This window comes from Melospiza melodia, unplaced genomic scaffold (assembly GCF_035770615.1).
Source record: "Melospiza melodia melodia isolate bMelMel2 unplaced genomic scaffold, bMelMel2.pri scaffold_18, whole genome shotgun sequence".
Taxonomy (NCBI): Eukaryota; Metazoa; Chordata; class Aves; order Passeriformes; family Passerellidae; genus Melospiza; species Melospiza melodia.
In genome coordinates, this window is record NW_026948525.1 from 7,034,528 (window position 1) to 7,178,706 (window position 144,179).

The window sequence follows — 144,179 nt, forward strand, 5'->3', positions numbered from 1 at the left end:
TCTCTACACCACTGACCACAGAGGCCGCAGACTCTCCCTGCTGGTTTTGTGATGAGGCCTCCAAACCCCATTCTGGGAGATTTTTGAGTCCTCTCCAAGGTCTGTGAAAAGGTAAAAATAGCATTCGAAGTTATTTTCTCCTAAATCCTACCGTGACAGAAAATGGGTCAGTATCTTTAAACTGAATGGGGACAAAATAACATTTGTTAGAAGGAGGAAATATTTTACAATTAAGAAAGTGGCAGGAAACTGCAGCTGTTTTTCCAGAGAAGTGGATTCCCCATCCCTGGAATTGTCCAAGAGCAGGAGCTTTGTGCAACCTTGCCCATTGAAACCCGCTCATGCCCAGTGACAGAATTCCTGCATTGTGGGTTCTCTGATGTGCTGGGTGCCCTCCCAGAGCTTCTGGCCAGAATGTCTGCTGAGGGCAGCCAGACTGCTGCAGGGGCAGTGACCTCACAGCCACCACCATGGCAGCCCTGTCCCCTGGGCCTGGCTGTGTCCTTTCCTCTGCCCCTGCCTTGGCTCTGCTGGCATGAAGAGTTTTGTCATTAATATCTTGTCCCCAAGGTGCTGGGGCCAATGGCTTCCCAGTCAGGCTCCTGGGGCAGAAGTGGCTTTTCAGAGCCCAGCCAGGAATGAGCCCTGAGGCAGCAGCTCTGCAGTGGTGGCCACCAGGCCGGGCTGCCAAGGGAGGCTTCTGGCCATGGCCTGCAAGCAGCTGCTGCTGCCAAGGTGCCTTTGGTGCCTCAGGCTCTCCCTGGCACAGCTCCCAGCACGGCACTCTGCCCTTGTGCCCGAGCACTTCCCTGTGCTGGGGCTGGCCTGGGGCTTTTCCTGCAGCGGGACCTGCCCTGCTGATGGCACAGGAAAGGCAGTTCCTGCTGGAGCAGGAGGCTCTGCCTGCAATGGGCTCCAACAACTCCAGCAAGGTCCTGTTTGCAAAGCCCCCAGTAGGCAATGAAGGAGGGGTGTCACACTGCTTTGGGGGTGAATAATGCTGAAACCGGCCTGACTCCTCCATCTCAAAGTTCAACATCCTCAGAGGGAGCTGAAGCTGTGGAAGAGCTGGAAAAATCCCCAGAGAAAGGAACAACCAAGTGACACCACTGAGAGCTTCTGCAGAGCTGCTGAGCTGGCCCAGGCTGGGCACATCTGACTGACAGGGCAGCACTTCAGATGAGAAAAGCCCCATCCCAAATTTTAATGGCAGCATCTCCTGACATTTCCCTTCTTGAGGGGTGTGGGGATTCCTCCCAGTGGTGGGGACACCCTGAAGGTCACTGCTCCAGGCTGAGCCAAAGGGAATTGCCCATGGTCATTGGTCTGGGGGAGTGACATAAATCTCTGCTTAATTACAGATTTTCCTTAATACAGTTGCTTCGAAATAATTTCCTAGTGCTCTGTATAATATATTTTACGTCTCTTGCATCCTGGCATGAATATTTCTGATTAAGGAAATTTTGTCTAATCATTACCATAATAGAGAAAATATATTTATATAAATATATCTGCCCATGACAGGAACCCCTGTGAGTGTCTGGGACATCCTGGCCCTTTGGCAGCCTGGGGACTCCTGGGATGTCACCGTGGAGCCCCGTGAGTGCCTGTGACAGATCGGTGCCTTTGCAGCACAAGGTCCCCTGGGATGTCACCATGGAATGGCTGAGACTGCCTCTGACCACAGGGCTCTTTACCATCCCCAGAAAGCCCTGGGAGGTCTCCATGGAGCCCCTGTCTCTGCCTGTGACATTCCAGCTCTGGAACCCCCTGGAGACTCTTGGAAAGTCCCCATGGAACCCCTCTGCGGGCCTGTGACAAATCTGATCCTAAGCAGGCAACCATCACCAGCCCCCTGTTGCTATGGTCAGTTTCCATGGCAACCATCACTGGGACCCTGTTGCTATGGTCAGTTTCCATGGCAACCATCACCAGCCCCCCTGTTGCTATGGTCAGTCCCTCGGCAGCTCCATGGAGACCCCATGCCAGGGGTGGTTGCCATGGACACCAGCTCAGGCCTGCAGCCAGAGCCCATTGCCATGGCAACCACTGGCAGCCCCATCCCCAGGCTCATGGGATCCCAGAACCACAGAATTGGCTGAGCTGGGAGGGACCCATCAGGATCCTCCAGTCCAACTGCTGGCCCTGCACAGGACACCCCAACAATGCCAGCCTGGGCCTGGCAGCGCTGTCCAAACGCTGCTGCAGCTCAGAGAGCCCTGGAGCTGGGACCCTTCCCTGGGGAGCCTGGGCAGGGCCCCAGCAGCCTCTGGGCAAAAACCTTTTCCTGACATCCAACCGGAGCCTGCCCGGACTCAGCTGCAGCCGTTCCCTCCACTGCTGTCCCTGGGCACCAGAGGGAAGAGGTTCCCACAGCCCCAGCCAGGGACCCGCTTCCAAGGCTGTTGCCATGGCCACCAGGGCTGGGACCAGCTGGGATGCTTGGTTTCCAGGGGCTGGGGTGCAAGAATGGGATTCCCCTATTTCTGCTCTTGCTAAAACTGCGCTGCCCTCGCTGCCCTCCCGCCTCCCATGGAAAGCACAAAGGCAAGGGTTCGGTCCGGGATAAGAACAATTTATTAGGAACAGGAACAAGATAAGGGACAAAAAGAACTGAAACAATATTGATAACAGAAGGGATAAATGAAACAGTTTCCTGGGAAAACTAAAACACAACTCACTGGGTCTTCCTGGCCACAATTTCCCCTGTCTGGAAAGGACACCCTTCTTCTCAGGGAGAGAGAGAGAGAGAGAGAGAGAGAGAGAGAGAGAGAGAGTGTCCCTTTTCTGCACCTGGAAATTCTCTGAGGTGGGAGTGAATGTAATAACACAGCCATGGCAAGACCCTCATATTTTTCGATGCCACATCATGACACTGGTAGGGGCAGGAAAAGGGACAGGTGTCTTCCCATCATGGATCATGGGGAACATGGATCACCAGGGTTCTTCCCAATGTGGGTTCTCCCATGGGGGATGAAGCTGGAGTGGTGGATGAAGCTGTTCCTGCATTTGTGGCATTTGCAGGGATCCCTTACTGGTGGCTCCGTTGGTGTCTGGTCAAGTGAGAGCTGGTGATGAAGCTCTTCCCACACTGGGGACACTCGTAGGGCCTCTCCCCAGTGTGGATGCGCCGGTGCTTGATGAGGTCAGAGTTGTGCTTGAAGCCCTTCCCACACTCAGGGCAGCGGAAGGGCCTCTCCTCAGTGTGAATCCACTGGTGCTGGAGGAGACTGGAGCTGCTCTGAAACCTCTTCTGACAGTGGGGACACTCGTAGGGCTTCTCCCCAGTGTGGATGCGTTGGTGGGTCACAAGGTTGGATCTGTAGCTGAAGCCCTTCCCACACTCCCCACACTTGTGGGGCCATTCCCCGGTGTGGATCATCTTGTGGCTGATCAGGTGGGAGCTCCGCCTAAAGCTCTTCCCACACTCCAAGCACTTGTGGGGCTTCTCCCCATCATGAAGCTGCTCATGGACCACCAGCTCTGAACTCTGGCTGAAGCTCTGTCCACCTTCCTGGCTCAGGGTTGCTCTTTCTTCTTCAGAGCAACCTGAGCTGGGTTTGGAGCCCCTCCTCATGGGGGATGTCTGAGGTTTTTCTTCCCTGTTGGATTCCTGTGCGTTAGAATCACTCAAAACAGCCTCTTTCACGAGGTTCTGCCATGCAGATTTTTCCTCCCTGGTCTCCATCCTCAGTTCCTTCCCTGGGGAAGGAAGGACAAGGACAGGATGGGAATTGCCTCCATGCCAGAGGGAAGGGGAAGGAGATTCCCCCAGTGCATCCCTGGCAGGATGGCATTGGCAGCAGGGTTGTCCTGCAGCCAGGGGCTGTGCTGGGCTGGGAGATGGAGCAGGAGAGAGGGGGAAATAGGAACTGACTTCCTCCTCACCTATCTGGGTATCCTGGGGATCCTTCCTCTTTCTCACAGCCTCCTTCTCCATCCAATCAAGGTTTGGGAATGGGAAATCCTGTTCTGGGAAGAAAACAAAGGGTGCGCACATTGCCTTTTGTACTGGTTTGAAGGCAAACCTGGGGAGGGTCTAAACCAGAATTACAATTTAAAAGAAAATGAAGATCAAGGCAATGATACAGAAACACTGCCTTACACTGACAGAGTCAGGATATAACCTGACACCCTGTTGTTCAGGGTGGTGGCAGCAGTCCCAGTAAATGGTGGTGCAGCCCTGTTGGAGAAATGAACACGATTCTGTCGAAGCAGTGATCCTGTAGAAGGGTCTGGTCTTCCTCTGGAGGTCCAGTGGTGGCTAGGGAGTTCTTGTCCGCTGGGAAATCAGTAGGCAAGCTGCTCTGGTGTAGCAAAGTGTCAGCTTATATCCAGGTAGGAATGCTTGGATCCTCCCCCTGGGCGGAGCATCCCACAATGGGAGGATGGAATTTTATCAGTCCTGCAGTGACACTCAATGGCCCATTCACAGGAGATATCTCCCCTGGAGGGCGTTATCAGGGCTGAGTCATGGAAGAGATAAAGAACACTGTCCCACCTGTTTATAATGGTTGCTGAAGGTGGGGATTGAAAACATGCATTTGGTTACATCTTGCATGGCAACCTGAAACAGTGGGGTAATCCCTGCTCAGGGGGTGAACACCACCCCCCTTACCCAAACTGGCTCAGCTGTAAAACCCCCACTCTGGGAAGGCCAAACACACACGAGACAATGTCACACTTACCCTGCTCCAGGGGAGGGCTCTTTTTCCTGTCATTCCCTTCCTGTCCCCCCTTTTTTATCCCATTTACTGTTCAATAAAATTCATTTTGGGTTTGGTCTCATTATCACCTTAATTGAGGCAGAGGAATCTCTCAAACACTTTTCTTAACCAGACTCACCAGACTGTGAAATTATTTTGGCACAGTGAGTTTAGGCACTGTTCTCTGACCCCAAGTGCCTTTGACAACAGCATGGTTCCCTCCTCTGAGGAGGTTGTGGTTCTCTCTGGAGGAACTCTTTGAAACTGGGCTGCAGCTTCTTCTGAGTGACTTATGGGAGAACCGATGAGGTAAATCGCCTTTGTGGGCCCGGAGTGTAAAGAAAATATTTTGTTGTTCTTCTATTACAGCGACCTGATGAAGGTCTTCAGGGTGAGAGAAGTGGACGAGAATCTTGGTTCATGATCAGAAGGCTGGATTTATTGATATATGATATATAATACATTATAACTATACTAAAAGGAATAAAGAGAAAAGTTGCAGAGGCTTGCTAAGCTAAGAATAGAAAGAAGAGAATTAATAACAAAGTTCTTTGTCCAGCAGAAAGCAAGGACCAACTCTCCCGTGAGTGGTCAGCAAATCCAAACACTCACAGAAGACCAATCACAGATGCTCCTGTTACATTCCACATCAGCAGATAATTATTGTTTGCATTTTTCTTCTCAGCTGACTGTGTTTGTGCCCTCTTTTCTCTCCTGCCTCTCTTTCCCTGCTCTGTTTCTCTCTCAGTATCTCCCTTGACCCAGGGCAGCTCACACCAAAGACCGTGCCGGGATTTAATTCCCAATTCAGGAGCTACAACAACAATGGGGGAAGTTAAGAAGGCTCGCAGTGAAATGCCACTGTAAGATCTTGTTCCACCTGGCTTTTGGCTCCTTCTTGACAGCTTTGCCCTCAAGGGCAGGAACACCTTTTCATAGCTGAGAACTGGAATTCCAGACCCTGGCAGTGTGTGCCGTGGATCCCAGAGGGGCATTCCCGAGGCTCCCAGGGTGCTGCTCCTGCCGTGCCTCCCAAGGGGAGAAGATCCAGCAGCTCTGTGGGCTCCCAGAGCACACAGCAAAGGTGGCTTTGAAGGACATTTTCCAGGGACTGGGGTGGGAAGGGACCCTGTCCATGGATTACGACCCCGCGAGGGAGAGACGCCTCTGCCCCAGTGAAGGAGCGAATGAGAGCGTGGGAAAGCAACCGACGATTATTGAGCGTGGACTGAACGGAACAAGAAATGGGGAGGAGATAGGGAGAGAAAGAAATCGGGAAGAGGTCTCAAAGAGAGAAAGAAAAAGGAAAGAGGTCTCAGAGAACAGAAAGAAAAGGGAAAAGGCTCCCGCCCGGACTCCGCAGCTCCCAGGAACACCCGCAGGGCGTAGCGCCTTTTACAATTCCAGCCAATCAGAGGAGGCAATAACCAATTCCCAGCCAACCAGAGCTTTTCTCGCCGATGACTCACCGGTTGCCAGGCGGGCCCGCAGAGCCCGGCGGCCCCGGAGCGGAATTTGGGGCTCGGGCCGGGGGGACGGATCCGCCCCGGGGGGGTCCCCGAGCCCCTGCCCAGCCCTGGGGCCGATCGGGGGCTCCCCCACCCAGCAGCCGGTGCTGCGGGGCCGCGGGGCAGAGCGGTGGGAAAGGGGGGTCCGGGCTGGGAGCGGAGGAAATGCGGGAGGAAGAGGAGGGAGAGGAGGAGCGGGAGCAGGAGCGGGAGAATCGCGGCGCTCGCAGCGCCCGCACGCCGAGCCTGCAGCGCCCCCTGCCCCGGGAGCATCGCCCCCAGCCCCGAGCCGAAGGGGAGGGCGGAGGCCGAGCTCTCCCCGGCTCCAGCCAGGGGTCTCCAGGAGGATTTTTTGGAGAGTGTTCGGAGCCGGCAGATCCCGGACTCGAGCCCCGGGTATCTCCGGGCTCCCTAAGAGGAGCTTTTTCGGGGGCAGAGGAGCCGCGATCGCCCCTCGGAGGGTCTCGGGGGTCCACGTGGGGATGGCCCGGTACCGACAGGGCGGGACATTGGTTTTGGGGATCCCCGTGAGAGCCGGGGCTGTGGAACGGGGGAACCCCCGGGGCGGGGAGAGGGGAAGGGGCGATACCGGAGCTGGGGGACCCCCGGCAGCCCGGACATGAGGCGGGGACGGAACCCCCTGACCCTGACAGGGGTGTCCTGGGGTGACTTCATGATGCTCGTACCCCATCAGTCTGTTTAGCCCAGAAATGAGTTCTGCACCTTTAAGGCTGGTTCTGAGAGCGAAGGGGAGGAGGAAGAAGCAGCAGTTTGTTCTCATACACTGCATTCCTCTACATTCCAGCTGCTGGATGGACAGCCAGCAGGACAGAGCTGTCCTTTGCTTTTAGTTAGTTTTAGCTCGCTGAGGCAGAGAAGTTCCCTGGACTGTGGTTTTTCTTTTTCTTTGGAGCTGTTTAAACCTTCTCTGGACTGAAAAGCCACAACACCACTGGCAGCTCGCACCTGTGGCCCACTGGGATGGGCAAGGGCCGAGGAGGCATTTCCAGCGCTGGACGGACTGATAAGAGACTGATAATAGACTGATAAGACACTGATAAGGCACTGATAAGACATTGAGTACGCTGAGCTACAACCCAAGGAGGAACTTTCGGAGTTTGTAATATATTTTGGAGCAGCAGGATGTTTTATTGCTTAATATTGTTCAGTTTTTGTGCTGGTGAATGCTTTGGCTGTAGAATAAAGTTTTTTTCCACTTTCCTCTAAGGAAATATTTTCCCGGACTGGCTGAGGGTGGGGCTGCTGAATTGGCATTCTAGAGGAAACTCCTTTTGGAGGGTTTCAACCGATTTTGCCCTAAACCAGGACAGGGTGGTCGAAAGAAAGGGGAACCCCAAGGGGCTGGATTGAGGGGAGGCAGGAGAGGGGAACCTTGGGACCCCAGAACCTCCCAGAATCCGAAAGGAGGACCCTGTAGCGGGGGGATCCCCAGGACCCATGGGAACCCCAGCAGCCCTGAAATGGGGGACCAACCATAACCCAAGAGGGATGAGACTGGAAATGGGAAACTCCTGGTGTTTTTTTTTTATTTACTATTGATTTTTGGACATCAGGTGACTTCTAGAAATGGACGTGGGTGGGAGGAATCCCCAACCCAAGGCCTTCACACCTTGTTTTTCCCCAAACAAGGATTTTCCCCAAACCTTCCCACTGTAACATCCCCCCTGTCCCACTCTGGGTGAGCTCAATCCCAAACCTGACCCTGATCCTGGTCTCAGTCTCACTCCACGTTTAGACACACTCACAGTTCTGTATTTAATCACATCCCAGTGCCAGATTCTCTAGCCCCAGGCCCAATCCCAACCCCAGCCCTAAAGCCAATCCCATGTCTAGCCTTAACCCCAATCCCAGGTCTAATCCAAATCTCAGTATCAACTCCAACCCAGCCCCAATTCCAGCCCCTTCCTAAACCCTAAGCCCCAAACCAAATCCCAGGTTCAGCCCTTCTGGGGGTTTGGGGGTGTCTCTGTCCCTCTGACCCAAATGATGTTTGGGTGGGGTCACAGCAGGGCTGAGAGGGACAGAGACCCCCCCGGCCTCCCCAGGTGTGAGAAGGTGGGAGAGCCCCCCCAGCCCTGAGCACCCTCAGCGGTGAGAGGGACACAGAGCCCCTGGTCCCCAGCCCTGCACAGGCATTGCCTGAGGCCAGAGGGATGGAGACCCCCGAGCATCCCCCAGGGTGAGGGAACAGAGACCCCCGAGCATCCCCTGGGCTGAGAGGGACAGAGACTGCCCTGAGTACCCCCTGGGCTGAGAGGGAGACCCCCCCAGGCATTCCCTGGGTTGAGAATGATGGAGACCCCCTGGGGAATGGCCTGGGGTGAGAGGGACAGGAAAAATCCCCCCAAGCCCCTGCCAAGCATCCTCCAGGGCGAGAGGCACAGAGACCCCTTGAGCATGCCCTGCGCACTGGACAAAATAAAGTTGGCAGAAATCAAACTTGACTCTTCATAAATCACTTTGAAGAATATTTGATTTCCCACGAGTCACTTGTGATGAAAGCGCAAACAAATCCAAATGTGAATAAATTGGCAATCTAAGCAGTGATGTGGCAATTCCAATATTCGTTGCTTCCTGCACAGCTCCAGCTCAGCTGCTGGCAGGTTCCGATGAAAGGAAAGTGGAAATTTGGCCCAATACAGTTTATTAAAAGGAAGGGAAAGCTCTGTGTAGCTGTCACAAAGGTGACAGGGATACGGAGAAAAATGATTGTTATATTTGGTAAAGCCCTCAAGCCTGGGAATTCAGGACTTATTCAGAAATTTAGCTACTTGAGCTGGGCTTCTTGTGGGACTTTCTGCCGCCTTCCGTTCCTCACCATGGGGTGAATGAACCTTGTCAGTCTCGATGGTATCATTTGCTCCCTTTCCTCCAGTGATTTTAACTTTATAAGGAAAGACAGCAAATTAGTTTCTTTACACTGGCCACCCATAAAAGCCATTTTCCTCATCATTTCTCCCATAAAGAAATAAAGCTTTTATAAGCTCCATAAGCTTCCCAGGAGGAAGGAGGGACTGTGTCCAAGTTTGCAAGAGTTCTTCCAGAGAGAACCACAACCTCCTCAGTGGAGGGAACCATGCTGTTGTGAAAGGCACTTGGGGTCAGAGAACAGTGCCCTGAACTCACTGTGCCAAAATAATAAGGCAATATGGTTAAGAAAATTGTTAGAGAGATGTCTCTGCCCCAATTAAGGTGCTAACACGACCAAATCCAAAATGGATTTTATTGAACAGTAAATGTGAGGTAGAGAGAGAGATGGAAAGAAAGAGAAAATATGAGAGAGCAAGGGAATGACAAGGGACAAAGACCTCCCCTGGAGCAGGGCAAGTGTGACATTGTCCCCTGTATGCGTGGCATTCCCAGGGTGGGGGTTTTACAGCTGAGCCAGTTTGGGTAAGGGGGGTGGTGTTCACCACCTGAGCAGGGATTACCCCACTGTTTCAGGTTGCCATGCAAGATGTAACCAAATGCATGTTTTCAATCACCATCTTCATCAACTGTTATAAACAGGTGGGGCAATGTTCTTTATCTCTTCCATGACTCAGCCCTGATAATGCCCTCCAGGGGAGATATCTCCTGTGAATGGGCCATTGAGTGTCACTGCAGAACTGATAAAATTCCATCCTCCCATTGTGGGATGCTCCGCCCAGGGGGAGGATCCAAGCATTCCTACCTGAATATAAGCTGACACTTTGCTACACCAGAGCAGCTTGCCTACTGGATTCCCAGAGGACAAGAACTCCCTAGCCACCACTGGACATCCAGAGGAAGACCAGACCCTTCTATAGGATCACTGCTTCGACAGAATAGTGTTCATCTCTCCAACAGGACTGCAGTCACCATTTACTGGGACTACTGCCACCACCATGAACAACAGGGTGTCAGGTTATATCCTGACTCTGTCAGTTTAAGGCAGTGTTTCTGTATCATTGCCTTGATCTTCATTTTCTTTTTAATTGTAATTCTGGTTTAGACCCTCCCCAGGTTTGCCTTAAAGCCAGTGCAAAACTCAATGTACTCATTCCTTGTTTTCCACCCAAAAAAGGATTTCCCATTCCCAAACCTTTGCCAGATGGAAAAGGAGGCTGTGAGGAAGAGGAAGGATCCCCAGGACACCTGGGCAGGTGAGGAGGAAGTGAGTGCACCTTTCCCCCTCTCTCCTGCTCCATCTTCCAGCCCAGGATGGCCCCCAGCTTCCGGAAAACCCTGCTGCCAACACCATCCTGCTGGGGATGCACTGGGGGGATCTCCTTCCCCTTCCCTGCAGGACGGAACCAAATCCCATCCGCTGCTTGTCTTTCCTCCCCCAGACCAGAAGCTTAGGATTGGAAACAGGGAGGACAAATCCCCACAGCAGAACCTCGTGGAAGAGGCCATTATGATTGACTCCAGGACACAGGAATCCAACGGGGAGGAAAATCCCCAGAGATTCCACAGGAAGAAGGGCTCCAAACCCAGCCCAGTGTGCTCTGAGGAGGAAAGACCCTCCCTTAGCCAAGAAGGTGGACTGAGCTTCAGACAGAGACCAGAGCTGGTGGTCCATGGGCAGCTTCATGATGGGGAGAAGCCCCACAAGTGCTTGGAGTGTGGGAAGAGCTTCAGGCAGAGCAGAACCCTGATCAGCCACCAACACATCCACACTGGGGAATGGCCCTATGAATGTGGGGAATGTGGGAAGGGCTTCAGCTACAGGTCAGAACTCATCAGGCACCAATGCATTCACACTGGGGGGAGGCCCTACGAGTGTCCCCAGTGTCAGAAGAGGTTTCAGAGCAGCTCCAATCTCCTCCAGCACCAGCGAATACACACCGAGGAGAGGCCCTTCCACTGCCCTGAGTGTGGGAAGGGCTTCAAGCACAACTTCACCCTCATCATCCACCAGCGCATCCACACAGGGGAGAGGCCCTACGAGTGTCCCCAGTGTGGGAAGAGCTTCACCACCAGCTCTCACTTGACCAGACACCAATGTAGCCACCAGTAAGGGATCCCTGCAAATGCCACAAATGCAGGAACAGCTTCATCCACCACTCCAGCTTCATCCCCCATGGGAGAACCCACATTGGGAAGAACCCTGGTGATCCATGTTCCCCATGATCCATGATGGGAAGACACCTGTCCCTTTTCCTGCCCCTACCAGTGTCATGATGTGGCATGGAAAAACATGAGGGTCTTGCCATGGCTGTGTCATTACATTCACTCCCACCTCAGAGAATTTCCAGGTGCAGAAAAGGGACACTCTCTCTCTCTCTCTCTCTCTCTCTCTCTCTCTCTCTCTCTCTCCCTGAGAAGAAGGGTGTCATTTCCAGACAGGGGAAATTGTGGCCAGGAAGACCCAGTGAGTTGTGTTTTAGTTTTCCCAGGAAACTGTTTCATTTATCCCTTCTGTTATCAATATTGTTTCAGTTCTGTTTGTCCCTTATCTTGTTCCTGTTCCTAATAAATTGTTCTTATCCCAGCCACGGATCTTTGCCTTTTGTGCTTTCCAGGAGAGGCAGGTGGGCAGCAAGGGCAGTGCGGTTTTAGCAAGAGCAGAAAAGTGGGGAATCCCATTCTTGAACACTGGCCCATGGAAACCGAGCATCCCAGCTGGTCCCAGCCCTGGTGGCCATGGCAACAGCCTTGGGAGCAGGTCCCTGGCTGGGGCTGTGGGAACCTCTTCCCTCTGGTGCCCAGGGACAGGAGTGGAGGGAATGGCTGCAGCTGAGTCGGGGCAGGCTCCAGTTGGATGTCAGGAAAAGGTTTTTGCCCAGAGGCTGCTGGGGCCCTGCTCAGGCTCCTCAGGGAAGGGTCCCAGCTCCAGGGCTCTCTGAGCTGCAGCAGTGTTTGGACAGTGCTGCCAGGCCCAGGCTGGCATTGTTGGGGTGTCCTGTGCAGGGCCAGCAGTTGGACTGGAGGATCCTGATGGGTCCCTCCCAGCTCAGCCAATTCTGTGGTTCTGGGATCCCATGAGCCTGGGGATGGGGCTGCCAATGGTTGCCATGGCAATGGGCTGTGGCTGAAGGCCTGAGCTGGTGTCCATGGCAACCACCCCTGGCATGGGGTCTCCATGGAGCTGCTGAGGGACTGAGCATAGCAACAGGGGGCTGGTGATAGTTGCCATGGAAACTGACCATAGCAACAGGGGGCTGGTGATGGTTGCCATGGAAACTGACCATAGCAACAGGGAGGTGGTGATGGTTGCCACGGAAACTGACCATAGCAACAGGAGGCTGGTGATGGTTGCCTGCTTAGGATCAGATTTGTCACAGGCCCTCAGAGGGGCTCCTTGGGGATTTTCCAAGAGTCTCCAGGCTATTCCAGAGCTGGAATGTCACAGGCACAGACAGGGCCCCCATGGAGACCTCCCAGGGCTTTCTGGGGATGGTAAAGAGCCCTGTGGTCAGAGGCAGTCTCAGCCATTCCATGGTGACATCCCAGGGGACCTTGTGCTGCAAAGGCACCGATCTGTCACAGGCACTCATGGGGGTTCCATGGTGACATCCCAGGAGTCCCCAGGCTGCCAAACAGCTGGGATGTCCCAGACACTCACAGGGTTCCTGTCATGGGCAGATATATTTATATAAATATGTATTCTCTATTATGGTAATGATTAGACAAAATTGCCTTAATCAGAAATATTAATGCCAGGATGTAAGAGACATAAAATATATTATACAGAGCACTAGGAAATTATTTCAAAGCAACTGTATTAAGCAAAACTTGTAATTAAGCAGACATTGGTGTCACTCCCCCAGACCAATGATCATGGGCAATTCCCTTTGGCTCAGCCTGGAGCAGTGACCTTCAGGGTGTCCCCACCACTGGGAGGAATCCCCACACCCCTCAAGAAGGGAAATGTCAGGAGATGCTGCCATTACAATTTGGGATGGGGCTTTTCTCGTCTGAGGTGCTGCCCTGTCAGTCAGATGTGCCCAGGCTGGGCCAGCTAAGCAGCTCTGCAGAAGCTCTCAGTGGTGTCACTTGGTTGTTCCTTTCTCTGGGGATTTTTCCAGCTCTGCCACAGCTTCAGCTCCCTCTGAGGATGTTGAACTTTGGGATGGAGGAGTCAGGCTGGTTTCTGCATTATTCACCCCCAAAGCAGTGTGACTCCCCTCCTTCATTTCCCACTGGGGGCTTTCCAAACAGGACCTTGTTGGAGCCCATTGCAGGCAGAGCCTCCTGCTCCAGCAGGAACTGCCTTTCCTGTGCCATCAGCAGGGCAGGTCCCGCTGCAGGAAAAGCCCCAGGCCAGCCCCAGCACAGGGAAGGGCTCGGGCACAAGGGCAGAGTGCCGTGCTGGGAGCTGTGCCAGGCAGAGCCTGAGGCACCAAAGGCACCTTGGCAGCAGCAGCTGCTTGCAGGCCATGGCCAGAAGCCTCCCTTGGCAGCCCGGCCTGGTGGCCACCACTGCAGAGCTGCTGCCTCAGGGCTCATTCCTGGCTGGGCTCTGAAAAGCCACTTCTGCTCCAGGAGCCTGACTGGGAAGCCATTGGCCCCAGCACCTTGGGGACAAGATATTAATGACAAAACTCTTCATGCCAGCAGAGCCAAGGCAGGGGCAGAGGAAAGGGCAGAGCCAGGCCCAGGGGACAGGGCTGCCATGGTGATGGCTTTGAGGCCACTGCCCCTGCAGCAGCCTGGCTGCCCTCAGCAGACATTCTGGCCAGAAGCGTTGTGAGGGTACCCAGCAAATCAGAGAAACCACAATGCAGGAATTCTGTCACTAGGGATGAGAGGGTTTCAATGGGCAAGGTTGCACAAAGCTCCTGCTCTTGGACAATTCCTGGGATGGGGAATCCAATTCTCTGGAAAAACACTTGCAGTTTCATGCCACTTTCATAATTGTAAAATATTTCCTCTTCTAACAAGTGTAAGTCCACCCTCATTCAGTTTAGAGATATTGACCCTTGTTTTGTCACTGCAAAATTTGGGAGAAGATATCTTTGATCACTATTTTTCCATTTTCACAGACCTTGGAGAGGACTCAAAAATCTCCCAGAATGGGGTTTGGAGGCCTTACTACATAACCAGCAGGTAGAGTGATGGCTCTGGGCTCAGTGGTGTGGAGACTGAGGACAGAACAGGAATAGTCTGGGAGGGATGGAAGGGAGGTTTCAGAGAGGCTGGAGCTTTTCTTCCTGGAGGATATAAGCATGAGAAGGAAATGATGGCACCAAGGGCAGTTTGGGAGGCCCAGGGTGGACACCAGGAGAAAGGAATTTCCCTGCCAGGGCAGGGTTGTGGTGCAGCACATCCCCCAGAAGGAGCCTGGAGCAGCCCCAGGCTTTGTGTGGGCAGGCAAAGGCAGGCAGGAGGCAGAGCTGTCAGCAAAGGAAGGGCCCAGCCACGTGGGGCAGCCGGGGGATGCCGACAGCCTGCAGGGACAGAGGCGCAGGGCAGGGACACCGTGGGACAGCCTGGGCTGCACAGGGCACAGGGATGGGCAGCAGCTGCAAGACAGCCCTGCCAGAGCCAAAATGGGCAGCACTTTGGCCATGGCTGCTGGGCCTGGGCCTGAGGCCATGAGGGGATATGTAACCCTTGCAGGCCTGGGGCCTCATTGCCTCCTTGTCCCTGCTCAGACGCCTGGCAGGGGCCGCCCCATGCTCCTGCCCTTGGCATTGCCCATCCCCACATGCCAGTGCCCATCCCGGGAAGAGCCTTGGGCAAGGAGGGAGGGACAGGATCTGCCTGGCCAGGGGCTGGGGCTCAGGCCTTGGCCCTTTGCATTCCTGAAACACATCCAGCTTTGGTCAGCAGCAGACACACCTTTCCCTTGCTTGTCCCCAGCTGCGATCACTGCCTCCAGTGTTCTGCTCTCCCTGGTACCTGGGGACACTTTCTCAGTCCTGTCACTCACAGGGATCTATTTAAAGTACAAGAAACTTCAGTATTTGAATCTCACTTTGAGTTTTTGAGAAGCCTTTGAGCCTATTCTGGGGGATGGGTCTGATGCAAAGAGCACCAAAGCCCCAGAGGCTCATTAAAGTCCCTGTGCTGTGTCTGTGCTGCTGAGCTGGGCCGGGCTCCTGGCCCAGAGGCAGCTCCTGGCAAGGGCAGCACTGCAGAGAGACAGCTCTGGCCAGGAGCAGTGCCTGTGCACAGACCAGCAGGGCTGGGGCACTGCCAGGGCCCCTCAGGGACACCAGCAGGGCACAGACAGAGCTCTCAGGGGCTCAGCACTGGCAGGAGCTGTGGGATGTCCCCTCTGTGGCTGTGTCATAGAGGCACAGAGCAGCTGGGATGTCAGCAAGGGGCTGTGTGACAGCACAGAGTGGGCTGTGTGAAGTCACAGATTGGGCTGTGACATCACAGAGTTTGTTGTGTGAGGTCATTGAGCAGCTATGGCGTCATAGAGGGGAGTCTGTGACAACACAGAGCAGGCTTTGACATCATGGCATGGCTGTATGACATTATAAAGCAGGCTGTGTGATCAAAGTGTGTGCTGTGATATTATAGTTTCAGTGTGACATCACAGAGAGGGTTTTTTGGCATCACTGAGAGGGGTTGTGACATCACAGAGCTGTCTTTGACATCATAGGGTAGAGTGGGTGGCCATTGAGCAGATCCTGCCATCATGGAGGATGTCTCTGTGACATCAGAGAGTGAGTTGTGACATCACCAATTGTCTGTGTAACATGATAGCGCAGGCTGTGACATCACAGAACAGACAGTGACATCACAGGATGGTTTTGTGACATCACATTCAGCTGCATGACATTCCAGGGTTAGATCCCAGAGTTGGATCACTCTGCTCCTGACTGGACACTTCAGGCACACCAAGGAAACAAAGCAACAACAAAACCAAAAAAAATCCAGACAGTCAAACCAGAAATGAACAGAGAACTGTCCCTGTGTGTTTGTGTGACAAAAGGACAGTGAGGGCAAGGATAAAAGGAATATGGCCTAAAGCTTAACAGAACTCAAATTTAACAGGACTCAAATTTAACTTACACTTTAACCTTAACCGATATTGTAAACTTTACAATTTAGCAAAAGAACAGCACTTAACAGGATTTAACATAACTTAAAACCTATGACTTCACAATTTAACAGAGGAATAATACTTAACAATATTCAACATAGCCCTTAACTTCTATTAAATATAACAACTTAGCAAAAGAACAACTCTTACAGCATTTAATTTAGCTTAGACCTCCTGACTTAACCTCACTTACTAATATCTGGATATCTGACTGACTCAGCTATCCAAGGCACTCAAACCCCTCAGAGAGCAGCATTTTTGCCACATTTCCCCAGCACAGGCACTCCTGTGTGCACACAGACACACAGAGTCAGTGCAAGGCACCTGTGAGCAATTCCCCTGAGGGCAGGGAATGCTCACTGTGGATCTTTTGGCATCTCCCCAGCAGTCCAAGGGTTGAGCCTGGAGGAGTGGGGGGATCGGCCCAGGCTCCGTCGTTGTTGGGGATCCCCGAGTGCAGCAAACGGGAGAGTTCCCGGCTGGGAGAGGCCCCACTCAGAAGGAGTGGCTGGCCCAGGAGAGCTCCAAGGGCTCCTTTTGGAGCGCTGTTTGCAGGGCCCTAAGAGAGGGGCTTCAGTCCCAGCAATGGTTCATCCTGGCTGCACTTGGCAGCAACAGCTTTCTTTGGCAGTGTGAGAACAGGGATGTTGTGCCACTGAGGGAACAAAAACAGTTCCCAGGGCTGCTCCTACAGAAAGAAGAAGCTGGTTGGGCAGCAGCAGTGCCTGGAGCAGACAGTGTTTGTGATGAGCTGCAGAGGAGCTGAGCCCAGGGGCTGTTGGCCAAGGCCGAGGCCCAAGGAGCATTTCTCAGCTGGCAGGGTGGCCTGAGAAGGGGAGGGGGGAATGCAGCAGCAGAGGGCCATGGAACCAAGGGACCATAGTGACACTGTGGGGCCCTGTGAGACCAAGGGACCATTGTGACACTGGGGTCTTGTGAAACCAAGGGACCATTGTGACATTGTGGGGGCCTCTGAGGCCAAGGGACCCTTGTGAGACTGTAGGGCACCATGGCACCAAGGAGACCATTGTGACTCTGAGGGATCATGGAGACCATTGTGACACTATGAGGCCCCATGAAATAAACAAGGCATTGTGACATTGTGAGGCCTCATGGCATCAGTGAGACCATTGTGCCATTGTGACCCTGGGGGTCCCTACAGCACCAAGAGGACCATTGTGATACTGTGGGGCCTTGTGAAACCAAGAGACCTTTGTAACACTGCAGGGATGCATGGAACCAAAGCTCCAGGGTGACACAGAGGGGCCTCTAGTCATCAGTGCCCATTGGGACAGTGTGGAGCCAAAGGAGACCATTGTGACACTGCAAACCTTCAGGATCCAAAGGTCCATTGTGACATGGGCTCATGGAACAGAGGAGTCACGTGACATCGTGGGGCCTGTGGAACCACAGAGACCATTGTGACACTGCAAGGCCTCATGGAATTGTTGGGACCATTGTGACACTGCAGGGCCTTATGAACCTTGCGGCCACTTTGACACTGTGATACCCCATTGAACCAAGAGTCCATTGTGATACTGCAGGTCTTCTTGTAATCAAGGGCATCATTGTGACACTATGGGGCCCCATAAAACCAAGGGAACACAGAACAGGTTTGGATGGTTTGGCCTCCCATACACTGCCTGACTGGTCCAGCTGACCTTGGCATGTTGAGGGTCTCTCCTCATCTGTTGCTGAAACACTGTGGCTCTGTGCTCTCCTTCCTATGGAAAAGAACTGTCCTGCTATAGGCACCCATGGCCAGAATTGGAATTTCACCTCCAAATTACCTTATATCCAGTGATTATTCACGTAGGAATTATGCCAGGACAAGATTGGCTGGCAATAGTTTCATGGGGCTCACCTCCCCTCTATCCACAAAATACTGGGCAAGGCTTTCTGCTTACCTTCCCATGCAAGAGAACTGTCCTGCTTTCTCCAGGTACCCATGGCCAAGATTGGGGTTCCACTTTCAAAATTTCCTAAATCCAAAGACTGTTCCCAGACAAAATCTGCCATTCCTGACAAGTCTGGCTGGCCTTGGCCCAGTGAGGCTCTCACCTGCCTTCCAAATACTGGGGTTCTGTGCTTCTCTTCCTATGGAAAAGAACTGTCCACCTTGGCCAGGTGCCCATGGCCAAATTTGGGTTCCAGCTCCAAGAGTGCCTATTGTGACAGAGTGGGGGAGATTGTTGGCTAGAAACATTTCATGTGTGGGAGAGGAAGGGGCAGGTCCAGCCCTGCCCTGCCCTGGAACCCCAATTCCCCCAGAGCCTCTATCCCAGCCCAGCAGTGGCTGCCAGTCCCTGGCACAGCACAGGCAATGCTCCACAGTCACCTCTGCAGCCCCAGCCCAGCTCCTGAGGGACCAAATTAGCCAAAGCCCCACCTGGGGGAAGGGGCCAGGAAGACCAAGGGGTATTGAAGGCTGACCACAAGGCAAGCACACATCTTGACCCTACCTCCTCTTGGAATATCCATCTGAACAGTGCTGGAATCCAGGAGTTGGAAGCTCTGTGTGTGCTTCTCTGAATCTTTTTTGTCTTTCTCTCTTTCTGTGTCTTCTTCATCTGTTTCTGTGCTCCTGCAAATTTGGATTAACAAAAAATTGAACAGGTTTAGAGTTTGTGAAGTTGAATGGGCCAAGTCAATGCTTTGAGAAGTTTTTTTGTTGGTTGATTGTCTGTAGTAGTTTGACATGAGAAGAATTTTAAAAAGTAATACAAAAGTCTTTGTGTAACTGACAATCTGTTAAACTACTAAGATACTGAACACGCCTCTGTTAAACACAAATGTTAAAAACTGAGGAACCTCCTCTTTCTTTTCCAGTCATCAAAGAAGCAGAAGACCCTGGCCCTGGCCCCCATCTCAACCAAACCAAACCAAACCAAACCAAACCAAACCAAACCAAACCAAACCAAACCAAACCAAACCAAACCAAACCAAACCAAACCAAATCAAACCAAGCAATCCTGCTGTGGGCTGAGCCCCTTCCCCCCTCCCCAGGCCACCCCCCCTGCAATCTGTCCCATTCTAACCAAACCAAACCCCAACAACTACCAAACAGGAAAACAAAAGAGGCTACATAACCCCAACCAGTACAAAGCTACCCACAGGTATTAAAATCTTACCACCAAGTCCCTTCCCCCCAAAACAACTAAAACCAAAACCCCTACAAGCTACAACCCATAAAAAATAACACTACAACTAAAATTAAACACAAAAAACACCAAAATGATCAATAAAACAAATTCTAACACAACCCAACCACAACTTCCACCCCAAGTTACTGACAGGTCAGGTGTTAACCCTTTCAATACTTCAATCTTCCCTCAAGTAAAAGAAAAATCAAAATACAAGCATACAAAAAACCAATATAAGCTCATCAAAGTCAGTAAAGAAGAAATGAAATCGTAAATAAAAAAGAAGAAAAAATACTTTTATCTTAACGCTAAAATCATCCTATAAAGTATAATGAAAAAATTGTTTTCCATTATAACACAGAAAACTAAAAAAAAATCAAAATACACAAATTAATATAAAATTAAAACCTCCATGCTAAAATAAACAAATGTTAAAAAAACTGTTATTTCCTCAAAATTTTAAACAGAAAAAAAGCAATCCACTATCTCCAAGAGAAGATCTCTATCCCCAGATATGAAAATAATTTTAAAAGTAAATAAGAAAAAGTTAACCTTTAAAGAATTAATCTTTAAAACAATACCCCATAAGTCGACATGGCCCATCAGCGAGCTGGAAAAATGCTTGTAGCAATAAAACCTGCCTCACAATAACAAAGTTCCCCAGAAAACTTTATTCCATGACAAAATTAAAACCCCAAAAACCCTGTTTTAACCTCTTGTAAAAAAATCTCCATAACCTTAACAAGAAAAACTTCATTCCCAAAGTAAACTAAAAAAAGACTATTCTAGAAATAGTGAACTAACTAGAAATTTTCAGTTTACTTTCTTTACATTGTCAGTAAAAAAAAAAAAAGAAAGTTGCAAAGGAAAAAAAAAGTGTTCCAAAGACTTTACTTTAATTCTTACTGCCTTTGTACTTGTATTTCCATTTAGTAAAATTTTCTTTTATGCCCTTTTCAAAGTTTTAGGCCTCCTTTACCTTTCTCATAATCCTATCTCACAACAAAAAATAAATAAATAATTAACTGACACTAAAACCCACCACACACATCAATCCATTAATTAAGAAATCTCAAGATTAGAAAAATCTTAAAATAACAAACCAAAACCACTACGAAGCCATAATAAATCTTATGCCAAAGTTTCTCTGATTTTTTAAAATTTCCAGTAAAGGCTGTTTAGTTTTTTTGAGCTCCTAAGAATCTCTTCTGTTGTTTCTCCAGTGCATCCAACTCAGAGGCCACAAACAGCTGTAATTCCTTGTAAATGTCTCAATGAGAGAGTTTTGGGGGGATGGGACTCAGGGCTTGTCTGTCCTGCTTGGCACAGCCCAGGCAGGGCTTTCCCAGCCACATTCCACACTCCATTGCCGAGCTGGAGCGACTGGTGCCTCTGAGTTGTGCTGCCCCAGCCCCAGGGACGCTCTCCTTGTCTGCCCATTCCCCCACAGTCTCTGGGCAGGGATGGCCTCAGTGGGGGCTGCTGACATCCTCAGCACCTTGGAGGCTGCTGCTGAATTTTCCTGCTCCAGAGGCTTGTTCAGCCTTCAGCTCTTCAGTGCAGGAATTCAGTGTCCCAGGGCTCATTAACATTCAGAACACCTTAACAAGCCAAGCCTCCGGGAAAAATTTGATTTTTGTTTCCAAATCTTTTGTGGTTAATAAGAGAGATTTCAGAAGTGGATTCAACTGAATATGTTCTATTTAAAAATACAGTGAGAAAACATTTTTTAGGTCCTGTTGAGGTTTTTTTTAACCCCTGTTAATAGAAAACTCCAATTGACACTTATTCCAGGTACCTCCTCATGCAGTTTGAATAGATATGAAAATCAAGACCCTCCATGGCTGACAATCAATCAGACTCTGTCTCTCCCCCACCCCACCATTTCCCCCATCCAAGCCCTGGCACTCAGAGCAGCCTTGTGCAAATCTCAGCTCCCTCCAGCCCAGACGGCACCTGCAGCTATCAGCTCCTTGGCTCCAACTCCCACCTTCTTTCTTTGGAGAAGGAGCTGCCTGAGACACTGAGGGATGTTCATTTCTTCTCAGCCAAAAAAGCCAAGGGAAGGCACAGCTCCATCAAATGCAAAAGTCATTCCTCTGCTGGAAATTAAATCCACTTTGTACAGCAGACAGTCTCAGAGCAATGGAAAACACCTTCTGTGCCCAGCACAGATCCCAAGGTCCCCCCAAACCCTCCCTGCCCCAATTCTGCCCAGATTTGTTCTTTGCACACACAAGTCACATGCTGAAGTCAGGAGCTCCCTCCGTGCCCAGAGGGAGAAAAGAGAGAAAGGGAATGAAGAGCTCTCCTGTGCAGAGCCAAGGTCCAACTGCAGCCCCTGCAGTGGGAACCACAACACATTGGGTTTGTGTCCTTTGGGCTCAGGGCCTTGTGACACTCAGAGGCACAGAAAGGTTTCTTGCCAAAAAAAGTTAGCGTTCAAAAACATAATCACATAGGGATTATATGTGCTGCTTTTTTATTGAAGAGCTCTGGGCATCAGGGTATTACCCAAATCTGATTCCGACCATACATCCAAAATGATCATGTTTTTATATGCTATCATTATATAACTTTCATGTTAATTATTAAATTTTTATTTTTCTACTGTATACATAAATTTAGCCCCTCTCTGAATTTCCAACATAGTTTCTCATTATTCTTCTTATGGCTATATAATAATTATATTTAATTACTAAACAATCATCACATCTAACAATTATATAAATTTTTCATACTGCTTACGTAGGTGCAGTTGATCTGGGAAAGCACAAAGCCTAACATTTTAGATTCTATCTTTAACTTTTTCCAGGGCTCCACTATCATTCTCCCCCCTTTGAAAGCATTTTCACTTCGCTATAGGTGTAAATGTTTTCACTTGATACAGTCCTTTATTCCTCAATGAAGGAATACTTGGTTCTTGGTTCATACTTGGTTCTTCAAATCCAGGGTTGATGTAAACACTTTCCTGGATGCTATTACAAACTGGAGAACCAGAAGATGGTGGGCATGGATCTCATGTTAGTGGCTTTATTATCCTCTGGTTCCAGGACGTTTTCTTCTGTATCTCTCCCTTTAAGATGCTGTAAACTAACCAAATTGTTGATGGGGTCCACTCCACTTTTCTTTCAGCGGTTCCTCATTCCAGTTCTTGATGTACACCTCTTCTCCTGGATGTATGTTATGAACTGGGTTCTCGAGAGTCAGCAGCCTTTTCCACACGAGGATACTCCGAAGGCGAGCTAAAGTTTTCCCAAGAGACAGAACATATTTATACACTTCCTGCTTTCCTGTGATGTGTACATTAGGGTTAGGCTCAGGAGATTCATATGGTTTCCCATACAATATCACATAAGGACTGACTGACATCCCACTCCTAGGCTTTATCCGAATCCTCAACAGTGCTATTGGCAAAGCCTGGGGCCACTGCAATTTGGCTTCTTGGCATATTTTACTGATTTGCATTTTTAGTGTCTGATTCATCCTCTCTACCTGTCCACTTGATTGGGGTCTCCACGGTGTGTGGAGGTTCCAAGTTATCCCCAGCAATCTACTTACTTCTCTTACTACTGTAGCTATGAAATGGGGTCCCCTATCTGATGATACCCATAGGGGTACCCCGAATCTGGAAATAATCTCCTGTAGTAACCACTTAACTGTTTCCTTTGTTTGGTTCGTGTGACAGGGAAGGGCTTCTGGCCACCCAGAGAATGTGTCAGCCCCCGATAACAGGTATTTGTATCCTCGGGTTCTTGGTAGTTCTACAAAATCTACCTGCCAATAGTCTCCTGGCTCTATTCCTAACCAAATTCTTCCTAGCTGTGCCTGTTGCCTGGCCACTGGGTTGTTTATCAAGCAGATATCACATTTTGACATTACTGATTTTGCCATTGTTAACATCCGTACTGAAATTAAACTCTGCTTTAGCAATTTTACCAATGCCTCTTCTCATCAGTGACATTCGTTATGTTTAATTTGTAGAACTTCTCTCATTATCAAGGGGGGTACCACTATTTGTCCTTGTGCAGTCACATACCATCCCTCTGAATTCCTCTGTGCATTTAGCAAACGTGCCAGTCTCTCATCTTCTACTGAATATTTTGGTTTTGGAGGCAAATTGAATTGGGATACATTAAGCTTCAAAGGTATCAATGCCATTGTTGTTTGTACCTCTCGAGCAACCTGTCGGGCTGCCCAGTCTGCCTTTCGATTTCCCTCACAGATTTTGGAGTTTCTGATTGGTGTACTTTGCAGTGAATGATTGCTACTTGTTCAGGTTTTTGTACTGCCTTTATCAATTGCAGGACTGCATCCTGATGTTTAATGTGCATACCCCGAGAAGATAACAGTCCTCTTTCTTTCCACAGTGCTCCGTGTACATGCACCACTCCAAAAGCATATTTTGAGTCAGTCCAGATATTTACCTTTTTCCCTTCACTTAATTCTAGTGCCCTGGTTAAAGCAACCAGTTCTGCCTTCTGGGCAGATGTATTTGGTGGTAATGCCTTTGCCTCCGCTACTGTATTGACTGTTGTTACCGCATATCCAGCGTATCTGGTTCCATTTTCCATGAAGCTGCTCTCATCTGTAAACAGCTCCCACTCCAGCTGCTCTAGTGGGATGTCTTTCAGGTCTTCTCTTGCTGAATGGGTGTACTCTATTAGTTCTACACAGTCGTGTTCTAATGGGCCTTCTTCAGTTGTGGTACCTAGGAACAAAGCTGGATTGAAAAGGTTAGTTGTTTTTAATGTGACATCATCCTGCTCAGTCAGGACTACCTGGAATTTCATCATCCTGCTGGGAGATAGCTAATGGCCCCCCTTTTGTTCTAAGACAGTGGTTACCATGTGTGGTACATAGACATCTCTGTGCCTTCCCATAGTAAGTTTCCTGGCTTCTTGTCAGGATCAGGATCACAGTAGCTGAGACTGCCCACAGACATGGGGGCCACCCGGCACTTATGTTGTCGAGTTGTTTGGAAAAGTAGCCCACTAGCCTTTTCCAGCTTCCCAGACGTTGGGTCAGGACTCCTAGTGCTAGGCGCAGCCTTTCATGTACAAACAGCTGAAAATCTTTAGACAGATCAGGTAACCCTAATGCTGGAGCAGTTGTCAGTGCTTCCTTTAATTTTAGGAAGGCTTCTTTCTGTGGTTTGCCCCAGGTGATTGGCTGCATCTTCTGAGCTTCATACAGGGGTTTCGCAATCAGTCCATAGTCCATGATCCACAAGCGACACCATCCTGCCATCCCAAGGAAGACTCGCAGCTCATGTAAATTCTGGGGCTCTGGAACACCACAAATAGCTTGGATACGATTAGTACCAAGTTTTTGTTGCCCCTGTGAAATTTCACATCCCAGGTAAATCACAGTCTGTTGTGCAATTTGTGCCTTTCCTCTGGATACTTTATAGCCTCCCATTCCCAGTGAATTTAAAATCTCAATGGTTACCTTTATACAGGTTGCTCTTTCTTCTGTAGCTATCAGTATATCATCAACATACTGCAACAATAAGTATTGATCTCTTGGTACTTGCCCATTTTCAGTCCAAATCTCCAGTTCCTTTGCCAGTTGGTTTCTGAATAGGGTGGGACTGTTCTTGTAGCCTTGTGGGAGTCGTGTCCAGGTGAGCTGGGTCTTTCTTCCGTTCCCTGGGTTTTCTCACTCAAAGGCAAACAGTTTCCTACTTTCTTTGTCAAGGGGGATGCAGAAAAAGGCATCTTTTAAATAAATTACGGTAAACCATTTATATATCTTCTTTATGGATGTTAGCAATTGTGGAGAGTTTAGTTCAAGCATGGCTTAAAGAAAAAGGCCATGAAGCCATGCAATTGAGAGAAAAGTAACAGGTAGTTGTGAAGCAGTTCCCAGCCTGATTTCTATAAACAATTAGACTCTCTCAGGCATCACTGTATAAACAATAAGGTTCTGAGGCAGTCTTCCCATAACAAGCAAAACACCTTCTCTGGGAAAAGATGGCACCCTGGGAACAGATATGGAAGTTTTGAGAACCTCTCATATCACAGTGGGAACACTGGTTTTATTTTGTGTAAACAATCAACGGTATTGTAAAACAAAAGGAGTGGTTAGAGTTTTCTCTGTTAGCCTATCATGAACCGGGATTTTGGAATATGCATGAAGTTCGTTAACACTAAACTGGCTGATCGATCAATAAACTCGAGTCCGATGCATCACAGGATGGTCGTTCTCCCCTCACTTCAACAAATGGTGACACCCGGACGTGATAGCGGACACCACGACGATCGCGAACACCACGGGGATTGCGAACACCACGAGAAGTGAGGACCGGTTCGGGCTCCGAAGCAGCCAGAGCGGCAAATAAGCGCGAAACCAGAGTGGAGGAAAAAAGCCGCCGATACGCACTGTGCCCTGGCGACCATATAGATGGGACCAGCCGATACGTGCGGCACGAGGCCTGGAAAAGCTGCAAAGTGAAAGTGTGCACTTAAAAGAGGTATGGAAAGGCAAGCCGCATATGAACTTTTTATTATGTTTTTGCAAAAAAGGCAAATTAAGGGAATAGACTTACAGAAGGAATTGCAAGGTCTTTTGGCTTATGGTCTGGAACGGGGAGTCTTTGTGAATCCCCACACAGTTCACGAGTTGTCGGAATGGCGTAAATTTGGTGATTTATCATGGCAGGCTACATTAGACGATGATAAAACTGCTAGGAAAATGGGTAAATTATGGCAGGTCATTAACACCGAGCTGTTGCAGTTTCAGGCGGAAAAGAGGGCTGCCCATCAGGCTACTGCCGCTCATGATCGTAATAAAGAATACGATCAAGACAAGGAGTTTGATAAAGAGTCGGGGACCCGTCTCGGCCCCACAATGAGGACGGTTTTATTACCAGCCTTGCCACCTCCCTCGGCAAGCCAGGCTGTGAGCCAGGCTGCGAGCCAGGCTCCGAGCCAGGCTCTGAGACAGGCTGCGAGCCTGGCTACAAGCCAGGCTCCGAGCCAAGCTCCACAGAGCACTTTACTACCCGCTGCGCCGCTTCCACCGCCTCCTTTAACAAGCCAGCCCCCCCTAACGAGCCAAGCTCCGCAGGGTGCTCCGCAGGGGGCTCCGCAGGGTGCTTTGTTGCCCGCTTTGCCGCAGGCTATGCATAGCCCTTCTGAGTCTCCCGTATCTCTTGCATTGCAGCAGCTAGAGCCAAAAACGTATGCTCCGTTCCCGAAAAGCAATCAGAGCCCTGGGTTGGAAAACGATCAAGCGGCGATGATTGCCCGGGAAAGATGGGATGCGTGGGCAGCTCTTGCCAAAGATGCCATGGAAAAGGGAGACCAGGAGTTGATAAGCTTGGCGAGCGAACTGGCTTGTCTGGTTATTTTCACCCCTCAGGCCGGAGGAGGCATTCAAGCTACAATCAGTGCTTTAGACTGGAAGATGTTATCTCGGTTGCGAGCCACTGTTAGCCAGTTTGGTTTTAAAAGCGAACCAGCCAAGCAAATGCTCAACTATATTTTTGACACCAGTATTCTTCTTATTAATGATTGTCGTGGCATAGTTAAATTACTCTTTACCCAACATCAGCAATTGCTGTTTAACGCCCATTGGCAGGCACTCGTAAATGATTGCATGGCAGTACAAAGGCAGCAGGGTGACCCCCTCCATGGCGTCACTGTTAATGAGCTTATGGGTCCGGGACCATTCCTTCGCACTGAGGCACAAGCTTTAATAGGTCAAGAAAAGTGCCGGGAGGCAATGAGGTTAGTCAGACTCGCAATAGAAAGGGTAAAGGAACCAGGAGGGATACCAGTATATATGGGAATTAAGCAAGGCAGAGAAGAATCATTTGGCGCTTTTATTGATAGAGCTGCAGCTGCAATTGAGAGGGCAGGAGTAGCAGAATATATGTGCGGGGCCCTTCTCAAACAGCGTGCGATCCAAAATTGTAATTCTGCCACTAGAAACATACTTAATACCTTAGGAGCAAATTGGACTATAGAGGAGGCATTAGAGAGGATGGCTCTTGTGCCAACCGGGCAGCAGGCTTTAGTGGTAGACGCAATTAAACAGCTAGGAGTAGGCTTGCAAGAACAGGCAAAGTCTTCTCAGACTCAGGTTTTAGCCACGCTTGCACCTCTTCAAGCGTCAGCCGCATTTGCAGCATCAAGTAAAAGGGACCGCATGAAATGTTTTCGCTGCGGAGGCTTTGGCCATACGCGCCAGGAGTGCCAGGCTGCTGGAGTCTGGTGCCAGAAATGCCGTATGGATAATCATCATACAAGCGCTTGTAAGCGGAGGTCGGGAAACTTCTCCAGGAGCGCGTATTCCCGCAGCAGCCACGCCCAGACACAAGTTGCCACTGCAGAGACAACACCCCCCCGTGCCTTCAACCCTCCACAGCAGGGGGCCTCCAACCCTCCACAGCAGGCAGTCTCCAACCCGCCGCAGCCGGGAGTCTCCAGCCCACCACCGCAGGGAGCCTCGGCATGGACCTGGCAGCCACAGTAAACATAACGCTAATGACTCTGCACCCGCAAAAAATCCCTACGGGGGTTCAAGGACCTATTATTATACAAAACAAAGCGGTGGGTGCGCTACTATTTGGGAGATCTTCTGCATCTATGTTAGGACTGTTTGTTTTACCTGGCGTTATTGACGCGGATTACACGGGAGAAATTATGGTCATGGTTTACACCCCTTTTCCTCCTCTTCAAATAAACAAAGGACAAAGGATTGCTCAGCTGGTACCACTTGAGCAAATGACGAAAGGAATACAACCCATAAAAACCCAAGAAAGGAGAGACAGCGCTTTTGGTTCTACAGGAGGACTTACTTTGTTAACTTTAAATCTTGCCGAGAGACCGAAGAAAAAAGTTGAGATAGAATTTAATGGACAGAAAAGGTCATTTTCAGGTCTGCTGGATAGTGGAGCAGATTCCAGCATTATTAGTCCTAACTGCTGGCCTCATCACTGGCCCTTGCAGCTGGCAGCCACTGCAGTATCCGGGGTAGGAGGATTTACCCTGGCGAGCCGCTCACCCCCCCTTCAAGTTCATATCGACGGGAAGCAGCTGACGGCGACTTTTTCAGTGGTGCAGTTACCACCTACTGTTCAATGCCTTATAGGTCGGGACATTATGGCTCAGCTAGGGGTTGTTCTAACAAATGAACACCCTTTGGAGTAAAAGCCATTGCTTGGACTTTCCCAATTCCTATCACCTGGGTCGATGACACCCCGGTATGGGTTAAGCAATGGCCTTTGAAAGGGGAAAGTTTGCAACACGTACATCAGCTCGTTTCAGAACAGTTTCAACAGGGACATTTGCGTTTGTCTACCAGCCCCTGGAATACTCCAATTTTTGTAATTAAAAAGAAGTCAGGAAAATACAGACTGCTCCATGATTTGCGTGCTGTTAATGATCAGATGGAACCTATGGGCTCATTACAAGCTGGATTACCTAACCCAGCCATGATCCCGATGGATTGGCCTTTGCTGATTATTGATCTTAAGGACTGCTTTTTTACTATCGCCCTTCACCCGCAAGATATGCGACGATTTGCCTTCACATTACCTGCGATTAACAAAGAAGCACCCGATCAGAGGTTTGAATGGACGGTTCTTCTGCAGGGCATGCGGAACACCCCCACCTTGTGTCAGATTTATGTCAGTGCAGCTTTGCAACCTCTTAGAAAGCAATGGCCTAATACAGTAATATATCATTACATGGATGATGTATTGTTTGCTCAGCCGATGCCTTTCACACAACAACAAGTCCAGGAAATAAGAACAACACTGGCACAATATTCTTTAGTAGTAGCTCCTGAGAAAATTCAAACAACTGCTCCCTGGAAATATCTGGGATGGTCTATGACAGAACAAATTGTTAAACCTCAAAAGCTGCAATTAAAAACAAAAATAACTACCTTAAATGATGCTCAGAGATTCTTAGGTGATTTACAGTGGTTAAAACCGATGGTAGGAATACCTAATGAACTGCTTGATGAGCTGCGTCCACTGTTAAAAGGAACTGATCCAACTCATCCGGTGTGCATCACTGATAAGCAACAGCGGGCCATTCAACAAATTATGGACTGTGTTATGCATGGACATGTTCATCGAAGGGATCCAGATGTACCCATAGATCTTACCATCTGGAAAGGCCCACAATAGCTTTTGGGAGCACTTACACAATGTAAAAAAGAAACAGGGGAAACACGGATATTAGAATGGATCTCCCCCCCACTACAGCAAAGCAAGACTCCAAGACTCTTCTTCAAAACATTGAAATGTTAGCGAACTTGATAAAGAAGGGCAGAGAAAGGATGCTGCAGGTAGCTGAGTTAGAACCAGCTGCCATCAAGATACCAATGAAGAAGGATACCTTGGACTGGTATTTGACTAATTCAGAGGAAATGCAGGAAGCCCTTTTGGGTGCATGTTGCCCTATTGAAACACACCAGCTTCGACCAGTGTTCATTCAATGGATAGGGGACTGGGACTGGATAACTCGTCCAAAGCAAGAGAATTCTCCTATCTCAGGTGCCATTACTGCATTTACAGACGCTGGCAGGAAATCAAGAACTGCTGCAATAACCTGGCAAGAAAAGGGAGTATGGAAGCATCATATTCTGCAAGCAGAAGCAGTGGACAGCCTACAAACCATAGAACTGTTAGCAGTGGTATGGGCAATGGTACAATTTAAGGAACCTTTGAATGTTGTTACAGACTCTCTGTATGTAGCAGGAGTTGTAGCAAGAATTGAAGATGCTTCCATAAAAGAGGTGCAAAATCAAAGACTATATGAACTACTATTGCATCTAAAAAGAGCTACAAGATCCAGGGAACATGCCTATGCTGTAATACATATTAGAAGTCATAAATGGAAGGTTGGTTTAGGTGAAGGGAACGATAGGGCAGATAGATTGGTTACCATTACCCAAAGTACACCTCTGTCAAGTCACCAATTGGCTCGAGAAGCTCACTCAATGTTTCACCAGAATGCAAAAGGCTTAAGCAGAGAATTTAAGATAACACTCTCAGAAGCAAAAGCTATTGTGAGGGCTTGCCCGACTTGTAGTCATCATAATGGGGGAAGTGGTTTAGGCCTAGGAGTAAATCCACGAGGCCTGCAAACAAATGAATTGTGGCAAATGGACGTTACACATGTCCCTAGTTTTGGCAACCTAAAGTATGTACATGTGTCCGTTGATACTTATAGCAAATATATATGGGCAACAGCTCATTCAGGAGAAAAAGCTATACATTTAGAAAGACATCTGTACAGTTGCTTTGCAGTGATGGGTACACCAAAAAGAATTAAAACAGATAATGGTTCTGCCTATACCAGTCATAGAATAGGGAAATTCTTAAGAAATTGGGGGATTGAACATGCTACAGGTATTCCTAATTCCCCAACAGGACAGGCCATCATTGAAAGGGCACATGGTACCTTAAAGAAGTATTTAGCCAAGCAGGAAGAAGTAACTGACCCCCACTCTAGATTACTAAAAAGCTTATTTGTGATGAATCATTTGTGTTTGTTTGGTGATGTAGGGCAGCCCACAGCAGAGCTACACTATAAGCCACAAGAAACTGGTGAACAGGAAAAAGAAGTATGGGTAAAATACCGAGATCCCAAGACAGGGCTATGGAAGGATCCTGCTAAGGTCCTGTTCTGGGGAAGGGGATATCTTTGTATTTCCACCCCTACAGGAGCATTGTGGGTACCTGCCAAGTGGACTAAACCTGTTCTTGATGCAGCGGCTGGTGGATCAACTCACAGAAGAGGACAAGGACCGTCTGGAGAAAAAGCTGCTCCTGATCCTGAGACCACTACTGCTTCAACTAAAGGGACACTCGAAGGCGATCGACAGGGCCATAACACGCCGTTGCCGGACGACCAGGGAACTGATTGACATTATTGAATCATTATCATCTTTCCATATAAAAGGACCGGCAAAGGAGAACTGTCTTGAAATTCACAGCCCAAATTGTGCTGCTTGGGTTGCACTGTGTTGTGGGGGTTGTGATAGGACCTTTTGGGTGGATCAGTTGTCACTTTTTCATTTATGGTGTAATACCTGTAATCATAGACATACCTGGGAACATAATTGGGAGTGGGCACTACGGAATGAAACAGGACTAAACACTGCCTCAGCTTGAGATCTTTATGAATCGCATGAGCAGAAAATCTTGGCTTATTATCGGTAGGAGGTACAGTGTATTTTGAAAAGGGTTAAAGCTCAAAGTGCATCATATATAGCCTCTGTAAGGTGTAGAAAACTGGTGCCTTTAACACAACATTCCGTTGTAGGGCCTATAAAAGGAGATCCCAATCAGGCATTAGACAACTGCATTAGAAGGTTACAAAGGTGTGGTCTTCAGGTCTCGGGAACAGTAAGGTTAAAAACTGATAAGAAAAGGAAGGTCAAAGTAAAACCAGAAAAGTGAGGTTTACTTTTATTATATTACTTGGTGTACTGGTAGCTGAAGAATTAAAGGTAACACATTTTAGTCAACCTAGAGATAATGTATGGATAAAACTTGCTAGGCAGATTAATCAGTCATCGCTTTGTCTCAGCATTGGAGGAGTTACTAACCCTTTTCGAACATGTTTGGTAGGGCTTCCAGTATGGTCTCCTCAAGAATTCTGCAGTCTTATTAATAACCATGCCTTATGTATGCGCAGTATGGTAAATATTAAATTGCCTGTACAAAAAGGGTATACTGCCAGTCAGAGTGACGGCTACCGTCAATGCCTGTTAATTCAATCACTTAATACTCCTTTGCATTCTCCACCTGAGGAGTTGGAGCTTTTTGGAAGTGCAAATGCTGGCATGACCAGCACTTCCAATGGTGGGTGGTTCAGCTTTGATTATTCTAATCCTCAAAAGATGAATCAGCATAAACAAACATGGGCTACTCTGGATTCATCTCTAAGGCCAGACATAGTGTCTAAACAATTTTACAACCAATGTAAAGGCTCTAGCATCATGACACCTAAGAAATTACCTACAGGAATATTTCTAATTTGCGGAGATAGAACCTGGAACGGTATACCTGCCCAACCTCAGGGTGGACCTTGCTATTTAGGCAAGTTATCACTATTCCACCCTAATATATCTGTGTTAATGCAATTAAGTCATAAGATAAACAGGCAAAAGCGTAGCTTACATAATTTAGACTGTAGTCAAATAGGAGATCCATGGTTCTGGAGTAAATTTAAACAAGTGAAGGTTTCAGCTTTCCTACCATGGGGTGCTGCAAGCAAAGCATTGACTCTAGCAAAACAAATAGGGTGTTGGGCTAAGGGTGAATTGAATAAAACTTCACAGATATTAGATATGTTAACTGCAGATGTACAGAGTGTTAATCACGCTGCTCTGCAAAATAGAGCTGCCATAGATTTCTTACTATTAGCACAAGGCCATGGGTGTGAAGAGTTTGAAGTGATGTGTTGCATGAACTTATCTGATCATTCTGTATCTATTCATGCTAAGTTAAAAGAGCTACGGCTAGGGCTTAACAGCCTTAAGGAAGAAGAAGGATTGGGAATTGATGAGTGGCTTAAAAGTTTCGGATTGGGACCATGGCTAAGAAACCTTGTAACATATGCTATAGGGATATTAGGGGTACTCTTATTGCTTTTACTTATATTACCTTGTTTCTGTAGCTGTATCCAAAAGATGGTTAGTAGGATGATAGAGAAAACCTGGCAAAAAAACCTCCTTTCTCTCAAAGAAAAAAGCGGGGGAAGTGTGGTGGAGAGTTTAGTTCAAGCATGGCTTAAAGAAAAAGGCCATGAAGCCATGCAATTGAGAGAAAAGTAACAGGTAGTTGTGAAGCAGTTCCCAGCCTGATTTCTATAAACAATTAGACTCTCTCAGGCATCATTGTATAAACAATAAAGTTCTGAGGCAGTCTTCCCATAACAAGCGAAACACCTTCTCTGGGAAAAGATGGCACCCTAGGAACAGATATGGAAGTTTTGGGAACCTCTCATATCACAGTGGGAACACTGGTTTTATTTTGTGTAAACAATCAACGGTATTGTAAAACAAAAGGAGTGGTTAGCCTATCTCTGTTAGCCTATCATGAACCGGGATTTTGGAATATGCATGAAGTTCGTTAACACTATTATTTAAACTGGCTGATCGATCAATAAACTCGAGTCTGATGCATCACAGGACGGTCGTTCTCCCCTCACTTCAACAAGCAATGTATAAGGATTTGTTACCAGTGGATAAATGTCCTTTGTTATTTTATTTATTGCTCTCAAATCCTGTACTAATCTATACTCACCATTTGGCTTCTTTACTGGAAAAATTAGTGTAATAAATTCTGATTCACATTCTTCTAAAATTCGGTATTTCAGGATTTTCTCAATAATCCTTACTATTCCTTGCCGTGCTTCTGGTTTGATGGGATATTGTTTGACTTGTACAGCCCTTGCCCCTTCTTTTAACTCTACATGCACTGGTTGTGCCAATTTAGATTTCCCTGGTATATCCGTCTCCCGTACAGAGGGAATCACTGCATCTTCTACCTCCCTTGGGATAGAGGGAACAGGTTTTTCTTTGATCATTAATATCTGTCCCGTCTTTGATTCAAGTATTTTCATTATAAGCTCTCCATTTTCAAAGGTTATTACTGCATCAAATTTCGCTAGCAAATCTCTCCCTAAAAGCGGAATTGGACACTCAGGTACATATAAAAATTCATGTGTTATAACCTTGTTTCCAAAACACAAATCTAGTGGTTGCAGGAATGGCCGTTTTTCCTCTTTCCCTGTAGCGCCGACTATTGGCATTTCCTTGTCCCCAATTTGTCCTTGCAAATCATTCCATACAGAAAAAGCAGCTCCTGTATCTATTAGAAATCTGACCTCTTTATGCCCTAACTGTATATTTATAACAGGTTCTTTAACTTGTTCTTCCGGTTCTAAGTCTAGTCAGCTGGTATACTCCCCCAGGACCATCTCCTTGGTAACCTGCTGGAACTGATTGTTCTGGTCAAACTGGTTATTAAGGATTGGACACAATTTCACTTCCAATGCCCCTCCCGCTTACAATACGCACATTGATTCAGGCTTAACCTTTGCATGACTGGTCTCTTACCGTGGATATTTCTTTTATGTCCCCTGAAATTTGGGTTCCCTTCTCCTTGTATTACTGCCAATAGATTCTGCTGCTGCCTTTTACTAGCTTCTTTTTCGCGATTGTTATATACCTTCCAAGCAACCTCAAGTAACTTATCCAAATTCCTTAGTTCTTCCCCTTCTAATTTCTGCAATTTTCTGTGAATGTCGTCCTGTGATTGGCCCAAGAATATGAGAGTGAGCTGAACCTTTGCTTGTTCTGTATCCATTTGGAGGTCTGTATATTTCCTTGCTACCTCCTTAAGCCTCTCCAAAAACGCAGTGGGAGATTCCTTCTTTTCGTGTCGAACCTCATATAGTTTGGACCAATTTATTGTTTTGGGCACAGCGTTCTGAACTCCTATTTGGATCCACTCTTGATATTTCCGTAATTTCCTCATATCGCACAATAAATTAGGGTCCCAGTTCAGATCCTCAATTGGGAAATTCAGATCTAAATTCCCTTTTACTAGCCCATTTCTAATATCTTCTCTTGCCCTCTCTCTGGCTGCCTTAAGTACCATTTCTATTCCAGTAGAATCCATCAGAGTATCTAATATTACTTGTATGTCATCCCAGTCAGGATTTTGAGTTTTTATAACCATTTTTACTATGCCTGCCATTTTATCAGGATTTTCTCTATAAATTCCTGCTGACTGTTTCCAAATAACTAAGTCTGCCAGGGAAAAAGGCACTTTTACAAATACTGGCCCTTCCACTCCGACACCTTGTCGCAAGGGGGCAATCACAGTCCGTTTTTGTTTGCTTATGCCTTTTCATTGCACAACTGGGGAAAGCTTTGACCGACTCTGGGTTCTGTGGGCTATTGGGGTCACTGATTCATTACCATTGCTATCTTTTTCACTCGTATACCTCTTTCTCCTTTCTGTCACAGTTAGGTTTTGCTCATCTTCCAAGGAAGCGGGATCAGGTGATGATGGGAGAGGAGGATAAAGAGGGAAAGGTGTACTAGATGAGACAGGTTCAGGACTAGGTGGGTGAGGAACAGGCAATGGGATAAGGACAGATGAAACAGGTGGGATAGGGCTAGGTTCTCTTGTTCCTATTGGAGCTACTTTTAAATCAATATCTGTTTAATTTTCCCTACTCAGGCTTTCTTTTAATGCCAAATGTTCTAAACAACGTTCCTCACAAACCCCACATTTTGCAGATGTTTTAACCATTAATAATCCATATTCATCCTGCCATTCTGGCTTTCCCCGTAAATAGAACAACAGATCAACATATAGTACTTCATCCCATTTTCCTTCTTGTTTACAAAACATCATTAACTGCGAAATAGTGTTATATTGCAGAGTACCATATTTTGGCCATTTTTCACCGTTCTCCAAGGCATATTCTGGCCACCATGAATTACAATAATCAATCAACTTAGTTTTACATAATTCTTCCCCAAAATTACCCTGTTTTCAATGTGCTAATAAGCACCCCAAAGTAGAATTTTGCGGGATAGGGGTGTTACTGCCCAAAATCCCTTTAAGTTTCTTCATTTCAAATACACCACAAATGCCGAACGCACAACACTTCCGTGATTGTCTTATGGAACGGCGCCTAGGCTTGTACCACCAGGAATTTCTTTAGCCCAACCAAGTGTAGCTTTCACTGTGTCTTATTTGGCAGGCATCCAAAACCGAACCAAAGTAAAAAAAAAAAGCACCTTACCTTTCTCCCGGGGACGTTGTGAGCAGTGGGAGCGGTTGCGGCCAATGGGCTCCCCAACAATCCCTCGGTGCCGTCTGGAGTATGATCGAGTCACGAACTCACTCAGCAGCACTCACAAGGGACCCATCCGGGGTCGCCAAAATGTTAGCGTTCAAAAACACATAATCACATAGGGATTATATGCGGTGCTTTTTATTAAGAGCTCTGGGTGTCAGGGGTATATTCAACCCAAATCTGACTCCGACCATACATCCGAAATGATCATGTTTCATACTCTATCGTTATACAATTTTCATGTTAATTATTAAACTTATATTGTTCTATTGTATACATAGATTTAGCCCCCCTCTGAATTTCCAACATAGTTTCTCATTATTCTTCTTATGATTATATAATAATTATATTTAATTGCTAAACAATCATCACATCTAACAATTATATAATATATCATACTGCTTACACAGGTGCAGTGATCTGAGAAAACACAAAGCCTAACATTTTCAAAGACTATCTTTAACATTTCCCAGGGCTCCACTGCTGGAATTCATAAAGCTAGAGGGTTTTAAGGAAATGGTTAAAAAGAGTAGGCCTCAGACAGAAGTTTTGTTAGCATTGCAAATACAGCAAAAAAGTTTTCTAAGCAGCAGAGCATACATGGCAAATAACAACAGACCTCTGTAGAACTAGCTTATGGATTGCAACAAGGTTATTTAATGTATATCTTCAGAAGGTTAGTATGAATAGAGCTCTGTTCTTTGTCTCAGATGAACAAGTCTTTGTTTTACCTACCGTTACATGGGTTTCATATGATTGGATAGAATTCTTGTCAATATGTGTTGCTCTATGTGTGATTGGCTGAAATCTAGGCTGAGATGGTTTTATGCTATGCTGTAATGCCACACCTCCTTGGCATTCCCTGTGGATCAGTGAGCTGTTAACATCCTGTCTCCATTGTCTAACAATGTGCTGAGACTGATATGTTGAATAAAAAGTACATGTCACTGGTCCGGATGTCCCGTACCGTTTGTGATTGTATATAGTCTTGCTGGTTGCAGAATGGAGTGCCTCGTTATACGTAGCACTCCACTATCAAGGGGACAAGTTCCAGCAGCTGTTGATTCTGCAGTGCCACAAGGCCCCCTGGGTCCATGACTTTCCTTACTGCCAACAGCGGTTCCTTGGTTCCCATGATGCCCTGCTTCTGTGTTACCATGGAGATTTGGTGCCATGAAATTCTTCTGTGTCACAATGACCTCCCTCGCTCCATGAGCTTCCGCAATGTCACAATGGCCTCTTTGGATGGGCAGTATCACCATGGACCATTGGCTCCATGCAGCCCTGCTGGATCACCATGGACTCCTTGGTTCCAGGAGGTTCTGGGAGTGTCTCCATGGTCTCCTTGGATCCACACTGTCACAATGGACCACTGGATCACGTGGCCCTGCTGTGTCACCATGGCCCCTTGGTTCCATGGGACCCCAGGGTCACAATTGACTCCTTGCTTCCATGTCACCCCCTCAGTTTCAAAATGGCCCTTTCGTTCAATGAGGAATACAAAAGTTTTGTGGGAACATTGAGCAAATCCTGCTGAACACACATGAGAACATTTGTTTGCATTCAAGAGAGAGTTTAAAGGTGAGGATGGAACCAGAAGCTTCCATCTGCAACAGAGATCCAGGGAAAGGACAGGGACAGAGAATTCAGGTGGAAAACTCAGAGAATTCTGCTTCCAGACATCATTTCTGCTCACACTGTCCCTTGTAGAAAGGTGACACCATTCCAGGCAGCATAGACCGAGCAGGTTGTTCATGAGTGGGGTTTTTTGTTTAGGAAACCTGCTCAGGCTTCGCCATTCTTGCCTTCCCAAGAGGAAAACTTCTTCAGGGCCTGTTTGCAGGCAGAGCCCTGAGGAGAGGAGGTGGGACATGGTACAATGGGCTAGGACATAGAGCTGTGGAGCTCAGGGGACAAGGTTCTGCTGCAGGGCACAGGGATGTCAGTGCCAGGTGGGCCATGTCAGACATGGTGAGGCTGGGGGTGAGGAGCAGCTTGTCCAAACAGGGTCAGCCCTCAAGGGGCTCATTCTTCTCCATGCCCAGACATCCTAAGGAGACATTCAGCATCAAGATCGCCTGGGAAATGCTTCTATCAGCTCTTCTCTGATCTGGAAAATAATAAAGTACTCACTTGATTAGTAAAAATGTCATGAGGTGTACTTGGAAATCTTCCTCCTTAACAAAACAACAAACTGAGTCCAATCAGCTGCACAAGCCCAGGAGACTTGAAGACCACTGAAGGTACGAGGGCTTTCTCTATTTTATTGAGCCCCACAGTGATTTAGGGGCTGAGTCCAGGACCCTCAGGAACTCAGAGAAGGTTGAAGAAGCTGCTCAAGGAGTCAAAAGCAAAAGTCCAAGTCCCTTGGAGCATCACGGGGCCCCACTGAGGGCAGGGAGTGCCGAAGGCTCCCCAGGGACTGGTGAGAGCAGATCCTTGAGGCCAGCATTGCAGGGAGCCAAAGGCTCTAAGCAGGGAACTGCAATGCTGAGCAAGGCCTGGGCTGGCTGAGGGAAGCAGAAAGGCCAAGCCCTGAGCCCAGCCTGGGACAGCAGGGCCTGTCCCTCACAGGTGGCTTGGGGTTGTTTGTGGGGCAGTGGGATGTGAGGAGCAGCAAGGACAAACATCATAAACCTGTGTCACACTCCAGATCCTCATGGAACCAAGGGGCCAGTGTGACACTGTGGGAAGTTGTGGAACCAAGGGGATCATTGTGGTACTGTTGGGGCCCATGGAACCAAGGAGCCAGTGTGACACTGTGGGGCCTCATGGAAACAAGAGACCACTGTTAGCCTGCAGGTCTGTAACACCCTAGAACACTGAAATGCTGGGGGTAACCAAAGGTTCCTTTCCTTGAGTTTGGTGCACAGGAGAAACACCAACCAGATATTCTCAACATGGGCAGATGCAAAGAATAGTCTTGGTAGGAGGGCACCCACAAGGATCCTCAAGTCCAGCTCTTAAGTGAATGGCCCACACAGGGATTGAACCCACAGCCTCGGTGATACCAGCACCATGTTCTAACCAACTGAGCTAAGAGGTCCAAATGACACAAAATTTTACTGGCAAAATGTGGACAGTCAAGGAACTTGGGCAAAGGGTTTAATACAACATCCACTTCAACATAAAACTCTTAGCAATGCATTACCTTCATTAACTTAGCCCATTTAACCTAAAAACCTTCAACCCTTAAGATGTTTAGTTACCCAAAATATTCCAGGCAAGTAGGATTAGATGGAGAACAAATAGAGAACGTCAGAAAGACAGAAGATCCATAGAAAGATACACACATAGGTACCAACTGCTCAGCTTCCAGCTATACCAACAGAGAAACCCCATTAGAAGGCAGGATCCAGACCTTGGGCTGACCTCGTGCTCCGGCTTTTAACTCCCTGGGTCTTCATGGGCCCACCCCTGGGGTGGGACTGCCAGTTGCTTGTCCAATCAGAGTCAGGGTAGGCACCAGCTGGTAGTGTGTGATTGATTGACAGCTCAGCCAATCAGAGTGGAGTTGGCACAGCATCTGCTATGTGATTGACAGTTCTGCCAGGCCAGGGCTGGGGGCAGGGCTCTGTCCCCCCACAAACCAAGGCCTGACCTGGCCCTGGCCCCACACGGGCATTCCGAGCATCCCAAGGTGTCTCGGGACATCGATCTCATCCAGCCTCTGACAGCGACCACGGTGACACTATGGAACCTCATGGAACCAGAGGTCAGTTGTGACAATGCGGGTCCAAGGACACTACGGAACCTCATTGCTGCATTTCAGGGCCTCATGGAGCCAAAGGGCTGTTGAGATCCTGCAGGGCACCGTGGATCCATGGAGAGCATTGTGGCATTGCAAGGCCCCATGGAATCATGGAGACCATTGTGACACTGTGGGGCCCCATGGAACCAAAGGAACATTGTGACCCTGCAGGGGTTCACGCTTCCATGAAGCCATTCTGACACTATGGGAAGTTGTGGTGACAAGGAGATCATTGTTGCACTACTAAGCCCCAGTGGAACCAAGGGGCAATGCTGACACAGCAAGGCTTCATGGAACCAATAGACCATTATGACACTGGGACCTTGTGGAACTATGGAGACCATTAGAATCCTTAAGGACTTGTGTAACCAAGGGGCCATTATGACACCTGAGGGCATCATGGAAGCAAGGAGCCATTGTGACACTGCAGGGCCCTGTGGAAACAAGGGAACATGAAATAGGTGTGGCTGCCTTGGTCTCCCAGGGGTCACCTGACAGGTCTGGCTGACCTTGGAATGTGGAAGGCCACTCCCATCTGCCCCTGAAACCCTGGGGCTCTGGACTTTTCTTATTATGGAAAAAAACTGTCCATTTTTTTCCAGGTATCCAAGGCCAAACTTTGGATTCCACCTCCAAATTTCTGTGTATGCAAGGATTGCTGCCAGACAAAAGCTTCCAGGACAGACAGGTCTGGCTGGTCTTTAATTCCTGAGTGCTCTGTGCTTTTCTTTGTATGGAAAAAAATCATCCTTCTGCAGGCAGAAATGTCTGAAATTAGGATTCCACATTCATAATTTTGAATATCCAGGGGTTGCTCCAAGCAAACCTGCCAGGACAAACAGGTCAGGCTTGCCTTGACCTCTGGTGGTTGCCGTTCGTGAGCTCCTGAAACATGGGGGCTCCATGGTTTCCTTCCTATGGAGACCAATGAGACACTTGGGAGTCTTGTGAAATGAAGGGCCATTGTGACACTGCAGAGCACCATGGATCCAAGGGACCATTGTGACACTGTGGAGCCTTGTGGAACCAAGGACATCATTGTGGCTCTGTTGGGCCACATGGTCTCAAGGGACCAGAGCTAAGTCAGGTTTGAGAGTTAGCTCAGCTGTAACTCAGAGTCAGCCAGATTTTACCCCGAAAGAACTGAGTGCGAGTTTCAAGCCCTAGGAATCATTTGTTAGGGTGAGCTTGAGAGTTCTCCCATAAGCCTTTAGTGTTGTTATGCTAAGTTGTCCAAGTTCTATTGCCCTATTGGTTTCATGTTTCCCCTATATGGTTATTGTTCTAGAGTGTTCTACCCCCAAGTGTACATGTTGTTGCTTCCCCTTTGTCTCAGGTCTTTGGATCCTTGCACTGTGCTCAACTTCTCCCTTTTTATTGTTTTTCACCCTGTTACTAAAGTTCCTTTTGGGCAACTCCATCAAACCCACCCCACTCCTTTTCATTTTCACCACCCTCACCCTGAAGTCAGGGAACCAGAGAGGTTTGTCACAGCCACCCTCATTGTGACATTTGGTGCCTGAATAGGGACTATGACATTCAGGGCTCCCTGTGTCAGTCACGTCAGCTGGGGTTAGCTGATGGATAGGCCAGCACTCCCCGGGATTTTGCATTGTGCTGGGCCCGGTGGATTCATCATTGCTTCAAGAGACCTTGCCCAGAATCTGCAGGGACAACGACGGTTTCACCTGCATAGGGTTGCAGGTGGGTTTGGGGAAATGCAAGACATTTATTGCCCATTTTGCCCCTGTGTTTTTACAATATGCACCCACATCCAATAATTGATTTTGGGTGTTCCGGTGGCTCTTCCCCATAAGGCAGAGAAAGAGAAAAATGGGCAGCCAGATGTCCAAAGTAGAAAGGAGCATATATAGATGGTTTAGGTTAGTTCTCACTGATCATGACAAAATATTTTCAAAGAAAAAATTAAAATCAATCATGAGGTAGATCATTAAAATTTTTCAAGAGGCCTTTGCTGATGAAATCCATACCACTGAATTTTGGGACTCCATGGGAGTTAAATTGTACAACCTTTCGATCAAAAGGGACCCCATTGCACCCTGCATGCTCCCCATCTTCCAGCACACTTGACCAGCAAGCAGTGTGTTGAAAACTCAATCCATTGGTCACTCCTAACTCAGGACCTCCCCTCAAACCTGCCTTTCTCAGACCTTTCATGCTGGTCCAAGATGGCAATCGCCATGCTCTTGGAGCATCATGCCCTGGAGACTCAAGACAGAATGAGCCCAAATGTGGCTCAAGAGCCTGACTATCCTCCCTCCATCTTGGCTCCTCCACTTCCTGCTACCACAACTTTCTCCTCTGCCCTGAACAAAGCTCCAGACTCCACCCTCACAACTGCGGGTCATGCCCCCACTCTCAATCATCCTCTCCACCCTAGACCATGCCTCCAGTTAAGGAAGGAGACTGGCAAATAGCCTCAAAACTCCTCATTGCCCTGTTACGTTATAAAAGAAGGGGGCATAATTCCAGGTATCAGCCACTGGTTTACAGGGAAATCAAGGATCTTTGTAGGGACGCTAAAAACCATAGGAAGGACTTACCTTGTTTTAGTGGCCTAATAAGGGCCATGTTTACAGCACATGTGTCAACTGCCTATGATACAAAAGATATTATGACCATGTTGTTGTCACCTACAGAATATACCCTGTGGGAAAGGGGATGGAAGTGTTCACTAAATCAATTAATAGCAGACTATGATAATAATGAGACTAGGGCAGAATTGACAATCAACCATCTAGCTGGAGAAGGACAACACAGCCTACCAGATGATCAAGTGGCAGGTATCCTCAGAGAAGTATTGGATGATATCAAAGAGATGGCTTTGCAAGCTTTAATCCAGGAATTGGATGGTAGCACCCCCAGTTTGGACTACCTTGGGTGGCTGCAGCTAAAGCTTTAGGACAATTAGACCATCTTGGGTGCCTGTAAGTAAGCAAACCAATGCTAACTCCCTCACATTGAGTGGCCTGCTCTCAGACATAGGGATCAGACATGCCACCTTGCAGAACAGCAATAGAGTTTTTACTCTGGGCACATGGACATGGCTGTGAAGACTCTGAGGGGTGCTTTGCATGAACATCTCCAGCCACAGTGAGTCAATCCACAGGAGCATTCAAGTATTGAAGGAAGGATTCTAGAATCTTCAAGTGGAAAACTCAAGTGGAAAACAAAGACTGGTTCAATAAACTCTTCCAATCCAAGGGACTAAAGGGTTGGATAATATCTAGCTAAAACAGGACTACTAATTCTCATAGTGGTTGCTAATTGTCTCATGTTTGTTCGGATGCTTTTAGAAAGTCTTAAAAAATTCTTTCAGTTTCATATTTGTTGTAAAACAGAAAGGGGGAAGATACTCAACACAGGATCCTCATGGACGCCTTGGAGGAGTGGGACCAATTAAAAGTTCACGAAAGTTTGGAGTTGGATTCTGACTTGGAGTTGTGGAGAGGTTTCTTCAGCTCCCTCTCAGGGACTGATGGTCAGGGCCTCAGCACAAAGCCCCAGAGGCTTTAAAGTCCTTGTGCTGTGTCTGTGCTGATGAGCTGGGCTGGGCTCCTGGCACAGAGGAAGCTCCTGGTAACCAAGAAGAGCTTCAAAAGCACATTTCTCTTGATGAGCAGCTCTTCTGCCAGCCCAGCAGGGCTGGGGCACTGCCTGCAGCCACCCCAGGCACAGCTCAGAGGCACAGAGAGCTTCAATCAGTCAGGGCTGGGAAGGTGCTGAGAAGTGCCTGGGACAGAATCACTGCCAGCCCTTGGCACAGGAACCTCTGGCTGCAGGACAATGCAGCTGCAGCTCCTGGAGCCATCTCCTAAAGCTGGAACATCCCACTGCCTACAGACTCTGTGAGTACAATTTGAGTATTTCTGGTGCAGGGGAGGTGAAATGCTCTTGAAGCTCTGACATGCTGAGGGGTTCTGCTCAGTCATAGAATATTTACAAGTCAAGGATTTTGATAGAAAATAGGATATTTCCTAAGACTTTTTATTCAGTTTCCTACTATTGGATAATGTCAGGAAGAGAGGGTTAAATATTAAAGGTAGTATGAATTATTAGTTAATATTTTGCCAGAGCCTGAGACATCCAAACTGTTCCTTTTAGTGATCAATAGGTCCACACGAGATCCCTAATTTGGTTTTAGCCACTCTACCCATAGACAGCACCTGCATCACCTTTGCTCTTGACCATCAGGCTCAGTCTGAGCTGTCCTTTCTCCAAGATGCAAACAGAACCTGTCCCCAGCCAGTGCCCTGCAAACAGCCAGAGTTCTGTCAGTCCAAGGAGAGTGCACAGAGATTTGGGGTCTGTGAGTGCTGGCAAGGAGAGATCAGGAACTAGGAAAGACCTGCAGGAGGGAAAATCTCCAGGAAGCAGAGAGAATATCAGGCAATAAGAGCAAATAAAACACAGAAAATTGGTAGCAGGGAGAGATTAGAAACGTCCACAGGATCCCCTCCAGTGCAGCCCCTACCTCTGAACAAGCCCCCTCCCTCCTGTGCCCCAGCCAAGCCTGTGCCCTCAGGGCCAGGGCTCCAAGGCGTGCAGCCCCTCCTGTGCAGGCAGAGCTGCAGCAGAGCTGTGGGGCAGCTCTGCAGCCCCGGGCCCAGTTCCCTCTGCAGAGCGCAGGTCTGGGAGCAGCTGCCCGGCCCTGGGGGCTCTGGAGGGGGCACAGCTGGCTCAGGGTGATGCTGTCCCCAGTGCCTGGCTCTGGGCAATGCTGTCAGTGCAGCCAGGAAAGGAGCTGCATCTCCCTCCATCCAATGCCATCATAAGGAAACTTGGAAGTCTCCCTGAGATTTCAGTTCAAGCTGGGAGCTTCAATCCAGGGTGCAAACCTGTCCTAGAGCATCTCTGATTTATAAGATTGATGAGGAAAGGCAGAGGTGTTGTGACAGTGAAAATGCTGCTGGGTTGGTGAAATGAGCAAAGAGAGTCCTTGGCTACAAATGTGGAGCTGGGCTGTGTGCGATCCATCTACTCTCAGCTTTTAAGGGAAGCACAGGGAGGTGATCACCCTCGATCTGAGAAAGGTTAAAGCCCAAAGAAACTCTGAAAAGGTACAAACAACACACTATCTCCTCTCACTCTCCACTCATCATCTGGCCTCAGGGAATTCACTCTGTTCTACCAGAAAGCAGCAGAATTGATGAGGGTTTCTGCTTTCCAACAATACCAGGAGAGACATGGGGGGAGATTAAAAAGAAAACCTCAGAACTCTTAAACACAAAAGCATGTCCATGTATGTTATAGAGGATGGTATCTGGGAAATTGCTTTGATTTTGGTTACAGATATCTCCTTTAAATCTTCACTATCCATTTCCCCATGAACAGATCCCCATGGCCAGCCGCAGCAAATGACCCACAGCAGCTCCATCAGGCACTTCCTCCTGTTGGCATTGCCAGACACGCGGCAGCTGCAGCTCCTGCACTTCTGCCTCTTGCTGGGCATCTCCCTGGCTGCCCTCCTGGGCAACGGCCTCATCATCAGCACAATAGCCTGTGGCCACCACCTGCACACGCCCATGTTCTTCTTCCTGCTCAACCTGGCCCTCAGTGACCTGGACTCCATTTGCACCACTGTCCCCAAAGCCATGCACAATTCCCTCTGGGACACCAGGGACATCTCCTACACCGGATGTGCTGCTCAGCTGTTTTTCTTTGTGATCTTCATGTCAGCAGAGCTTTCTCTCCTGACCATCATGAACTATGACCGCTACATGTCCATCTGCAAACCCCTGCACTCTGGGACCCTTCTGGGCAGCAAAACTTGTGCCCACATGGCAGCAGCTGCCTAGGCCAGTGCCTTTCTCAATGCTTTCATGCACACAGCCAGTACATTTTCCCTGCCCCTGTGCCATGGCAATGCTCTGAGACAGTTCTTCTGTGAAGTCCCCCAGATGCTAAAGCTCTCCTGCTCACACTCAAACCTCAGGGAACTTGGGCTCATTGTGGTTAGCCTTTGTTTATCATTTGGCTGTTTTGTGTTCATTATTTTCTCCTATGTGCAGATCTTCAGGGCTGTGCTGGGGATCCCCTCTGAGCAGGGACAGCACAAAGCCTTTTCCACCTGCCTCCCTCACCTGGCTGTGGTGTCCTTGTTTATCAGCACTGGCATATTTGCTCACTTAAAGCCCCCTTTCCTTTTCTCCCCGTCCCTGGATCTGTCAGTGTCAGTTCTGTACTCCGTGGTGACTCCAGCTCTGCACCCCCTCATCTACAGCCTGAGGAACAAGGAGCTCAAGGCTGCAGTATGGAGACTGATGACTGGATGGTTTCAGAAACATTAAACTGCTGGCCAATATCTGCAAATCACTTGTAATAAAAGTTTATCTTTGATAGTTCTTGTTGGTTTCATTTTGGAGGTTCTTTTGTTTTGTTTTACTTAATATTGTCCCCAAAGAAATGTCACTGTTTTTGCCATTTCTCATTTTGTTTCTCTCCACCTACCCTGTGGCCTAAGACTCTGTCAATGAGGGGCTGCACACTCGGTGGCTATAAAGAAACTAAAGGATTTCCCAGCAAAGTTTTCTACAGAGATGCCCTTTTGTTGCCTTCTCTGGAGCTGCAGCAGCAATGTCTGTGTGCAGAGCTGGGGGCAGATCAATGCTGGCCCAGCAGCTGTGCCCAGCAGCAGCAGCAGCAGCACTTGGTGTTGCCAGTGCTGCTGCTGTGGCCCTGCCCCGCTGCCCTGGTGGCCCTGGTGTTGCTGTAGGGCCTGAGTGCTCTCGGGGCCGGGCACAGTCCTGGGGGTGGCAGTGCCGGGGCTGCAGCAGGCACAGGCCATGGGCACTGCTGGGGCAGCGCTGACGCCTCAGGCCAGAGCCTGGGGGCTCCAGGCTCCTTGCCCAGGCTCTCTCAAGAACATGCCCAGGCCAATGCTCAGCACAGAAAAGCGCCGTGAGCAGCCCCAGGTTGGCCGTGGGCAGGCTGGGGGCAAACAGCATGGCTGGGGCTCTGCAAGGGCCCTGGGGGAGATGGGAAGGAGCAGCAGAGCAGGGGCTGATCCATTGATCCATCCCCAGTGCACTGCACAGCCCAGGGCAGTGTCCCAGAGCGTCCTGATGGAGCTGCCAACAACATGCCCCCTCTGCAGCCCTGGCCTCTCCCCCAGCTCACACAGGTGCCCCATCCTTGCAGGCACAGACACGGCAGCACTGGCTCAGCAGCCCCTGTTTGCATTGCACACAGCAGGGGGAGCACCCCCATGCTGTTGCTGTGGGGACATGAACCTGAGGGAGCACAAATGCCATCAGCCCCTGGGGCCAGCAAGGGCTGGGGGACACCAGGGAAACAACTCAGCTTTGTCCTGGCCTCTGCAGTCAGCCAGAAAGTTTGTTCCCATCAGCTGGGACTTTCCTGTCCCACTGCTGATGCTTTTGTTCAGAGCCAGGGCTGCCTGGCAGCCACCCCTAAACTGCCCTGGGCATTTCCTTTGCTTCACCTTTGCTTTCTTTACTCTTTCTTTGTACAAATTTCTTCCTATTGGCCAGCCCTTTTCTCTGCCCTGCAAACAGCCCATCCCTGTTGGCCCTTTCCTCTCTTGCCCCAGTCCCCATTGCAGTTCCATACTTGGCCCCATGGGAAGGTCCCTTGGGGAGCAGGATCATCCTACAAGTGCTGCAGGAATTATCTGCAGGTTTCTGCAGTGCCTGGTGCTGCTCCCTTGCCAGCGTCACCCCAGGCCAGGGGGGCACATCTGGACTGCTGTGTCTGGCTCTGGGGCTCCCTGTTCTGGGCACTGAGGAGGAGCTACAGAGGCTCTGCAGGACTGACAGAATGGGCTTTGGGCCTGCAAGGACAAGCTGAGGGACCTGGGCTGCTGGAGCTTCTGCAGAGGAGGCCCAGGGCTCATCCTACAACTGCTGCAAGGGTTCTTTCAAAGAATCCCAGAATCATTAAGGTTGGAAAACACCTTGGAGATCATCAAGTCCAATCTGTGCCCTGAAACTGCCTTGTCTCCCCTGAGCCTCCTCTTCTCCAGGATAAACAACCCCAGCTCTCTCAGCCACTCCTCACAGGACTTGTGTTCCATACCCCTCCCCAGCCTTGCTGGCCTTCTCTGGACACGCTCCAGCCCCTCCATGTCCTTCTAAATTGGGGGGCCCAGAACTGGACACAGCACTTGAGGTGCTGCCCAAGCAGTGCCCTGCACAGGGGAAAAATCACTGCCCTGTTCCTGCTGGCCACACCATTCCTGATCCGGGCCAGGAGCCATTCTTCTGTCCTGGGGGTCTCCCTGGTGGTCCCTGGTGGTCGTGGACCCCAATGTTCCAGTGGGCTTGGCTGAGCTGGCAGGACACTGAGGCTGCTGAACTTCCAGTTCCCTTTCTCACACAATGGGCATTGTGTGGTTTCCATAGGCCTGGGGTTGTGGAGAACAAGCTCCAGGTGTCGGCTCACCTGGTGTAGGCAATTTATCATCTGGTAACATGAGGTCACATAGTGGGCTGTGACATCACAGAATGGGTTATGTGGGGTCATTGAGAGCTATGACATAATAGACTGCCTCTGTGACATCACAGAGTCAGCAGTGACATCACAGGGCAGATATCGTACATCACACAGCAGACTATGACATCACAGACATGGCTGTGACATCCGAGACCAGCTTTGTGACATGACAGAGTTAGCTGTGACATCACAGAGCAGGCTGTGACATCCCAGAGGGGCTGTGTCAGGTCACTGGGTTGGTCACTCTGCCCCAGCTCCCCCTCACAGTTTCTCCCAACAAGTCCAATGCTGTCCATGCCCAGCAGGGTCCCTGTCTCCCAGGATCCCCCTGGCCCCCCTGGAGCCACAGCCTCCACCAAAGGATGTTCCACAGGATCCACCCCAGAGCCTGACAGGGGACAAGGGGCCAGGGCTGTGTGACCAGGACAGAAAGGATGGGGATTATCCAGGTCACCGTGGCCTGGTTTGGGTTGCCCAGGGCAGGAAAGATGTCTGGCAGCTTGAGCAGGGTCTGGGAAGGGCCTCCAAGGTGGGGCTGGAGCCCTTGGGCTGTGAGCAGAGGCTGAGGGAGCTGCGCTGGTCCAGCCTGGAGCAGGGAAGGCTGAGGGGCTCCTCATCCCAGCCTGGCAATGCCAGCAAGGAAGGGATGGAGAACACAGAGCTGTGTGAGAACACAGGGGCCTGGGGGTAGAGAAAAGCCAATTGGTGGAAGGGGAAAGAGGAGAGATCAACCAGGACAGGAGGAGATGAAATGAGTCAGGCTGCTTTCAGCATTTCCTCAACACCAAGAGCAGGCAGACCTCCCTTCTCTATCCAACACTTACAGCTTTGCAAATCAGGAATTGCAAAGGGGACACCAGCCTTTCCCCAGGGGAGGCGCGGCTCTTTTGCACACAGCCAGCGCCTCCCGGCTGAAAACTTTCAAACTCAGTGTTTTTCTGGGGCACGGCATTTTTTGCAGGCTGATTCACGTTTGATCGGGGACTTCCTGCTGCGGTTTGGGGCACCTGACTCCCCCGGCACAAGCCAGTGGCATGGGAGAGGTGGCTCCTGGAGGTGCTGCCTCTGGCCACAAGCCTGGAGGGGGTGAGGGTGGTCCTGAGGAAACAATGGCATTTGAAAGCGGGAACAATGGCATTTGAATCGTGGCAGGGAGAGGGGCAGTGGACAGCAGGCATTGCTCTCTTGTTCTGGGGAAAGAAGACCCCGTGATCCAGGATGGAGATCCCTGGGAAAGCTTCTCCTTCCCAGCTGCCAGCATGCACTGGTGGTTCTGGGGGGAGAGGGAAAAAGCGTTCGGTCACTCCTGCTGGCAAGGCACTGGCAGCACGGTGGGGATGGGCTGTGAGAACAAAGACCCTGCCCTGCAGGCCAGGTCTGGGCTGTTTGGCCTGCCCACTTCCGGGTTTGGGGGCTGTGATCCCCCTACCTGGACCCGGGGCACCGTTCTGTGGAAGGTGGACAGAGCTACCAGCTCAGAGTACTGGAAAGCCACGAGTCAGACTCAGCCCAAGTGATTCAATTAAGGAAAGTGCCCAAGGCATTCCAGAAATTTTCTCAATATTGTTTGATGAATATCAATGGATTTCTTTTAATAGTTACTAGTGATTTTTCTTCAGCCATTCTTTGTTTCAGGATTCTGCAAGTCTGTTTCAGGACCAAAAGGGACCTTCAGGGATGTCAAAGATCAACATCTCCAATGACTGGGATTGTACTGGGATGCTACAGGGATCATACTGGGAACAGCTGGGCCCATGCTGGGGCAGACTGCGATCACACTGAGGGAGACTGGGATCATACTGGGACAGAGTAGGCACCTGCAGGTGGCAATTGAGACCATATTGGGGACAGATGGGATATACTGGGAGTGACTGGGATCATTCTGAGGGTGAACAGGAGCAGCTCTGAGCAACTGGGATCATGCAAGGAGCAACTGGGAGGAACTGGGAGTGACTGGGTGCATGATGGGGGTGATTGGAAGCCACTGGGCTTATCCTGGGATGAACTGGTACCATGCTGGGAGGGACTGGGATCATATGGGGAGTGACTGGGACTACAGAAGGGACAGCAGGGTTCAACTGGGATCACACTGGAAGGAACAGGGAGCAACTGGAACCATGATGGGGGCAACTGGGATCATACTGGGTCATACTTGGAGCAACTGGGACTGCACTGAGGATGACTGGGAGTGGCTGTGAGCAACTGGGATCAGGCTGGAAGCAACTGAGGACAACTGGGACTAACTGGGAACCTGCTGGGAGTATTTGGAATATGCTGGGAGTGATTGAAACCACAGTGGGGGTAAATGGGAGCAACTGGAACCCCACTGGATGATAATGGGAGCAGCTGTGCCCATGCTGGGGTCATACTGGAACTGACAGGCATAATACTGGGAGTGACTTGAAAAGCATTAGGAATATCTGAGAGTGACTGGGATCCTACTGGAACCAGACTGGGAATGACTGGAAAGGTGCTGGCTCTGATTGGAATCATACTGGAGGGAGCAACTGGGCCCCACACTGGGCGTGACAGGGAGTCACTCTGAGCATGACTGGAATCATGCTGGGAGGATCTGGGAGTGACTGGGGCCATACTGGGGGTGGCTGTAACCATACCAGTGTGGACTGGGTGCAACTGGAATCATCCTAGGAGCCACTGGGATTACAGCAGGTGAAAATGGATCCTGACTAGGGGGTACTGGAAGCTACTGGGCCCATGTTGAGAAGAAAATGTGGCACATTGGGAGCAACTGGGATCAACTGGAAGGTACTGGAACCATCCTGAGGGGATTAAGGACACAACTGGCACAACTGGGTGTGAGACTCTATCCAAAAATTCCCTCATCTACCTCACGATTGTCATTGGGGACCACTGAAGAACAGACCCCCCTGTCTTAAATCTCTGGCCCTGTGGGAGAAAGTCACATGCTAAGGGCCCGGAGACCTGAGAGCATTGCTAAGCTATTGTTTCACAGATATGTTTACTGTATGCTACACTGAGCTCAATGAAGAGAAAGACATTCTGCCCTTTTTGCAACAATAGCTCTGGGATTTTCTCCCACCTCTTGGTCTGGCCAGACTTTTACTGAGTTTTGGGTTGCCCTCCAAAGAAGACCCCTTGTCCTGGGGCAATGTTATGATGCTTGTATCCCCATTCATCTGTTCTGTGCCTTTAAGACCGGCTCTGAAGAGTGAAAGTTTTGTTTGGGTTTCTCTTATCAGGGACACAGAGATGGGCAGTACATAGGGCTGTTTTGGCTTCTTGCTTTCGGCTTGCTGCTTTGCTCGCTCTCTTTCTGCTCTCACTTCTGCTCTGCTTTGGCCTCTGCTTATTAGCTAGTTTAGCTAAACAGTCCAATTCCTTCCTGGACTGTTTCTCCTCTCCTTTTCTTCGACCATCTCGAACCTGCTCTGGACTGGGACCTGGGAACACCGAGGGTTTGCACTGATCGGCTGCAGCAGCTGCCCCAGCGCCGGAGGGACTGAGAACAAAGCAACCACCCCCAAAAGAGACTTTCTGATTTTGCCATCTTTCTCAGAGCGGTGTCATCTGGTATTGTTCATTTTGTGTTCTGGGAGGTGCTGTACCTGTCAAATAAACAGGTTCTTTCTACTTCTCTCCGAGGAATTGTTTCCTGAACTGGTTGGGGGGAGGGGCCGTGTGGATTTGCTTTCTGGAGGGGCCCTCCTTTGGAGGTTCTCTACCAAATTTGCCCTAAACCCAGACAAAATATTGTTGCCCAATCATGGGGCTCGAGAGAGAGTGGAAAAACCCTGTTTTGACTGCATTTTGGTTGCTATTACTCTGTTTTCGTTTAAATCAGCTAATAGCCATGCTTTTTGAATTCATAATGTCTATTGGGGTGAAGATTTGCATGCATTTCTGGTCCCTAGGGTTTTTTGAGAATTTAATACCTCTATGGTCCCTAGGTTTATTTTCTTATCCAGAAATAGCTTTAGTATTGCCCTTAATACGTAGGTTTTACATCAGAGAGGCAGTGACCAGAGTAGCTATCCTGCTGGGCTTGGTGGCAATGATGTGCAAGAAGTTTATAAACATGCTAGGGTCTGCTCCAGGTATGAATGGTTCATGGCTCTGGTTATGCATCCCGTTTGTTAGAGGAGCAGCAGGGAATGAGGTTTTTCAGCCTCTGCTTTCCTTCTTCTCCTATGAATCAGTTGCATCACTAGTGAAGGATGTTCAGTTTCCCCTCAATGTTAAAGAAACCATCTTTCTGGTATTCAGTCTGGTAACCTTCCTCTATAGAGCCTGCTGCTTCTCTAGAATGAGGGCTGAGATTTCTAGATGGGCTGATGAAACCCCTGACTACAGGAGTAGACCCCGGTGTGGAAAATCCTAAGTGGTGTGGGAAATGGGAGGATATGGGCCAAATCCTGAAGGAATTCTCTGACCCTATAGTCTGGGATTTTCCCCATGAACAAATTCAGAACCCAGCTGAGGTGGGAAAATATCTGAAAGAGAAGTACTAGGATGAGCCTAAGGAGAGGATAGTCATTGCAGTGAGCTGAGCCCTGGCATATGGTTATCGCACACAGCTAGATACTGTCGGGCAGCAGACAGAGGGAGGGGGGCAGGGAGATAAATCAGCAGCTATCCCAGTGACTCAGGCAGCAGCCAACAGCGCAGGCTCGAAGCCAGCAGCCAAACCAGATAGCGAGCCTAAGCTAGCAGCTAAAACGATGGCTGTTGCTACCAGCACAAGAAGTGGGAAATGCACGGACAAGACCAATCGACCAGTGGATGATGATGATGATGAAGGAGAAGGAACCTCAATGCCTCCTGACATAAAATCAGGAGTCAAAGCAGCAGGTGTAAAATCAGATGCAAATATTGAGTCCTTTTCCCTGAAGGACCTTCGTGGCCTAAGGAAGGATTACACCCAACGACCTGATGAATCCATAATTAGTTGGCTGGTCTGTCTCTGGGATGCTGCAGGTGAGGCTACAATTCTGGATGGCACTGAAGCCAGGCATTTGGGATCCCTGTCACAGGATTCTGCCATAGACCAAGGAATGATGAGGGGGGCTAACTCTCACAGCTTCTGGGAACGCGTCCTAAGAAGTGTAGGAGAAAGATACCTGTGCGCAGACGATCTCTATATGTAGCAAACTCAGTGGAAGACAATAGAGCAAGGGATCCAATGCCTGAGAGAAATGGCAGTGGCAGAGATTATCTTCTCAGACGATATAACAACTAGGAACCCAGACTTGGTAACATGCACGTCTGTGATGTGGCGAAAACTTGTACAACTTGGGCCACATGAATATGCTTCTGCCTTAGCCATCATGAAGAGGGATGAGAGGGATGAGACTGTGCTTGACATGGCAAGGAAGCTCCGAGCATATGCAGATGCTGTACATGGCCCGACACATACCAGAATCGCAGTGGTAGAAACACGTCTGCAGAATTTAGAGGATAAGATAGAGAAGAATCATAAGAAGCTTTGGGAGAAGATTAAAGAAGACCTTCTCCAAATTTCAGCAGTACAGATCAGAGGTTCTGGTATCCAAGGCAGATGTTTCCCAGATGGTGAGAGAAGGTACACCCCACGAGCTAAGCTGTGGTTCTACCTGCGTGGGGAAAACATGAGAAGGTGGGATAGGAAACCTACTGCTGTTCTGGCACGACGGGTGCATGAACTGAAGGAAGCCAACAGAAGGAAAGCAGCTCCAGTTGCCCGTAGCCGAACGGCCAGGTATGATGATGATGACATGTCTGATCCCCTCGAAGAAACATCCAAAACATATCCCAGGGAAAGAAGGATAACCAGGCTTAGAGGGGCCCTGCCTCTAGCCAGGTAGAGGCCAGGGAAAATCGTGTTTTCTGGTCTGTGTGGATTCATTGGCCTGGCAAATTGGAAGCACAAGAGTACAAAGCTTTGGTCCATACTGGTGCACAATGCACATTAATCCCATCAAGACATGTGGGGACAGAGTCTGCTTCTAATGCTGGTGTGACAGGGGGATCCCAGGATTTCACTTTGGTGGTAGCTGATGTGAGCTTAACGGGAAATGAGTGGAAGAAGCATCCTATTGTGACTGGCCCAGAGGCCCCATGTATTTTGGGCATAGACTACCTTTGAAGTGGGTGCTTCAAAGACCCGAAAGGACTCAGATGGGCATTTGGAATAGCTGCTGTAGAGACAGAGGGCATCCAGCAATTGAACACCTTGCCTAGGTTGTCTGAGGATCCATCTGTAGTAGGATGCCTGATGGGAGAAGAGCAACGAGTGCCAATTGCCACTTCCATAGTGCATCGATGGCAGTATAAGACCACTCAAGATGCTGTGATCCCCATCCATAAGATGATCTGAGAGCTGGAGAGCCAAGGGGTGGTCAGCAAGACCCACTCACCCTTCAACAGCCCCATTTGGCCCGTGCGAAAATCTGAAGGAGAATGGAGATTGACTGTGGACTACCGTGCATTGAATGAAGTGACTCCACCACTGAGCGCTGCTGTGCCAGACATATTAGAGCTCCAGTATGAGCTTGAGTCCAAGGCAGCAAAGTGGTATGCCACTATAGACATTGCCAATGCATTTTTCTCCATTCCTCTGGCAGCAGAATGCAGGCCTCAGTTTGCTTTCACATGGAGGGGAGTGCAGTACACCTGGAACCGACTGCCCCAGGGGTGGAAACACAGCCCCGCCAACTGCCATGGACTGATCCAGACTGCACTAGAAAGGGGAGAGGCTCCAGAAAATCTACAGTATATTGATGCCATCATTGTGTGGGGGAACACAGCTGCGGAAGTGTTTTAGAAAGGGAAGGAAATATCCAGATCCTCCTGGGAGCTGGTTTCGCCATTAAAAAGAGCAAAGTAAAGGGACCAGCTCTTGAGATTCAATTCCTGGGAGTGAAGTGGCAAGATGGACGGCGTCAGATTCCTACAGATGTCATCAACAAGATCACAGCAAGCTCTCCACCCACCAATAAGAAAGAGACACAAGCTTTCTTGGGTGGAATAGGTTTTTGGAGGATGCATATTACAGGGACCTGTTGAAGGTCTCCATGGTGAGAGAAAGACGGTGAATCTTGTTTCTTGATCAGAAGGCTGGATTTATTGATATATGATATATAATACATTATAACTATACTAAATAGAATAAAGAGAGACGTTGCAGAGGCTGCTCAAGCTAAGCTAAGAATAGAAAGAAAGAATCTATAACAAAGTTGTGTCCAGGGACAGCTTGTTCCTGTGATTGGCTCTTAATTATAAACAAGCACATGAGACCAATCACAGAGGCCCCTGTTGCATGCCACAGCAGCTGATAGTAATTGTTTACATTCTTTTTCTGAGGCCCTTGCTTCCCAGAAAAGGCAGAAATCTGAAAGAAAGGATTTCTGTGAAAAAATGTCTGCGACATCTCACCTTTCAAAATTGTATAAATTAAAAGAAAAAATGCTGATGTGAAATGAACAGGAAATTTCTTCACCTGTAAAATATACAATACTAACAAATCACTAAAACAATCCTACAATCTAAGAAAATGCAAAAAACAATGCAAAGAGAATTCAAGTCCATGCAGCTGAGTTTCAGGAACAGTCCATCAGCTGAAGATGTTTCTTTTGGACATCTGACATCTGGACATCACGTCCTTTTTGGTCCTGAAAACAGCATAAAACAATTTCAAACAATTTGAATAATTTTTGGAATGTCCTTTTCTGACCCTTCAATGCTTCAGTGCTTCAGAGCTGCTGCCCGCTATTTTCAATCTTTTTTATTTAATTTAAATTTTTTTTCAATTTTTTTTTTTTTTTTGATCAAAAGCAAAAGAGCAGCAGCCGAGCAGAGCAGTGCCAGAGAAGGAAAGACCCTGGGGGCCCTGGCCCATGATGGACCAGGAACCCCAAAACTGGCCCACAAAGGGGGACCAGGACCGGTAGGACAAACCAGAATTCCCAGAAACATAAGGAGGCCACGCAGTGGGCCCAGCCCAGGAACTTCCTGAGCCCAACAGCCCAGGCCAAACCCATGACACAGGCTCTGCATTCCCGCAGGGCTGCACCCTGCTGCCAGCCCAATGGCAGTACGGGTAGTGAGATGCTTCCTTTCCCCAAAACCACTGAGGCATGCCAGCAGCAGGGAAATAGAAGCTTTCCCCAGCAATCCCATCTGGGGTCTGGAGATGTTTGTTTCCCACAGCAAACCAGCTATGGTCTCCTCCAACTGTGCCCTTTCCCTCTGCAATGCATCGGGTTTGTCTCTCATCCGCCCCATGGCTTCACCCCCACCCCCTGCGGACTGGGGACCAGAGGCAGGGCTCTCAGGATGCACCTGCCCCCCATATCACAAGGACGCAGGAGAGGCCGCGGCCTCCATGGAACCATCCCCGAAAAACCACCCCCCAAACCACCGAGAATGCTGATCTTAAAAACCAGCAAACGCAGTGCCCCCAGAGTCAGCTGGCGGGCAGCCCCCTCTCCACGGAAGGAGAGACCAGCCTCGGGGGCCGCTGCTGGGGCAGCCGGTCCGGGATGGTCCGAACTCGAACAAACCGCCGGTTTCAGAGCAGTCTCTGATGCCGACACGGAGGGCAGAGCCTCCGACAATGGCAGAGCCGCTGGGACAGCCAGTGGAAGCAGCGGGGGGGAAGCCGGAACCGGGGAGGGAATCATGCTGATTATAAGATCAGCCACGGGCTGCCTCAAGGTTCCTGCAGGTTTGGGACTGTCTCCAACACCGTCCTGAATAGGGTCCATCTCGGCTTGAGGCAGTGAGGAGGCTGATGGAAGTGGCAGGGGGCCCGAAGGAAGCGGCGGAGAGATCAACCCCTCTGCTGAGCCGGAAGCTGGAGACGCATCGTCATTGCTTAGCAACTGCTCAACCACATGAAGTGCCTCTTCTGCACTGTCAGATGCAGGCGCTGGCAGGGGCGGGGAGGCCGGTGAAGCCGTGGGCGGGACCGCCTGGAGAGGCGGAGACGGGATCACTCGGAGAGGCGGAGCTGGCAGAGGCGGAGAAACCTCAGAGAATGGTACCGCCCCCAACTCTGAGCGAGGCGGAGTCTGAGAGGCCGGCTGTGGCAGCACCATCTCCTCCCATCCCCCCGAAAAGAGAGAAGGGGGGGAGGAGAAAATCCCATCTGCGCAGGCTTGAGAGAAAAAGTAAAAAAAACTTCTTCAAGCGGCAAAGTTTCAGCCTCCCCTGCCGTGAAACCAGGGGGGCCAGAAAGCCCAAACTCATCCCCCACCGGAGACGGTGGAAACGGAGCCTACCCATAGCAGTTAGAAATCCATTGAAAAGCAGCTGCTCTTCATTTCAGAACTGGGAAGTGCTTTATAAATGCTGAGTAGATAGAAGGCAAAAGACCTCCCTGACTGTAGACGAACTGGAGAATAGAGTCCAGGCATTCCCAGACAAAAGCATCCAAAGCGTATAGGACATCAGTAAAGAACCCAAAAAGCTTTGCCCTTCGAAAGAACTTATAGAGATCAGTAATTCCAAATTCTTCTCTACACCAGTGTTGCCAGAGGGCAATAACATTCTCCTCTGAATGAGTAAAATGAACCACGTTCACCGAGGGGTGTGTCCCCCATATAAACAGCCATCATTTTCTCGCGGCTGAACCCTCATGGATAGAAAAGTAAACAGTACCTTTTGAAAAAGTCCAGCTTGCTCTGGCCAGCTCCACAGGTATGCTGCTCTTGTCTACCATGTTTCCTGAAGGTTTTCCAGAAGAAGGTTCTCTTTGTGGTCAGCCTTGGCTGTGAACTCTGTCCAAATCAGGATCTTCAGTTCTTCAGCTCCTGGCTTCAATCCACTTCTGTGGTCACTTCAAAGCAACCATCAAATGCTACACATACAAGATTTTTACCCAGTGCAGCAATTTTGCTCTTCTGGTCTTATCAAATTAATTTTTGCTCTGACACGAGGGGTCACCAGATATTACAGGGACCTGTTGAAGGTCTCCATGGTGAGAGAAAGACGAGAATCTTGTTTCTTGATCAGAAGGCTTGATTTATTTATATATCATATATAATACATTATTACTATACTAATAGGAATATAGAGAGAGGTTGCAGAGCTGCTAGGCTAGGCCAAGAATAGATATCAAGAATCTATAACAAAGTTGTGGCCAAGGACTCAGTCCCCGGCCTGCAGCCCGTGATTGGCCCTTAATTATAAACAAGAAGCATGAGCTAATCAAGGCGCCCCTGTTACATTTCACAGCAGCTGATAATAATTGTTTATCTTATCCTCTGAGGCCTCTGCCCTCCAGACGACACAGAAATCCGAAAGAAAGGATTTCTGCGAAGAAATGTCTGCGACAGGGTAGGGAAACTGCCCGTGAAAGTCCACAATGTAGATGCCCATGTCCCCGAGAGTAGAGCCAATGAGGAGCACCAAAACAATGAGCAGGTAGACCAAGCTGCAAAGATAGGGGTGTCCAAAATAGACCTAGATTGGGAACGTAAGGGAGAGTTTTTCCTAGCTCGATGGGCCCTTGATGCCTCAGGCCACCAGGGCAGAGATGCCACCTATAAATGGGCACAAGACCAAGGGGTGGATTTAACCATGGACAGTATTTCTCAGGTTATCCATGACTGTGAGACGTGTGCTGCCATCAAGCAGGCCAAGCGAGTGAAGCCCCTGTGGTATGGTGGACGGTGGTCCAAGTACAAGTATGGGGAGGCCTGGCAGATTGACTGCATCACACTGCCCCAGACATGCCAGGGCAAGCGCTACGTGCTGACCATGGTGGAGGCCACCACTGGATGGTTGGAAACCTACTCTGTGTCTCATGCTACAGCCTGGAACACCATCCTGGGCCTTGAAAAGCAAGTTCTGTGGAGACATGGCACCCCTGAGAGGATTGAGTCAGACAATGGGACTCATTTCAAGAACAGCCTTATCAACACCTGGGCTAGGGAGCATGGCATTGAGTGGGTGTACCATCTCCCCTACCATGCACCAGCTGCAGGAAAAGTGGAGAGGTACCATGGACTACTAAAAACCCAGTTGAAAGCTTTGGGTGGGGGATCTTTCAAGAATTGGGAGCAGCATTTAGCAAAGGCCACCTGGTTAGTTAACACCTGAGGTTCCACCAACCGAGCAGGTCCTGCCCAGTCTGAGTCCCTGAATGTAATAGAAGGAGACAAAGTCCCAGTGGTACATATCAGAGGTTTGTAAGGGAAGACTGTGTGGATCAATTCTGCCTCGAGTACAGACAAAACCATTCGTGGGGTTGTCTTTGCTCGGGGACGAGGTTGCACATGGTGGATAATGCAAAGAGATGGAACAACACGATGCGTACCTCAGGGAGACCTGATTGTGGGGTAAGAATGATATGCAATATCACTATTCATTGGATGTTATGGCCATTGTCTGTACATTGAACCATACAAACATGAGATAGAAGGAAATGTGTAAGAGTTGAAGGTCTGAGCAAGTGATAGATGAAGCTTTAAGTGACTAAAGTGAAAAGGGGGAATCCTGCAGCTCTGTAATATAGGGCCTGGATTCAGTGGTCCAGTGTGGGGATGTGACGAAGGCATGATGGGCATTGATTGTAATTTTGGGGAAACAGATGGAAATTTTGTATGAATCATGCATGATGTGTTGTAGTATGTTGATGATATGGGGATAAGGGATGGAATGTCCTGGGGTGATGTTATGATGCTTGTTTCCCCATTCATCTGTTCTGTGCCTTTGAGACCGACTCTGAAGAGTGGAAGTTTTGTTTGGGTTTCTCTTATCAGGGACACAGAGTCAGGCAGTACATAGGGCTGTTTTTCACTTCTTGCTTTCAGCTTGCTGCTTTGCTTGCTTGCTTTTCTGCTCTTGCTTCTGCTCTCTTTTCTCCTTTTGCTTCTGCTTATTAGCTACCTAAACAGTCCAAATTCCTTCCCGGACTGTTTCTCCTCTCCTGTTTCTGTGACCATCTCGAACCTGGTCCGGACTGGGACTGGGAACACTGAGGATTCACACTGTTTGGCTGCAGCAGCTGGCCCAGCGCCAGAGGGACTGAGAACAGAGCAACCACCCCCAAATGAGACTTTCTGATTTTGTCATCTTTCTCAGAGCAGTGTCATCTGGTATTGTTCATTTTGTGTGCTGGAGGGGGGCTGTGTCTGTCAAATAAACAGGTTCTTTCCACCTCTCTCCAAGGAATTTTTTCCCAAACTGTTGGGGGGGAGGGGTCATGTGAGTTTTGCTTTCTGGAAGGCCCCTCCTTTGCAGATTCTTTAACAAATTTGCCCTAAACCAGGACAGACCCCAAGTTCCCAGATTCAGTCCTTGTTTTCTCTATCCCTGAACCCTTGAGCCAGATGTCTTCATCTTCTCTTCCAACCATTTCTGCTGGGAAAGCAGCCCCTGAATGCCTTGTTCCTGTGCTGAAAGTTCACAGTCACAGTAAAAATTGAATTAAACCTTTTGGTATCAGCCCCAGGCTTTGTGTGGGCAGGCAGAGGCAGGCAGGAGGCAGAGCTGTCAGCAAAGGAAGGGCCCAGCCATGTGCGGCAGCCGGGGGATGCTGACAGCCTGCAGGGATAGAGGTGCAGGGCAGGGACACCGTGGGACAGCCTGGGCTGCACAGGGCACAGGGATGGGCAGCAGCTGCAAGACAGCCCTGCCAGAGCCAACTTGGGCAGCACTTTGGCCATGGCTGCTGGCCCTGGGCATGAGGCCACGAGGGGATGACTGACCCTTGTAGGCCTGGGGCCTCATTGCCTCCTTGTCCCTGCTCAGCAGCCTGGCAGGGGACACCCCATGCTCCTGCCCTTGGCATTGCACATTCCCACATGCCAGTGCTCATATCAGCAGGAGCCCTGAGCAAGGAGGGAGGGACAGGATCTGCCTGGCCAGGGGCTGGGGCTCAGGCCTTGGCCCTTTGCATTCCTGAAACATATCCAGGTTTGCTCAGCACAAAGACACCTTTGCTTTGCTTGTCCCCAGCTGTCATCACGGCCTTCAGTGTTCTGCTCTACCTGCACTCTGGGGACACTTTCTCAGTTGTGTCCCTGACAGAGATCTTTTCAAATTCCAAGAGACGTCAATGTTCCAGTGTAACAGAGTTCTTGAGGGTTTTGTGACATAACTGAGGGAGTTGTGACATCACAGAGCAGACCCTGCCATCACAGAGTGTGGCTTTGTGGCATCAGAGAGTGGGTTGTGACATCACCAGCTGGCTGTGTAACATCATAGTGTAGGCTGTGACATCACAGAAAAGACTGTGACCTCACAGGGTCACTTTGTGACATCAGAGTCTTTTAGGACATCACAGCACTGCTGTATGACATTACAGGGTAACAGAATTAGCTCTCTGATATCACAGGAGCTCTGTGACATCACAGGTTGTGTATGACATCACAGGGCAGTGTGACATCACATAGAAGGCTGTGTGACATCACAAGGGGTCTGTGTGACATCCCAAGGGGGCTGTGTGAGGTCACTGAGGAGGTCAATCCTCCCCGGCCCCCCCTCACAGTTTACCCCAGGGAAATCCAACGCTGCTCATGCACAGTGGGGTCCCCTGTGCCCCCAGGTCCCACCACCAGTGTCACAATGATCCCTACATTCCATGGAAACACACACCTCTATTCCATGTGTGGAATGCCAGCTGTGTGACTCCATGGAGTGTAGGGATCATTGTGACACTGAGAGGCCCCACCAAACCAAGGGTCCATTATGACCCCGCCAGGCCTCCTGGAATTGTGGAGACCATTGTGACACTTTGGGGTGTCATGGAACCAAGGGGTCATTGTGACACTGTGAGACCGCATGGAGCCAAAGGTCCATTGTGACATTGCAGGGCTCATGGGTGCAGGCTCAAGTGACATTGTGGGCCCTGGGGAAGCATGGGACCATAGAGCATTGTCAGACACTGCTGGACCCCATGGAATGGGGTGCCCCTTGGTGCCAAGACCCTCAAGAACTCAGTTGTCTGTGCTAATGAAACACTGGGGCTCTGTGCTTTCCTTCCTATAGAAAAAGAACTCTCCTTCACCTCCAAGCATCCATGGCCAGAATTGGGATTTCACTTCCAAATTTCCTTATATCCAGGCATTGTTCCCACAGGAATATTGCCAGGACAAATCTGGCTGGCAGTGGTTTCACACGGGTCAGCTCTTATCTGTCCCCAAACCACTGGGGAAGGCTCCGTGCTCTTCTTCCTATGGGAAAAAACTGCTGCTTCTCCAGGCGCCCATGGATGAGATTGATCTTCCATCTCCAAAATTCCCTAAATTCAAAGATTGCTCCCAGACAACATCTGTCATTACTGATAAGTCTGGCTGGGCTAGTGAGTCTCTTACCAGCCTTCCAAACACTGGGGCTCTGTGCTTTCCTTCTTATGGAAAAGAGCTGCCTTTCTAGGCCAGGTGCCTGTGGGATCTCAGCACAGCAGGACTGATGTGCCAAGTCACCGAGACCACCCTTGGAGGTCTCGGAGGTCCTGGAATGTTGCCAGAAGCGTCTGGCGGCTGGACTTTGATCCTGCATGGAAGACAACACCTGTATGAGGATGGGAGGATTTCACTGGGATAAATGGTGAAGGGATAAGTTAATTAGAGTGTGCTCATGGCTGGCTTGCTGTGCAGACCTCTGTCGGGCTGAGAGAAAATTTTGTAGATAAAGAAATAATAAACACTGAAGACAGAGAAAAAACCTGAAGACTCTTTTCATCCTTTGGAGCGCGGGCTGCCCAAGGCCATCCCGAGCCTTTCCAGACCATAAAAACAGCCGAGACAGTGACAAGTGGCGTCCGCTGCATGGGCTACTCCCCACCAGACGGGGGGGTGTCAGCTCTGAAGAGCTGAAGAGATGAGAGGGCAGCTCCGGCCTTGGACGAATTCCCAGGAGAGCACTGATAACTCCTGAGGAGAGAAGCCAGAAGAAAGGAAAAAAAAAAAAAAACGGCCAGGAGAGTGCAAAAAACAGCAGCCACTGAGAATTACATCTCTCAGCTTCTGCCAAAGAAAGTTCGTAGCAGAGCAGCCCGGATCGGAACCAGAAAGGCGCCTCTGGATCCATCTCCTGTGACCTGCTGGACGGAGATCGGGAGCCTTCGGACCGCTCTGACGATAGAGATTCAGTGAGAAGGTCAAAATTAAGAACATGGGGGGCACACTCTCCCAGGAACAGCTGGGAATTTTGTCCGCCTTACAAGGCGTGGCTAAATCATATACTGTAGGGATCCCAAAGAAGGAGCTGAAACAGCTTTTATTGTGGGTGAGACTCAATTATCCATTTTCAGAGACACGTCTGCTATTCGAAGTAGGTTTTTGGCAGGAAATTAATAGGCACTTATATCTCTTAGCCACAAAAAAAGATGAGACACCGTTAAAGCTGCTCTCGCCAGCAAGAATAATGTTAGAAGGCATTTCTGTGCAGTCAAAAAGACTGGAAAAGCAACGAGAAGTTGTGGGACCCTTAGAAGAAGGGGGAGGAGAGCAAGGCTCTCGGCAGAGGTTAGCTTTGGCCTCAGTTAGCCAGGGGAAAAAGGCTCTCGAGGAACGGGAGCAGGAAATAATATCAAAGCCTCCGATTCCAAGACCCAGAAACCCCAGGAAATCCCTAAAACGTCCTGAAACCCCAGAGAGTACAGGGGACTCAGGATCCGACTCAGATGCGAGATCGGAAAAAGGGGACCTAGGGGGAGAAAAGGGGTCGGGATAAGCGCTTTCTCGCAGTGGGCACGGCAGCGCGGCGGCGGCAGAACAGGGCGGCCAGGCTGCGGCGGTGCAGGCGGGGAGCGCGGGTAAGAAGGTAATGGGAGATACGAGTTCCGGTGCGGCTTTTGTCAGCACAACGCTGGGAACGGCGGCCGCTCCAGCTGGCACGGTGCCGGAGACGCGCGCGGAGGGCAGGACTCGCAAAGACCCGGGGGGGGAGTCACAAACCAGCGCAGGGGTGTTAGACACGGGCGGCGAATTGGGGGAAGTTGCACAGCCCCAAAGGGCCACCGTAGAGAGACGCAGGAGGCGCGCGATTGTGACGTCAGACCCGGTGTGGAGGTCGGCTCGGATCGTGGAGTGGGCCCGGGTGCCAGCGGGGGGCGGGCTGCGTGCACCGGTGGGGGGAGTGGACACAATGTCAGAGGAGGAGGAGAGAGAGTCGGGGACAGACCGAGGGGAGGAGATTTCGGAGGCAGAATGGGGGGGAGAGAGTGACGTTAGCTCGGGAGAGATGGGGAGCGGCTCCAAAAGCATGCACGCGTGGAGAGTAGAGCGTGGGTGGAGGCGGGCCCGGTCCCCTGTGACGTCTCAGGCGAGGAGGGGCCATGCTCGGGGTTCCACATCCCCAGGCTCCACACCCTCTCCAGACTCGGTGCCTTTAATCAAAACCCTCGGAGTCCAAACCTCTTCCCTTCAAGGGAGACATTCTGGTGTTCGAGCTCCATTTTCAGCTGAATTAAAAGCCATGCAGACTCGGTCTCAAACGAGATCGCAATCACGGCAGTTGGCCGGAAGAGGAGCAGTCGAGTTCATTCCGTCATCCGAGCCACGGAGTCTGATGACAGCGCCACCTCGTGGGGGGATGACAGAAGTGCACAACATGCCGGATCTGTTCGGTGGAGCCACAGCGTCATCTCGTGGCGAGACTGCAACAATGCAGCAATTTTTTCCAACATTATACAAAAAGAAGAGTACTTCTAAGAAGACAATGATAACACAACAAATGGATTATCCTTCAACTTCGGGATTTCGCGAAGACGATGAAAGTTCAGATGAAGCACAGCAACAAGGAGAAGATGTCATACGGATCACAGCATCGGAAGGTGTTCCAGCATGAATGCTGTCAGCAGCAGAAGCAGCAAAAAGCTTCTTGCATTCATTTGATACAACAAAAAAGAAATATCAACAGGATCCTCGAGTTTCCTTTTCAGATTTAGGAGCGAGGCCAAAAACCTCAAGGCGAAAAATGAGGTATGATGAATCACCGGTGACATCCACAACACTGTTATTCATGCAAATCCCAATGGAGTCTCAAGAGGAGGAATTTCAAGAGCCAGTGAAGACGATGGATTGGAAGCACATCAGAAAAGCATTGGCAAAAGACAAGCATTTATTTCCGGGTTCAGGGGATTTGACAATGCTGGTGACATATGATGCCCAGGGACAGAATCCAAGATGGGAAAGGATGGGTCATGAGACACTCAAAGACTTAGGGAAGGCGGCTCAAACTTTTGTGCTGAACTCACAATATTTCAAACAGCTATTAAGAGGGACATTCACCACGTATGACCTCACGCCATATGATATTCGAAGTATTGTGGCAATGATTCTCACTGACACACAGAGTCTCATCTGGGAAAAAAGGTGGAGAAAGTATCTGAGTTGTGGAATAGATATCAAGGTGGGCCAAACGCAAACCTCACAGAAGCGCAGTTAGCAGGGGATCCTCCAGATGACAAGCCAGGGGAACAAGCAGTGTGGCTTCCACGAAGAGTGTTAAGCGACATAAAAGAAGAAGCACGAATGGCAGTCATGCAGATTACACCAACAGGAGCTCCGGATGTTCCGTTCACTTGCATCAGGCAAGATCCCGCAGAACCATTCATGTCATTCATTGATCGAAACACGCAAGCCGTGGATCGACAGGTGACGATTGAAGAAGCGAAGAGGCCTCTCTTGGAGAGCTTAGCTTTCGGCAATGCCAACCCAGATTGTCAACGGGTCATTAGCGCCATGCCAGGACGGCCATCCTTGGCAGAGATGGTGGAGGCATGCAGTAAGGTGGGGACACCTCAGCATGTCGCATAGATTGTGAAGAATGAATTAAGAGAGGAATGGGAAGAACAGTTAAAGGGACACTCTGAGAGACAATCAGAGGATAGGACATTAGAAAAGATGCTCGAAAAAATACTCCATCAACAGAACGAGAACATCAACAAAGTTCTTGCAACGATGCAAAAAAAGAGCAATCCCCCAGGAGGACAGTGCTGCAAATGTGGGGAGTTTGGGCACATGAGAAAGAATTGTCCACGAACACATACACCAGTGCCAGCACAAAAAGCCGAAAGGCCAATTTGTGCGTGGTGCGGAAAAGGAAGACCCTCTGTGAAAGAATGTTATTCCCAGACAGACGTGGAAGGAAATCCGTTACCGCATCTGAGAAACGGAAGACTCAGCGCGGGAAATCACCTGCGCGCTCGGACAAAAGTACTGGCGGTGGCACAAGAGCAGACAGGGCAATCATCAGTGAGCGACAAGCAGATGCCCTCAGCAAAACCTTCTGTCGATTCCATAGCGACCCAGACCTCCTCCCACTAGGGGCACAGTGTGCATTGGCAGCTTCAAAACTAGTATGCTTTCTAGATGAAAATCATGCGGAGATACCAACGGGTATCTGTGGGGATTCATACAAAAAACAAGATTTCTTGATAGTTGGGCAAAATAAATGCAGTATCCTTGGACTCATAGTTTATCCTACAGTTGTCTCAGCAGACAAAAATACAGAATTAACAGTTTTGGCAAGAGCGCTTCGTCCACCATTGACTGTACCGGAAAATACTGTGGTTGCGAGAGCTTTCGCCTTGCCGCCACACGCAGTTGGAGAGGTCATGTCAATTTTCGACGAAGAAGGTTTCCCTACGAAGGAACATGTTAAAGTACACACAACATGGGTGAAGCACATAGGTCGAGATCGACCCACGCTCACGTGCCAATTGACATGTGGAGACAGGACGATAGAAATCAGAGGTATGCTTGACACAGGGGCAGATGTAACAGTTATATCGTACATCTTTTGGCCACGCAGTTGGAGCTTGGTCGTGCCCTTGGGTTCTCTCTCAGGCATAGGGGGAGCATCTCTGTGTCTGCAAAGTGAGAATTCTGTCGTTGTCACAGGACCAGGAGACAAGACCACCATCATTCGTCCTTTTGTCGTCCAAAAGCCGATCACAGTCTGGGGTTGAGACCTTTTGGCACAATGGGGCACGAAGATTGAAGTGGATTTTTAATAGGGGTCACTGCGGCACTCGCCACATTGAAGTTGACATGGAAAAACAGATGATCCAGTTTGGGTGGATCAGTGGCCCCTTGAGTGGAAAAAGTTGAGTGCTTTGAAAGACCTGGTCCAAGAACAATTGCAGAAAGGACACATCAAGCCAACAGACAGCCCTTGGAATTCTCCAGTGTTTGTCATCAAGAAAAAGCTATCAGGCAAATGGAGGTTGTTACATGATCTCAGGAAGATCAACGAAGTCATAGAAGACATGGGACCACTTCAGCTGGGACTTCCATCTGTCTCAATGATTCCCAGAGAATGGCCGCTTGTGGTCATTGACCTCAGGGATTGCTTTTTCAGTATTCTGCTCCATCCAGATGATGCTCCAAGGTTTGCCTTTTCAGTTCCGAGTATCAACAAGGAAACGCCTTTGCAGCGGTACCATTGGGTCGTCCTTCCACAAGGACTGAAAAATTCTCTGACGATCTGTCAATGGTACGTGGCATGAGCTTTGGCACCAGTGTGGAAGAAATTTCCGAAGGTGAAGATCATTCATTACATGGATGATTTGCTCATTGCAGCGTCAACACAACTGGAGCTGCAAGAAGCTCGTGACTGTGTGATTGGAGAGGTGCAAAACGCAGGTCTGGAAATCAGCATTTCGAAGATTCAGGAGGTTGCGCCTTGGAAATATCTAGAGTGGAAAATTTCAGAGAGAATAATAAAACCTCAGAAAATGGAGATCAGCACTAAGATCAGCAATTTGCATGATTTGCAACAGCTTTTGGGAGAAATCAACTGGATGAGGCCAGTTTTGGGAATCGCAAACAGTGACATTCCAGCGTTGCTCAATCTTTTGAGAGGAGACGCAGACATTTGATCTCCCAGGACACTCACGCCAGAAGCGAAGAAAGAGTTGGAGAAAGTCACGGACGCGATACAGAAAAGGCAGGCACATCGATTTGTTCCAATGTTGCCTTTTCAGTTGGCAGTGCTGGGGAAGAAAACACAGTTCCATGGTTTGATCTTCCAATGGGATGAATCACAAAAAGACTCTTTGATAATCATAGAGTGGGTTTTCCTACCACACAGGCCTGCAAAAACAATTCTCACAGATTTAGAGATGGCAGCACAGATCATCATAAAGGCGAGAACAAGGTTGCTGACAATGGCAGGACGAGAATTCTCAGTCATCAGATTACCTCTGAAGCGAGACTATTTCGATTGGGCAATGCAACAATCGAAAGACTTATTAGTCGCGTTGTTAGCTTTCCCAGGAACTTGCACAGTCCATTTTCCACAACATAGAATACTACAATCACAAATATGTTACAGAGCGAAACCGAGAATAAGTGAAGAACCTTTGGACAGGATCAGTGTTCACAGATGGCTCAGGGAAGACACACAGATCAGTGATCACGTGGAGAAACTCGACAACAGGGGATTGGGAATCAGACGTGAAGATGGTTCAGGGCTCTCCACAAATTGTGGAGTTGGCAGCCGTTGTCCGAGCTTTTCAGTTGTTCAAACAACCTCTCAATCTGGTCACGGATTCCGCATATGTTGCAGGTGTGGTCAAGAGATTGGAGGGTTCGCTCTTGAAAGAAGTCAGTAATGAAGTTTTATACTCATATCTGATGAGCTTGAAAATGTTGCTAGAGAGCAGGGAGAGAGAATATTTTATCACACACATTAGAGCGCACACAACACTTCCGGGGTTTTTAGCGGAAGGGAATGCTCGGGCGGACAGGTTGACAATGCCCATTTCGCAAACACTGCCAGACATTTTTCAGCAGGCAAGATTAAGTTATGCGTTCTTTCATCAGAATGCACAAGCGCTGATGGAGTCCTTTCGTCTCACAAAGAGTCAGGCGAGGGAGATCATTAGTGCTTGTCCGGACTGTCAGCTTGTGCAGCCACCTTCTTCTACCGGAGCAATCAATCCGTGGGGACTGCAGAGTCTTCAATTGTGGCAAGCTGATGTCACGAAGTATCCATCCTTTGGGAGGCTCAAAAATGTTCATGTTTCTGTAGATACATTCTCAGGTGCAGTCTTTGCTTCAGCACATGCAGGGGAAACAACAGACCATGCTTGTCGACATTTTCTGCAAGCATTCGCATTAGGTGTGCCTCAGGAGATAAAAACAGATAATGGTCCAACGTATACAGGCAGGGTGCTTGACAAATTCCTGAAAAGATGGGGTGTCAAATATACGTTTGGTATTCCACATTTGCCAACAGGTCAGGCAATCATTGAAAGAACACATCACACCCTGAAATCCCTTCTGGACAGACAAAGAAGGGGTGAACCAGAGGCAACACCTCACATGAAATTGAATAAGGTGTTGTATGTGTTGAATTTCCTAAATAGCTCATCCTCAGAACCTAATCCACCAATCGTGAGGCATTTTCTAAACAGCACACAGGCAAAGCTAAGGGAAAATCCTTTCGTTTTGATCAGAAACCCAGAGACAGGACAAATAGAGGGTCCTTTCAAACTAATCACTTGGAGCAAGGGTTGCGCTTGTGTTTCCACAGATCGAGGTCTGAAGTGGGTGTCAGCGCGACACGTGAAGCCATTTCGAACGCGAGAACAGAGAACGCTGATCCGAGAAACAAAGAGACGAGTACTCAGACAGAAGTCGAGACTCAGACTGCAAAAGATGACTCAGAAGAGAAATAAAAAGAAACTGAGGATTTTGGGGATTTTTTCTTTAGGGTCTTGAATGAAAAACAAAACAATGATTTCGCACAAAAGTGAGGTCATGAGTTTCATGATGCTTATGTGCATCATTCTTTCATTCATTGCAATAAGCAATGGGGCAAATTTACCTGTTAGTCAACCAAAGGAAAATGTATGGGAGACTTTAGCTCAAGGACCGAATTTGGATAGTATTTGTCTGACACATTCGAGACCAGGGAAACCATTTTCAGCATGCATGGTTGGATTGCCAGTGGACAAATGGCCAATTCCAGGGCACTCCGCAGTTAACATCTCGCAGGTCATTAAAGATCCTGTGAGAGAGTGGTGTGTTTGGACACATCTACTTCCTGTGGCTTCTACAGAACCTCAGGAATTGGAGATTTTTGGGTCCATGACAATGGAACTCTGCATGCAGTTTGAAACTCCTAAGATCACAAAGGCAAAAACTATCGATTTGACTCCCAATCATGAATTCTATAAGAATGCATCAGCATTCTTGGGATTTCACCTCCATCATTGCCTGTTGTGACAAACTGGAGGAGATTGTTGGATCAAAACATTTCATGTGTGGGGGAGGAAGGGGCAGGTCCAGCCTTGCCCTGCCCTGGAACCCCTGCCCTGCCCTGCCCTGGAACCCCAGTGTCCCCAGAGCCTCTATCCCAGCCAAGCAGTGTCTGCCAGTCCCTGGCACAGCACAGGCAATGCTCCGAAGCCACCTCTGGAGCCCCCAGCCCAGCTCCGGAGGGACCAAATGAGCCCAAGTCCCACCTGGGGGAAGGGCCCAGGAAGACCAAGGGCTACTGAAGGCTGACCACAAGGCAAGCACACATCTTGACCCTACCTCCTGTTGGAATTTTTATCTGAACACTGCTGGAATCCAGGAGTTGGTAGCTGTGTGTGTGCTTCTCTGTATCTTTCCTGTCTTTCTCTCTTTCTGTTTCTTCTAATTTCTTTCTCTGGTAAATTTTAATTAACTTAAAATAGAATAGGCTTACAGTTTGTGGAATTGAATGAGCCAATGTAATGCTTTGAGAACTGTTTTCTGTTGATTGTATGTCGTATTAAATTTTTGAAAAAAATTTCTTGATTTCCAATTTGCCGGTAAAGGCTGTGTTGCTGTTTTGAGCTCGCGAGAATCTCTTGTTGCTATTTCTCCAGTGCATCCAACTCAGAGTACACAAACAATTGTAATTCCTTTTAAATGTGTCCTTGAGAGAGTTGTTTGGGGGATGGGAGTCAGGGCTTGGGTGTCCTACTTGGCACAGCCCAGGCAGGGCTTTCCCAGCCACATTCCACACTCCGTTTCCCAGCTGGAGCCGCTGGTGCCTCTGAGTTGTGCTGCCCCAGCCCCAGGGACGCTCTCCTTGTCTGCCCATTCCCCCACGGTCTGTGGGCAAGGATGGCCTCAGTGGGGGCTGCTGACATCCTCAGCACCTTGGAGGCTGCTGCTGAATTTTCCTGCTCCAGAGGCTTGTTCAGCCTGCAGCTCTTCAGTGCAGGAATTCAGTGTCCCTGGGCTCATTAACATTCAGAACACCTTAACAAGCCAAGCCTTAGGGGATAATTTGATTTTAATTTTCAAATGTTTTGTGGTTCATTCAACAGATCTCAGTAGTATATCCAAAGGGAAGGCAATATATTGAAAAAGACAATCAGAAAAGATTTTTAGGTCCTGTTCAGGGTTTTTTTCTGGTAATTAATTGATATATACAATCTCCAATTGACACTGAATCCAAGTACTGCCCAGAGGCTTGTTCAGCCTTCAGCTCTTCAGTGCAGGAATTCACTGTCCCGGGGCTCATTAACATTCAGAACACCTTTACAAGCCAAGCCTTTGGGAGTAATTTGATTTCAGTTTCCAAATCTTGTGTGGTTAATAGGAGATATTTCAGAATTGCATTAAACTGAATATGTTCTATATAAAAAGACAGTGAGAAAACACGTTTTAGGTCCTGTTTAGTTTTGTTTTCCTGTTAATAGCAATCTCTAATTGACATTGAATCCAAGTACCTCCTCATGCAGTTTGAATCGATATGAAAATCAAGACCCTTCATGGCTGACAATCAATCAGACTCTGTCCCTATCCCCACCCCACCATTTCCCCCATCCAAGCCCTGGCACTCAGAGCAGCCTTGTGCAAATCTGAGCTCCCTCCAGCCCAGGCTGCACCTGCAGCTTTCAGCTCCTTGGCTCCAACTCCCACCTACTTTCCTTGGAGGAGGAGGTGCTCGAGACACAGAGGGATGTTCATTTATTGCCAGCCAACAAAGCCAAGGGGAGGTACAGCTCCATCAAATGCAAAAGTCATTCTTCTCCCTGGCTCTGCCCTGCCACTGATCCCCACAGCCTGTCCTGTTTCCTTCATCCCTACATTGTCAGGGACTTTCTGGGACAAGGAAGCTCTGCTCTGGGGATGGAGGGAAATGCAAGTGCCACCACTTGGGTGAGAGCCACAACTCATCAGGTTTGTGTCCCTTGGGGGTCAGGAACTGGTGGGACTCAGAGGCACAGAAAGTTTCTCTTCATGGCAGACAGACTATAGTTGAACAGGATACAATTTAATAACAATCACAGCTCTTCCCTGAGCAATGTGCTACATCCCAGCAGTGTCTGATGATTCTGCCATCCACAGGTGATTTCCATACTAAATTTACTTTCAAACAAACATGGTTTTATGATAGATGCAAATACAATTAGTTCTTGTATCAGGATTCTTGTCTTGGAGTGGGGGCAAAACAGCTCAAACTATTCCTGATTTGCAAAGCTGTCAGTGGTGGATGGAGAAGGGAGGTCAGGCTGCTTTTGGTGTTGAGGAAATGCTGAAACCAGCCTGACTCATTTCACCTCCTCCTGTCTTGGCTGATCTCCCCTCTTTCTCCTTCCATCCATTGGCATTTGTCTCCCACCAGCCCCCTGGTGAAGAGCCTGGCTCTGTGTTCTCCATCCCCTCCTCGCTGGCACTGCCAGGCTGGCATGAGGAGCCCCTCAGCCTTCCCTGCTCCAGGCTGGACAAGCCCAGCTCCCTCAGCCTCTGCTCACAGCCCAAGGGCTCCAGCCCCACCTTGGAGGCTCTTCCCAGACCCTGCTCCATCTTTCCTGCCCTGGGCAACCCAACCCGGCCACAGTGACCTGATAATCCTCGTCCTTGATGTCCTGGTCACACAGCCCTGACCCCTTGTCCCCATGTCAGTCTCTGGGGTGGATCCTGTGGAACATCCTTGGGTGGAGGCTGTGGCTCCAGGTGGGCTGGGGGAATCCTGGGGGACAGGGACCCTGCTGGGCATGGACAGCATTGGACTTGTTGGGAGAAACTGTGAGGGGGAGCTGGGGCTGAGTGACCAACCCAGTGACCTGACACAGCCCTGCTGGGATGTCACACAGCGCCTCTGGGATGTCACACAGCCCCTCTGGGATGTCACAGACTGCTCTGTGATGTCACAGCCCATTCTCCAATGTCACACAGATGGTCTCTGATGTCACAGTCTACTCTGCGATGTCATAGTCTGCTCTGTGATGTCACAGTCTGCTCTGTGATGATGTCTATGATGTCATAGCTGCTCAATAACCTACATACAGCACTCTGTGATGTCATAGCCAATCTGTGGCCTCATGTTACCAGATGATACATTGTCTCCACCAGGTGAACTCCCACCTGGAGCTTGTTCTCCAAAACCCCAGGCCTATGGAAACTACACAACGCCCATTGTGGGAGAAGGGGAAGTGGAAGTTCAGCAGCCTCAGTGTCCTGCCAGCTCAGCCAGGCCCATTGAAACATTGGGGTCCACGAGCACCAGGGACCAGCAGAGAGACCCCCAGGACAGAACAATGCATGCAAAAATGGAGGGGAAATCTGTTAATGATTTTGGGGAAATGATTATCATATGTATGTTTAGTCAGGGACAATCCATGAATATGTGTGCAAAATACAGAATATAAACAGAAACTTTCCTGTGCTCAGCATGCACGGCTTTGGGAGGAGCTATCCCCTGTGCATCTAGCTGAATAAAGAATGCTGCTTCTTAATGCTACATTGGTGTTAAAAAGTTTTCTGTTTTACTAAATTTTTTGTAACACTCCCACTGCCAAGGAAAGCTCTGTGTGCTGTTTGTTCACAAACAGAGAAGGTCTGGTTGCAGGTGTGGGGGTCAGAGGCTGTCTGGGGCACAGTGACCATGAAATAATCAAGTTTTTGATGCTCTATAAAAGAAGGAGGAGCAACAACAAAACTTCTGCACTGGAATTAGGAAGGGCAGACTTTGGCCTATTTAGGATGCAGATTTGGGGAGTACCGAATCAGATACTGATTTTTTGAAGGGAAACAGCCCTTAAAAACAAAGGGGTCCAGGAAGGATGGACATGCTTCAAGAAAGTAATCTTAAGGGGGAAGGAGCAGCCGGTGCCAGTGTTGAGATGAGCTAGTGAGGAAAAATGACTGGCCTGGCTGCCCAAGGAGCTTTTGTGGGAACTCAGGGGAAAAAAGAGGGTGCATCACCTTTGGACAGAAGGTCAGGCAACTTAGGAAATGTTTAAGGATGTTGTTAAGTCATGCATAAAGAAAAGGAAATAGGTGAAAGCTCATTTAGAACTTTATCTGGCCATTTCTATGAAAAATAATACTAAATGTTTCTCCAAATAAATTAATAGCAAAACATGGGATTAGGAGAACCTCTACTTTTTTTAGGTACAGTGGAGAATATAGTAACTAAGGATGTGGAAAAGCCTGTGCTATTTAACACCTTGTTTGTCTCAATTTTAAATTGTAGGACAAGTTTGCCTCAGGACAACTGTTCTCCTGAGCTTGTAGATGGGCACAGGGAGCAGAACAGCCCCCTGTAATCCAGGAGGGAGCAGCTGCTGACCTGCTGAGCCACTCAGATGCTCACTGGTGTGTGGGATCAGACAGGATCCATCCTAGGGGGATGAGGGAGCTGGTGGATGAGCTCCCAGAGCTGCTCTCCATCATTTATCATCAGTCCTGACTCACTGGGGAGGTCCCAGAGGACTGCAGGTGCCAGTGTGAGCCCATCCCCAAGAAGGGCTGGAAGGAGGAGCTGGGGAACTCCAGGCCTGTCAGCCTGACCTGAGTGCCCGGCAAGGTTATGGTACAGATCACCTTGAGTGCCATCACAGGGCACCCACAGGATGGCCCAGGGATCAGAGCCAGCCAGCGTGGATTTAGGGGTGGCAGGTCCTGCCTGACCAACCTGGTCTCCTTTTATAACAAGGTAACACATCTGTGGATGCAGGAAAGGCTGTGGATGTTGTGTGCCTGGATTTCAGCAAAGCCTTTAATGCTGTCTCTGACAGCATTCCCTGGAAAAGCTCCAGTCCATGGCTTGGGCAGGTTCCCTCCTCTCTGGGACATTTAAGAGCTGGCTGGAGGCTGGGCGCAGAGAGTGGTGGGGATGGTGCTGCACCCACCTGGTGTCCAGGAACTGATGCTGTCCCCCAGGGATCTGTGTTGGGCCCAGTCCTTTTTAATATCTTCACTGATGATCTGGCTGAGGGGATCAAGTCCACCATTCACAAATTGCAGATGGCACCAAGCTGGGTGTGAGTGTGGATCTGCTGGAGGGCAGGACAAGAAGACACAGCCTTAAGCTGCACCACAGGGGGTTAGGCTGGACAATAGAAAGAGGTTCTTCACAGAAAGGGTGAGTGGGCATTGGAATGGGCTGGCCAGGGGGGAGGTGGCAGAGTTACTGTCCCTCTCCAGTGGCACTTAGTGGCATGGTCTGGGTGACAAGGCTGTATTAGGGCATTGGTTGGACATGATGATCCCAAAGGTCTTTTCCAGCCTATTTGATTCTGTCATTCTGTGATGATTGGGACACTCTGGGGTCATTGTGACACTGCAAGGCCTCATGGAACTAAGAGGACCATGATGACAGCCCCATAGAACCAGGGGTCCACTGTGGTGCTCTGGGGCCAAATGGAATCAGGGAGTGCCCTGTGACACTCTGGGTCCTTGTGGAACCACAGAGGCCATTGTGACACTGCAGGGCCTTGTGTAACCAAGGGGTTTCACCATTTTGACACTGCAAAACCAAGGAGATCACTGGGAGACTCCAAGGCCCAGTGGAACCAAGGGGCCGTTCTGACACTGCGGGGCCTCATGGAACCAAGGGGACATTGTGACACTGCAGGATCCTGTATAACCAAGGGACCACTGTGACACGATGGGGCCTCAAGGAATCTGGAAGAATGTTGTGACACCGTGTGGCCTCGTGGAAATAAGGAGTCCATTGTGACCCTGAGGGGACTTGTGGAACCACAGAGACCATGGTGATAGTGTGGGACCTCATGTGACCATGGGGCCACTGTGACACCCTGGGGCCCCATGGAACCAAGGAGACCACTGTGGAGCTGTGGCAGTAGCAAGGACATTGTGAAACTATGAAACCCCATGGAACCAAGGAGACAATTGTCAAATTTTGGGGCCCCATGGAACCAAGGAGACCAGTGTGACAGTGCAGGGACTGGTGTAACCAAGAGGCCATTATGACACTGAGGGGCCGCTTGGAACCAAGGACATCTTTGCAGATGTCACCAAGCTGGATGTGAGTGTTGATCTGTGGGAGCATAGGAGGGCTCTGCACAGAGCCCTGGACAGGCTGGATCCAGGCGATGAATCCAACAAGCTGAGGTTTAACAAGTTCAAATGTTGGGTCCTGCACTTTAGCGCCACAACAACCCCTGCAGCACTACAGGCTGGGGACAGAGTAGCTGGAGATCAGCAAGGGACCCTCAGGGACTGATGGACAGCAGGCTGGACATGAGGCAGCAGTGTGCCCAGGTGGCCAAGAAGGCCAATGGCTCCTGGCCTGGGTCAGGAATGGTCTGGCCAGCAGGATAAGAGCTGCTGTGCCAGCACTGACCTGCCCCTAGCTCTGCACACAGACATTGCTGCTACAGGTTCAGAGAAGGGAGCAAAAGGGGTATAGCCACAGCTCTCTCTATAGAGAGCAGCAGACATTACTTTCTTAGGTATTTTCTTGTGGAAACTTGTGAGATGATTAGAGAAAAGAATAAGAAACAATTTTAATTTTTATTTGTTTTACTTATTGTGTACGTGTAGAATGAGTTATAGACATATGTATATTAAATGATGATTTCTTAATTAGACACTAGTAATAGGGTTATAGATTCATTCACCAATTAGGTCAATGCTTTATTGGACTGTTTGTAAGAGGATAAGTTTCTTAAGAAGTATAATATAGTATAAGATAATATAATAAAGTGATTGATAAGCCTTTTAGAGTAATGGAGTCAATGCTAATTTATACCAGGCTGGCAGCAGCCAACAACAAAGAGAATCTCTGGAGAAAAGTTTGCTGGGAGATGCTTTAGTTCTTTTAAAGTCACCAAGAGCGCAGCCCCTCATTGACACAGTCTGTGGCCATAGGGAAAGTGGAGATAAACAAAATAAGAAATGGCACAAACAATGACCTTTCTTTGTGGACAATATGAGAAAACTAAAACAAAAGAAAAATATTGCCACATAAAAAAGCCCACAACCAAACCAACACAAAATATCAAAGATGACTTTTATTACAAGTGATTTGCAGAAATTGGCCAGCAAATTAATGCTCCTGAAAGCATCCAGTCATCAGTCTCCTCACTGTAGCCTTGAGCTCCTGGTTCCTCAGGCTGTAGATGAGGGGGTTCAGGGCTGGAGGTACCACCGAGTACAGAACTGACAGTGACAGATCCAGGGATGGGGAGGAGATGGAGGGGGGCTTCAGGTAGGCACACATGAGAGTGCTGAGGAACAGAGAGACTACAGCCACGTGAGGGAGACAGGTGGAAAAGGCTTTGTGCTGTCCCTGCTCAGAGGGGATCCTCAGCACAACCCTGAAGATCTGCACATAGGAGAAAACAATGAACACAAAACAACCAAGGCCTAAAGAGGCACTTACAGTAATGAGCCCAAATTCCCTGAGGGATTTGGAGTGTGAACAGGAGATCTTGAGGATTGGAGGTACATCACAGAAGAACTGACCCAGGGCATTGCCATGGCACAGGGGCAGGGAAAATGTATTGGCTGTGTGCACAAGAGCAGTGAGAAAGGCACTGGCCCAGGCAGCTGCTGCCATATGGGCACAAGCTCTGCTGCCCAGGAGGGTCCCGTAGTGCAGGGGTTTGCAGATGGACACATAGCGGTCATAGCACATGATGGTCAGGAGGAAATACTCTGCTGAGATGAAGAACACAAAGAAAAAGAGCTGAGCAGCACATCCTGTGTAGGAGATGTCCCTGGTGTCCCAGAGGGAATTGTGCATGGCTTTGGGGACAGTGGTGCAGATGGAGCCCAGGTCAGTGAGGGCCAGGTTGAGCAGGAAGAAGAACATGGGTGTGTGCAGGTGGTGGCCGCAGGCTACGGCGCTGATGATGAGGCCGTTGCCCAGGAGGGCAGCCAGGGAGATGCCCAGCAAGAGGCAGAAGTGCAGGAGCTGCAGCTGCCGCATGTCTGCCAATGCCAGCAGGAGGAAGTGGCTGATGGAGCTGCTGTTGGACATTTACAGACTCTGGACTTGGGGACCTGTTCATGGAGAAAAGACAGTGACAAGTCAGGAGAGGCTGCTTTGAGCCAAACCTGATCCATTCCCTGAAGACTGTCCTGCTGGGACTCATCCACCCTTGTTCCTGCTCTGGGAAAACCTTCACCCAGATCCCTGCCTCAGCTCCAGTTATGCTGGCTGAGTGTGCCAGGAGCAGCCAGGCCTCTTGAGGAACCATCCCTGCCCCACTGCCCTGGATTTCTGGCCATTTGGCAGAGGGACAAGGCTGGATATTCAGCATTTTTCAAGGTAATCACTCCTAATGCAGACAGGATTGGTAGCATCTGCACTCCTAGTTCTATAGGACATGGATGGCAGGAGCTGGTTCAAGGAATTGTTTTCCTACCCACACATCATTCCTAGCTCTCTGAGGTCAGGAATCCCCAGCATTTCTGTTGCACTCAGAGTTTGCCACTGAGAGATAGAAGAGGCAAAATATTCCCTGTGGCTGAGAGAAGGTGAGGGGCTGGATGGGCTTGTTCCCAGCTGCTCTGGCTTTGCACCTTTGGCTGCAATCAGAGCACAATCACACTCCTGGGTCACCCTGGGATAAACCAAACCCTGCCCAGAGCCCAGGGATCCCTGAATATCTCACCCTCTCTCAAGGTTTCTGGGCAAGGTCTCATCATCCCCTTGTGCCAAGGACACTCACGGCTCCCTTGGCAAACCCAGCAGCATTTCCTCAGCTCTGGCAGCTCTGCCCTTTCCCGTGGGACATTCAGGGAACTCTCAGAGACTCTGGCACAGATTTGCACCCAGGAGGGCAGCTCAGAGCTTGGAAGGGCACAGCAAGGAGATCCCTGGCTGTTCCCATGATGGGATCTCAGGGAGGGGGCTCAGCTCATTCCCCTTTCCCATGGACTGCTTTGCCCACAGCCCCACAGGTGTGAGGGAAGCTTGGACACCCCATTCCCATGGACACACCCCTGCCTGGCAGGAATGCCAATGGCAGTGCCTGACTCAGCTGCTGCAAATGCCAGAGCCTCCCTGAGAGCAGCAGAAAACAGTGACAATATCAGGGCAGGGCAGAACCAAGAGAAGATGTTGTGGTGCTGTGCCTGAGAGGGCAGGGCAGAGACAGCCGGGTACTCAGGACAGTGTTCCCGTGCCCAGCTGTGCCCGGCACCTCCCACATACCAACAGTGCCCTCCTGCCCCCAGCACTGCTCTCTTCAGCCCCCTCTCCTTCCCTGAGCATCTCCCTGGGCCTGCACATTCCCTCCTGAGAGGAGCCTTGTCCCTGCCAGCGCTCACAGAGCCCATCCCAGCCTGTGTGCCCTGGCCAGGGCCCTACAGAAACCTGCCTGTGTGCAGGGCGCTGACTGGGGCGGGCTCTGTGTGCAGCTGGGCAAGGGCAACTCAGGAGAGCCCTGCTGGGCCCTGCAGAGGTGATGCTGCTGCTGCCCAGGGCTGAGGAGTGGCTGAGGGCCCTTTGGGAGGCTCCCAGCAGAGAGACTGACCACCCAAAGTTACAGTTCTGCAGTCCCTGTAAATGTTCAAACATTCCTTTGGTGATCCTGTGTGTCCCTTTCAACTCAGAATGTTCTGTGATTCTGGGATTACAATTCCTGCTCTGATTCTCTCATCCTCCTTTTGAGTATAATCAAAAAAGAAAAAACCCCTTGCAACAGTGTTAGAACAGTAAAGTAAAAAACAGATGTTAATTGGAAGCTTCCAGGTGTCCCAGTGGGGATGGGGCACACCTCGGGCCTGATTTCAACAATTTATTAAGGTTGATTAATTAGGATATTTAACAAGAACATCCAATAGGAGATTCAGTTGCCACAGTTACACACCCCTGGCTCAACCAATTGGAATAGGTCCAAAGGCTTCTTTGTCAAAAAATTTTATTTATGACTGCTCACATTCTGGTGAAAAAATAAAATGTTTTTCTAGATTCTCTTCCTGATAAAAAGACTATACGGTATTTCAGTAATGTGTTTAGACAATCAGTTTATTTTTATAAAATCTAAGAGAAAGGTTAGGAAATGTATTAAAATTAATTAAGGATTATAGTTATATAAGTATATAATAGTGGTTAATAGAGTTAATTAAGAGTTTAATAGAGTAATATAGAATTTAATAGAGTTAAATAAGGATTATATATTTATAACTATGTAAGAGTAATTTAGAGAGCTATGGATATATAAAAATGTATAAAAAGTAAAAATCTTTTTGCCATCACCCCAACTTTCCCATCCTTCTCCAAGCAGCAAATTGAAATCACTCTCAGGAAAGCTCCTGATCTTTCCAGCAATTCCAGGCTTACCTTCTTTGGGAAGTGCCCTCTGGAGCTGTACCCAGGCTGGTCTGGAGCTGGGAGCAGCCCTGCCCCACCCAGCCCCTCTCAGCAGCAGCCCGGGCCCTTCTCAGTGTGGCTCCTTCCCCCCACAGCTTCTCTCCAGCGCTGGGAGCAGCTGCCAGGGCTGGCTGAGAGCTGTCCCTGGCAGGCAGCAGAGTCCCTGCCCCAGCACCGTGCCCTGGGCTGCAGGACCCTGCTCTGCACGACAGCCCTGGGCACCCCTGGCTGCAGCCCCGGCTGCTCAGCCCTGCAGCAGAGCCTGGCAACAGGAGCTGCCTTGGGCTGTGCCTGGGCTGGGGCAGCAGGGAAAGCCAGCCCTGCCCTAGGGCCACACACAGCCCTGCCCTGGAGCAGCTCTGAGAGTCCTCCTGAAAGGTCCTAAAATCTGTGGGATGTGCCAGGAGATTCCTACAGGAACTGCAGCTTCTCTTCCCACAGCCAGGGAATGACTGTTTCAAAGCTGGGCGAATTTCTGCTCTAGTGAGCCCTGAGTGAGCTCTGCTCTGTGCTCCCAGCCCAGGCTGAGTTTAGCCCCTCTGTACCCCTGTGCTGTGCCAGGGGTGGCTGCAGGAAGTGCCCCAGCCCTGCTGGGCTGTGCACAGGAGCTGCTTCTGGGTGGAGATGTCTCTCTGCAGCTGTCTCTCCGGGGCAGAACTGTGTCTCTGTCTCTCTCTTGCCAGGAGCTGCCTCTGTGCCAGGAGCCCAGCCCAGCTCATCAGCACAGACATAGCACCAGGACTTTAATGAGCCTCTGGGGCTTTGTGCTCAGGCCTTGAACATCAGTCCCTGAGAGGGAGCTGAAGAAACCTCTGCAGAACTCCAAGTCAGAATCCAACTACAAAGTTACTTGGACTTTTAATGGGTCCCACTGAGGGACACCACTGAGAAAGTGTCCCCAGGCCCCAGGCAGAGCAGAGAACTGGATGCAGTGATGACAAGTGGGGACAAAGAGAAGCCAAGTCTTGGTGCCCTGGGGCACAGCAGCTGGGTCTGTGCCATCAAGGGCTGGGAGGAGACACCTTGTGCTGAGGCTCTGGAGCCTCCTGGCACAGCCCCAGCCAGGCTGGGCACTGTCAGCCCCTTGTCCTGCCCTCTGCATCCCCCCGAGCCCACATCCCAGTGGCCTCAAGGATCTGCTGGAAGGAGTCCCTGGGGAGCCTTGCTCAGGAATGGCCCTGGGGGCTCCTGAATCCTCCTTGTAGGTACTGCAGGTTTTTCAAAGGACTTTGGGTTTGGCTTTTGCCTTGGAGTCTGATAGAGGTTTGTGCAATCATGGCCTCCAATCATCTGCTATAATTAGTCCCTGGAGGGGCTTTGTCAGTAACAATACTCCATGGTGCTCAATAATACTTCAAGGTACTCACTTTTTTTAAGCTACTTGGTGCTTCCCTTTTGATACAGACTCTGTGAGAGGTTTGTGCAATCATGGCCCCAGTTATTTGCTTTAACGAGTCCCTGGAGAGCTTTGTACTGACTCAGTGGGGCTCATTAATGCCTTGAGATACTCAAGGTTTTTAAGTTATTTTATGGATTTAAGAATACTTTTAGGCACTTTTAAGGATTTTCCTTCCCACCCTGAATCTCTGAAAGATTTTTGTTCCATCTGGCCTCTAATTCTCTCCTCCAAGGAGTCCATGAGGATCCTGTATTGGGTATCTTCCCACTTTCTGTTTTACAACAAAGATGGAGCTGAAAGAATTTCATAAGACTTTCTAAAAGCATCCAAATGAACATGGGACTATTCACAAAAACAACAACAACCACTAAGAGAATTAATAGTCCTGTTTTAGATAGATATCATCCAACCCTTTTGTCCCTTGGATTGGAAGAGTTTATTGAACCAGTCTTTGTTTTCCACTTGAAGCTTCTTGAACCCTTCCTTCAGTACCTGAATGCTCTTGTGGATTGACTTGCTGCGGATGGAGAGGTTCATGCAACACATCCCTCAGAGTCTACACAGCCATGCCCATGTGCCCAGAGTAAAAACTCTATCGCTGTTCTGCAAGGTGGCATGTCTGATGGTCTCTATTTCTGAGAGCAGGCCATTCAATGTGAGGGAGGTAGCATTGGTTTGCTTACTTAACAGGCACCCAAGATGGTCTAATTGTCCTAAAGCTTTAGCTGCAGCCACCCAAGGTAGTCCAAATTGAGGGTGCTACCATCCGATACCTGGATTAAAGCTTTCAAAGCTATCTCTTTGATATCATCCAATACTTCTCTGGGAATACCTGCTGCTTGATCATCTGGTAGGCTGTATTGTCCTTCTCCAGCTAGATGGTTGATTGTCGATTCTGCCCTTGCTCATTATTAGCATAGTCTGCTATTAATTGATTTTGTAAACACTTCCATCCCCCTTCCCACAGGGTGTATTCTGTATGTGATGACAACATGGTCATAATACATTTTAAATCATAGGGAGTTAAGACATGTGCTCTAAACATGGCCTTCATTAGGCCATTAAAACAAGGTAAGTCCCTCCTATGGTCTTTAGCTGCCCTACACAGCTCCTTGATTTCCCCGTAAACCAATGGCTGATACCTGGGATTCTGCCCCCTTCTTTCATAACATCCCCGGGCAACAAGGAGTTTTGGGACTATTTGCCAGTCTCCTTCCTTAGCTGCTTCTTTCCAGATCCTTTCCCAGGGGTCTTCTGGGGTTGACGGGCGAGGTGGCTCTAGGGAATCCAAAATGTCTTCTGGGGAGGAAGAATAACTTGGAGCAGAAACAATTGGATTAGAAATAGTGTGACAGTTGGGCTTAGTATCTTTGATAATGGGGTTATATTGTTGCTGGAGGGTGAGGCAAAGGGCACTGCCATTTTGTCAGGTGTTGGGGAGGAAGGGCCTTGATCTAGGATGGCAGACTTCCAAGCTGGCATTCTGGAGGCATGGCCCAGGGTGGAGGTGGAATGATTGACAGTGGGGGCATGACCTGCAGTCATGGGGGTGGAGTCTGGAGGTTCATTCAGGGTGGAAGAGAAGGCTGTGGTAGGAGGAAGTGGAGGAGCCAAGATGGAAGGAGGACAGTCAGGCTCAGGGGCATCTGGAAAAATTTTTAATGATCCACTTCATGATTGATTTTAATTTGTTCTTTGAAGATACTTGGTCATGATCAGTGAGAATTAACTTAAAGCATCCATATACCCACCTTTCTACTTTGGACATCCGGCTGCCCATCTTTCTCTTTCTCCACCTCAGGTGGAACAGCCACTGCAACACCCCAAATCAGTTATGGGATATGGATGCGTATTGTAAATACACAGTAGCAAAATGGGCAATATTGTCCTGTGTTTCCCCAAACCCACCTGCAATCCTATGCAGGTTAAACGGTCATTGTCCGTGTGGATCCTGGCCAAGGTCCCTCAAAGCAATGATGAATCTGCCGTCCCGGCACAATCCAAAATCCCGGGGAGCACTGACCTATCCATCAGCTAACCCCAGCTGACATGACTGAATGTCAGGGTCCGTGTTAGGGGGCCAAAGATTACAGTGAGGGTGGCTGTGACAAACCCTTCTGGTTCCCCAACTTCAGGGCAAGGTTGGTGAAAATGAAAAGGAGCAGATTCTGGGGAAGATGAAACAGGAAAGACTTATAAATATGATTGCCTGGCAAAAGATTTTGAGAATATAGAACCATAAGTGAGATTGAAATGAAAGCAAGCTTTGAGATACCAAGCCTTAGTTACTGAACAACTGGAAAACAATGGTATGGCCAGCTGAAGGTAATCTTCTTTTGATGAAACAATACCCTCTGCTTGCAGACAGGTCCAAGGGTCAAAGCAGACCCTACTAACTAGGCAGAAGGGGTCCAAAGAGTATTTTTTAGGGTTTAAAATGCAACACAGTAAGGTAATGTAATGATTCCTATAGGCTGTATGTAAATGCTATAGGGCTTGAATCTTGTATTAGATTGGTTAGTGAAAATTAGAATATGCAGCACAGAAGATGATTTATTGTATTGTAATGGGGATTCCCCTCCTCTTTCGAGCATTCATTTTGGGCGCTTCTTTCAAGCTCCTCTTCTGGACCTGCTCTAAGCTGTGGCTAGCAGCTCCAAACAAGGCCCCTGCACCCACACCCTTTGCAATAAACCACAAGTTCCAAGACCTGGCTTCAGAAATCTGTTGTCTCTGTCCATCCCAACTGTCCTACTCCCCGATGCTCCTACAAGCAGGATCATTAGCGTTGCACAAAAAGAACTTTATTAGCAGGGTGAAAAGCAATAAACATGGAGAAGTCAAGCACAGTACAAGGGGTGGGATTCAAAGACCTGAGATAAAGGTGAAACAACAATATATACACTTGAGGGTAGAACACTCTGAAGGAATACCCACATAGGGGAAACAAGTAACCAATAGGGAAGGAGAACTTGGACAACTTAGCATAACAGCACTAAAGGCTTGTGAGGGAACTCTCAAACTTACCCTAAGTTAAACAAATCATTCCTAGGGCTTGAAACTCGCTCCCGGTTCTTCTGGGGTAAAATCTGGCTGACTGAGTTACAGCTGGACTAACTCCCACACTGCTACTTTGCACTGGCCCCTTGGGAGCATGTGGCCCAACAAAGCCACAATGATGTCCTTGGCTCAATGAGGCTCCACAAGTGTCACAATGGTGCCTTGGATCCATGGTGCTCTGCAGAGTCATAATGTTCTGCTTGGTTCCACAAGTTCCCACAGTGTAACAGGTTCCACAAGGGCCTGCAGTGTCACAATGGTCTCCATAAGAAAGGAAACAAGCACGCCCCAGTGGTGCAGGGGCAGATGAGAGGCAGTCACCAGAGGCCAAGTCTAGCCAGACTTGACTGTATGGGCAGATTTTGTCTGGGAGTAACCCTTGAGTTTAGAGAATTTTACATGCAGAATCCTAATTTTGGCCATGGGCAACTAGACAAGAAAGACAGTTCTTTTCCATAGGAATAAAAGCACAGAGCCCCAGTGCTTCATGATCAGATGGCAAGTGGCCCTTGACATGACAAATTCAGGGGGACCTTTCACACAGCCCCAAGGAGGCCAAACCAGGCAGACCTGTTCCATGTTCCATTGACTTCACGGGTCCTAACACTGTCACAATGGTCTCCTTGATTCCATGAGTTCTAGCAATGTCACAATGGCTTCTTGGTTTCATGAGCCCCAACAGAGGGTCCATTGGCCCCACACATGCCCTGCTGTGAAACAATGGCCCTTTGTTTCTATTTTAAATCAATCACAATCAATCCACAGTTTGATCATTGATCCTTGCTTCCATAGGGCCCATGATTTGCACAATGGTCTCCTTGATTCCATGATTCCTACATTCCACAGTCTCACCATCGTTTCCTTGGATCTCCATTGTCACAACTGACCCATGTTTCCATGAGGCTCTGTAGTGCCACCGTGGTCGCTGTCAGAGACTGGATGAGATCAATGTCCCGAGACACCTTGGGATGCTCCAAATGCCTGTGTGGGGCCAGGGCCAGGTCAGGCCTTGGTTTGTGGTGGGACAGAGCCCCGCCCCCAGCCCTGGCCTGGCAGAGCTGTCAGTCATACAGCAGGGGGTGATGTTAACCCAGCTCTGATTAGCCCGGCTGTTAATCAATCAATCACACACTAGCAGCTGGCGCTGCTCTGGCTCTGATTGGACAAGCAACTGGCAGTCCCACCCCAGGCACATGCCCATGAGTGCCCAGGGGGTTTAAAGCCAGAGCACGAGGCCAGCCCAGTGTCTGGGTCCTGCCTTCTACTAGGGTTCCTCTGTTGGCAGCGCTGGGACACGAGCAGTTGGTACCCATGTGTGTGTCCTTCTATGGATCTTCTGTCTTTCTGTTGTTCTCTATTTCTTCTCCTTCGAATCCTATTTACCTGGAACATTTTTGGGTAACTTCACTTGTTAAGGGTTAAAGGATTTTAGGTTGAAAATGTTGGAACCCAGGGCACAGGGAATATTTCTCTGTCTGCTCTGAGGGGGCCTGACCCCTGGAGAAGCACTGCCTTTAAGCTTTGCCCATGGAGAGGACTTCCAGGACTTTCAGATAGATTAGAATTTAGCAAAATGTGAAATAGGTAATAGAGAGTAATATACTATGTCACTTGGGTGAGAAATTTAGGTTTTGAGATTTTTAGTATGGTGTAGATAGGGAGCAAGATGGAGGAATTTGGGTGTAGTCCCTGTCTTCTTCATCTACTCCATTTTCTGCGGTGTTGGTAGCACAGGGTGATTGGTCAAGGAAAGTACAGTGCAGAGGTTATGTGGACAGTCAAAGGATGAGTTAGTGGTAGATAAGTAGAAATAATGTATGTTTTAAGAGTTTATTGGATGAGACAACTTTAAAAGACCTTGAAACTGTACATTTTAGGGCCATTTTGCAGTGTTTTTCCAGCGCGCTGAGCCTGGGGTGCACAGCAATGCAAAACTTCAGATAAGATAACAATAAACAAGAAGCTGAACACTGAACAAGTCCCATGCATCTCCTTTTACCTGGTGCAGAACTGCTACAGGAAGGTTTCCCCCATTCAGGGAGCCCCCAGAAGGGCTCAAAATAAAACAATCATCAATAACTGGTGCCCTGACAATGTTTGTAATAAATTGGCTCTGTTAGCGTTCAAAAACACATAATCATGGAGCGATTAGATGCGGTGCTTTTTATTAAGAGCTCTGGGAATTGGGGTATATTCAACCCAAATCTGACTCCGACCATACATCCAAAATGATCATGTTTTATACTCTATCGTTACATAACTTTCATGTTAATTATTAAACTTATATTGTTCTATTGTATACATAAATTTAGCCCCTCTCTGAATTTCCAACATAGTTTCTCAGTATTCTTCTTATGGTTATATAATAATTACATTTATTACTAAACAATCATCACATCTAACAATTATATAATTTATCATACTGCTTACGCAGGTGCAGTTGATCTGGGAAAGCACAAATCCTAACATTTTAGATTCTATCTTTAACTTTTTCCAGGGTTCCATATCAGCTCTTTTCTATAAAGTTATTTACTGAAGGGTGTTGTCTTAATTAGCCAATCATGTGAAATGTGTTGATTAAATGACCAATGAGGTCCACCTGTAGCAAACCAAGATATAAAAGAAAAGGATTAAAAGAACAGGTGGCTTTTAGCCCTTAACCTTTTGATCTGAGTCTGTATCATTTCTGATTCAATGGTGACATTTGGGGATCTGTGCAGGCTATTGGGGATCCTTTCTGCACCTCGTGACCCAAGAGGAGCTTCTGTAATAAACTTGTCCTGAAGCTCCCACTGTGCCCATGACAGGAACCCCTGTGAGTGTCTGGGACATCCCGGCTCTTTGGCAGCCTGGGGACTCCTGGGATGTCACCGTGGAGGCCCCGTGAGTGCCTGTGACAGATCGGTGCCTTTGCAGCCCAAGGTCCCCTGGGATGTCACCATGGAATGGCTGTGACTGCGTCTGACCACAGGGCTCTTTACCATCCCCAGAAAGCCCTGGGAGGTCTCCACGGAGCCCCTGTCTGTGCCTGTGACATTCCAGCTCTGAAACAGCCTGGAGACTCTTGGAAAGTCCCCATGGAACCCCTCTGAGGGCCTGTGACAAATCTGATCCTTAGAAGGCAACCATCACCAGCTCCCTGTTGCTATGGTCCGTTTCCATGGCAACCATCACCAGCCCCCTGTTGCTATGGTTAGTTCCTCAGCAGCTCCATGGAGACCCCATGCCAGGGGTGGTTGCCATGGACACCAGCTCAGGCCTGCAGGCAGAGCCCGTTGCCATGGCAACCATTGGCAGCCCCATCCCCAGGCTCATGGGATCCCAGAACCACAGAATTGGCTGAGCTGGGAGGGACCCATCAGGATCCTCCAGTCCAACTGCTGGCCCTGCACAGGACACCCCAACAATGCCAGCCTGGGCCTGGCAGCACTGTCCAAACGCTGCTGGAGCTCAGAGAGCCCTGGAGCTGGGACCCTTCCCTGGGGAGCCTGGGCAGGGCCCCAGCAGCCTCTGGGCAAAAACCTTTTCCTGACATCCAACCTGAGCCTGCCCCAACTCAGCTGCAGCCGTTCCCTCCACTGCTGTCCCTGGGCACCAGAGGGAAGAGGTTCCCACAGCCCCAGCCAGGGACCCGCTCCCAAGGCTGTTGCCATGGCCACCAGGGCTGGGACCAGCTGGGATGCTCGGTTTCCACAGGCCGGGGTTCAGGAATGGGATTCCCCAATTTCCTGCTCCCGCTAAAACTGTGCTGCCCTCGCTGCCCTCCCGCCTCCCCTGGAAAGCACAAAAGGCAAAGATCCTGGGCTGGGATGAGGACAATTTATGGGGAACAGCAACAAGATAAGGAACAAACAGGAACTGAGACAATATTGACAACAGAAGGGATAAGTAAAACTATTTACAGAGAAAACTACAACATCAACAAGTGGCTCTTCCTGGCAATGTATTTCCTCCTGTCTGGAAAGTACACCCTTCTGCCTGGGGAGAGAGAGAGAGTCCCTTTTCTGCCCCTGGCAATGACCTGAGGTGAGAATGACAGGGCCATGGCCAGACCCTCAAGTTCTTCAATGCCACATCACATCATGGAGGAAGGAAGAGGAGAAGCAATCACATAATTATTATTTACATTTTTCTCTGAGGCTTCTCAACTTCTTCCCAGAAGAAATCCTGGCAAAAGAATTTTTCAGAAAATATCACAGTGACACTGTCCCAGCTGCAGGATCTGCTTCCCGTCAGCCCCGAGCTCAGCCTAGTGCTGTGCAAAGGGGCTGGGCTGGGGTCATCCCCTGATGGGAGCTGTGCACCCCCTCTGCCCCCTCCCCAAATTCCCTCTGGGGAGCAGGAGCTGGGGCAGGAGCTCTGTGGGGAGGGACAAGGGGGTGACACCGGCATGGGGGGGACACACACAGCCCCTGGGGACTCCCCCTCACCTTCTCCTGCAGCACCAGGAGGATGAACCCCGACATGGAGCCACAGGGCCCTGGCAGCATCTTGGGGAGTGGGGTTTGGTGGCTGCTTTGGGGGGTCACATCTGCCCTAAAACCCCACCCAGACCCCCCAAACCACCCCACACCTCCTGGCCAGGACTTCCCCAAAGCACTCCCTCTGTGGTGGTGTTTGAGAGTCCCCAAAACGAGGGAAGAGATGAGAATCTTGACTCCATGTTTCAGAAGGATGATTTATCATTTTATGATACATATTATAAGAAAATGATATATTAAAACTACACTAAAGAAAGAGAAAGGAGACATCAGAAGGCTAGCAAAGAAAGGAATAAAATCTTGTGACTGCTCGGAGTCCTGACACAGCTGGACCTATGATTGTTCATTAATTAGAAACAACCACATGAGACCGATCAAAGATGCACCTGTTGGTAAATCATCTCCAGATCACATTCCACAGCCATCAGATAGTTATTGTTTACATTTCTTTTCTAAGGCTTCTCAGCTCCTCAGGAGAAAAATCATAGCAAAAGGATTTTTTAGAAAATATATCTGTGACACTCCCTGCAATGTAAATGGCCCTAAGAGTCACCAAAGCCCCTTCCCATCTGCCCCAAAACCCACCCAAATTCTCTCCAAGCCACACAGCCCGGCCAGGACCTCAAACCCCCATCACAGTCTGCCACAAAAGTCCCCAAACCCCCTCCCAGCACCACAAACACCCCAAGAGCCACAAAAGCCTCTCCCTGTTCCCTCAGGACCCCCCAAACCCCCTCCCACCCCCATGGCACTGACCAGGAGAGGTTGTTGGGCAGGAACATCCCCAGCCAGGAGCAGCTCAGACACTTCAGCAGAGATTTGGGCACTTTGGGGGGACACCCCAAATGGGGAGAGCCTGGCCAGGGACTGGGACAGAACCAGAATTCCTGGAGAACAGACGGGCTCAGGGGGACAAACTCTGCCAGCTGAGCTACAAGATTGTGGCCCCACAGCCCTACAACACCCACATCCTCCTGGATATTGCTCTGAACCCCAAGTTCACCTCCAAATCCCAGTGAAGTGGTGCAGCTTTAGATCTCTTTGTTTAATTTCTTTATTTTTACCTAAATTCTGGGTGTTTTGATGGGATAAAGATGGAAATCATTTAGGTTGGAAAAGACCTCCAAGGATCATCCAGCTATGCTCAATGGCACCAGAAGAAAAAAATGGACAGAGCAGAATTTTTAGGGTGCAAAGATATGTTGAGGGTTCCTTTTATTCCTTTTTACTCAGAGAATTGCTAGGAAACACTAAGAACTGGATACTTAAGAAAACAAAAATGTCATCAAGCTCCAGGAGGAGGGCATCTGGCTGCACTTCTCTTATCTGGGAGCCCAGGCCAGAGCTGTTTCTCCATTTGTGGGTTGGAAATTTAACTCGGGTAGAAACCAATTTTAGATTTAGCTGAAGTCTGCTGTTTAATCTCCTGTAGTCTGTTAACTTGTGTGCTCCCAAAAAAGCCTGCAGAGAAAACAAAGGAGATTCAAGGCTACCTAGAAAGGAATGCAAACATCCAAGCTGAAGAGAGATTAGGAGAGGGGGCCCCCAGTGACCTTGGGGCTGAAGCAGATGGAAAAACTGAATCTGTGTTACAACTACGTGACTGAACAACTGGCAGGCTCATAAAATTTATAAGACAGTTTAATACGTGTGTGCCAGGAAAATAAATGCACAAACATCAGAGGTTTATGTCCAAAAAGGAGACAGAGAAGTCCTTTGACTTTATTTGAATAAAGGGAGATACCATGGGGCATTCCCCTGGGGTCTCTCAAAATTTTGGAGGATGAAGTCTCTTTTTTATCCCAATTTCCCTTCACTCTTTCCCCATTTCTAAGGTACTTGAGAGGTACAGACTTCTCAAAATGCCTGATACCAAAGATTTCCCTCTAACGTAAACTCCCCCCCTTTTAATTTTTAAATTTTATGGAATTTAGTTTCCCCTGTTGTTTCTTTCATGTTTCCACGTGCAGTTCAATTTATCAGCAATCCTAAAGTTTATTTGTAAAAGCAAATAACTTTTTCCATTGATCAGTGGAATCCTTCCCATTGTTTCTTTTAGCTGTCAGTGCTGGTTTTATCTAGCAGCAGACCCACAGCTGGTTTGTAAAGAAAAATCCCACATTCCTCTCATATGCATATGCAAGAAGTTAAGAGGTAAAATAGACTTGGGAATTTTCGGGAGTGCCCATGTCCTTAGGGCAGCACTGAAATCAATCATACTGGCTTTACAGCTTCTACAAATTGTGGGGTTTTTTCTGCAAATCAGGGTCAGCCTCTGCTTGTGAGACTGCAGTGGGACCTTATTGTGAAAAATGTATGTATTTTATGATTGGCTTTTCGCAAATATTCAAATGAATATTATATGTGTTGTGTTAGAAAGTAATGCTGTAATAATTTTCTTAAGTACTGTGTTAAATATAGTTTTAGGTTATAAAAATGTTAAAATAGAAACTATGCTATGTAGGATACTCTTTTTAAAGAAAGGACTCACAGTGAGATAGCAGACACAGGACACCTAAATCTTTCAGAGAAAAAGAATTTATTGCCTTCTTATCAGAAGAAATTTCTTCCCGCCTCCAAGGATTCAGAGGAAGAAGTTGACAATGACCAGACAAAATCCTGTGTTTGAATGGAATTTATGCATCATGTATGATGTGTATGAATATGCAACAGCCTGTTGTTTTTAAGGGTTAATCCTTTGTTATCCGGTGTCCTTTTTTGGGTTTGTGCTGCCCAGAAAAAGGTACCCGGACATCCGTAACTCTTTGTCTCTATGGTCTTATATTGTCCTAATTCAAATTGTCCAAATTGTTATTACTATAACTGTATTATTATTTTATATAACCATTTTATTACTATTAAACTTTAAAAATTTTAAAAACAAGTGATTGGTGTTTTTCACACTTATTAACACCCACCTCCATAAAAGAGGAGCCCATTGCAGTCTTCCAGGCACCCTGAGCTCAGCTCTCCCTGCCCTGCAGCCACTCTTATAGATACATATTATAAAACTGGCTTTTCACAAATGTAAAAATGGATTTTATATATGTGGTGTTAAAATAACTTTGTTATATAGTTTCTACTTCTGTTGTTAATTAAGGTTAGACATAGTAGTGAAATAGCTGATATAATTATGCTTGTGCTAAAATGCTTGCTTTGGTTGGGATAACATCCATTTGAGAGGAATAGCAGATTTGTCTTTACAAACCAGCTGTGGGTCTGCTGGTAAATAAAACCAGGACTGAAAGATTACAGAAACAATGGGAAGGATTCCACTGATTGATAAATGGGTTAGGTTTGCTGATAAATGAAATTGGACATTAAAAGATGAAAGAAACAATGGGGGAACCCTTAAATTCTGTAAGAATTAAAAATTAAAAGGGAGGGTTATACATTAGAGGGAAATCTTTGTATCAGGTATTTTGGGGAGTCTGTACATCTCAAGTACCTCAGCCAATGGGGAAAGAGAGAAGGGAAATACAGCTGGGAAACTGGGATAAAAAGGAGGCTGCATCCTCCAAAATTTTGAGAGACCCCAGGGGAATACCCCATGGCCTCTCCCTTTATTCAAATAAGTAAAAGGACTCCTCTGTCTCCTTTCTGGACATAAATCTCTGATGTTTGTGGATTAATTTTCCTAACACAATGAACACAGGAAGAGGACTCCTGTGTTCTCTCTAGATCTGCCAACTATCAGCAACCACTGTCTGAAGGCAGAGTGGACCAGGCCCAAAACTGAAGATGATGATATAAAAAGGACTAAAACCACAACTCAGGAATACTCATGCTCTAAAAAGGCAGATCCAAGGACAAGATATGCTAAACAGTTCTTCGAATATGTAAACTGGTTTGGGGGAAAAGTTTACTATGCATAAGGGTCTATAAATATACAAAAGGTTGATGTAAGGGAAAAGGTATTTAAGGGGTATCCCCAGCTGAGTGCCAAGATGCACCTGGCTGTAATAACCTTTGCTCTATGTTCTTTGTTTCCTATTGTTCTTTTTTAAACTTTTTAAATTTTCACAGTAGACTGAAGGTGTTTTTCACACCCCACACCCCCTGCCTGCTGATACATCTTGCCAGCCCAGCCTGGTGCTCCCCAAGCCATGCTGGGGCACCATGATCACCAAACCCACCCCTGTGGGTTTGTGCAGCAGAGCCTCTGTCAATGCTGTAGTTGTTCTTTGTTTGCTTTATTATACACACCAGTGAAGAACTGTTATTCCTATTCCCATATCATTGCCTGAGAGCCCCTTAATTTCACAATTCTAATAATTCAGAGGAAGGGGGTTTACATTTTCCATTCCAAGGAGGGTCCTGCCTTCCTTAGCAGACACCTGTCTTTCAAACCAAGACAAGGTAAAAAATCAGCTCTTTCCAAGGAGTTTCCAATATGGAGCTGAGACCCAATGGATGTTCCTGCCCCAGCATTGAGTCAGATGCTTACAGGGATCCAGGATGATGTGCAGACCACCAGCCAGGGGTCTTCCCAACTTGGATTATTGGGAATGTGGATCAGCAGGGCTTTTCTAACTTGGATTATTGGGAATGCTCTCCCTGGGCACCTGCAGCTCTCTGCAGCAAGGATTCTCTGATGGGGGAGGAAGCTGGAGCAGTGCATGAAGCTCCTCCTGCAGCAGGGGCACTTGCAGGGCTTCCCTTAGCGGTGCCTCCACTGGTGTTTTTTCAAGACTGAGCTGGTCCTGAACCTCTGCCCACACTCCGGGCACTCGTGGGACCTCTCCCCGGTGTGGATGTGCCGGTGCCTGGTGAGGTGGGAATTGTGCTTGAAGCCCTTCCTGCAGACAGGGCCCTCCCTGTATGGTCCTAGTTGAACCCAGTTGTCCCTTCTGTAGTCCCAGTCACTACCCATATGATCCCAGTCCCTCCCAGCATGGTCCCACTCACTACCAGTTGCCCCCAGCGTGGTCCTGGTTGCTCCCAGTGTGGTTCCAGTCCCCCCAGTATGGTTCCAGACACTCCCAGTATATCCCAGTTGCCCCCAGCAGGTCTGCAGTCATTTCCAGCCACTGCCAGTGGCCCCAGTAAGGTGTTAGTTATCCCAGTATGATCCCCCAGTTATGCCCAGTATATCCCAGTTGCCTCCAGCATGCATCCAGTCCTTCCCAGTTCCTCCAGTTTGCTTGCAACATCAAGGAGGAGGGAGGGAAGGGCGGGGATGGAAGAGGAGAAGGAGGAGGGGTTAGAAGGGAGGAGGAGGGGGGATGGTAGAGGAGGGGGAGGAAGAGGAGGGACAAAGGAGCATCAAGGAAAGAAGAGAACCACGCGGTCGACCCTTCCCTGAATTCGCGGCCCCCACCCGTGGGATCATTGACCCTGCAGGTAAACCGGGAGAGGGAGCTCAGCTGAGATATCCCGGGGGGTCCCTGGGTTGGGTTTTCCTGGGGGGATGTTTGGAGAATGAAGAAGTCCAAGGCTGAGCGGAAAAGGCCCCTTGGGGGGACATCGGGGGGTGCCGGTGGCGGTGCCGGCAGAGGCAGCCTGGAGGAGCAGAGCCCTGTGTCCCCCAGGAGCCCAAAGTGGGGAGCCCAGAGAGGGGGGAGCGCTGCCATTGGCGGGAGCCTCAAGAGCCTGGAGAGGGGCAGGGGGGACTCCTTGGAGCCGCTGCAGCCCAGAGCAGAGAATGAGGGGAGAAGGGAGCCCGGGAGCCCAAACAGCCCCGGCATCCCGAAATGGAGAGAGAGAAAAAGGGGGAGCTTTTGGCATTGCTGGGACTGCCAGCAGCCTGGGCAGGGTGGGCACTGACGAGAGGGGGGACCCCCAATCCAAGCGTTACTCCAGCAGCTTGGACAGGGGGGAACCCCCGAACACCAGAGGGGAGGGTGCAGGGTCAGGGAACTCCTGGGAGGCTTTTTCAGGGCTGAATCTTGGTGTTTGGGAGGGTTTTCTGAATCCCAGGTGTCCGGTGACTTTTAGAGATGGACTTGGGCAGAGGGAGCTTCAAACTCAATGTGCTCATCCCTCGTTTTCCCCAAACCAGGATTTCTCATTGCCAACCCCCAGGAGGCTGCGAGGAAGAGGAAGATGCCCCAGGACACTGAGGCAGGTGAGGAGGAAGTCATTGCCCCTTTCCCCTCTGTGCTGCTCCATCTCCCAGCCCAGCACGACCCCGGCTGCAGCTCAGCCCTTGGGGGATCTCCTTGCCCTTGCCTGTGGCACGGAGGCAAATCCCATCCTGTCCTTGTTCTTCCTTCCCCAGAGCAGGAGCTGAGCATGGAGAGCAGGGAGAACAAATGCCCGTGGCAGAACCTGGTGGCAGAGGCCATTTTGAGCGGCTCCACGGTGCAGGAAGCCAACGGGGAGGAAAAGCCCCAGAGATGCCGCACGAGGAGGGGCTGCAAACGCAGCTGGCAGGGATCTGAGGGGGAAAGAGCCAGCCTGGGCAGGGAAGGCGGCCAGAGTTGGAACCAGAGCTCGGAGCTGGTGCTCCATGAGCAGGTTCATGATGGGGAGAAACCCCACATGTGCGTGGAGGGTGGGAAGAGCTTCAGGTGGAACTCTGCGCTGATCCTGCACCAGAGGACCCACACTGGGGAACGGCCCTACGAGAGTGATCTGTGCAGGAAGAGGTTTCAGACCAGCTCTGATCTCCTCAAGCACCAGCGCACGCACACAGAGGAGAGGCCCTTCCACTGCCCCGACTGCGGGAAGGGGCTTCAGGCAATATATCTGTCTTGTCAGGCACCGACGCATCCATACTGGGGAGAGGCCCCACGAGTGTGAGGAATGTGGGAAGAGCTTCAACCGGAGCTCCAACCTGATCAGGCACCAGAGGACCCACACTGGGGGACGGCCCCATCAGTGTGGGGAGTGTGGGATGAACTTCAGGGAGAGCTCCACCCTGGTCCAGCACTGGCACATCCACACTGGGGAACGGCCCTATGAATGTGGGGAATGTGGGAAGAGCTTCTCACAGAGCTCCCACCTGATCTGCCACCAAAAGCTCCACACTGGGGAGAGGCTCTATGAGTTTGATAAATGCAGGAAGAGGTTTCTGACCAGCTCCCATCTCCTCCGGCACAATCAGATTCACACAGAGGAGAGGCACTTCCAATGCCCCGACTGTGGGAATGGATTCAAGCACAACTCCACCCTCGTCACCCACTGGCGCATCCACACTGGGCAGAGGTCCTACGAGTGTCCCCAGTGTGGGAAGAGCTTCTGCAGCAGCTCTAACTTGACCCAACACCAACGGAGGCACCACTAAGGGAAGCCGTGTGAGTGCAGGAAGAGCTTTGTGCTCTGCTCCAGCTCCATCCCCTACTGGACGAGGCACTTTGGGCACAGCCCGGGTCACTCACATTCCCTGTGATCCATGTTGGGAACACACCTGTCTGGTTTTCCTTTTGGTTCAACCTTAATTTTTTTCTCTTCTCCTTGTTTTTCCACTCTAGAAGCCAAGAGGGATCAATCTGTCACTTCAAAACCACTCAAATCCCACTGAAAATAACTGAATTTTAACCCAAAAGGGCTCAATTCCACCTCAGATTGCTTGTTCCCTCCTCAAAAATCTCATTCCCATGCCAAACTCTCCATTGCACAGCTGCCAGGGTGAGATGGAGTTGGAAGGAGATTGGTAGAATTGGGATCTCAATTTGGAGCAATGCGATGGGGATTGTGTGGGGCGGGCTGGGTGTGTGGGATGTATTTGATAGCAAATAAAACTTTCAGACTGTATGGTTTCTGTCCCATTCATTTTCAGTCAGTTCTGTTTGCAGAGTGCTGCCTTCTCAGCTGATTCAATTTCTATAAAAGTCCCCTTTTTAAAATCACGTAACCCAAACAATCCAAAAACCAATATCCACATAAAACCACCCACACACAATTTTTTTAAAAATCATTTTAATTTTTCAAGAGTACATAAGGATGTTATTGAAGTTTAATTGTTTGGTTAAAATGTTTGAGAAATTATAGTGGTGTTTGGTTTTGTGTTTAGTGTATTTGTAATATAAATTGGTTTACCAAGGTGTGTTAGATTGCATGTTAGTTTTTTTAGATATTTTTTATCTCAACTGTATTAGTAGTTGAGTTAAAACTTTTAAAAGTTATTTCTTGGTACATAATTTATTTATATTTATTGGTCATGTTATAGTAATAGTTATTCTTGTTTTGGATTGAATCATTATTGGAGTATTGTAAGTAAGAGTTGAAATTACTATATTTCATTTTCATTATAATTATTTCATTTTAATAATTATCTTTTTCTTTATTATTTCATCCTAATGTTTTAAGATGATAGGAAGGAAGTTCAAGGGCAGGAACATTTTTTCCTGGCTGGGAACTGGAATTCCAGACCCTGGGAGTGTGTACAGGACCACACAGACTGGGATCAAATATGGGCTGGGATCACCTGGACTGGGATCACGTGGATCAGAACCCTTCAGACTGGGATAGCCTGCAATGGGATCAAATATGGACTGGGACTGTATGGACTGGGACCACACAGACTGGGCTGGGATCCTAGGGAGTGGGACCATATGGATCAGGATGACACAGACCGGGAGCAAATATGGGCTGGGTCCATTTGTTTAAGCAATATTGTTCTATAGTTTTTATTTCTGTTGTTATTTATGCTCAGTGGAATAGCTGCTTGTGTTAAACTTCTTGCTTGGATGGGATAACATCCAATGCACACAGGATGAGGATGCCTGTACAGATCTGCCAACTATTAGCACTCCCCGTCTGAAGGCAGAGTTCACCAAGGCCCAAAAACTGGAGGTGATAAAGAGAAGGAGCCAAAACCACAGCCAAGAAACACACATGCTCTGAAAATGCAGACCCAAGAAGGCGCCATGTAAAATCATTCCTGGAATATGTAAAGTAGTTTATGGATATGCATGAGGGTCTATGAATATGCAAGAGGCTGAAGGGGAAGGGTATTTCAGGGGGATCCCCGAAGGTAACAGGGTGCTCCTGGCTGAGTGCCAAGATGCACCCGGCCGTGATAACCTTTGCTCCATGGTCCTGGTCTCCCATTGTCTTTTATTAAACCTTTTACATTTTCACAGGAGAGTGAATGCTTTTTTCACAAATGGAATCTCAAGGACACAAGGGTCAGTGGTTAAGGCAAGGCTCTGCTTTGACCAAGTGGGGCCTCATGGGACACAGGTGCCACTGGGACATTGCCAGATCTGGTAGGAACAAGGCTTCATTATTGCACAGCAAGGCCTCAGGGCGCTCAGGAGAGCAACGTGACAATGACATCTTGGGGAACCAAGTGTCACCTGCAAACACAACGGGGCCTCATGGCAGCCAGGGGACACTTGGATATTGCCAGGGCAGGTGGAACTCAGTGTCCATTGTGACACAGCACAGCCTCATGGAACTCAGCAGAGCATTGGGACAGCCTGGAATCTCATGGAGGCAAAGTTCTGCTTTGGCAAAGTGGGGCCCAAAGGACACAGGTGCCAGCGGGACATTGCTCTTGTGGAACCCAGTGTCCACAGTGACACAGCAGAACCTCATGGAAACATGGGAACCACTGTGACACAGTGGAATCTCATGGAAGAAAGTGGCAGCTGTGAATGCAGCATGGCCTCACAGAACCCAGGGGCAATGGGGACTGTGCTGTGGGTCGTGGGAGCAAGGGGCCGTTGTGACACAGCGGGGCCTCCTGGAACCCAGGAGAACATTGTTGGCCCATGGATTCTCATGGAAGCACCGCCCCTTTGTGAAAAAGGGCAGTGTCACAATGGTCTCCTGGGTTCCATGAGTCCTCACTGTGTTTAGAATTGACCCTTGATTCCCCAAGATTCCATAGCATCCCTCTGCTCTCCTGTGATTTGAGGCTGTGCTGTGTCACAATGGACACTTGCTTCCACCGAGGCTGGAGATGTCCCTGTGGCACTGGGCTTCCATGAGGCCACGCTTTGTCACAATGGGGCCTTGGTTCCATGAGATTCCATTGTCCCACAATGGTCTCCTGGGTGCCACGAAGCCTGCCTTTGCCACAGTGGAACTTTGCTTGCAGGAGCCTTGGCAATGTCCCAGTGGCACATAGGTTCCATGAGACCCTGCCGTGTCACAATGGGGCCTTGGTTCCATCAGGTTCCATTGTGTCACAATGCCCTCCCAGGTCCCATGAGGCCTTGGTCTGCCACAGTGGTGTCATGTTCCTACAAGGCCTGTACAATGTCCCAGTGCCACCTGTGTCCCATGAGGCGCACCTTGATCAAAGCAGAGCCTTGCTCCCATGAGATTCCACTGTGCCACAATGTTCTGCTTGGTTTCATGAGAACCTGATGTGCTGACAATTGATCCTTGGATCCCAGAGATTCCATTGTATCACAGGGTGTCCTCGGTTCCATGAGGCCCAGCTTTGTCACAACTGGACCTTGGTTCCATGTGATTCCATTGTATCGCAGCGGTGTCCTTGGTTCCATGAGGCCCTGCTGGGTCACAGTATAGCCTTTGTGACATTCGTTTCCATGGTGCCACAATGGTCTCCAGCATTTCATGAAGCCACGCAGCAAAAGAGTGGACCCTTGAATCCATGAGTTCCCATTCCATCACAATAGTCTCTTGGATTCCATGAGACCATGCTGTAAAACAGTGGAGCCTTGGGACCATGAGTTTCAATTCCATCAGGATGATCTCTTGCATTCCATGAGGCCCTGCTGTGTCACTAAGGAGCCTTTGTTCCATGTGTTCCCATTGGGACACAATGGTCTCCATGAGGCTAAACCCTGAAACTCTGGGCACTTGGTTCCATGGTGTCACCATGGTCTCCTGGGTCCTGTAACAATTCACACTTGGTTCCATAAGATTCCACGATCTCCTTTAGCCTTCAGTTACATTTTAAAAGTCACAATTACAACACTTCATTAGCATACTCAGATTTGCATAAAGCTGCGTCACGGCTTTACAACCCTGAGTGGCTTCAGCACCTGTGTCAGTTCCTCCTGTGGTGGTCGTCACTCTTCTGGTGGCCTGCCCCGCAGAGCCCTGGCAGCGCCTCAGCTGGCCAGTCGGGAGCACAGACCCGCAGGCAGCAGGGGCTGCCCCGAGCAAACAGCCCGGCCGCCTCGGGCGGGCGCTGTGGGCACTTCAGACACTGCTCTGCTGGCCCTGCCTGGCGTGGCAGCTACAGGAGCAGCACCCATGGCCCTGCCCAGCCCGGGCCAGCCCGATGGTGGCTGCTCCTTGTGCGAGGCCCCAGGGAGCCACACGGGCGGCCTCGGCCTGGACATGGCCCTGCAGCCTCAGCTGCCCCTGCCGGCTTGGAGCATCTCCCCAGCACCCACAGGCACTGCTGGGGCCAGCCCTAAACAGCACGTGTGGGACACGATTGGTGCCAGAGCGATCAGCAGGGAATTCCAGAGGTGGGAAGAAACCCTGATGCTCACCCAGTGCCACCTGCACCCTGGCAGCACCATCATCACCGCAAAACTACATCCCCAAGGGCCACATCCGCACAAGTCCTCAATGCCTCAGAGACAGCAACTCCACTGCCTCCCTGGGCAGCTTCTTCCAGTGCCTCACCCCTCTGTCAGAGAAAAATTCTTTCTGACATTGAATCCAAACCTCCCCTGGTGCCATCAAAGGCCATTTCCTCTCATCTTGAAAGGATTCCACGCTGGTCCTTTGGGATTATATCCCTGAAGAATGGGCACAGGTGGGAGGTGTTGCTCCATGGATGTGACTACAGGACTTTGACTCATACCATTCTTCCAAAACAAAATCAATTTGAGTTTAAGAAATAGTAGTACTTAAAAAAAAATCAAAAAACTTACACAAAAAGTATTTTAAAAAATTAAAAAAAAAAAAACAAATAGGAATAAGAAGATGAAGAAGAAGAAATAGTAGTACTAAATTTAGTAAGAATAATAAGAATGAGAATAGGAATACGAAGATGAAGAGGAAGATGAAAAACTAGTAATTAATAAAGGAGTATTAAAAATCAAGAATGACATAGTTAATAAGCATAGCAAGCAAATAAGATTACTTAGAAGGAGAATAGGAAGAATATTTTAAAGAAGAAGAAAGAATAGTAGTAGCAATTAAGAAGAAGAAGGGGAAGAAGAGAAAGAAAGAAGAAGAAATTATAATAAGAAGAAGAATATTAAATCCAAATTCACATCTACACGTCTTCTAGAATCCCAGAATGCAGGAAAGGACCTTAAAAAGTATCTACTTCCAACTGATCATCTTCTAAGCTCTCTCTCTCCAAGACCTCTTTCGTACTTCGATCTCCTGAGCTCCCATTTCTTGTTCAGTAAAATCCATGAACAAAACAATATGGTTTTGTTCTCCTATGGTCTCATTTGTGCCTTCACTGGGGCTGAGGCACCTCTCCCTCATGGCACCTTAAGCCTGGATGGACCCATGGGCAGGTTCCTTCCAGGCACAAGCATTCCAGCATTCTGTCAGGGACTCCCTGCCCTTCTTCCCTCTGCTCCCAGCTGCAGAATGTGCAGCAAAGCCGCCTTTGCTGTCTGCTCGGGGAGCCCAGCCAGCTGCTGCAGCCTGACCCTGCCCTGCACAGCTCCCCTGGCAGGCACGGCAGGAGCAGCGCCCCGGCAGCCTCAGCAATCGCCCTCTGACATCTCTGGCACTCACTGCCATGGGCTGCAATTCCAGCTGCCAGCAAGGAAAAGATGCTCCTGCCCTTCAAGGCCAAATTCTGAAGGGGCCAAGACACAAGCAGAGCAAGATCTTACAAAGACATTTCACTGCCAGCCTCCAGAACTTCATCCAGGGCTGTTTGAGCACCCGAGTTGGGAAGGAAAAAAAAAAAAATCAGGGGAAGGTCTTTGGCTGGGAGCTGCCACAGGTAAAGAGAGACCGTGTGGAAGGGAAAAGGAGCAGACAAAGGAAGGCAGGAGAGAAAGCAGGACACAAATGGCAACCAGCTGAGAAGGTGGCACTCTGAAAACCAAACTTGAACTTATGGAATAGCAATGGGACAGAAAAGAAGAATTCTAAGACTATTTACTCTGCTTCTGTGAGCAACCTGTGCCAGGACTTCACCACCCTGACAGGGAAGAAGTATTTTCTAGATCATACCTGAATTTCATCCCTTTTACTCTGAGCCCTGAACATCAGTCCCTGAGAGGGAGCTGAAGAAACCTCTCCAGAACTCCAAGTCAGAATCCAGCTCCAAACTTTCTTGGACTTTTAATGGGTCCCACTGAGGTTCACAACTGAGAAAGTGTCCCAAGGCCCCAGGCAGAGCAGAGAACTGGAGGCACTGATGACAGCTGGGGAAAAAGAGAAGCCGAGTCCTTGTGCCCTGGGGCACAGCAGGGTCTGTGCCACCAAGGGCTGTGAGGAGACACCTTGTCCTGAGGCCCTGGGGCTTCCTGGCACAGCCCCAGCCAGGCTGGGCACTGTCAGCCCCTTGTCCTGCCCTCAGCATCCGCCCCTAGCCCACATCCCAGTGGCCTCAAGGATCTGCTGGAAGGAGTCCCTGGGGAGCCTTGCTCAGGAATGGCCCTGGGGGCTCCTGAATGCTCCCTACAGGGACTGCAGGTTTTTCAAAGGACTTTGGGTTTTGCTTTTGCCTTGGAGTCTCTGAGAGGTTTGTGCAATCATGGCCTCCAATTATCTGCTTTAATTAGTCCCTGGAGAGGCTTTGTCAGTAACAACACTCAGTGGGGCTCATTAATGCTACAAGGTACTTCAGTTATTTTAAGGTACTTGGTGTTTCCCTTTGGATACAGACTCTGGGAGAGGTTTGTGCAATCATGGCCCCAATTATCTGTGTTAATTAGTCCCTGGAGAGCTTTGTACTTACACTCAGTAGGGCTCATTAATCCTTTGAGACACTCAAGGTGTTTAAGGTACTTTGGATTTTCCTTCCCACACTGAGTGTTTGAGAGGCTTTTGTGCCATCCTGGTCTCCAATTCTGTCCTGTAAGGAGTCCATGAGGAGCCTCTGTTGGGGATGGACCTCAGTGGGAGCCATTAGTGCTCTGAGACAGTTTGGGGTTTTCTTCTGACTTTGACTCCTGGCAAGGTTTGTGCAATCTCCTCCCAGGCCCTAAGGTTCCAGGGCTCACGCCAAATGCACCACGGGGCTCATTAGGATCAAGCAAGTCATGACAAACCATGGCTCTGCCTTGATTTCCCTCTGCTCCAATGCAGTTCATTAGGAGGGTTTCCTTTGACAGTTATGGAGAAAGAGTTCAAAGAGCTTATAAGAAATATGTATTCCTATTATAAAGGGTGTCTTTTATTGCTGTTCCTATTACACAAGAAGTGATTGCAGCATTCAGTGGCTGATATTGATGCAGGGACTCTCGTAAGGAGGTCTGGCCACGCTGGGCAGGGGCTGGGGCTGCGGGGGAGCTGGGCAGGGGACACAGCCAGGACAGGGGACCCCAACTGAGCCCAGGCATACCCCAGACCAGAGCACATCATGCTCAGGGTAGGAATGGGGGGAACAGGGAGGAAGGGGGGAATTTTGGAGGGAAAGTTTTTGCCTTCCCAGGTAACACTTAAGGCAAGAGGGGGCCCTGTTTCACCAGTGGGCAGGGTCACTACCAAAGACACAGACACCAGCCTAAGGAATTGTGTCATTTATATCATGCACAGCTGCAGAGATTTACAAAAGGATAAGCTCAGCAAAGCACATCATCATTAGCAAAGAATTACAAAAGAAGCTCAGCAATCCATCATAACCCATCATTACATTTTGATGACTAACCCCTTGGTGAAAAACGAGAGGTGTTTGTGGCAGACAAAGATTCTGGCTGACTATCAAGGTACACCTTACAGACATCAGGAGTACTTTAGTGACACCGTTCTTCATTCTATTTTCTCAATCCCATTGGAGTTAGGAACAAGAATTCTGTTGTCCGTGGAGCTGGCACCTTTTTAATTCCAGAATAATGCCCCAAGGCCCTTTGCTGTTCAGCTTTACCATGCTGTCTGTGGCTAACAAGGCTTGGGGGGACCCTTTCCCCTCTGACTGGAAGGGGCCGGGTCCCAGTCCCTGAGGGGCACCCAGGCTCCTGGATGGAATTCCTGTGCAAGTCCCTCAGTGTCACAGCAGCGTTCACACGGAGCCCCGTGGATCAGAGCATTTTCCACAGGGGCCCTTGGGGCAAACAGGGAGATCTGGTCTGGCAGGATGTGTAAAACAATATCCTGTCAAATCTCCTTGTTCTCACACAGAATCCCTGGCTGCAGGGACACATTCCCATTGTTCCTGCCCAGGTTTCAGGACTCAGAGTTGTCTTTCCTAGGAGCTGTTCCTTCAGCTGCCTCGGGAGGGCCATTTGGCCTCTGGACCCACACTCCGGCTCCATTATTAGGGCTGCTGCATCCAAACCCTTTATCCCCACAACGGTGGTGACTGGAGGTGGATCTCCTTTTTTCACAATTGTTCTTAAAATTGCAAGATCAATAATTGTGCTACTCTGTCATGGGGTTGAATAATCCAATCTTGTTCATTATTGTTTGACAGAATTACTGTAATTTCTCCTGGATATTCTGCATCAATTCCTCCTGCCATGACAGGAACACTTTGCAAGGCCAAGCTCCAAGGGAGCAGTTACCAAAGCAAAGTGTCCTGGAGGAATCTGAATTCCTGTTTTGGTATTGATAGCTCTCATTTGATTTGAATTTATCCTAATGAATTCCAACGCATGAAGGCCCAGCCCCGCAGCCTCTGGGCTGGCCCTGCCAGGGGCCATCACAGCCAGAACAATTTCCCAGGCAGCCCAAGTCTCACTGCCCATGGTTGGATTTGCAAATTGGGGGCAGCCGTGCACAGCCAGGGGGTTTCCATTTCCCCCGTGGGCCATTGTGAAGGGCATGGAGCACATCTGGGACATGGGCTCTCCATGGGCAAAGGTTCCATCTCCTCATTTTTTACACTGCTCTTTTAACAACCCGTTCAACCAGTCCTGCAGCTTGTGCATGAAAAACCCTGCAGGCTTAATGACTGTATTTTTCACAGGAACAGACAAAGCACTCTGCATCACAGCATCAGCACACCCTGTAAAAATAGCCAATTTCCTCCCTTCCTCCTTTTTCCATTGTATACAATCTCACAAAGTTGACCGCTGACATTAAGGTCCTGGCCAATCCAGTTCTGTAGGGTATTTAGTGTTACATCCCTGAGCTGCCAAAGCTACCAAATTAGTATTGTCAACACTACTTCACATTATTATTATAATTTTATACATAGATAGTGATATAAAAATATAGATAAAAGTAGATACAGACATATATAAATATATATATTGAGGTCTTACTATACTATAAATACATATATATTATTATGTATATAGATATTTCACTTGCACAAATGCATCTGAGCTCAAAATTAAAATCTTCTTCTCTTGCTCCATGTGGGAGCATTCCAACAATAATTGTTCCTTCTGAAGGTGCTGTTTCCAATGCACCCTTAACAAATTCATGTTTGTCTGCCCAAACCCACAAGTTCTTTTCCTTTTCCATATGCAATTTTTGGATGCATTTAAAGCCATCCAGGGGTGCAGCTTCTTTTACCCGACTGCCCCACTGCCCACACGGGGCTCTGATCTCAGCCTACTCCAGAGCCAGGGAATTCGAGGGAAGGGCTTTCCAGCTGGGAATTCTTGATGGCACTGATTCCTCACATTGACACTGAACAAGTGACATTTTGTTGGGATCTGGCCAGACTGTGCCAGTTTTGTATTACCAGTAGCCAAAGTTAGCACCAAGGGCACAGACTCCAGCTGAAGGAATCAGTGTCATTTCCTGCAGTTCAGAGCAGCAAAGAATCACAAAAGGAGCAGCTCAGCAATGCAGCCAACCATCCCCACCAAAGATTGCAGCAGTGATTAAGAAAGATCCAGCAGCATTCACCCTCAGCCTTTACCATCCCCCAGACCCACACAGCAGCTGGGGAAGCTGTCACAGCCAAGGGCTGCAGAGCCACTCCTGGGCACTGGGAATTCCTGCAGGTGCCTCCAGCCCCAGGTGAGGCTCCAACCCCGCTGGGAGAGGGCCCAGCTCTGACAGTGCTGAATGAACAAACTGACAGTACTGCTAGTGTGGCAACATCTGCTTTCATCCTCCTCTTGGGTCCCTCCCAAAGCCTGGCCAGGGCCCCAGGAGGAACCAAGGGAGGTGACTTTGACCATTCAGCCCCAAACAAGGCCAGATGTCAGATTTCATGGCCTTGTCTGGCTTCTAAATACACAAAGGTCAATACATGTCTCACTAAGGAGTGGCTACATCTATCACAGTGCTAATAACCATGCATATTTCATCAGGGAGCAGATACAAAGATAACCTTTGCTTGGAAGGTTCATCCAGAGGCCACCTTTGGCTCAGGGCCTGCTGTCCAGGCCTCACTCAGGGCTGGTGTCCAGGCCTTGGCACTTCAGGGACGTGGTTTAGTGCTGGGCTTGGCACTGCTGGGTGAGCGGCTGCACTGGGTGAGCTCAGAGGGCTTTTCCAACAGAAAGGATTCTGTGATTCCATGATTATATCCACTGCATTCAGCTGGGGCTATTTTAGCAGCATTCCTTTGCTCCAAAAGTTCCCTCTTGCCCAGCTCCTGTGGCCTGAGGCTTCAGCTCCTTCAGCTCCTGGTGCTGAGTTGCTCATGCTGAATGAGACGGCTCGGAGAGAAGAACACAGTGCATGCAATTCCTTCTGGGACACGGAGAGGGGAGGCTGTGCAAACAGGAGCATTGTTTGCTGTGGCCTCCTCTCTGCCCTTCACGCCTTTCAGCGCTTTGAACCAGCCAAGAGCTTTCTCCAAGAGTGCAATGGAGCAGCTGCTCCTGCTCCCAGGCCTGGCTCTCTCCAGTCTCTGCCCTTGCCTGGTTCTGTCCCTCGTGCTGTGCCCTCTGTTCCCCCAGGGCTCGCTGGCTGCTGCCCAGGACTGTGGCACTGGCACAGATCCAGTGCTCCAGAGCCTCCTTTCTGTGCCCTTGGAGCTGCCTGGGCACAGCAGCCTTTTCCATCTGGAAGCTCCCCATGCACAGGGAGTGCCCAGCTCCGTTCCTTGCACAGCCTCCAGGAGCCCAGGGCTGCCATCTCCAGTCCCTGCTGGCACTGGGGGCTCCCAGGTGCCTCAGGCTGCTGTGACACCGCTGCACACAGGAGGGAAAAGGGGCAGGGGCTGTGCTCAAAGTCAGCTCCATCTGCTGCTGCTGCTGCTGCTGCTTCTGCGGGGTCATTTGTTCAGCCCTGTCTGCCCAGAGTCAGGGATCAGATCCTGCCAGTCTCTTCCAGCCCTGGCTGCTCAGAGTTTGGGTCTTGGAGCCTCAGGTGGCCAAAGGCAGCTGCTGCTGGTGCCTCTGTGTGCCCGAGTTCAGCAGTGCTGCTCCATCAGTCTGTGCCCAGCAACGGGGAAAAGCCTCAGCCCTGCAGGGCCAGGAGCTGCCGGGCTCTGCCTGAGCAGCTCAGCCAGCAGGAAGGGAGCTGCTCCACACAGGAACCAGGAGCAAAGGACATTCCTTTGATAGGACATGTTTTCTATTGAAAGGAGAAAAAAGGAAAAAGTAATAAAAAACTATATAAAGTGTGAAAGATAAAAACAAAACCCAAGTGTGCAGTTAAAAATCTTCTCTAACTTTGAATTAAGAGGTAACTGATCATTCGAAACAGAACTCAGTTATTCATTTTGTAAATGTGCTGATGGCATGGATCCATCTTAGTGATGTCAGCAGTCTTTATAAAAAGTTTTTGGGGATTGTTTCCAATATTGTTATTTTAAATTCTGGTCGAAACAAGAGGAAATTGCTTTGTGCCCTTCCAGCTCCAAGCAGGACTGGGAATGGAAACTCTGTCAAAGCCCAAATCCTTTAGAAGATGACCTTCCTTCTCAGCCTGGGAATGAGCTGCACATTCCCTTTGAAACTGTCAGGGATCTCTTAGAGACACAAAGTCCCACTGCCAGCTTTTTGCTCTGGTTTGGCAGTGCAGATGGGCAATTCTCCATCCACCAGCTCCAGACTGCACTGCCTCAGGAGCACGGCCAACTCGCCAGCTTTGGCCCACTCGTGGCACTTCTAGAGGAGGAAGAAAGTGGAATTGCACAATTCCAGCCAATCAAGAAGGAAGAATGGGACAGACAAAACACCCTGTGCAGATCCAGGTGTTCAGCTGGACTGTGGAGAGTTTGGGTCCTTGCCAGTTGGATGTGTGTCCCCAGCTGCAATCTCTGGGCCTGCAGCAGAGTCTCACTCACCTGCCAAAGCAGAAAGCTCAGGCGCTGTGCTCGCAATGGGCTCGTCTGATGCAGAGCTGTCAGAGCAATGTGAGGGCAGAGCCAGCCCAGCTGGGCCCAGGGCTGAGCCCAGCAGAGCCCTGGCAGAGCCCAGAGCAGCCTCAGCACCCGCAGAGCCTGGCTGCAAGGAGAGAAAGCAGAAACCGCCCGTCAGCTGAGGGCTCCTGTGCCCTTGTGCCAAGGCCTGCGGTGCCCAGGCCATGCTGACTGTGCCCAGAGCTGTGCCCAGAGCTGCCCATCCCTTCTGCCTTTGGCAAAGAGCAGGAGGGCAGCACATGTGCCCAGCCTGCAGCCAGCCACGGCACATCCAGCCCTCAGCAGCTGCCCAGAGCAGGATGCTCCTGTGCTCACTGCCAGCTCCCAAAAGCTCTGATCCCACCCTGCCAAGCACACAGGGACCCACCTCACGCCAGCCACGGCTGCAAGAAAAGCTGCTCCCAAACCATGGCCTCAGCCTTCTCCAAGGGCACGGCCCATCCACGCCACAGCTGCTCCCCAGCACTTCCCCATCCACACTGGATCACCTGGAACATTTCCTCTGCTAAAACAAACAACACATTATTGAAAAGAGATTAGATGCAAAAAGGGAAAACAAGAAAAACGGTGAAAACTCTTATCTCTGTAAGGGCCTTGAGAAAGGCCAAACCCCTGCATGCCAGGGAAAAACCCAGCCATGGCTGAGGGAAGCCCACACTTTCTCTCTTCCCCCCTGCACTGCCCCCCAAAATCACAGTGACCCCAAAGCAAACAAGGGCAGTGGTGCAGCCCAAGCCCTTCCTTGCCTGCACAGCAAAGCAGCCCCAGCATGGGTTCTGGAGCCCCACCTCTGCTCCCACCATGGGGGTTTGTTTGTGTCGGGCTGGCTGCCCCAGCCCCAGCTCGGGGCACAGTGGGTGCTGGGGGCTGTTGGCAGGGCCAGGAGCCCACTCCCATTTCGTGCCCACCCCAGCCCATGCCCCAGCCCTGCCAAAAGCAGCTGGGCAGCCACTGAAGAATGAGTTGCATCTGCCCCAGCAAAGGGGGAGCCTTTGGTTCCCAGCCGGGCTTGGTCATGCCCAAATCTGGCAGAATTTCCCCGGCTGGGGACTCATCTGCAAATTCCCTGTGGAGTTTGGCTTTGAAGAAGGTGCCAGAATCAAAGTCCATCACCTTCAGCCTCCCGTGGCCAGGCTGAGGAAGAGCTTGTCATCCTTGATGTCACCATCGCTGTCTCCAGCAGCAGCAGCAGCAGCAGCAGCAGCAGCAGCAGCATCCTCACCTGGTACAGCTTCTCCAGGGGCTCCTTCTCCTTCCCTGGGGGAAGACCAGGCTCTCAGGGCTCTGCCCAGGGCCCCAGCTGTCAGGGAACCAGGACAAGCAGAACCAGATGGGATGGATACTCCAGGGACCTGGAGAACCATTCCCAGCAACTGGGAAAATCCTAGGTGCCCCATCCACCCATAGATGCGGTCTCCAAATTTGCCCCAAAATTGGGTCCAGCTTTTAGAGGCCATAAAGAGCAAGTCCAAGTGACTTGATGACATTTTTAGCCCAGAAAGCCCTGCAGCTGATGGCACACTTCACAATCAGCAGGGGACACAGCTAGGCCAAAGCCCAGACCTCTGCTGGGAGCCTTTCTCCTCAAACACCCTTCAAACAAACCTCCATGCAAGTTACTTGGGAAAGTTTCTTCCAATGATCCATTTCTGGCACATAACTACACAGGGTTATGTGAAAGATTCTAAAGCAACTGCTCTGGAGTCAAAGAGGCAGCACTAAGGGTCCTTGTCATCTCTTTGTAGCTAAATCCCACTCTGCAGGAGTTGAAGGAGTTTGGAACGAGCTAGAGAGCGGACCTCTGAGTTTTTTACATGATGCCATTGCATTTTCTTCACTTCTACACAGACAGGAAGGGTGAGTTTGGCTCACATCTCCACCGCATGGCTCACAGGGCCGCAAGACTTGTAGTTACAAGAGCTTGGAAGGATTTCTTGGCCAAGAAGACACGACCAACAAAGATATTTGTGGTTTGGAGCCAACCCTTCAATATTTCGTCTTAGGGACTCCTGCTACAGTGTAAGCTTCCTTAGCCAATCATGTTATGACACACAAACCTACAGCACTGCATCCTAAGCTTCTCGTTTTCCATTGTAACTACTTTTATTTTTTCTAGATCTTGGACTCTAAAACTCGTAACTTTCCTCCACTTCAACTCTCCTCCCCGTGTCTCTGCTATAATAAACTAGAAATCCTCATTCTCGCTTCTAGCACCTAAGTTTGGAAGCCCTTTCCAAGGTCTCCAATCAAGTCCTGTGCTTAATTCTAAGCTTTGCTGACAAGACCAAAGGTCTGAGATTTCCCTGCATTTGGGTTTCCAACAACACTGATGCTGTTAGTGCCAGAGTGCCCAGGAACCCTCTTGCAAGTCAACTCTGTCAGGATCAAGGCGGCTGCTGGGGGGCTGCTTGTGGCCTCTGACAGCCCATTGCCCAGGGCTTGCCAGCGCCCCAGCCCCTCAGGGGCTGCCCCAGCCAGGCCAAGCTGCCCAGCAGCAGCGCCGCAGCCCCACAGCAGCTCCAGAGCAGCCCCATCCAGAGGCACCTGGGAGCTCTCAGCAAGGCAGCCAGCAGCACACAGGCAGGAGGACACGGATGGCGCTTCCTGCCTGGCACAGGGCTTGTGGCCATCTCCAGGCACCGCTCTGGCAGGGATCCCCGCAGCCCCGGCCCCTGCCCAGCCGCTCTGTGGGCAGCACAAAGGCTTCAGCAGAACCACCAAAGGCCAAGGGGCTTCTGGCCATTTCCCCTGGGCCGCTGCACGCCTGGGCAGCTGGCTGAGCACAAGCACCCTTTTCCCCCTGCAGGGCCTCAGCACCCCTCAGCCTCCTGTGCTGCTGAGCACAAGCTCCCTTTTCACCCTTTCCTGCCTCTTGCCCTGCAGACCCGGGGCAGCAAAGAAAAGCTCCTGGCAGTCTGTGTATCATAATACATTCTATAATTATTTACAGTAATCTATAATCTATAAGAATATATATAATTATATATACCCTATAAATTATTTATTTTCAATATAGATAAAACAATGAAAAGAAGAACAGAAAAATATTAAAGAAAAGGAAAATTACCCCTGGCTCAGGTTGCCCCAGCAAAGACAGCCTCCAGGATCAGCTCTTCTCCTAAGTCTTCCGGCAGCGCAGCCAGCCGAGCCCCGACAGACGAGGCCGGGTCCTCCATGCCCTGTGCAGCTGATCTTGCAGCCTCTGGATGGTGGAATATCGCCCACGCTGTATTTCCCTCAGGACATGCAGTGTTTCAAGTGCTAGCTGCGACACGGCACTGCTCCTGTCCTCCGTCAGGCGTTCCAGGGCTGCAAGAGAGAGGAACAGAGGCACGGTCAGAGCCGGATCTGCGGGGAGCCAAGGAGAGCCCCCTGCCAGGGCCATTCCAGCCGGCTCTTGCCATGGCCAGAAGGGAGCAGGGAGCAAGGGGATCAGCCCGAAGCTCCTGGCCACCAATGGCCCACGGCGCCCTGAAAGCTCCGTGTTCTCTGCCCACGGCAGCAGAGCCCTCCGCAGCTGGGGCAGGGCTTGCAGCTCCCCTCGGCAGCCCGCGCTGTCAGCCCGCTGCCCTCACTCACCAGTGCAGACCAGCTGCAGCTCTTGCTGCTGCCCCCTCAGGCGCCGCCCGGCCATGCCTGTGAACACAGAACCTGTCACGGCCCCAGCGGCACAGCTCCCTGCCAGCGGCGCTGCCGGTGCTGTGGCCACACGGGCTGCTGGCCGGGCAGAGCTCAGCCCGGGCCCTTGCCGCACGCTGCCGCCCCAGGGCACGGCTGCCAGAGGGCGGCAGCAACGCCCAGGCCAGGCGGCGCTCCACGGCGCCCCAGGGCACGGCCGTCGCTGCCGGGGCAGCAGGTGGGGCTGGGGCCGAGCTGCGGCGGGCCGGGGAGGGGAGGGGCAGCCCAGGCTCGGGACTCACCCATGAACCTGATGGCCGCCTCTCGCAGGGGCTCCTGTGGGCTCTCGAGGTAGCGCAGGGCCTGGCGCAGGTGCTCGGCCGCTCGGCTCCTGTCCTCTGCCAGCTGCAGAGAGCGGCAGGAGGGAAGGGTTGGCGCGGGCTCAGCCCCTGGGCCGGGCGCTGCCTGCGCCCATCGCCGGCCTCGCCTGCCCGCACAGCCCTGAGGCGCGGCCAGCAGCCGCTGGCCAAGGGCTCCCGAGGGGAGGGGGCAGAGGGCCGGCTGCTGCCCGGGGAGCCGCGGTGCCGGCCCGCCCCGCAGCCCCGCCGGGCCGGGGCTCCATGGGCACCCGGCTCGGGCCCACGGGAGCCTGGAGAAGAGCCCGCGGGGCCTCTGGCTGCAGCAGCGGGCAGGGGCACAGCTGCCAGCCCCGCACGCTGAGCACCGTCCTCAGGGGCCTTCTCCAGGCTGAGGCTGGGGCATGCCGGCCCTCCTTACCAGGAGCTCAGTGAACTTGGAGAGTTTCTCTTTCTTCACAGTTTTTTCAAGATCTTTCCTTTTCAGGAACTTGACTGCACAAAGCAGCGTTTCCCGAGAAGTCTGGAGAGCAGCAGAGATGCGGACATGGCCCCAGAGCCCTACGGCACAGGAGCTGCAGCCTGGAGGAGGCTGCGGTCCAGCAGGTGCAGGGCAGGAGGCAGCCGAGCCCCCTGCCAGGGGGACATCAGCAGCCCACCAGTCCTCACCTGTGCCACACGCAGATTCTCATCATGGCAGTGGAAGAGCAGTGGGAGCAGGCTCTGCCACACTTGTGTCATCAGGGGCTTTCTTCCTTCTTCTTCTACAGCAGAAATCAAGGTGTGAAAGACAATCATGGAGAGCTGCTGCACCTGGCTATCACCCTGTAGAACAGGAAGGCAGCAAGAGCTCAGCATCAGCTGGTTCTGGCCCACATTGGCACAGGCCTGCATCTGCACAGGGCACCAAGTGTGCGGGCAGCAGCCAGTGGCCGTGGCTGGGGGCACAGAGCCTTACGTGGTCAAAGAGTGGTAGGAACACCTTAGCCAAATGCAGGACAATGGGACTGGGTATGCGGGCACCGTTATCCAGGAACAGATAGCCCAGTAGCATGGTGGTCATCCTGAGCCACAGGAGCTCCACGAGCCTTTTGGTCAGGCTCCACATTCTTTCGGCCTGTGTGGAACACGACTTTGTGAAAGGCCACCCTGCTGCCGCAGGGCCCAGAGGCCAAAGGCCTGTCCTGAAGCACTGGGGCAGCTGAAGCGGGAGGCAGGAGAGCTGGGAGCAGCTGCCCCAGCGCCCGAAGGCCAGGCAAGGCCAAGCGACTGCGTTACCCAGCCCCACGCTGCCTGCACGGCTTCAGCCACTGCCCCCTTCTCACCAGCGGGGAATGGTCCCTGCGCGGGAGGAGGGCCCTGAGCAGCTGGCTGCCAATGTCTGCGCGGTCCCTCTGCAGGTGCCATGACAAGACAAGATCCATGATGCTGTCCCTGCATTCCCTCAAGTCCAGGCACTCGAGGACCTGCAAGGCACAGGGCAGTGACGGGGGAGCCGGCCGGCAGGAGCCCGGAGCCGCACGGGGCTGGGCCCAGGCAGCAGCGCAGGGCACGGGCACCATCCCAGGCGGCTGCGGCGACGAGAGGGCAGAGAGCTGGGAGGCAGCTCGGCCAGGTCATGCTGGCCTTGAGGCTCACCTCCACAAGGAATGCCAGGGCAGGGAAATCCCAGTATGGCATCTCTTTGCTGAGCATCTCAAGAAGGCAGCATAAGATCCGTTTACACAAGGGCCTGGATGCATGGCACATCTCCCTGGAAGGTGGAAAGTGTCACTAAGACCTTGAGCCGAGTGGGGGAAGCCTTTCCCAGCACTGACTCACATGGTTCTTGTCCTTCCCCACCACCCACTGCCAGGGGACCTGGGCCCTTTGAGGTGTGGCCGCTCCTGGGCACCCCCTTTCCCAGCCTTTTCCAGTCTGTTTGGCTGTCGCTCGTCCCTTTGGCCCACAGCCACGGGGACTGTGTGGGACAGCCCAGGCACGGGGCACAAATGCCAGGAGCAATGGGGAGAAGGGGGTGTCTCACCCGGCCAGCAGAGCCACGGCAGAGTGATGGGTATCGACGCAGAGCAGCGTGTCCCAGCCACGCTTGCCTTCCATTGACACCACCACCTGCTCACACTGGAGAAGGCAGAGCAGGGACTGCAGGGTCTGCACTGCAAACCTGTGTGCACAGCAAAGCCCAAGTCACACTGGGAGCACTGGCTCCTTCACAGGCCATGTGGCAGGGACAGGAGGAGTGGGATGGAGCACCTGTTGGGGCTGGTGGCAAGGCCGTGCTCTTCCTGGCATTGCTTCCAGAAGGTGTCGACCTCCTCTGGCATCTCTTCTGTGCTGAAGAACACTTGGAAGAGCAGATGCACAAACAGGTGGGGGAAATGCGGCGCCACTATTCGTGGGACAGGGGCCTCCTGAAGGATCTTCCACATCACCACGGTTGCCTGCAAGGGACAAAGCCCCCCGAGACAGCACTCAGTGCCGAGGTGTCCGTGTGGCGGGGCCCGAGCGTAGCAGGGAGAGGCCCCTGAGAGACCTTGGCAGGGGGGAGCACGGGGCCTGGTGGGCCTGAAGCTGCCCCTGGGCCAGGTTTCAGGCCAGCGCCCGAGGCAGGGAGATGCAGTGGGGGAAGGAGGAAGGAGAGCTGCTGGAGAGGGAGCCTTGGGGCCAGCAAAGGCCAGTGTCAGAAACTCACAGCCAGGCCAAAGACACCCGTTTTGTCCCTATCAGAGGTGCACATGCTGTGCTCTGGCCAGCTCCCCAGCACATCCAGGAGTATCAGCTGCACTGGCTCTGCAGTCCTGAGCGAGCCCATGATGGTCTTCCACATGGTCAAAGCAGCTCTGTAGGGTTAGAGCTCTGTCTCAGGGGCGGTCTCAGACACGGCACCGTGGCCTGGGCATCCCCAGGGGCCCAGCTGACCAGGGGCTCTGCCTCTGCCCACTGGCCCTGGCCAGCAGCAGCCAGGCAGCCCAGCCCTGTGGGGACAGGGCCCTTAGGGGCAGCAAGGCAGCATGGCAGCAGGCTCGGGGCCTGACGTGCCAGGGCTGGGAAAGGCAGCAGCCAGAGGGCCCTGGAACTCAGACACCTGGGACAGGTGGTACAGGCTGATGGGCTGGGAAGGCCTGAGCCTTCTGGGCAGGTGGGCCCCATACCTGTCACAGGACGGGGCCACACGCAGGAGCGTCACGACTGCGTCACCCGGGTGTGCTGCGGTGAGATTCAGCAGGGCCTTGTCCAGCCTGTGCTCGGCAGAATCATTGGCCATGAGCCAGCAGTGAATGTACCTCACCATGGCGGGCACCTGGAGAAGGTACGGGGAGACTTGGAAAGCTGCCAGAAGGAACAATGTCCCCAGGGTCCCCAGAGAAGTCCTTCCCTTCCCAGCGCACTGCCATGGCCTCAAAGGCTCCCAGGGACCACCAGGCGTGGCTGGGGAAGGCACGGCACTCATGGGGGAATTGAAGCCTGGCCCCAGGCTGCTTACTTGTTCTGGCCTGGCAACACCCTTCTCCAGGAGCAAATCCAGCAGGGTGGCACTGGTCTCATGATTGAGGAGCTCTGAGTGTGCTCTGAGCCCAGTGCCCATGGTGCTGGTCTCCTTCTGCCAAATGCTCCTGATGAAGTCGCAAACGAGCTGTAGGAGAAGGGCAAGAAGCCGGGGATGTTGCATGGAGTGCTGCACACACGGTGCTGGGCTGAGCAGGGACAGCAGGCCCGGCCCAGGTGGGGGTGGCTGCAGGTACCTGCGCTGTGCTGCAGAAGCGGCCACGTCTGCGCTCCTGCTCCTGTGTGCGCTGCAGGGCTGCATCTGGCAAAGAGCGAGCGCAGCCAGAGCTGAGGGGCTGCGGGAGAGGCCGGAGAACACAGCCCAGCCCTGCACTCCCCAGGCAGGGAGAGCCCCGGGATGCTCCAGGGGATGGAGCACGGCCACTGCGGGGTGTCTGCCCGGCCCCTCTTCCACCCTGTCCATGGGCATTTCCCCAGGGGATGGGATGGGATGGAATGGGATGGGATGGGGCCAAGTTGGCCGCAGGCTCCAGTCCTGCAGCCCAGCTCTGCCGCTCACCCTCCTGCGGTGGATGGAACGGCACCGCCTCTTCATTGTCCTGTGCTGGAGCAGCTCCAGGGCCTTCTTCCTCCTCCTCCTCCTCCTCCTCCACAGTGGCCAGCTTGGGCACTCTCGAGGCTCTCTGGCGCCCCAGCACCGAACGCAGCCGGTGCCGCTCCTGCAGGGCCTCCTGCGCCTCACCTGCGGGCGGGACGCGGCGGTCAGCGCTCGGCCCGGGGCCAGCAACGGCCCCCGAGTGCCCCTCACCCGCCCCGGGCCGGCCATGCCCCGGCGTTCGCTCCCGGGAACGCGGCACGGGAGGCTCGGGGCCGGCGGCCGCGCTGCCGAGCGGCGGAGCTCGGGCCGGGGAAGCCGCAGCGGAGGTGGCAGGAGCGGCCGCGCCGCGTGTGTCCTCCGCGGGCCCCGGGAAGGGCCGGGGCCGGGGCCGGGTTCGAGACTGGACCCTGCCTCGGGGCCGGGGCCGGGCTCGGGCCAGGCGGAGCCGAAGGGCGGCGATGCCGCCCCCGCACCACGTACTGATGCCCGCCCAGCAGCGCCACCGCCAGCACGGCCAGAGCCGGGCGGAGGCGAGACCGCGGCGGGACGGCCGGGGCCGGGCACGGGGCAGCCCCGCCCGGGGCCGGGGGCGGGCCGGGGGCATGGCCCGGCCCTGCAGGGGAGAGGGAGGCGGGGAGAGGGGAGGGACGCCGGGCAAGGGACCGCGGAAGAAGGGTGCCCGACAGCGGGAAAAGGAGAGAGAGAGAAAGAAAGGGACAAAGATAAAGAGGAAGAAAAATAGGAGAAAGCGCGTTTTAAACTGTCTGCTTTGCTGCTCTCGCCGCTGCTGCTGCCGCTGCTGCTGCCGCTGCCGCTGCCGCTGCCGCAACTGAGGCACCGGGGCCGTTCGTCCCCGTGTCCGTTCCCCGCTCGCCCCACGAGCCCCACGTTCGAGCCCCGCGCGCCCCGGGGACAGCCCCTCCGTCTGCCCAAACACGGGAACTTTGCAGCGCTGAGCCCGGATGCAGAGCCCTGACTCCTGCACACTGGCACAGCGATCCCCTCGCTTGCTGCTGTGCATTGTCCTTGCTGAGGGGCAAACATTGTCGGGGCACCTTCCCTTGGGGTAGGATTCCTACCTGACCCGAGCACTGCACTTACATCTCCAGTGTTGCTTTCCAGTAAAAACAGGGGAAGGAAAACTGTGTGTGGCTCATGGGATTTTAGAGTGTCTAAAAATCACCAAGTCACCGATCTTAGAGGTGCAGTGCATCTGGAATTACTGGGATGGAGAAATAGTGTAACATGGAAAAGGGGAGCATAGAAATAAATAGAGGAAAACATCTTGGATTGTTTGTTTCATTTTCATTTCACTTCTGGAAAGCTGTTTCAGTTTTCCAGGAATCTTCTCCTGTCTGCTCTTCCCAAAAATCTCTCATGGAGAACAAGGTCAAGCTTCTGTCACAAGATTTGCCACCAGGAAATTCCGCCACTGGTGAAATTTTCATTGTGACTGTTTGTGCTGGATTAGGGCAAATTTGGGGAGGAAACCTCCTAAAGGGGTCTGTCTAGAAAGCAAGTTCAAGCGGCCCCTCCCCCTACTAGTTCAGGGAAAGACTTCCCTTGAGAAAAGTGAAAAAAACCCCAGTTTTTTTAACAAGTAAAGTATTCACAAGTATGAAAAATGAATAATATTAAATAAAACCTTGGACAGTGCTGAAGAGTTGGCAAATTCAGAAAGTCGTTTTTGTGGGTTGTAGTTGGCTCACTCGGTCTCTTCTAAGTCCCTCTGGTGCTGGAATGCAGCGTCCCAGAGCTCAGGGGGCCACAGGTGTGAGCTGCCGGTGTTTGTCTGGGTTTTCAGTCTAGAGCAGGTTTAAACAGTTCCAAGAAAAAGGAAAGTCACAGTCTGAGGAACTTCTCTTCCTAAGGTGGCTAAAATCAAATTGCTGGACCTGGGCTGTGAAGGCATTGGGAAATTTCCAAACCTGGGCACTGGCAGTCCCAGCAAACACCAGATCATGGTGGCGCTGGAGCCAGAACCTGCAGATTTCCAAACTTTGGCTTTCTGTGCCAGCAAATCACTGGGCTTGGGCTGTGCCAGCACCAGGAAGTTTTCCGATCTGGGCGCTGGCACTGCCAGCAAACACCAGATGTGCGTGGTGTCATTGCCAGAAATCTGCCAGATTTGGGCTCTGCTGGCACTGAGAAATTTCCAAATCTGGGTTCTGATTACATGAAACACAAGATGTGGGTGGTGCCAGAGCCAGTAGCAGGAAGCTGCCACAGGTTTTGGATTTCTGTGCCAGCAAATTGCTGCACTTGGGCTGTGTCAGAATAGGGAAATTTCCAGATCTGGGCACTGGCAGTGCCAGCAAACAGCTCATTTCAGGCTCCAGGCTCCAGGAAGGACTGGATCTGGACCCCTTCCTCCTTTCTTCTTTCCTTCCTTTTTCTTGGGGTCCCGCTGCCAGCAAACCCCAGACTGGCCAGTGCTGGCAAGGGGAAATTGCCAGGTTTTAGCTTTCTTGGCCAGCAAATTGCTGGACATGGGCGATGCCAGAACAGGGAAATTGCCAGATGTGGGCACTGGCAGTGCCAGCGCACACCAGATCTGGGTAGGGAATGTGCCAGCACCAGGAAATTGCCAAATGCTAACTTTCAATGCCAGCATATTGCTGGAATTATGTTGTGCAGGAACCTTAAAACTTCTGGATCTGGACACTGTGGTGTCAGCAAACACAAGATTGGGTTGCTGTAGGTACCAGGTATTTGCAAGGTTTCGGCTTTCTTTGCCAGAAATTACAAGACTTGGGCTGTGCTGGCACTGGGAAATTCCCGCATCTGGGCACTGGTGGTGCCAGCAATCACTGGATCTTGGCATTGCCAATGATGGTAGCAGGGAATTGCCAGATTTTGGCTTTCTTTACCAGAAAATTGATGGATTTGGCTTTGCCAGAACAGGGAAATATCCAGATGTGAGCACTGGCAGTGGCAGCAAACACCAGGTCTGGGCACCTGTATTGGCATCAGGAAATTGCCAGATTTTGGCTTTCTGTGCCAGCAAATTGCTGGACTTGGGCTGTGCCAGCATTGGGAAATTTCCAGATCTGGGCATTTGTGCAGCAAACACCAGACCTGGGTGGTGCTGGTGGCAGCACTGGGAAGTTGCTGAGTTCTGGCTTTCTTTGCCAGAAAATTGCTGCATTTAGGTTTTGCTGGCACTGAGAAATTTCCAGATGCTAATTTTCTGTGGCAGCAAACTGCTGGAATTAGGCTGTGCAGGCATCTGAAACATTCCCGATCTGGGTACTGGTGGTGTCAGCAAACCCAAGATCGGGTTGCTGTAGGTAGCAGGTTTTGCTTGGTTTTGGCTTTCTTTGCCAGCAAGTTGCTGCACTTGGGCTGTACCAGAATAGGGAAATATCAAGATCTGGGAACTGGCAGTGCCAGCAAACACCACATTTCAGGAAGGATTGGATCTGGACCCGTTCCGTCCCTACCTCCCTCCCTCAACAAGGTGCCAGAGGGGCTGGACAGCAGCCAGGCAGAAAGGGACCTGCAGGGACTGATGGACAGCAGGCTGGACATGAGCCAGCAGTGTGCCCAGGTGGCCAAGGAGGCCAATGGCTCCTGGCCTGGATCAGGAATGGTGTGGCCAGCAGGAGCAGGGCAAAGATTGTTCCCCTGTGCTCAGCACTGCTTGGGCAGCACCTGGAGTGCTGTGTCCAGTTCTGGGGCCCCAATTTGGGAAGGACATGGAGGGGCTGGAGCATGTCCAGAGAAGGGCAACAAGGCTGGGGAGGGGTCTGGAGCACAAGAGCTTTGAGGAGGGGCTGAGGGAGCTGGGGTTGTTTGTCCTGGAGGAGGCTGATAGGAGACAAGGCAGTGTCAGGACATTGGGTGGACTTGAGGATCTCCAAGGTCTTTTCCAACCTTGCTGATTCTGGGATGCAGGAGGAGCCCTGGGCCTCCTCTTGGGGAGCTCCAGCAGCCCAGGTACCTCAGCTTCTCCTGCCAGCCCCAAAGCCCCTCCTGTCAGTCCTGCAGAGCCTCTGCAGCTCCTCTTCATTGCCCAGAACAGGGAGCCCCAGAGCCAGACACAGCAGCCCAGATGTGCCCCCCTGGCCTGGGGTTCCCTCTGGCAAGGGAGAAGCACCAGGCACTGCAGGAGCCTGCAGACAATTCCTGCAGCACTTGTAGGATGATCCTGCTCCCCAAGGGACATTCCCATGGTGCCAAGTCAGGAACTGCAATGGAGAATGAGGCCAGAAAGGAAAGGACAACCAGGGATGGGCTGTTTGCAGGGGAGGGAACAGGGGTGGGCATTGGGAAGACATTTGTATCAGGAAGAGGAAAGAAAACAAAGGTGAAGCAAAGGAAATGCTCAGGGCAGTTTGGGGGTGGCTGCCAGGCAGCCCTGGCCCTGAGCAACAGCATCTGCAGTGGGACAGGAAATTCCCAGCTGATGGGAACAAACTTTCTGGCTGTCTGCAGAGGCCAGGACAAAGCTGAGTGGTTTCCCTGGTGTTCCCCAGCCCTTGCTGGCCCCAGGGGATGATGGCATTTGTGCTCCCTCATGTTCATGTCCCCACAGCAACAGCATGGGGGTGCTCCTGCCTGCTCTGTGCAATGCAAACAGGGGCTGCTGAGCCAGTGCTGCTGTGTCTGTGCCTGCAAGGATGGGGCACCTGTGTGAGCTGGGGGAGAGGCCAGGGCTGCAGAGGGGGGATGTTGTTGGCAGCTCCATGAGGACGCTCTGGGACGCTGCCCTGGGCTGTGCAGCACACTGGGGATGGATCAGCCCCTGCTCTGCTGCTCCTTCCCGTCTGCCCCAGGGCCCTTGCAGAGCCCCAGCCATGCTGTTTGCCCCCAGCCTGCCCACGGCCAGCCTGGGCCTGCTTACAGGGGTCTTCTGTGCTGAGCATTTGCCTGGCTGTGTTCTTGAGAGGGCCTGGGCAAGGAGCCTGGAGCCCCCAGGGCCTGGCCTGAGGCATCAGCGCTGCCCCAGCAGTGCCCATAGGCTGTCCCTGCTGCAGCCCCGGCACTGCCACCCCCAGGGCTGTGCCCAGCCCCGAGAGCACTCAGGCCCTACAGCAACACCAGGGCCACCAGGGCAGCCAAGGGAACCTAGATAGCCCTGGCAGCTTTTGCCTGGGAGCTACCTTTGGATATACGGAATTTTGGAGGCGGATTCTCAATTTTGGCCATGGATTGCTGGACTTGAAAGTGTTTTTTTCAATGGGAAGAAAAGAACGGGCCCCCAGTGTTTTGAAGGCAGATGAGGAGTGGCCCCCAAGAGGCCAAGGCCAGCCAGAGCTGTCTGTCCTGGCAGGTTTCATATGGGAATAATTCCTTTGATATAATCAAATTTGGAGGAGGAATCCCAATTTCAGCCTTGAATCCCTGAAGAAGGACAGTTCTTTCCTACAGGAAGGAATGCACAGAATTCCAGGGTTTCAGGGGTTGATAAGAAGCAACTCTCAACATGCCAAGGCCAGCTGGACCAGTCAAGCAGCCCCCAGGAGGCCCAGCCACCCAGACCTTTTCCATATTCTTGGATCCTTGGGGCCCTGCAGCATCAAAATTGCCCCTTGGTTCCATGAGGCCCTGTAGGATCACCACAGATCTTGCTTTCCATGAGGCCCAGTGATATAACAATGGTCTCCTTGGCTCTGCAGTGGCACAATGGCCCCTTGCTTTCCAAGTGGCCTTGCAGTGTCCAAATGGTTTCCTTCTTGCCATGGGACTGCACAATGACACAATGGCCCCTTGCTTCCATGTGGTCACAGAGTCTCCAAATGGCCCCTTGATTCTATTGGGTTCCCCAGGATGTGTTACACTGGCCCCTTGGTTCCATGAGGACCCACAGTGTCCCAATGGCCCCTTGCTCCCATGAGGCCCTGGGATGTCACAATGGTCTCATCGCTTCCACGAGGCCCTGCTGTTCCACAATGCCCTTGAAGTGTCACAATAGTCCCAGTGGGTTCCCCTGCTGGTTCACAGTGGCCTTCTTTATTCTGTAGTGTAACAACAGTATCCTTGGTTCCATGGTCAGAATGGCCCCGTGGTCTCATGGAGCCCCCACAGCCCCTTATGGAGCTCCAAAGCCCCTTATGGAGCCCCACAGTGTCACTTTGATCCCCTTGAGTCCATAAGGCCCTGCCATGCTACAAGGACCCCTTGGTTATACAAGGCCCTGCAGTGTCACAATGGCCCCTTGATTCCAGTGGTCCTGAAGTGTCCTAATGGTCTCCATGGTTCCATGACACCCCACAATGTCACAATGGACTTTTGGTTCCACGAGCTTTCCTACTGCCAACAACAGTCTCCTTGGTTCCACAGTGTCACAATGGACCCTTTGCTCCACGAGGTTCAGTAGTGTAACACAGACGCCTTGATTCCATGAGGTTGTGGTGTCACAATGATCTCCTTGGTTCTGCGGCCCTGCTGTGGCTGCTGTGTAACAATGGATCTATGGTACCATGAGGTTCCATAGTGTCACCATGGTCCCTTTGGTTCCACAAGGCCTTGCTGGGCCACAATGGCCCCTTGGTTCCATGAGGTTCTGTACTGTCAACAATGATTTCCTTGGTACTGCAGTCACAATGGATCCTTGGTTCCATGAGGAGCCTGGCCTCCCACAGCCCCTCACAGCTCCCCATGGCCCCTCATGGCCCCTCACAGCCTCCCACAGCTCATGGCCCCTCACAGTTCCCCAAGATCCCTCACAGCCTCTCACTGTGGATGCCCTGGAAGAGAGAGAGAGAAACAGCAAGTGTTTCTCACAGCAGCATGTGAGAATTTTTAGGGTATGGTAGGGATGTAATAACTTGTTAAGTATAAACAATCTGCAGGTGGTGTTGTTCTACTTTGTCTTTCTGTTTCTCTATAAAAACTGCACAGTTCTCTTGAATAAAACCTTCTTTCACTCTCTCTACACAACTGCCTCCTGCCTGTTCCTGTGACATTCTCGACTCAAGAGTGACACCTCACAGCCCCTCATGGCCCCTCACAACCCCTTCACAGTTCCCCATGGCCCCTCGCGGCCCCTCACGGCCCCTCAGAGCCTCTCATGGCCCCTCACAGTTCCCCATGGCCCCTCACAGTCCCTCATGGCCCCTCACAGCCCCAGACGCAGGGCTCCTCCCAAAGGAGAAGGTGTCAGGCCCTGATTGTTCTCCTTTCATTTCAGTCCTTTCACAGCCACAAGTGCAGAAAGGCTGAAATGGAGCCTTTCCCCAGCGTTTTCCTTGGGGTTAACTGCGGGCTGAAGCTCTGTGCTGGCCCCGGCCCCAGCACCACCATCCCTGCAGCCGCCAGGCCTTTGCTGTCCCCCCGTGTCCGTTCCCTGTCCCCGAGTCCCGCCCAGCTCTGGCAGCAGCAGCAGCCGCAGTGCAGGGGGCGCCGGCCCGGCCCAGCCGGGGCTCCCGGCCAGGAGCAGCAGCAGCGCCGGCCCCTTCCCACCTGCTCCTGCCTCGGCTCCCAAGGGCTTTTTCCAGCTCAATTCTGGAGCACAGCAACTAGCACTCACACACAGCCCTGACTGCTCAGGGCCCGCCTGTGCTGCCCTGAGCCAGCCCTCAGAGGAAGAAAGGATTGGGTTCCAGCACTGTTTCCACCTCTGTTTGACTCACCCTGAGGTGACAGGAGGAGGCTGCTGGTGCCTCTGCCTTGGGAATTGCAGATCATGGCTGCTCTTGGCCCTCTTCTGCTTGCAACCTGAATTTTATCCATGAAACTGCAAGTGCTGCTTTCAGTTGGTGCTACCCACGGTGCTTTCATGACAGTGAAGTCAGTATTTTTGTCACAGGCATAAAGATCAGCAGATACTGGAATGCTCACCAGCTCCTAAACACTAAGATGAGGGGAATTAAAGCTTCACAGGCCACATTTGCAGGGCTCAAACAGAGCCCTGTTGCTGGCACTGTTGAAATAGAATAAGCTGACAGTGGCTGTCACAGAATTCGCCTCCGCAGTGTGGAGTTAAATTAAAAAATCAACCAGGAGAAGCAGAAACCAGAACTTCTAAACTCGCTTCATTGCTCCTTCCCAGCAGCAGGAAACGCAGATGCCCAGAGGTGTTTTGCACTGCTGCTGCCCCCAGTTTGAGCCCAGGCTCTGCCCAGTCCCAGCGGGAACCTGAGCCCAGCCCAGGGAGCTCAGCGCACACGGGGCCAGGCCCAGAGCCCCGGGCACAGCCGCCCATTGCGGGGCAGTGGTGCAGATGGAATGTCCTGCGGCCCAAACCTCCTGCTCCTGCCACACAGCGCCAGCCTTCTCCCCCTCCTCCTCCTCTCCCAGCACGGCACAAATTCCAGCTTGGAGGAGGCTTCCCCAGACAGCGCTCTGGCTCCTGTTCCAGTTGAATGTCCCTGCAGAGAAACAGGGCATCTTTCAGCCACTTCCACAAGCTCAGGCTTTGCACTTCATGGGGAATCTGGGATGCAAATGGCCTTGTTAAGAAAGCCAAAGGCCAAGGGAATGGATTATAGATTACTGAAAAAAAGTCAGCCATCTTCCAGGCAAGGTTTACCAAGGCATTTCCTGCATTTCTTTTCAGATTCTTTCAGTTGGCTGCTCTGGGAAGTCCAGCTTGTACTGGTGCTTATCATGAACTGTTATGAATGATCAATCAAAAGCCAAATTGGTAAAAAATCTGAAAAGATTTCTTTATCTTTTTCCACTACTAAAATATGGTCTTCAAAACCACCACAGCCAAAGAGACAGTGTTGAGCCCGGGGTTGGTGCTGGGTGAACCTGGATCCCACCTCTATTGCATCGGACCCTCCACCATTCACGAGCACCGCTTCTTGCAGGGATGCTTTATACAGTTTATTATGCCTGAGCGAAGAAGTCCCAGTTTCTTTTGTAACTCTGCATATTCATAGTTGGTTCTTTCACTGTGCAGAGCTGGACAATCGCCATTTCCTTGTTGATAGCCAGCACTGATCGGATTCAGGGAAGTCACGTATTCACAGGTATATTTCTGGCGACTTTGGCTATCTTGATCGATGTTATCAACAGGGCAATGATCACTCTTGGGTGTCTTCCGATGACATGAGGATGACGATGTCTCTGGCTATCTTGATCGATGTTATCAACAGGGCAATGATCACTCTTGGGTGTCTTCCGATGACATGAGGATGACGATGTCTCGGGATAATGGTGATCATTGCGCTGGGTGTGTCTATTCTTGGGCTAAAGTGCCAATCTTATCTGGCCACCTTCAGGAATTTTGGAATTTGAATAGACATCTGCCTCTCAGGCTGCTTGTGGTCAGAGACTTGTTTGGATTTTGCAATTGTTATGAAATACACACTTTTATAGCATGAATTATTTCCCAACATATATTACAACATCACTACAATCTCACAGAAGAAGGCAATCATACAGATCAGTGTATGGTCAAATTGCCCCCTAATTCTCATAAAGTCCATCTACTCTGCACACCCTTACTTTGTATTTTTGTTTCTCAGTCATCACAGAACTGAAAGCTGCAAGAAAAAGAGAAAGAAATATGAACAGGTATCCCTTAGGTAAGGGAAATACTGGACTGTCAGGAACTAAAAATAGTTGATAGTATCTGTATCAGGCAATATTTTTACCCTCTACCAGTGTCCATTTCAGGCATTCTGTGCATGCTAGGCAATCCTAGCATGACCTAGGATTTTGCAGCTAAATGCAATGGACTGCAATTTGACAGGCCTACAAGAAAAAAAACTCATCAGACTTCCCCCCCCGCCCCAAGTGACAGGTGCAAATTACAAAATGAAAGGGCCTACAGAAATTTAAAATTTTCTAATTTTAGAAAAATATAGTATTACCATCAGATTCCAAGGGCATAGAGATATAGGAGCAGAAGGGAAATGCTCCCAGAAATGTTTTCTAGCCTGAAGAGACAAGCTAGACACAGGAAGAAGAGTGAGCCACTTCCTTTAAAATGTGTGAATTACTGAATGCAAGAGCCATTGGCCCTTTCAGCTTCTGTTTTTAACAAAAAGTAAGCTATTAACTTGTGTTTATGAAGACTTTAGTTGGACTTCAATGTTTTTGGGACAGCTTCTGAGCAAAATACAAAGAAACTACATTACATATTAGTAAATGCAGCATTTAGAATAACAACTAAATAGTCCTATCTCATAGTTAAATGTTCAGTTCTTCATGAGATCAAGTCCATGAAATGCAGTACCTAATCCAGTTAAATTCCACCTACACCTCAGATTTGCCTGTGTAACTGATTTTTTCCACTTCACTCCCTATCCCTTCTCTCACCACAGTCCTCAAGCCCTCAGCCAGGCACAAGCCAACTTCTCACCTCAACTGCTGTTAGCAATTACCAAGCACTTGTTGGTAATTACCTGAGCACCTGCCCCACCCACAGTAGCTGTGCAGGTCCCTGGCTGCTGGGAGAACAGGTCTGAAGTGCAGAAATAGAAATTAAAACTTTTCTAAATAATTTGAGACTAGTAAAAGATCAGGACATGGAGGGACTTGTTTATCCCCTTTAGGCCAATCTAGAAAAAGTTTATAGACTTCTCTGGAAAGGGAAGACTGGGGGGTTTTTCTTGAAGCAGAAGCATGTTTTATCAGCCCAGTTTCCTTCCTCATTTGTTCCTGCTCCCCAGGAGGCCATTCACTAGGCATATATATGTAAATATCTATGTCTGAAAACACATCTACAGGAGTGCATGACTTACTGTGGAGAGCATTATTAATAATTGGTTAGCTGAGAAAGGCCACACTGATATAATGCCACTGGTTAAACTGAAGGAGAAAAGTCAGCAGTCAGCAAGCTGAAAGGAAGAGTCAGCAGTGACCTTGCTGCAACATGAGGATAGGGAGTTGAGATTAGTCCTGAATACATCCTAAGAATATGTAGAAAGTATCAAAAGTAGAACCATAGGAATGTAGAAGTAGGCGTAGGTGCTGATATGCAAGCTGACCAATCCTGAGCTCAACTTTTGCAATATGTATGAAGCTCATTATTAACTGTATTTAACCCGCCGTACTGATCAATAAAATCGAGCCTGTGATGATCAAAATGATGTCCTGGTTCCCTTCCGTCGACAAATGGTGGAGAATGCGGGCATAACCGAATCTCTGCCCTTTTTCTCGGATTAAAAGAAAAAGGGATTACGCCACGGTCCGGAAGTTGGGTTTGGGTCCCAGCAGCCAGGACGGTGCCGGAATTTGAAGCACCCTTAAGGTTCACAACGGTGACTTAAGCCAATACGTGTCGCAGGAGCCTGGAGAGCTGCAACAGCGCGCGCTGATTAATAGGTATGGATAGGCAAGCGGCATATGATTTATTTACCGCCTATTTAGAGCGGCGTGGGATAAAAGGGATAGATTTAAAAAAGGAGTTACCAGGGTTATTAGCTTATGGCCATGCTAAGGGTATCTTTTCTAATCCTCATACAGTTCATGAGTTATCAGAGTGGAGAAAGTTTGGGGAAATATTGTGGGATACAGTACTAGACGATGATAAGTCAGCAAAGAAATTCGGGAAGTTATGGCGGGTGGTGTATAACACGTTACTTCAGCAGGTCTCTGAGAGAAAGGCAGCAGAAAGGGCAACAGAAGCTCATAAGAGGAATATAGGGTATGGTCGTGAAGATGATCCCCTGGCACCCTCTGTAACTAAGGTACTTATGCCTAAGAGTCCCCAGCAAAGTGGTGTGGAGGATTTCTCTATAGGCGCAGTGGAACCATCTGCACCTTTTCTGGCAGAGGGGGAGGGCGAGTCGGATGGTGGGGGTAGGAGCAAGCCAGCTTTGCCTCCGCCACCAGCTTCAGGCGGGTCGGATGGTGGGGGGAGGAGCAAGCCAGCTTCGCCTCCGCCGCCAGCCCTGCCTCCGCCGCTACCCCTCAGTGAGCCGGCTCAGGTTACAGCTTCGGTGGGGGGGTCACCTCCCCCGCCAGAGCCGGCTCCAGCGGGGGGGCGGATTGCCCCCCGCAGGCTGGCTCCGTGTGAGCCGGCTCCGGTTTCACTGTCAGCTCCAGCGGGGGAGGGGGGGCTCCCGCTTCCCCCGCGCGAGCCAGCCTCTGCTTCACTGCCCCCCCCGCGCGAAACCTCGGTGTCTGCACCGAAGCGCCAGCAGCATAGCACCCTTAAAGGGCCAGATCCCATCCCAGGGGCACACCGTGATCCATAGGGGGAGATGGCTAAACAGAGGAGGGAAGCTTGGGCTGCTTTGGCGAAAGAAGTAATGCAAATGGGGGATGGTGAAGCGGTGGAAATAGCTTCTAGTCTTGCATGTCCAGTTACATACACACCACAGTATGATGCACAGGGGAACCTTACGCATAATATAGCAGAATATACTCCCTTAGATTGGAAGTTGTTAACTCAGCTACGTTCTACGGTTAGTCAGTTTGGAGTAAAAAGTGAGCCTGTTAAGCAAATGTTAGATTATCTTTTTAATACTCAGGTTTTATGTCCTAATGATTTAAGAGGAATAGTTCGGTTGATATTCACTCAGCATCAGCAGTTATTATTTAATGCCCATTGGCACGCGTTGGTAAATGAATCGGTTGCTGTACAACGAGCCCAGGGAGACCCATTACATGGGGTGACAGTAGAGGAGCTGATGGGCTTAGGGGCATATTTACGTACAGAGGCACAGATGATATTGGGAGCTGATAAACTTACAGAGTCTATGTGGTTAGTGCGTGCTGCAATAGACATGGTTAAAGAGCCAGGAGGGTTACCGGCTTATATGGGCATTAAGCAAGGAAGAGAAGAATCATTTGGAAATTTTATCGATAGAACAGCTACTGCGATAGATCGGGCTGGTGTTGCAGGGCGCTATTGAAGCAGGTGTGCTTTGCAAAATAGCAATCCAGCAACCCAAAGAGTGTTAGCTACTTTAGGGGCAAATTGGACTATTGAGGAAGCATTAGAGTGAATGGCATTAATGCCAACAGCTTCACAGGCATTTATAGCAGAAGCCTTAAAGGAATTAGGATTAGGGTTGCAAAAGCATAGTCTACTCAGAATCAGGTGTTAGCTGCTCTTGCTCCTCTCCGAAGCGGCTCACTGGCATTCACGTAAAGAGGCTCGAGACCATTCATCAAGTGTTACCGATGCGGCAATGAGGGACAGACACAAGTTACTGCCATGACATCGGAGACACCAGCTGCTGCCGTGACATCGCTGCTACCTCCTGTCTGCAACCCGCAACAACTGGGAGCCTCGGCTTGGATTTATCAGCAGCAGTAGACGTCACACTAATGACAAACCGGCCTGAGAGGATACCCACTGGAATAAAGGGTCCTCTTATACTAAATGGACAAACATGTGGAGCATTATTGCTGGGACGTTCCTCTATAACTATGTTGGGATTATTTGTTTTGCCTGGTGTTATCGATGCGGACTTTACAGGGGAAATACAAATTATGGCTTACACCCTTTATCCTCCGATTAAAATTACAAAGGGACAATGCATTGCACAATTGGTACCACTATCACAAATGACATCAGGAATACAATCATTTACTGGGCAAGCACGGGATGAAAAAGGTTTTGGCTCTACTGGTGTTACACTTTTAACTGTGGATTTACAAAATAGACCAAAACAAAAGGTTGAAATTACCTATGGGCATCAAAGCATAACCCTTTATGGATTATTGGATACAGGAGCAGATACTAGCATCATTTCTCCAGAAGCCTGGCCACAACATTGGCCTCTATTTCCTTCATCAAACATGCTCACAGGAGTGGGAGGATTTACATTGGCAAGCAGGTCGCCGTCTTTGTCTGTGTGCATTGAGAATCAACAAATATCTGCTGTGTTTTCAGTTGTTCAACTGCCTCCTACAGTTTCCTGCTTAATTGGAAGGGACATTTTAACACAATTGGGAGTGGTGTTAACTAATCAGCACCCTTTGGGGTAATTGCCATTGCTTGGACTTTCCCCATTCCACTCACCTGGAAAACGGATACACCGGTGATGGTTAAGCAATGGCCATTAAAAGGGGAGAGTCTTATGCATGCCCATGAATTGGTACAGGAACAATATACAAAGGGACACCTTCGACTATCCACAAGCCCTTGGAATACACCTATTTTTGTAATCAAAAAGAAATCAGGGAAATATCGTTTGATACATGATTTGAGGGCTGTAAATGACCAAATAGAACCAATGGGGGCCTTACAGCCTGGTCTTCCAAATCCAGCTATGATCCCAGAACACTGGCCACTTTTAATTATTGACCTAAAGGATTGTTTTTTCACTATTGGCCTGCATCCTGATGACATGAAGAGATTTGCTTTTACTTTACCAGCAATAAATCGTGGGGAACCAGATAAAAGATTTGAATGGACATCTCTTCCGCAGGGCATGCGCAACTCTCCCACTTTATGTCAGCTTTATGTTGATGCAGCATTACAGCCACTACGTCGCAAATGGCCAGCAACTATAATATATCATTACATGGACGATATTTTGTTTGCACAGCAACAGCCATTCTCCTCTTTACAGATTAACACCATTAAAAATACTCTTGCTGCATATTCACTTGTTATTGCTGCAGAGAAAATTCAGACTACAAAGCCCTGGAAATATTTGGGAAGGACTCTGACGGATCAAATAGTGATACCACAAAAACTGGAATTACAATTGGACATTAAAACACTACATGATGCACAGAAGTTGCTGGGAGACTTACAGTGGCTGAAGCCTATTGTGGGAATACCAAATCACTTATTAGAAGCCCTACGACCTTTGTTAAAAGGTGTGGACCCTACTACTCCTGTACACCTGACAAAGGAGCATCATCTTGCCTTGCAGCAAATTAGTAACTGTGTACAGCAAGGGTATGTGTCTCGTCGACAACTCGACCACCCCATTGACCTTACTCTCTGGAATAGCCCTTGCCACTTGCTTGGTGCTCTCTCTCAGTTGCAAAAGAAAACGGGGGAGATACGGGTGTTGGAATGGTTGTCACCACCACTACAGCATAAGAAAACAATATCTTCAAAAATTGAACAATTGGCTGCATTAATCAAAAAGGGGCGTCTCAGAATTCTTGAAGTGGATGGTAGAGAACCTGCTACTATTAGATTGCCTATGGAAAAAGAAACCTTGGACTGGTACTTGATAAATTCAAAGAATTTACAAGAAGCATTATTGATGTCACCTGCTAAAGTAGAGACTAGTAAATTAGTGCCTAGAGTTTTGCAATGGATGACAGAATGGAACTGGATTACTCGACCTTTAAGAGAAGAAAACCCTATAGAAGGAGCTATTACAGTTTTTACAGATGCAGGAAAGAAATCAAGGCGTGCTGCTGTTACCTGGCAAGAAAAAGGACAATGGAAGCATCAACTCCTCACAGCAGACCCTGCAGATAGCTTACAAACTTTGGAATTGTTAGCAGTAGTATGGGCGGTGTCCAACTTACAGGAGCCTTTAAATGTGGTCACAGACTCTATGTATGTTGCAGGAGTAGTCAAACGAATAGAGGAAGCAGCAATTAAGGAAGTGAATAATAAACGATTGTATGAGTTACTGATACAGTTAAGGAAGGCTTTACGAGAAAGAAATGCAGCATATTCTGTGATTCATATTAGGAGCCATAAGTGGTCTGAAGGTTTAGGAGAAGGGAATGAACGTGCAGATAAATTGGTTACCCTACCCATTGATAATTCTTGTCCTATTGACAAGCACACATTGGCCAGAGAAGCACATAGTAGATATCATCAAAATGCAAGAGGTTTGGCAAAACACTTTGAGCTGAGTTTGTCAGAAGCCAAGGCCATTGTCAGAGCATGTCCAACATGTAGTTATCATAATGGTGGGATAGGTCTAGGCATCGGGGTTAATCCTCGAGGTTTAAAAATAAATGAGATATGGCAAATGGATGTTACACACGTAGCTAGATTCGGTAAAGTCAAGCATGTGCACGTCACCATAGATACATACAGTCATTACATATGGGCTACGGCTCAGGCAGGACAGAAAGCTATACAGGTTATCAGACATCTGTTAAGTTGTTTCGCTGTTATGGGAGTTCCAAAGAGTATCAAAACCGATAATGGTCGAGCTTATGTAAGTGCTAGGGTCCGGAAATTTTTGAATCAGTGGTCTGTTAAGCATGTGACAGGTATTCCACACTCTTCTACTGGACAGGCAATAGTGGAAAGAGCAAACGGTACCCTTAAGCAGTATATTGAAAAACATCAAGATTTGACAGATCCACAAGCATGTTTGGCTAAGGTTTTGTATGTGATTAATCATTTATGCATTTTTGGGGAAGATGATACCCCCCCTGCAATGAAACATCATCCGAGGTCAGGTCAGGAAATTACTAAGGAAACAGAGGTCTGGGTTAAGTATAAGAACCCAAGTACAGGATTATGGGAAAAACCTGCAAAGGTATTATATTGGGGTCGGGGGTATCTTTGTGTTTCCTCACCTACAGGGCCTTTGTGTGTGCCTGCTAAGTGGACTAAACCTGTTTTTGATGCAGCCTCTGGTGGATCGCCTTACGGAGGAGGACAAGGAGCGACTGGGGAAGAAACTGCTTCTAGTCCTACAACCACTACTGTTTCAATTGAAGGGGTACTCGGAAGCAGTGGACAGAGCACTGACACGTCACTACCGGACGGTCCAGGAGTTGATTCGTTTCATTGACTCATTATCAACTTTTCATTTAACAGATCCAGCGAAACTACATTGCCTTGACTGTCACAATCCACATTGTGCCGCCTGGATAGCTCTACGTTGTGGGGGTTGTAAAAGAACTTTTTGGATAGAACAATCATTATTACGGGATTTGTGGTGTCATACTTGTAAACACGAGCATACGTGGGGTAAAAGCTGGCAAGATGAATTGTGGAGACAAACGGGGCAAAACGCATATATAGCTTTAAATCTTTATGAGTCTCCTGAACAGAAGGTTCTTGCTTATTATCGATGGGAAATACAATGTATTGTAAATAGAATTAAGGTTCAAAGTAAATCACGTATAGCTTCTATAAGGTGTAGGAAATTAGTGCCTTTAACACAGCATTCAGTTGTAGGACCCTTCCAAGGGGATCCTGATAGAGCATTAGATTGCTGCATTGATAAGTTGAAAAAATTAAGTTTGAAAGTGGCAGGACCAGTGAAATTAGGAGCAGCAAGATTGAAGACAGATAAGAAAAGGAAGGCAAAAAAGGGAACGGTCTCATTTGAATAGGGGTATCAGTAATTGCTAATTAATTTTCTATGATTAGAACAATTTTACTGTTGTGGGACCCTCGGGAGGATATAGTTGTTGAGGAGGATAACAAACAAGAACTACGATTACGAAATAAGATACACCTTGTGTTAAAGAAAGACCTTGAGCTGTTAGCCTCATATAGTAAAGAGGCTGAAGAGGCTTTGCGATCACCACCATTGAATTGGTTGCATTGGGTTGAAGAAACAGAATTTTATACTGGTCCTTACTTACATTCGCTTCCTTGTTATGTTTGCAAAAAGGATAAAGATAAATGCTATGCATGGGTAGCTTTGCATTGTGCAGATTATAATCAGGTTTATTGGTATTCACAGAAGTCATTGGGATATTTATGGTGTACATCTTGTTTTGGAAAGTGGATTCGAAATCATATCTGGGTTAGAGCTCTTGAACAAAGTACTGGCCTGCCAGGACGGACAGGATTCCAGCTCTTTGAGAGTGCAGAACAAGTGGTTATAGCATATCTTAGGTGGAAGTTACAGGAAAACCTTAGAATATTTGAAATTACTAAAGCCTCACGCATCATAGCAGCTCGCTGCAAAGCTGATTTGCCTTCAAACTTACCTCGTGCTATACTTGTGAGCAAGGATGCTGATTTAGAATTAGATCAGTATATTCAAGAATTGACTCAGCCTTACAATAGACAATCTAGCAAACCAGGGAAGAGACAGCGAAGAAAGAAAAAACAACGTAAGCAGAAGGAAGAAAAGGAGAAGCAAAGCAAGCAGAAAGAAAAATGAGGTTTGTTTTTGTTATACTGCTCAATGCTGTAGCAAGTGAAGCAGTAGGAGTAACACACTTTAGTCAACCAAGGGAAAATTTATGGGTAACACTTGCTAATCAAACTAACCAATCATCACTTTGTCTTAGTCTTGGAGGAGTCACTAACCCATTTCGAACATGCCTGGTGGGACTTCCGGTGTGGTCTCCGGGAGAATTTTGCAGTTTGATAAACAATCAAACCTTATGTATGTCTAACATGTCAAACATCACATTGCCGGTGCAACAAGGGTATACTGCAGGTCAGAGTGATGGCTATCATCAATGCTTACTAATCCAATCACTTAACACCTCTTTGCATTCTCCTTCTGAAGAATTGGATCTTTTTGGAAGTACAAATGCCAGCATATCTAACACTACAGCTGGTGGATGGTTTAGCTTCAAACTTTCGGGTGCTCAGAATTTAAACCAACCTAAAGAAACATGGGCCACCCTAGATTCATCCCTGAATGTGAGTAAATTCTCTCCACAGCATTACAGTCAATGTAACAGCACAAATATCACAGCACCAATGAAATTACCCACAGGAATATTTTTGATTTGTGGAGACAGGGCATGGAATGGTATACCAGCTAAACCACAGGGTGAACCCTGTTTTTTGGGAAAATTGTCACTGTTTCATCCTAATGTGTCCTTGCTAATGCAGCTGAGTCAAAATTCAAACAGGAGAAAACGTAGCATACATGACTTAGACTGCAGCAAGATAGGAGATCCACGGTTTTGGGGCACATTCAAACAGGTGGTGGTTTCAACTATCTTACCAGGAGGATCTGCCAATAAAGCCATGAATTTAGCAAAACAATTAGGATGCTGGGCAAAGAATGAGCTGAACAAGACATCACAAATTCTAGACATGCTAACTGCAGATGTGCAGAGTGTTAACCATGCTGTTTTGCAAAATAGAGCTGCTGTAGATTTTTTGCTCTTAGCACAAGGGCATGGATGTGAAGAGTTCGAGGGAATGTGTTGCATGAATCTGTCTGATCATTCAGTGTCCATTCACACTAAGATAAAAGAATTACAACAGGGACTTCACAAACTTAAAGAAGAAGACGGTTTAGGAATTGACGAATGGCTTAAAGGCTTGGGACTCGGACCGTGGCTGAGGAACCTTGTGATCTATGCTATAGGACTGCTGGGTGTAATTTTACTGTTTTTGCTTATTTTGCCTTGTATCTTTAACTGTATCCAAAACATGGTCAGCCGTACAATAGCAAAAACATGGCAAACTAATCTCCTTGCACAAGAAGAAAACGGGGGAAATGTGGAGAGCATTATTAATAATTGGTTAGCTGAGAAAGGCCACACTGATATAATGCCACTGGTTAAACTGAAGGAGAAAAGTCAGCAGTCAGCAAGCTGAAAGGAAGAGTCAGCAGTGACCTTGCTGCAACATGAGGATAGGGAGTTGAGATTAGTCCTGAATACATCCTAAGAATATGTAGAAAGTATCAAAAGTAGAACCATAGGAATGTAGAAGTAGGCGTAGGTGCTGATATGCAAGCTGACCAATCCTGAGCTCAACTTTTGCAATATGTATGAAGTTCATTAGTAACTGTATTTAACCCGCCGTACTGATCAATAAAATCGAGCCTGTGATGATCAAAATGATGTCCTGGTTCCCTTCCGTCGACAACTTACACTGGTGCAATTTAAAGCATAGTTTTTATTGTACAAAAATGCAAAAATCTGTTCTAGGAGAGGCACATCTTGTGGAGCTGTAAGGACCCTGCCAGCACATCTGCTACCAAAGCAACAACTCCTGCTCTGCAGTGGCTTAAGTGGGCTGAGATGGAAATGTTTCTTCATCAGTGCATAAACCACAACAAAGTAGTGGTGACAAGGCTTTTTTTCCAAGTCTGACTGAAGGTTTGGAAAGCAGGTCTGCCTGCAGAGGGCACACAGAAGCATGACACGTTTGCCTACTGTGCGCCTACAATTTCTACACCATCATATCACTACTCAGGTCACTGAGGAAGCTGACGCTGTATGACAGGTTATCTGTCCTGCATAGAAAGTCACAGAGAGAAGAAGAGAGGAAGAAAACACGGAAGATGACAATGCAAAAGAAGTTGAAGAAATGTGGCAAGGATTGAACATGGGGGGATAGAAATAAGAAGAGACCATACCCTTGAACTGTAAAGTCCTGTCAGGAAACTGCAAGAACTTGCATATTTGAGTTCACCACCTGGACTTGCATGCTTCTCCATATTACCATTATTTCAAAAAATTTGCTTCCTGGACAAGCTGCCAGGTCTCTAGTACCAGTCCTAGCTCCCTTCCAGCAGTCTGCATCTGAGCAGGGAGTTGAAAATAGATCAGGGCTTACCTTTTACGCTGTAAGCATTCAAGACAGCCAAAGAACTTCGAGGAAAAAGGCCATACTGAGTGACCAGGACAAAGAGATCTTAAGAAATTGGAAGAAGGAAGTATTGATTGAGGGTCACAGTTATGTTGAGGTTTAGCCTTTCAAAGGTTTGTTGCTTTTCTACGGAAAACTGCAGGTGAGAAAGCCTAGGCAGAAAAGGGAAGGAGAAGCTATGTAAACAAAACCATAGCTGTACACAAGGACAGAAGCAGATTTTTTCTTCACCAGGCTGAAGAGAGTGGTTTTATTATTCGAAAAACAAAAGCCAAACTACCCCAAGTCAAATATATATTCTCCCACTGCATTTAGACATTACAACAATAAAAATGCACTATAAAACTACTGCAGTAAATTAGTCAGTTAGGAACAATAAACAGGGCACATGTTAATAGTATTCATATCTATCTTTGGAAAGATGAGCAATTACAATCTGCATCCCAGCTCATGCTCAGTATTTACTACAATCTCAAATAACAATAAAGTCAAACACAACAGATGACTGATGTTCCTACCTTCTGCTTTCCAAACAGTTTTAAAAGATAGTTTATTGCAAAATTAGTCTCAAGTATGTTCAAGGCCTTGGGAGCTCTCTAAGCTTAATTAACAACAGAAATAAAAACTATATCTTTATAACAAAGTTATAAAGATCACAACTTTAACATCACACATGTAGAATCAATTTTAATATTTGTGTAAAGCCAATATTATAATATTATAATTTGTATATAACAATCTATTTGTAATATTGCTGAAAGAAGGCAAACTTTTCTAAATACCTACTGGATTTGGTAACTGCTAAAGGTAATGTAGATTGGGCTGTACTACTGTTTACTCATCTTTCTGTTGCACAGAAATCTTGGATACTTTAGTGCGTACATCTGTAATTCTGACATTTCCTGAAATTAAAGCGAGAGGAGAAATGAGCTAAATTCAGGTACCTAAAGATACGTATCAACATTTGCAGACCTAAATCAAATACACAAGGAAAGCTTTTCTATGGGAAGAATGCCAGAGCAAATTAAAATATGTATTGATAAGAATAATCAATAGTAGAATCAATAATCAACAGTAGAAATGAAGAGCATCTGCACCATAGGAGAGAGTGTATAAAATCACACTCTGCATCAAGAGAACATAATTGGTATTTCTTCACAGCCTTCTCCCTTTGCATGCCCCTTTGCAAAGTGCAAGGGGCGTCAAGGACTGAAGGAAACACAGGGAGTCAAATGGAGACACTTGCACCTGTCTCACTGGGGGCTCCTGGGGAAGCAGTTTCCTTGGCAATCCAGCCCCTCTCTGCCAAGGGCACTTCCCCAGATGTGTACATTTCATGGGCAACACCAACACACCCTTAAGTGCATGGTGCGGAGGTTCATGGACATCACACAATGACCAAAATGATCCAGTGAAGCTAAATTTTTTATTCCTAATAAGACTCTATTTATAATAAATCTCTACTGTCCACGTGTCTCTAGCTAATACATGATTGGTTAATGCTAGCTGTTCACATGTCTAAAATAGAATGCTGATTGGATCATCTAATTTTTTATGCATCTTGCTGTGGTTGTCTGGCCCACCCATGGCTCACTTTCTCAAGCCTGCTGACAAACTTGCTGAGTCCTGATGACTCTTCTTCTTATATATTTTTCGAGGATATACCGAGCTTATTTCTGAATATGTCCATAATTTATTCTTTGTGAAGGTGTTCATTGTCCATTAGTACAAGCAGGCCGGATTGTGCATCAGCTGAATATGGCCATTGTCTTGCAAAAACTCCTCCATTCTGTCTCTGAGCCATCATTTGAGTTGGTTAAACAAAATCCTCCCTCTCACACTGTAAAGAATGTGGAATTAGAGTTGGAATGTGACCCTGAAATAGAAGCAGCTCAGCAACTAAAGTAGAAAATAGTTATTGCAGAAGCTATTGTGGAAGGGACTTTTCTCTCCAATGATGTAGAAGCTTTTCTTGTAGTAACTAATGCTGCAAGTAGAGTTTGAGAACCTTTCGATTGGAAGATTTTAGAAAAATTGAGAGCTGCAATTTCACAATTTGGTTGAAAATCCCAACTTTCACAGTCACTTCTGCAGTATATTTTTCCATCTAACAGAATAATTCCAGCTGATGTGCATACCCTAATAAGACTTAGAATGCCACCCCATCAGCAGGTGATGTTTCATAAAAGCTGGGAGGAAAAGTGTGCTCAAGAAGCAGCAAGATCGGTGCTAGAGTGCAGGGTATGGTTTAACAGCACAACAGTTATACTTGGCAAAGGGCCCGGGGCTACTGCCACTGCCCAGGCTAAGAGCATTGATCAAGTCTTACAGATGAGCCAACAACTAGCATATAATGCATTTCTTGCACTTCCAGATAAGTTACACACTATGTCTTTTAGACAGATTTGTCAAAGAAAGAATGAAGACTTCGATAAATTTTTAGACAAATTGCATGAAGCTATCTATAGTGATTCTCATTTAAATTCAGACACAAAGATACAATTGTATGGACTTTGGGATCATTACTCCATTCCAAATAGATTTCCCTTCAGTCACAAGAGCCTTCCATCTCTTCCAAAAATTGCCTGCTGAATCTCTTCTTCTCCCTTGCAAATCAGTTCACTACTCCAGCATAACCCTTGAAGAATGGACAGATGACTCTTCAACTAATTATAGTAGAAAAGAAGGGTATTTATTGCAGCCCTGGTCACATGTGAACTAGTTTCCAAAGACATGTTCAAGGAGTTGCAGACTCCTGCTCTCTATTTCTACAGAAAAAGTTTTACATTAGGTTCCTAAAGACTCCTAATACATAATTATTATCTGCCTGCTTCACATTTTTATCAGCTGAATATCTATTACAGCTGCACAATTGTACTCCCTCAACTGGGTTGGTGGGATTTTGAAATGAGGGAGTGGTTGTATGGGAGGAAGAAAGCAGTCTTCCTCATGGTGAACTCTTCTCCCATGGCCAGTTGGCAAGACCTTTTGACCTGCTACTCATGGTCCAAGCCTCTCCTAACTGTTCACTTATTCTTAAGGCAAGGTATTTCTATGGTCTCAGCTTCTTCACAATTGCTTCCTCTATCGCTGTCACTCCTAGCTTTATGTTCCTAATATATTTTGTACTCTTTAACTAAGGTACATGATTTCTGCTAGCTCTATTACTAACTAAGCTTCTTACATCATTTTAAAATCTTAACTAAAACATGCAATCTTCCAATTCTATTCCAATTCCAGTATTCCAGTTCTATTCCCAGCTGGCCCCTCGACTTATCTGCACTTTTCAATTATCCTAAATACATTTTCAGGTTACCCCTTGACTCACCTCAGGCACATCCCCAACTGCCTCTCTCCCAGCAGCTCAGAGCTGCATTGCACAGCGCTTGCTGTGCGCCACAGAGCACAAAGCAGGCTGGCCTGGTGGGCCTGAATATTTCTGCCAAACACTCTGCATCTCACACCCTTGCTCTGGCTCAGTGCAGAACTGCAGGATTGCAGGCGCTTCCTCCCAGAGCTGCGTGAGGCGCTGGCTCCTGCAGATGGGCCCTGCCAAGCTGTCCCTGCCTCACGCTGGCCTCGCTTCCCCTGGCACAAGTGCCGGGCCTGAAGGAGCTGCCCTGTGTTCCAGCCTGCCGAGCTGGGAGGCTGGGAGCCAGCCTGGCTCCCTGCCCCGGTGCCCAGAGTGCTGCACACACTGCTGACCTTTGCAGGAGTTGCAGGGCAGCCGGCAGAAGAGGAGCTGGCCCAGCCAGCCCGCAGCTGCCCTTGGCCTTTCTCTGCTCCTGGGCACACTCCAGACGGCCATGGCCTCCAGGCCGGGCTGTGCCCAGCACGGCTGCGCTTCCCCTCGGCAGCAGCCAGCTGCCACCTGGGCTCTGAGAGCGGAGGATTCGCCCGCTCCCAGCAAGAGGCACCCAGGGCCCGGCTGCTGCCTCTTGCAGCTCCAAGGGCCTCCTTCCAGCCTGCCTCTGCCGGGGCTCAGGCTGCTCCGGCCTCTGCCGGGGCTCTGCTGGGGCTCCAGCCCGGGCAAGGCCGGGCCCGCTCTCACCTCACAGGCGCCGACAGCTCTGCACCACAGGAGACCTTCCCGAGCACCCTCTCTGATCTTTCTGCTTTCTCACTTGAGCAAGGCTCTCCTCCAGCCAAAGAGATTATTGCATTTAGGGAGCCCAAATGCTCTCCAGTCACAGCTGAAGGCCTGCATCTGTATAAGATGTTTGGGCTGCCCCATTCTTCCTGTGCTTTTGCCTTTAAATGCCATTGCCCTTTCTGCCTAAAATAGAAGTACCAAAGCTGGCCAAAAACAGACCAGTGGGCCATATTCCAAAGGCAGTGTGGTCTGGAGAGGATGAATGAAGAACATCCTTCCCCACTTTCACACCATGCCAAAGACACTGTTTCACTTTCCACCTTTAAGAAACAACAGACAATTCAGAAGGAATTCTCGAGCTTATTCGCAGAGTGAGAAGGAAGGGAATCTTCAAGGTGAGTTGTGGTTTCAGAAACTTTATTGATTTTCAATCCTACTCTGCAGTCCTATTAGACAATCCTACTCTAACCCTAACCCTTACCTTAACCCTAATCCTTATCCTTATCCTTATCCTTATCCTTATCCTTATCCTTATCCTTATCCTTATCCTTATCCTTATCCTTATCCTTATCCTCATCCTAATCTTAATCCTAATCCTAATCCTAATCCTAATCCTAATCCTAATCCTAATCCTAATCCTAACCTACAATCCTACTCTAAACTGATTGAGGAATAAATGGTCCTGATGTGATTGTCACATTCTTGTCTCCCTCCTCTTCTTCACTGAAACAATCAGTGGCACCAGGCTGGACGCAGGCTCAGCAAATCTTACAAATGGATGCTGCCCAAAGGGAAAAAAAACAGATCAACAAAAAACAATGAACAATGACTTTCCAAGCTCAGTGCTTCACAGGATTCCTCCTGCTCCTAGAAGGATGCAGGAAGAGGAACAATGGGACTGTCTACACCTCCATCTTTATGTGCAGACTTTGCCATCACAGGCTGTTGTGGTGTGCTGTGATGTCCCATTTTGGCCTTCCAGGTCACTTTCCCAGGTGTGCCTGTACGTCTATCCCTTCCCCGTTGCCCCCATGCTGAGTGAGTCCTGTCAATCAGGCTAAACGTTCCAGCAAGGCGTCGTGTGGTTGGTCAAGTTCAAAGGATGCCCCTCAGGCCCAGGGGTCATTGGCCTGTCTGGGTGTCAACTTCCCCTGAGACCCTGCCCCTCTCACCTGGTTGGTGGCTCACCTGTACCTCCCCTCCCCCTGTCCCTGAGCTTAAAAAGGTGATCAGACCATGCGGTCAGGTTCTGTTGGAGCAGCTCCTCACGTTCAGACCTCTGTAATCATGGAATAAACCTCTGGACATTAAACCCTCCAGCAGAATCCATCTCCTTTTTCTCTTCACCATCGCCTGAAGCTATCCCTCCTGAGGTAACGGGGTCCCTTACAAGCCTGGACTTGTTCAGTGCCCAGCTGCAACCACCAGCAAGCCGAGGTATCTCTGCGGTGATACACCGCAGTTGCTGCCTTTGGCCCAGCAGCGAGGGTCAGACTGGCCCAGGCACAATCTAACTGGTAATATTGGGAGCCCTTTTTTCCAATATTTGGCGTCCCTGAGGCGGGCAAAGCGACTCTGCAGCCTGAGACGGACCTGCAGTACCTTGGAGAAGCTTCTGGCAGCCGTGCATCCAGCTGAAAGGGGCTTTGGTTGCAACGCCCTCGGCTAGAGACTTAGGGAATATTCCCAGAAGAAGTTTCGTGGACTGTTCGGCGCCTCTGGAAAGCCCAGCTCCTTTCTGGTGAGCAGATTTTCCAGAGGGAGGACAGGGTAGCCTCTCTCGCCCATAGAGAGGTCCTGTTCCGGTGAAGAGACCTGCCTGTACCCAGCCAGCTACAGCTTCCATTTCGGGTGAGTATCTCTGCTCTCGGTAGGGCAGGAGCTCAAAAACAGACTCTGCCGTGAGTTCTGTTCCTTTTTGCATTTGCATTTTTGGCTGCGCAGCCCCACAGACGGGAATTCATTGATTTCTAGCTATTAGCTTTCTGCCGCGTGTTTTGCTGTCTTTTGGAATTCGCGCGGGAGCTCTCTGCCCTTCCCTCCCGGCTCTGCAGGCTCGGCTCTCTCCACGTGGTCGGGAGATCTTTCTCTCTGTGCGGGGGAGGGGGGGCTCTCGGTTCTCTTGCCGCGGGGGACTCTCTCTCTCTCTGTGGGGGAAGGGGGGGGGGGTTCTCTGCACACGCGGCGCGGGGGGCCCCGGTTTCGGCTTGCAACGTGGCGTGGCTGCTCTCGCTGCTCCGCGGGGGGGTGCATTCTACAGCGGGGGGAGGCTTTGTTTCCACCTCAGCTCGGCAGGGCGTGCCCTGCTGCTGCTGCCCGGGAATTTTAAAAGCAGTATATACAGCTGCATTGTGAAGCTTTTGTCGGCTCGTTATCCCTTTCCATCTGTGGTTTTTTTTTTTAGAAATCGGTAGCTGATTTTGGCTTTGTTCTTGGTCAGGCGGGATTTAGTACTTTGCTTTTTACATCTAACATGGGTTTGAAACTCAGCATTGTACAAAAAGGAGTGTATTATAATATTGTTAGCATTTTAAATAGTGGTAATGTGAAGTTCTCAAAGGGAAAATTGAAACAATTTATAAGATGGCTTTTCCTCCACTTCCCACAAATCTCCCCTGAAGAAATTCACAAT

General features: G+C 49.6%; 1 pseudogene; it reads left to right on the forward strand.

The window, feature by feature from the left end:
* Window positions 1-5,531: 5,531 nt before the first annotated feature.
* Window positions 5,532-97,043, forward strand: LOC134433349 (zinc finger protein 551-like; annotated as a pseudogene).
* The last annotated feature ends 47,136 nt before the right edge of the window (window positions 97,044-144,179 follow it).